Source organism: Medicago truncatula, chromosome 4 (genome assembly GCF_003473485.1).
Source record: "Medicago truncatula cultivar Jemalong A17 chromosome 4, MtrunA17r5.0-ANR, whole genome shotgun sequence".
In the NCBI taxonomy this organism is placed as follows: Eukaryota; Viridiplantae; Streptophyta; class Magnoliopsida; order Fabales; family Fabaceae; genus Medicago; species Medicago truncatula.
In genome coordinates, this window is record NC_053045.1 from 36,355,313 (window position 1) to 36,483,320 (window position 128,008).

General features: G+C 33.7%; 8 protein-coding genes, 1 long non-coding RNA gene and 1 other non-coding gene across 15 annotated transcripts; 5 read left to right on the forward strand and 5 right to left on the reverse strand.

The window, feature by feature from the left end:
• The first annotated feature begins 22,556 nt into the window (after positions 1-22,556).
• On the forward strand, positions 22,557-22,690 carry LOC112421503 (small nucleolar RNA Z247). Its single transcript, XR_003011829.1, has one exon. It is a non-coding gene; the product is annotated as a small nucleolar RNA Z247 (small nucleolar RNA).
• A 7,236-nt stretch (positions 22,691-29,926) lies between these two features.
• LOC11439195 (DPH4 homolog) lies at positions 29,927-31,576 on the forward strand. The gene is made up of 2 exons (XM_024781316.2): positions 29,927-30,046; positions 30,805-31,576. Exon 2 carries the CDS (start codon positions 30,843-30,845, stop codon positions 31,242-31,244), a length of 402 nt encoding a protein of 133 aa, XP_024637084.1. The 5' UTR covers positions 29,927-30,046; positions 30,805-30,842; the 3' UTR covers positions 31,245-31,576.
• Positions 31,577-31,947: 371 nt separating this feature from the next.
• LOC11439196 (large ribosomal RNA subunit accumulation protein YCED homolog 2, chloroplastic) lies at positions 31,948-34,969 on the reverse strand. Of its 2 annotated transcripts, XM_003607165.4 has the most exons (7): positions 34,682-34,966; positions 34,050-34,238; positions 33,528-33,617; positions 33,032-33,121; positions 32,437-32,517; positions 32,298-32,343; positions 31,948-32,167 (listed from the first exon to the last, which is right to left on the reverse strand). In XM_003607165.4, exons 1-7 carry the CDS (start codon positions 34,862-34,864, stop codon positions 32,091-32,093), a joined length of 756 nt encoding a protein of 251 aa, XP_003607213.1. In that variant the 5' UTR covers positions 34,865-34,966; the 3' UTR covers positions 31,948-32,090. The 2 variants fall into 2 exon arrangements, with proteins under 2 accessions (XP_003607213.1, XP_039689078.1); XM_039833144.1 differs by lacking the exon at positions 33,528-33,617 and having other exon boundaries at positions 34,682-34,969.
• Positions 34,970-35,484: 515 nt separating this feature from the next.
• On the reverse strand, positions 35,485-39,577 carry LOC11441601 (protein S-acyltransferase 11). The gene is made up of 4 exons (XM_003607167.4): positions 39,322-39,577; positions 37,944-38,166; positions 37,394-37,689; positions 35,485-36,274 (listed from the first exon to the last, which is right to left on the reverse strand). The coding sequence occupies exons 1-4, from the start codon at positions 39,406-39,408 to the stop codon at positions 35,774-35,776; spliced, it is 1,107 nt and encodes a 368-aa protein (XP_003607215.1). The 5' UTR covers positions 39,409-39,577; the 3' UTR covers positions 35,485-35,773.
• A 1,943-nt stretch (positions 39,578-41,520) lies between these two features.
• Positions 41,521-47,772, reverse strand: LOC11444403 (uncharacterized). 3 transcript variants are annotated; one of them, XM_024781831.2, is made up of 8 exons: positions 47,101-47,772; positions 46,311-46,391; positions 45,833-46,227; positions 44,212-45,529; positions 43,673-43,767; positions 42,756-42,897; positions 42,534-42,659; positions 42,283-42,420 (listed from the first exon to the last, which is right to left on the reverse strand). In XM_024781831.2, exons 1-7 carry the CDS (start codon positions 47,678-47,680, stop codon positions 42,565-42,567), a joined length of 2,706 nt encoding a protein of 901 aa, XP_024637599.1. In that variant the 5' UTR covers positions 47,681-47,772; the 3' UTR covers positions 42,283-42,420; positions 42,534-42,564. The 3 variants fall into 3 exon arrangements, with proteins under 3 accessions (XP_003607216.2, XP_024637598.1, XP_024637599.1); XM_003607168.4 differs by lacking the exon at positions 42,534-42,659 and having other exon boundaries at positions 41,521-42,420; positions 47,101-47,771; XM_024781830.2 differs by lacking the exon at positions 42,534-42,659 and having other exon boundaries at positions 41,521-42,417; positions 47,101-47,770.
• A 6,371-nt stretch (positions 47,773-54,143) lies between these two features.
• Positions 54,144-68,822, forward strand: LOC11441602 (alanine--tRNA ligase). Its single transcript, XM_003607169.4, has 23 exons — positions 54,144-54,432; positions 54,892-55,130; positions 55,792-55,932; positions 57,607-57,753; positions 58,017-58,169; positions 59,561-59,690; positions 60,051-60,147; positions 60,416-60,536; positions 60,660-60,719; positions 61,848-61,898; positions 62,014-62,109; positions 62,235-62,336; positions 62,897-63,019; positions 64,602-64,733; positions 64,987-65,058; positions 65,150-65,225; positions 65,302-65,444; positions 65,519-65,627; positions 65,711-65,898; positions 66,871-66,960; positions 67,093-67,275; positions 67,457-67,633; positions 68,474-68,822. The coding sequence occupies exons 1-23, from the start codon at positions 54,165-54,167 to the stop codon at positions 68,543-68,545; spliced, it is 2,970 nt and encodes a 989-aa protein (XP_003607217.2). The 5' UTR covers positions 54,144-54,164; the 3' UTR covers positions 68,546-68,822.
• A 1,312-nt stretch (positions 68,823-70,134) lies between these two features.
• LOC112420881 (glutathione S-transferase T3-like) lies at positions 70,135-70,557 on the reverse strand. The gene has a single exon (XM_024780653.1). It carries the CDS (start codon positions 70,555-70,557, stop codon positions 70,135-70,137), a length of 423 nt encoding a protein of 140 aa, XP_024636421.1.
• A 4,729-nt stretch (positions 70,558-75,286) lies between these two features.
• Positions 75,287-82,959, forward strand: LOC11443642 (alanine--tRNA ligase). Its single transcript, XM_024782526.2, has 15 exons — positions 75,287-75,633; positions 75,878-76,116; positions 76,397-76,537; positions 77,697-77,843; positions 78,100-78,252; positions 78,890-79,019; positions 79,366-79,462; positions 79,721-79,841; positions 80,035-80,094; positions 80,220-80,270; positions 80,365-80,460; positions 80,733-80,822; positions 80,968-81,150; positions 81,380-81,556; positions 82,752-82,959. Exons 1-15 carry the CDS (start codon positions 75,483-75,485, stop codon positions 82,821-82,823), a joined length of 1,908 nt encoding a protein of 635 aa, XP_024638294.1. The 5' UTR covers positions 75,287-75,482; the 3' UTR covers positions 82,824-82,959.
• Positions 82,960-85,188: 2,229 nt separating this feature from the next.
• On the reverse strand, positions 85,189-86,354 carry LOC112421306 (uncharacterized). The gene is made up of 3 exons (XR_005645817.1): positions 86,121-86,354; positions 85,719-85,997; positions 85,189-85,344 (listed from the first exon to the last, which is right to left on the reverse strand). It is a non-coding gene; the product is annotated as an uncharacterized lncRNA (long non-coding RNA).
• A 3,016-nt stretch (positions 86,355-89,370) lies between these two features.
• LOC11444918 (general transcription factor 3C polypeptide 3) lies at positions 89,371-127,132 on the forward strand. 3 transcript variants are annotated; one of them, XM_039834014.1, is made up of 19 exons: positions 89,371-89,432; positions 90,012-90,323; positions 109,586-109,691; positions 110,201-110,314; positions 111,016-111,197; positions 112,385-112,580; positions 112,686-112,934; positions 113,570-113,716; positions 114,803-114,881; positions 115,879-115,998; positions 116,067-116,233; positions 119,506-119,645; positions 121,660-121,783; positions 121,881-121,949; positions 122,023-122,149; positions 122,369-122,483; positions 122,620-122,810; positions 122,900-123,012; positions 126,485-127,132. In XM_039834014.1, exons 1-19 carry the CDS (start codon positions 89,386-89,388, stop codon positions 126,785-126,787), a joined length of 2,901 nt encoding a protein of 966 aa, XP_039689948.1. In that variant the 5' UTR covers positions 89,371-89,385; the 3' UTR covers positions 126,788-127,132. The 3 variants fall into 3 exon arrangements, with proteins under 3 accessions (XP_039689948.1, XP_024637621.1, XP_039689949.1); XM_024781853.2 differs by lacking the exons at positions 89,371-89,432; positions 90,012-90,323 and adding an exon at positions 108,348-108,767; XM_039834015.1 differs by lacking the exons at positions 89,371-89,432; positions 90,012-90,323 and adding an exon at positions 108,348-108,767 and having other exon boundaries at positions 110,204-110,314.
• Positions 127,133-128,008: the final 876 nt, after the last annotated feature.

The window sequence follows — 128,008 nt, forward strand, 5'->3', positions numbered from 1 at the left end:
TGTGAAGAAAAACAATGCCTCTCAAGCTGTTATGCTGGGTTTCTGCCTTACACTACTAGATTAGGAATGCGATGAACTAGCTTATGATAATTTTCTAATCTATGATAACTCTCAAATTTTAAATGTTGTTGATGCAATCTATGATAACTCTCAAATTTTAAATGTTGTTGATGCTAGAGTTTTCAAGTTTTGATTAATACAATATTTGAGTAATTGAACATTTATGGAGTGCTTTGATAACAATTGCCTCATTTTTTTTTATTTTTTATTTTAGAGGTCATTTGAATAATACTTGAAGGTCTAAATATGATCTATGATTGTCGCCCTGTGAAGCCCCGATACTTCAAAATGGATGACGTATCGTATCTCCTGTGTATCCTGCACCGATACCTACCCGATACTTTTCGATACGTACCGGGAGAGTATCCAAATATTAAATTTTATTTTTTAAGAAAATAATTTTCCAATACTTTTCGATACTTCTTGATACGCACGGATACTTGTGTTACGATCCACACCATACCACATAAACAATTTCATCTTCCCCTTTCTAAAAAAATTAGGATTTCAACTTTTTCTTCCAAAATGGTCGCCTTCCACTTTGGATATAGTGCTTCTTTTTTGGATCGATATAGTATAGCACTAACAATGTTCTTTTTGGATATAATATAGCATTGATGTATAACACTGATGGTGCTCTTTTTGTTATATTTTGCGTATGTAATTGACTAATCACCACTCTCTTAATTGCCAATATTATTTATATTTATGTTAATGTGCTATGAGTCTAGTTTCTTGTGCTTGTTAATATATTTTCATATTAAAAAAAAGGTTATAATTATATTATATATTTAATTATATAATTTTTTTTATTAACGTCTCCCAGCCGTATCGTATCTTGATTTTTGAAATTTTCTCGTATCGGCGTATCAGTGCAGTATCGTATCTCGTATCCAGGCTTCACAGTTGTCGCCTAAGAAGCTAATGGTCGCCCTTTCTTTAATAAGACATTGGACATTGCTCTATGGATGGTTTTGGATATTGTTTTCAATAGTCGAAACACCCAAAATAAAAGAAAGGGGCTCATTCATTTTTTTAATAAATCCCTATGGGTTTGTTCGTCTTGTTAATGAAGAGCAATGTCCACTGTCTTGTGTTCCCTGTCTTGAGTAGGCAATAACAAGACATTTTTTTAATAAATTTTGGATATCGTTTTCAATAAATCCCTATAGACACGTCTTGAGTAGGGATTTGGTTTTTAAATAAAATTTGTTGTTAAAAAAAAAACAAGACATTGCTCTCATGAGTAGAACAGTGACACAATTGTCAAAAAAAGAAATAAAAAACTTCAATTTTGGAGGGGCTCGTTCATTTTTTTTAATATTCATACAAATCATATTAGAAAAAAGAACATCTTTGAACTCCTGCAACATGCAAAGAGCGGCAAGCATAGAATATCCTCCGACGCGACGTAATAACATTGTTTTGTCGATGCAAGATGTCAACAAAATAATCTCAACTTCATACAAATCAAGACTATGTATTTACTACCACCAGAGTACGTATCAGAAGAATCCAAGATATAAATTATTTGGTTGACCTTACACACCTAGATGTAGCACATACACCATCATGTAAATAATGTATTTTAGCTCGATGCTGCCAAAACATATCTTTTAGAACCAACAGTTTGGACATATGTATCCTCAAAGCATTGAAGAGATTGATATTTTCATAATCAATATCAAACTTCTTCCTGCATTTGTCCACAACAAACTATGTGTGATTAAGAAATTCGATTGTAGAAAGGGACAAATAAAGACATGGAATAATTAGGAGACAATTTTGATGTGGATCCAACAAGGATTTACTATACAAGGATCTTTGATCTAAGTGTAAATTTCTTGAATTGAGATAGAAAACGAAGGAAAGTGATAGAAAATCTAAGAAAATTGACCAAACGAGGAATAGAAAGAAAACATACAAATGGAATTAGATGAGAAGTGGGAAGAACGATCGCCACATTCAAGATGAACGATAAGATCGAATCACGGATCCGCAACAAGAATAAGATGCTCTTGAAAAGGATCTAGATTTGGTTCATCCAAGAACCTAGAAGAGCAATTCTAACTATCCCTTCAATCAAAGATTGAAAATATCAAATTGTATTAACCTCCTTCAAAATGATAACAAAGTTGTTATTTATACCTACTTATTTGCCATCACATATAAGGCTCAATAAAGAGAATTAGAAAAACAAGGAGCATTATCCAACTCCAAAATAAAAGTAATCTAATGTTTTTAAACTAAACACTTACAATTAATATTCACTAAAGAGAGTGTAAGATGGTATGGATTATTATTGGGAACAATCTTGGTGTCCAAAAATAATGAGATTTGATCTTCAAGATTTTCCTTTAATTTCTTCACCCTAGCCCTTGTCATGGGGCCACCAACTCCTTTGATATCAACTTGTCGACTCTTGTAACTCGTTCCTTGATCCTCATTAAATTTGGCAAAAGGAAAATTTAAAAATTCAGATGAAATCCACACATACTAGCGTCAGACGACCACGAGTGCTTGTCTGTTTACTCTTTTAATTACGTTAACACGTGTAAATTATAAGCAACTAGATTTTTGACCCGTGCTCCACTCGGATTTATTGTAAAGGGATTGACATACGAATAATAAAATGCAATATATAATTGGTAATGGTGAAAAAAATAAGCTGCAAGGTCACGTCTTTCCATTTGCAAAGCTCTAAATATCAAAATATATGATTTTTGTGTTGTGTGTGAAATTTTTACACGGTTTAGGGTTTTTTTTTTTTTGTTGTTGAGAGAAACACGTTTAGGGCTTGGTATATGTAACCAAGTTTACATGGAAATTAGGGTAGCCGAGTTTGCATGAAAATTAGGGTATTCTGTTTGTAAACGTATTAAATAAGTGTAGAAAATATTGTCAAAAAAAAAAGGCATCAAGATAGGAATGAAATAAAGGCATGAAATTGGTTAAAAAAAAGTGTACAAAATATTGTAAAAAAAAAAAAGTATAAAATAGAAGGTAAGAGGATAAGAATGAACTTGGTGCGATGCATTTTTTTAGATGGAATTGTTAGGTTAAATAATTGCAAACCTAATAAAGCAAATGAGCGGAAAAAAATTAGGTTAAATTGATGCAGACCTAACAAAATTAATAAATAAGGATATGCTCATAGTTTCTAGAACAAACGTGCAACAACAAATAAGTGTAGATAGTATTTCCTTAAAAAAAAAAAAAAAGCAAGAGGATATGAATGAAATTGGTGCGATGCATTTGGAATTTGTTAGGTTAAATAATTGCAAACCTAATAAAACAAATGAGCAAGAAAAATTAGGTTAAATTGGTGCAGACCTAACAAAATTAATAAATAAGGATATGTTCATAGTTTCTAGAACAAACGTGCGGCATCAAATAAGTGTAGAAAATATTTTCTTAAAAAAAAAAGGCAAGAGGATAAGAATGAAATTGGTGCGATGCATCTTCTTATCTTCTTATTCCTAAACAAAGCTTTGTTGCCCTAATTTTAACCTAATATTTTAACCTAATATTTTAGCAACTTTTCCCCCCTTCAAAACCTAACCATATTTCCTAATTCCCCTCCTCCAAACCCTAACCATGATTTCCTAACTTCACTCCTCCTAAAACCTATCTAATTGATTTTCATAAACCATATCTCCTAACTCCCCTCCTCCAAACCCTCACCAATATATTTTAATCTTTTATCCTAAACCGAAATCTCTTTTTAAAACCATACCTTTCTCTTAAACCGAAATTTCTACCTATCTAATTGATTTCCATAAACCATATTTCCTAACTCCCCTCCTCCAAACCCTCACTAATATATTTTAATCCTTTCTCCTAAACCAAAATCTCTTTTTAAAACCATACCTTTCTCTTAAACCGAATTTTCTTAATCAACATGGCTTCCATACCTTTCAATCCCTTTCAATCTTTTGTAGGTCCGTTGGTGAAAAACCCTCTTTCCGATCTTGACAAAACAATCAACAAGCTGAGACTGAAATACAGATCATATATCGTTGAATATGACATTGATGTTGTATGTGTTTTTTGCGAAATATACATATTCTTAATTATTTGCATTCTATTTTATCAACGTTTGTGATGTTTTTGTTTGTTATTTTTTAGGGAGTAGTATGCTTGCCAAACATGTTTGGCGGTGATTTCGGAGATCAAATTGGGCGCTATGCAATATTGACTGATAGTTTCACAAGATTATCCCCTACTCGGTTTTTGATCCCCCTATCCATTTCCTTCTTGACAAGATGAATTTGCAAGCAACTTTCGATGACTATCTCCCCCCAATAACATCTCTTCTCGCTTATCGTCACAATATCACTGACATGGTTCTTGATTTCGAAAAAAAATTAACTGAGTATGATGTTACTAAAGGTTGCATGGTATGATACACTTTTCGTGTCCACCTTAACTTCTTTTGTTCCTTTTCTGTTTAGTTGATATAAGTTACATGGATTTCTAATTTTGCAGATTCTACTTTACACGGCAATGTTCCGCAGATGCTTGATACACTCTTAACAACTGTGAATATTATCGATGATTGCGGTAACAGATGGGTTTGTGAGCTAACTTTTGCAACTTTTCCTTATGAACACTTCAAGATAGGACGGCGTTGGACCTAACTGTTCTTGCTTGCTGAGTTGCTGAGATTAGTCCATATTGCTAGCCAACTCTACATCGCTTTAGCTCAACCTTTCCCTCTTCTTAGTCAAGCTTGGACGCCCAATCCTTTATGCTGGACTTTACATGCAATTGCTCTACTGGATGGGAGTAGGAAAGGCAGCTCGCAGGCTCCGTGAAGGTGTGAAGATATGAGGGGGTGCTCCGATGGTTGGGTCACATGATACCATCTACCTTGATGTTATTTACAATTAGTCCATGTTTAGATAAATTGTGCAACACCTTTCCACTTTGAATTTTAAGTTTTAGTTTCTTAGAGTTTTGGAAGCATCTATTTTTTTGTCTTTGAATTTAGCAAATGTCCCTTGAATTTCATAAATAATTTAGCCTTGCTTGCTTTGGTTTTTGATTTATATATTTGTGTTTGTTGTAACACCCCGACTTCCCAACAGTTATATTAATAAATAAAATCAGAGTTAAATCAACAACGGAGTGTTACACTGCTTTTCAAAAATTCTTGAATAGGATAAAATGCTATTCATTAAATAATAGTTCATTAAAACATATCAATTCATCGCAGCGGGAATATTTTCAACATTTAACATCCTTCAAATAAATCATTGGCACTTGGCCTCAACAAAATATCTTTAATGATTAAAATCAATATCAACAGGTTCATTATGATACATAAGGAATGAAAACATGACAACGATATCCCATCCCGTTACGTATCAGAGCCCTAAGACACTTGAGCCACCACTTCTAATATTCTTCAATACCTGCAAGTTACCCATACGAAGGGCAACAATTCCAAGCAGAAGGGGTGAGATTCACAAACAATAATAATAGATATATATAAATCATCAACTTAATTAAATAACATAATTAACAACATATACCCGATAATAATATTCATACTTCTTCAATTTTAATAACACTTACTAATCCAATCAACAACAACGATACATCAGTATTTATCAACGACTACAACAACTCATTCAACAACACTCAACAACATCTACCACAACAACTCTCTCAACAACATCTACAACACCAACTCGCTCAACAACATCTACAACAACAACAACGTGGTACTAATTTCAACGGGTTGAATGACTAAGCATTCCGGGGCATAAGCCCCCAACAATTTGAATGACAAGGCATTCCAGGGCATGAGCCCTCAACAGTTGAATGACAAAGCATTCCAGGGCATAAGCCCTCAACAGTTGAATGACATAGCATTCCAGGGCATAAGCCCTCAACAGTTTTCTAATCATGAAGGACTCAACTTGTGTATATCAGCATACAACTCAACTACGACAACGACAACATAGGCAACGACAACGACCGTGCATAATAACTATGACTCACTCCCCAACTTGATCAACATCAACAACCTATGACTCCGTTACTTAGAACGACAACTCGCCACTTACAACTCGAACCAACACATTGTACATTCTAATTGAATGCAGTTAAGTATAAACCAGCGATCATTAACAATCATAATCAATCAACAGCAACACAACAATATACAACAGCATGATATAACAATATCTTATACAATCCAACGATGTCTAGCATTTTCACATAATCCAAGTATTACTTATACAATTTTTATCACATTAATAACCTCAATTTGCCCTAACCAGCTTCACAGTTCATCATTTAAATCCTATACATCTTTCATTGCTATCTCAAAGTTCAACTCACAACCTCTCGTGCGACAAAGTCACATGAAATCCTAAACAACGCAGTCTGTCAAGCACTAGCTCACGAGGCGAGAGCCTCTACTCGCCACGGCGAGTTAGGGTAAAACACTCTAGAATCCATTCTGACCCTATTCCGAGCTCAATCTCATTCTAAAACTTTGCCTAATCATTAAGGTACATGTTCAGGCCCTCATAAACACCTAAGGTTAAACTCACAGCTCAAAAACACAAAATCTTGCAAGCTCTCTGCCCACACTCACCACGGCGAGTAAACTTGCTCGCTATGGCGAGCTGCGAAATGCAACTCGCGAGGCGAACAACTCCTGCTCGCGAGGCGAGTGATGATCTTCATCACTCGCTATGGCGAGGATCATCACTCGGGAGGCGAGCGATGAATAACAGTACGGCCAGGTTACAGCTTTTCTCAAAAATTCACCCAAACCCATTGTTCTAACCTTGAAACTGATTCTAAACATCAATATATGAAGCATCTAAGGTCTGTTCATCATTTCTACATCAATTAACCCTAATTTCATCATTTAATCATCAATTCTCATCATAACCCTAATTCCCAATTCACCAAATTTATTCATAACTTTTGTTAAAACATAATCAGAATCATATACACTAAAATTAATGTAAGTTAGCCTCACTCTTACCTTAGATAATTCGAAGTCGCAGCCCTCTCTTGGTCTTCTCCCTTCTAAGGCTTTTTCTCCCTTTTCTCTGTTGTACATGAAAACTTCCTCTCCCCTCTATTTTCTATTCTTTTATAAATATAATCTCCCAATATTCACTTTACTCCCCCTAAATTTACTTAATTCTCGTATAACCCCCAGAACTCCAATTAAATCCTATTTCTCACTTATTCTATTAAATAATAAAAATAATCCTTTAATAAAATATACCACACCACAAAATCAACGTAAATCATTTAAAAATCATATAAAAGACTTTAAATCAACTAAAAATAATTAAATAAAAATGGGGCGTTACATTTGTGCTGCTTAAACAATTTAGTAACGTGAATTTTGATAACAAGGGAAACTTATATGTGTGTGTATGTTTTTGTGTTTCTGAATCAATTTAGTAGCATAGTTGTGTTACTGAAGCATTTTAGTAGCATAGCTTTTGTAACACCCCGTTTTCCCAACAACATAAATATAAAAGTAAATCAGAGTTTAACACCTAATGGGCATGCTACACTGCTTTTCAAAAATCCATAAATAGAATAAAGTACTATTTATTAAAATCAACTTTGATAAAATATCAGTTCATTGCAGCGGAAAGTATTTTTCAACATTAAACAACTTCCAATAAAATCTTGGCACACGACCTCAACAAAATATCTGTAAAGATTAAATTCAACATCAACAGTTTCATAATGATACATAATGAATGAAAACACGACAACAATTTCCCATCCCGTTACGTATCAGAGCCCTAAGACACTTGAGCCACCACTTCTAATAAGCTTCAATACCTGCAAGTTACCCATACGAAGGGCAACATTTTCAAGCAGAAGGGGTGAGATTTCACAAACAATAATAATAAGCATATAATTCATCAAATGCATCTAACAACTTAAACTCCATCATATCAACAGTCATAACTCGATATCATAAACAACATCATAACAGCATCATTAATTCGTATTAACATTCTCCACCAAGCACCTCATTAACAACTCATGAATAGAGGACAACTTAGCAACTATACGTAACATCATCATTTCATAATAATAATTATTCCTCAAACATTCCATTAGCAATTCATGAATAAAAGACAACTTATCAACTTAACATAACCCTCATCAAGTACATTTAACAACTCATAGGTAACCTCATGTAATATCATAACAACCCCACATTCAACATCATAAAAGATCATCATAACATCGTCATACTCATCAACATAAACAACGTAAGAGTACACCACCTCTTATAACAGACAATCAAAGTAAGAGTACACCACCTCTTAGAAAAACAATAAAGTAAGAGTACTCCACCTCTTATAACAACGACAACTAAGAGTACACCACCTCTTATAAAGACAACGAGTAAGAGTACACCACCTCTTATAAAGACGACAAGTAAGAGTACACCGCCTCTTATAAAAGCGACAAGTAAGAGTACACCCCCTCTTATAAAAACGACAAGTAAGAGTACACCACCTCTTATAAAGATGACACGTAAGAGTACACCACCTCTTATAGAAACATCTAACCTGATCAATCACCAACAACGGATACAACTACGACTTCAACAACAACACCAACGATGATAACAACATCGACAATTTGCATAATTTACTTATGACTCATTCGGCAACGTACAACTTAGCACGCTTCCAATTTAAACCAACATTCACATCTTAATTAAGATCCAACAGCAACACTAGTAGCACATAGACATTCCAAAATATGACAATACCAAATGATAATCAACACTACTTAAACATCATACATTTTCCACATAAGGCATATAGTTATTTCACATAACCAACAACATTAATCATCTTAATTTCAGACTCTCTGAAGAACATTAATATTATAAACAACTTCGTTTCTACCCCAAGGACCAACTCACAACTTGGGTTAAATACTCTTAAACACCTTAATTGAACCCCTAGTACTTCTAGTTTTGAGGTTTGGAATTATTCCCTAAGTTTTGGATTAACTTAGAAACGGTTTTGCTGAATTTTCATAAAATTTCACTAAGACCTCCTTGGAGTATTTTCATCATAACTCCTAAACCAAAAATCATTTTCACGCCAAACCAGAGTCATTGGAAAGCTAACAAAATTATCTACAACTTTCATGTTTACACCAAAGGCCAATTCAAAACAGAAACGTGTGAAAAAGACGCAAGAACGCGAAATAGAGGATGCTGTCAAAGTGCAGCTCGCGAGGCGAGTAAGTTTACTCGCTGTGGCGAGTTGCGACAGACAACTCTACGGAAATAGACCAGTTTCCAGCCAAAAACCCAAATTTTCATCCACCCAAACCCCAAATTTGATAGGAAACTTAACCTATGATTATTCTACAACCTGAACATCAATTCTTAACACAATTTCGATGGTTTCTACACTTTTCAATTCAAAAATCAATAATCAAAACATAATCCCAATTATCCAACCTAAGAACAACAACATGTTAAATCACAAATTCAGAATTTATACACTATGATTACTGAATGTTAGTCTCACCCTTACCTTAGATCGATGAACAAAGCTCTACAGAATCTGATTCTCCCCACTTGGCTCTTCTCTTGGTTTTTCTCCCAAAACTCTGTTGTACGTGAAAACTGTCTCCCTTCTATTTTCTATTTCTTAATAAATATAACCTCTCAATATTCCTTAACTCCTCTTAATTCTATTAAATTCTAATTTAATCCCCAAACTCCAAAATAAATCCTAATTCTCACTTATTCTATTAAATACTAAAAATAGCCATTTAATAAAATACACCACACCACAAATCAACATAAATGATTTAAAAATCATATAAAATACTTTAAATCAACTAAAAATAATTAAATAAAATAGGGGCGTTACAGCTTTTAGTAACATTATTAGTAACAATTACTACCTTTTGGTGACACTTTTAGTAACATTATTACTAACAATTACTAATCCTATTCTCTAAAATACGTTTTGGGTGGAAACAAACTAAAATCCTTATTTCTCTCATTCAAGTAACTACTAAAGATTTCATCCACATCTCTAAAATATTTTTTAGGTGGAAACAAACTAAAATCCTAATCCTAATTTCTCTCATTCAAGTAACCAAGAGATTTCATCCACATCTCTAAAGTAACTTTTTGGTGGAAACAAACTAAAATCCTTATTTCTCTCATTCAAATAAGTAGGGGATTTCATCCACATCTCTAAAATATATTTTGGGTGGAAACAAACTAAAATCCTAATCCTAATTTCTCACATTCAAGTAACTAAGAGATTTCATCCACATCTCTAAATTAACTTTTTGGTGCAAACAAACTAAAATCCTTATTTCTCTCATCCAAATAATTAGGGGATTTCATCCACATCTCTAAAATATGTTTTGGGTGGAAACAAACTAAAAATCCTAATTCCTCTCATTCAAGTAACTACTAAAGATTTCATCCACATCTCTAAAATATGTTTTGGATGGAAACAAACTAAAATCCTAATCCTAATTTCTCTCATTCAAGTAACTAAGAGATTTCATCCACATCTCTAAACTAACTTTTAGGTGGAAACAAACTAAAATCCTTATTTCTCTCATTCAAATAATTAGGGGATTTCATCCACATCTCTAAAATATGTTTTGGGTGGAAACAAACTAAAAATCCTAATTCCTCTCATTCAAGTAACTACTAAAGATTTCATCCACATCTCTAAAATATGTTTTGGATGGAAACAAACTAAAATCCTAATCCTAATTTCTCTCATTCAAGTAACTAAAAGATTTCATCCACATCTCTAAACTAACTTTTAGGTGGAAACAAACTAAAATCCTTATTTCTCTCATTCAAATAAGTAGGGGATTTCATCCACATCTGTAAAATATGTTTTGGGTGGAAACAAGCTAAAAATCCTAATCTCATTCAAGTAACTAAGAGATTTCATCCACATCTCTAAAGTAACTTTTTGGTGGAAGCAAACTAAAATCCTTATTTCTCTCATTCAAATAAGTAGGGGATTTCATCCACATCTCTAAAATATGTTTTGGGTGGAAACAAACTAAAAATCCTAATTCCTCTTATTCAAGTAATTACTAAAGATTTCATCCACATCTCTAAAATATGTTTTGGGTGGAAACAAACTAAAATCCTAATCCTAATTTCTCTCATTCAAGTAACTAAGAGATTTCATCCACATCTCTAAAGTAACTTTTTGGTGGAAACAAACTAAAATCCTAATCCTAATTTCTCTCATTCAAGTAACTAAGAGATTTCATCCACATCTCTAAACTAACTTTTAGGTGGAAACAAACTAAAATCCTTATTTCTCTCATTCAAATAAGTAGGGGATTTCATCCACATCTGTAAAATATGTTTTGGGTGGAAACAAGCTAAAACTCCTAATCTCATTCAAGTAACTAAGAGATTTCATCCACATCTCTAAAGTAACTTTTTGGTGGAAGCAAACTAAAACCCTTATTTCTCTCATTCAAATAAGTAGGGGATTTCATCCACATCTCTAAAATATGTTTTGGGTGAAAACAAACTAAAAATTCTAATTCCTCTCATTCAAGTAAGTACTACACATTTCATCCACATCTCTAAAATATGTTTTGGCGAGTCAACTATGGTAATTCTTAAGTAAAAAAAAATGTTCCATCAAAAATATTAATTTCATTTTATTCATATTAATCTTTATCCAAAAATATTGGGCATAATTTTATTCCACTTCAACTACATCCCTTTGTTCTGCGCCCCCTCCCTATTTACATGCCAATTCTTAAGTAAAACAAAGTGCCCCATCAACAATATTAATTTCATTTATTCATATTAATCTTTATCCTAAAATGTTGGCCACTTCCTAATTTTGTTCCACTATTTTGTGCTTATCCTGATAACTAATACTCTTTATTGCTCAACCGACATATCCTACTAACACGTATTGCACCTTTTTCCCTATAAATATATCATAACCTATTAGCCAAACCATCTCAATCTAAATAAGCATCCTCTTTCTTGGAAAGGAAAAAACAAGCCAATGATGTCTTCCAAATACACTCCAATCTCAGCTGTTTCTGGAGGAAGAAAGAATCTCAAGATGAGTGTGCGAGTTGCTCACATTTGGCGCCAAAGAATACCATTGTTGAACAGGTTAATGATTATGTGTTAGACTTGATTCCTGGTGAAGAAAAATATATTTGAGTTACGATACACCTTATCATAAAAACATAGATGGTGACGCAGTAGATGACATCTACACTCCTGAATTCCTCAACACCATTGTGGCGTCTGGATTGCCAAATCATCGGTTGCGACTGAAAGTAGGAGCACCTGTCATGTTACTCAGGAACATGGATCAAAGTTTGGGCTTATGTAACGGTACGAGATTGATCATTACAAAGATAGGAAAATTTGTGCTCGAAGGACGGGTAATATCAGGTTCTAATATCGGTGAGAAGGTGTTGATTCCAAGGTTATCGCTAACACCATCTGATAATAGAATTCCTTTCAAATTTAAACGAAGGCGGTTTTCGATATCTGTCTCATTTGCAATGACTATTAACAAGAGTCAGGGTCGGTCGCTAGAACATGTTGGTGTCTACCTACCGTCTCCTATTTTTTCACATGGACAGTTGTACGTCGCAATATCACGGGTTACTTCGAGGGGTGGTTTTAAAATATTGATTAATGACGACGACGACGATGATACCGATGTTGCATCAAATGTGGTCTACAGAGAAGTTTTCCGTAATGTGTTGGACTTTTTTGTGTACTATTCATTTTCTTACTTATTGAAACTATTTGCATGTCAACGAACTTCAATTTCCCTTTCAAAATTATATGTTATTTTAAAGTAACAGGAACTACGTACTAGAATTATGGAACAATAACAAAGTCTTTGGTATTGACATTTTGCTTTGATTCACAACAATTTTTAGATTCACGCGAACTACAATGTCTTATTTTTTCAGTGAATATTATCTTTTTTAAATGACACGTGCGTTAGCACGGGTCAATGGTCTAGTTTTTTTTAGATGGAATTTGTTAGGTTAAATAAATGCAAACCTAATAAAGCAAATGAGCGGGAAAATATTAGGATGAATTACTGCAAACCTAACAAAATTAATAAATAATGATGATGATGATATAACATTATTATAGGAAAAGTTTGTTACACGTATAATTGGAATAATAAATAATATAACTAAAAAGTTTATATTCGATTTATATATACATTGTTATAATAATATTATTCTTATTTTAAATGAAAGAAAATATTATTCTTTAGATTAAGAGCAAAATTGTAAGCAATAAATAAAGATAGCACAAATTCATGCACTTCATATTACTTGACAAACTTTCTTTCTTTCAAAAATAAAAAATATTATGAAGATAAAAAGATAAAATAGTAAATAAAATATTTAGACCAATAATATTTGGGATGAGTTGGAGAATAGGAGGCGCAAAAGCTGGAGTTTCTATCCTGAATTTCTCTAAACTCTTCACCATCCATTCTGAGAGTCCGAGATCTGAAAACAACATGGGTTTGGTGTTTTCAGTCTTATCAGGAATTTCGACGTCCATTGTATCGCAGTGTTATAAACGTGAATGACAAGGAACAAAACAAAGTGAGAATGGAAGAGGAGGCTGTTATACTTTTTTTTTTTTGTTACAAAGCTAAAAAGGAAGGAAAAAAGCAAAACAACAGAAAGAACACACCTAAGCTCTAGGAAATTGCAGTTCCCATGACGTCGAATCTGATCAAAGGAAGGAGATCATAAGGAGGAGATGTATGTCTCGCAAACTCTTTATACGGCCACAAACAAAGAATGTAAATTTAGGATTTGTCTTTGTTTTTGTTAGGAAAATTTAGGGTTTTTTCTTATGGTGTCTAGTTCACGGGGACTTCTAGAGCAGGGTTTGTCAAGTAATATTTTTTATTTTTTGAAAGAAAGAAAGTTTGTCAAGTAATATGAAGTGCATGAATTTGTGCTATCTTTATTTATTGCTTACAATTTTGCTCTTAATCTAAAGTATTTTATTTACTATTTTATCTTTTTATTAATCTAAAGTATTACTCTTATTTTGCTTACATATTATTTGAGCATGTATTAAACCAATAATTATGAATAATATTATTCTTATTTTGCTCTAAATCCATTGGAGGAGGAGCAAATTTCTTTTCAAATGAAAGAAAATGTCACAAACTTATGGCACAAAAGGCTCGGGCATTATCATCATCAAGGTTTGCTGCAATTGAAATTCAAGGAGATGGCAAATGACATTCCAGAACTTGATGACCATATTTCAAATTGCAAGGCTTGTCAGTTTGGAAAGCAAGGCAGGAAGCCATTTCCAAAGACAACTTGGAGAGCAACAAAGAAGTTGCAATTAATTCATACTGACATTGTAGGCCCACAAAGAACATCTTCTTTGAATGGTAGTCTTTATTATGCTATATTCATTGATGATTTTACCCGTATGTGTTGGATTTTCTTTCTGAAGCACAAGTCAGAGGTAGCACAAGTATTTCGGAAATTCAAAGCAAGAGTGGAGAATGAAAGTGGTTGTAAAATTCAAGCTCTCAGATCAGACAATGGCAAAGAGTATACTTCTGAAGCATTTGATCGATTATGTGATGACGTTGGCATTCATCATCAATTGACTGTTCCATACACTTCACAACAAAATGGAGTTAGTGAAAGAAGAAACAAATTTATATTGGAGATGACCCGATGTATGCTGCATGAGAAGAACTTGCCAAAGCAATTTTGAGCGGAATCGGCAAACACTGCTGTTTATTTGCAAAATAGGCTTCCTACAAGAGCAGTAAAGGATAAGACGCCATTTGAGGCTTGGTATGGTTATAAACCCTCCCTGAATTTCCTTAAAATATTTGGATGTTTGTGCTTTACTCATGTTCGACAAATCAAGAGAGATAAACTAGACAGAAGAGCTCTTCCAGGCATTTTTATTGGCTACAGCTCCGTTGCAAAAGCTTATAAAATTTTCCAACCACAAAATGGTAAAATTATTGTAAGTAGAGATGTGCATTTTATGGAAGATGAAGAGTGGAACTGGGATGACACAAAAGGAGATGGAGGTAATTTTCAAAACTCCAAAACTCCAGGTTCCTACCTTAGAAAAAATTGATGAGAACATTGAAGATTGGGAAAATGAAATGGTAGATGAAGTTCCTGTCAGGGGCACAAGATTACTTTATGATGTTTATCAAAGATGCAACATTGTTGTTTGTGAGTGAAGGGATTTTAAGAGGGGTTTTTCAAAATTTTAATCCTCTTTGCGGAAGAAATCTCATTGAAACGGATCTTGATTAAATCATTAATCACAAATCAAACAGAAACTTAAACACTTTAAGATTCATATGTTTACCTCTTGAAGAGCAGAACCTTTGTAGAAGAAATATTTCTGATCACGAGCAAAGCAAAGCAGCGATGCCTCTACTCAGTCCACACGAACAGTACTTCTCCGATGACTGGTGCTAGCCAATTCCAACGGAGATTCAGAGAGAAGAAGGTTTAAAGAGCGGCAGCTAGGGTTTCACAACTTTTGTGAATTAGGTTAAGCACTCACAAAAAGTTAGTAATGCTTCAACACAAGGGTTCTATTTATAGAATCACTTGTGTGGTCAGCAAGACAACACTTAAATACACCGTACCTTACGGTGGACCGCGTTTCTCTATTTTTCGTAAATTAAATAATAAAGTCATATTTAATTACTAATAAGTCTCACTTATTATTTTATAAATAAGTCTTACTTATTTATTTCTCTCATCTATCTGTCCTTTGTGTGTGACCCTATAGGTTCCCGTAATGTTGGCAATAATATTAAATCACATATTTAATATTATAAACAGTGAACGGTATCTAGCAACACATCACTGCTACCCAAGTGACGAGAATGTCATGTGATCTGATGAAACCTTTCTGTGATAATGATCATGTGTATAATTACCCTTTTGCCCTCATGTCTATATTGAACACAAGGCATAGACCGTGTCATCCTTGTCTAGTTCAATATTGGGCCCGTAGACATTTCTCCTGTTATGTAGGAGGGGCAAATTCCATCTAGGTCACTCATGTCCCTCAGCATGATTCATGGAGTACTCATCAACCAACTTTATAGTCATCCTGTTACGGACAACGTTTGAATGGTGACAAAGCACTCGACTCCAACATCTAGGGTACATAGTGGTTTCAGGTTGAAGGGTGGAATACACCACTATCACTATGAGAATATCTTATGACACTTTTCATAACTTTTACTATGTAGTATTCTCATGGCGGATCAATCCAATATAAATATTACTTCTAATATTTATATCTATGTGAAGACTTGATAACTCTTTATCCATGATATGTGAGATGTGATCATCAGTCTACCCACATAATAGTCTCTATGCTTTAATGATATCCCACTTCTCAATAAAGCTTGACTACAGATACTTTAAGAATAGTTTCCTTATGTTTAATGGGGTCTCACAATTAAGTTATACTTAATGTTCCATTAAACGGACTAACTATTTTAGGGACTTTATTATTTTGAAACAAATCAAAATCAATAAAGAAATGCCTTATTATTTATATATTCACAATATATATTTATATCAATATCTTGATACAAAGTCAAACCCAATCAATATAGATTGGCTATTAGGGCTTACTCCAACAGTGAGCCTGCTGGTTTTGAAGAAGCAAAACTTGATAAAAATTGGATGGTTGCAATGAAGGAGGAGTTGCACATGATTGAGAAAAATAATACATGGCAGCTTGTTGACAGACCTCAAGATAGGAAAATCATTGGCGTCAAATGGGTTTTCAAAACCAAGCTCAATGCCGATGGCTCTATCAACAAGTTCAAAGCAAGGCTAGTTGTTAAAGGTTATGCTCAGATTTTTGGAGTGGACTACTCTGATACATTTGCGCCAGTGGCCAGGCTAGACACCATAAGGATGCTACTTGTTATTGCAGCCCAAAAGGGTTGGAAAGTATACCAGTTGGATGTTAAATCAGCTTTTTTAAATGGTTTCTTGCAAGAAGAAATTTATGTTGAACATCCTGAAGGCTCTTTATGGATTGAAGCAGGCACCAAGAGCTTGGTACAGCAGAATTGATAATCATCTGTTGACTCTGGCTTTGTGAAAAGCTTGTCTGAGTCTACCCTTTACATCAAACACAATGAGGTTGATATTCTTGTTGTTTCTCTCTATGTTGATGATATTTTGGTGACAGGAAATAATGTTGCATTGATTGATGAATTTAAATTGGAAATGATGAAGGAATTTGAGATGACAGATCTTGGATTAATGACTTACTTTCTTGGAATGGAAATCAAGCAAAGCAAGGATGAAATTTTCATTTGTCAAAAGAAATACGCAAAAGAAATTTTGAAAAAGTTTAAACTTGAAGAATGCAGATAAATGAGCACTCCAATGAATTCAAAGGAGAAACTTTGCAAAGAAGATGGAACTGAAAAGATTGATCAAGCATATTTTAGAAGTCTGATCGGTTGTTTGATGTATCTGACAGCAACGCGGCCTGATATTTTGAATGCGGTAAGCATTTTGTCTCGGTTTATGCATTGTGCAAGTGAATGTCATCTCAAGGCAGCAAAGTGGGTGCTTAGATATATGAAAGGAACATGTGACTTTGGCATTAAATTTACCAAAAGCAATGAATTCAAGCTGATTGGTTTTTCAGACAGCGATTGGGGAGGTTCTGCTGATGATATGAAAAGCACTTCTGGCTATTGTTTCTCACTAGGTTCTAGTGTTTTCTCTTGGAGTTCGAAAAAACAAGAAACAGTGGCTCAATCAACTGCCGAAGCGGAGTTTATTGCTGCAACGGCTGCTGTTAATCAAGCTACGTGGCTGAGAAAGATATTGAGTGACCTTCATCTTGACCACAAAGAAGCCACTAAGATCTTTGTTGATAATCAAGCTGCAATAGCTATTTCTCATAATCCAGTTTTTCACGGAAAAACCAAGCATTTCAACATCAAATTGTTTTTCTTGAGGGAAGTGCAGAAGGATGGTGTTATTACTCTTGTTTATTGCAAAACAGAAGAGCAAAAAGCTGATATCTTAACAAAGCCCTTATCAACTATCAAGTTTGAAGATATGAGATCAAAGCTTGGTGTTTGCAGCTCCTAAAGCAAGGAGGAGTGTTAAATATCATGCTTAGGACTGCTGATGTGTGTGTTGTTTGTTTTTATTTTAGTAACTGCTGTACAGTTTTTATTAATTAATTGTGTTGTATTGTGGTAGTTATTGGAAGTTTTAGTATTGTTAATCTATGTAAAAGAGGTGTGTATGTTCAGTTTGTATTATCAGACCAATTATATGAATGAAAGCAGTTATTTCTCCTTTGTCTTGTTCATTTTCTGCAACTGTTTTCTTGTTCAATTTATTGGGAAAAACCCAAGTCCCACATTGGATAGATAAGACTCTTGAAAGAGTATATAAAGAGGAGGCAATCCTCACCTTACAAGCCGGTTTTGTAAGGATGAGTTAGGCCCCAAATTTCAACACAATTAACAACAAACTGTTATATTCATTGTGCTTTTAATTTCATAGTATTAGATTTGATTAATATGTCTCATTTTTTATTTTATTGAATCATGAAGCAGTGTTACTTGTTAGCTTGTTATTATAATTTTCTTTTCAATTTAAATTATCCATATACCTAAATACCTCACAGGTGATATTATGCTATATCACAAATAGTTTTATACTCTTATTACTATGTAAGGTATAGAGCAATGCTTTTAGGTGTGCCTCTTTTGTCTAGTATTATGAATCAAAGGATTCCATGGTTTTAGGTCAAATGCAATGGAAAGATAGATTGTGTAATTCTCTCTAGGAGTCATCACAAAGATAGATAGAAATGAATAAAAGATATGAAATAGTACAGTGGTGTAGCTTATTTATAGTGATTTGGAGTAAATAACTCCCTAACTAATTTTCTACTCTAGTTTATTCTCAATATACTGTAATATCTAGTATTCTTTTTCCTCCAAATGATATATTATTTCGACTGTTCCTTTGCAGTTATATTATCAAAATAACTATGAGATGGCAACAATGTGTTTTGAAAGAGCCGGAGACTCTTATTGGGGAAAAAAGTCTAAGGCGGCTAGTCTTAGGGCTACTGCAATCCGTTTACATGACTTGAATCTGGAGGATGCAAACGCAATCCTTAGGGAAGCTGCTGAAATTTTTGAAGGCCTTGGCATGGTTGACTCTGCTGCCCAGTGTTTTACTGATTTGGGGGATTATGAAAGAGCTGGTATAAACTTTAACTTTGGCATCCATGTCTATAGTTTTATGTCATTTTCTATTAAAAAACATTATGACATTTTAGAACACAAATATCAAGTTTATCCTACATGGTCCTATATTGTGTTCATTTGCTGAGGTTACCTTGATTGTAGTTTGAACCTGCTCAAGAAAACTAAATGATGACGATAGTTCATTTCACTAATGAATATATAAAAATCAAAACTCATAATACACATTGGTAACATGTGGTTTTGTGATATCAAAACATGAGATAAGAGAAATAAGAGATGCTTTGTTCCGTCAATTTTTTTCCTTGTTTTCTGTTTTGTTCTTTTGTTTATGAGGATTCCTCTTTTCAACTCACCATGAATAATTTTCTTCTTCAATGTTAACATAACACTAAACAACAGTACTGCACCTCTATGCATGAAGTGTATAAGCATCTGTGCCTAGTGCGTACAATAAATTTGTTCAATTCAATTCATATAACTGTTCTTTCACTATTTAAGTATTTCTTCAACAAATACTTTTGAACTTAGACACTCCATATGCTACTAGATGTGGGACTTAAGCATTCCATAATATGTTTCTATCGAAGGACAAATTTGAGGGAAGGCTCAGAGAAATTATGAGCCACAAGTACAGATTATTAATTTATCAAGCCACTTTTCAAATATATGGAGAGTTTAGAAGCAAAGAGGGAAATGCAGGAATCAGATTTAGGAGGAGGTCGTTATGCTAATAGATAGGGGAGTGATGGTATTATAAACAGTTTTATTCAGAGGTTGTTTCGAGTATTGAAAATATACCAGAGCATCTTTGTCCAAGTATTGTAATCCTCAAAGTTCGATTAATGATCAGAGGGATACTTTCAAGTCACTGTTTCTTTATTGTACTCTTTTTTTAAGAACGATTTCATGAAGCTAAGAAAGTGATTGTATTTCCCAAATAAACCAATCCAAACACACATTAAATTTAACTTTTTACTGTTTTTCACTTTTAAAATATTACCATAAAGCAGCAATATTTCAATTACAATAACAAGAAAGTACAGAAACCAACTCACATTGATTTTTGAGTCGCATGCTTTGATTAAAATTTATTTTTCCTTTTACGTTTGTAGATGAAATTCAATCAAACTAATATATAATCTGTACTTATACCATTTTTATAAGTACTGCAAGATATAAAAGGTTTATGTAAAAATTACGCCTTTCATCTAAATATATCTTTTGTTATAGAGACTTACATATTTCACCCGGACAAAGCTTTTTATTATAACAATTCAGAACTTTCTTCTATACCTAGCTCTTGTTGTAGTAACTGATACTATTTCATTCCCTTCAGATTATGTGAGTGTTAGTAATTGTTTTGTTGTTGATGAATCCATTTGATTTGAGTTAGGCATTTGACTCATTTTGTTTTACAAGAAAATATAATCTGATAAACAATCCTCTAATGAGATCACCTAAGCTTACACATTTTAATTGATATTCATGTTTAGGCTATTTTTTGCATTGTGCACTTTTACTCTTCAAAATTAATCGTTTTCTGCTAACAGGGAAGATTTACCTGGAAAAATGTGAAGAGCCTGATTTGAAAAGGGCAGGGGATTGCTTTTTCTTAGCTCGTTGTTATCACATGGCAGCTCAAGTTTATGCTAGAGGAAGTTTCTTCTCAGATTGTTTGAATGTTTGTGCAAAAGGTGGATTGCTTGACACTGGATCACATTACATTCAGTGCTGGAAACAAAATGAGAGAGCTGACCCTGGTTGGGCTAATAGCCATGACCTTTACGCAATTGAACAGAAATTTATGGAAAATTGTGCCCTCAATTATTTTGACAAAAATGATTACAGATCCATGATGAAATTTGTTCGAGCTTTTCATTCGATAGATTTGAAGCGCGGGTTCTTACAATCATTAAACTTACCTGATGAGCTTCTTGAATTAGAAGAGGAATCAGGCAACTTTATGGAGGCTGCTGTGAACATTGCTAAGACGATGGGTGATATTCTTCGTGAGGCTGATTTGCTTGGGAAAGCTGGTGAGTTCTTGGATGCATATGAACTTGTGTTTTTCTATGTATTTGCAAAATCTCTTTGGTCTGGTGGAAGCAAAGCATGGCCCTTAAAGCAGTTTACGCAGAAGGCCGGGCTTTTGGGAAAGGCATTGACATTTGCAAAGGAAGTGTCGAGCAGCTTTTATGAGCTTGCATCCACAAAAGTTGAACTATCAAATAAGCATGATAACATTTTTGAAATAGTGAATCAATTGAAATCTTCTCGCATTCATAGCAGTATCAGAGGGGAAATATTATGTTTGTGGGAACTGCTGGATTCTCATTTTCGGTTAAACTCCTCAAAGTATGTCTGGCAAGACAGTATGTTTGATGTTTCTGTCGAAGGCATGATTATGAAGAATCAACTTTCCGTGGAGACATTGTTTTGTTGTTGGTGTTAGAGACACAATCCCTTAATTATTGGATCATATCAAGTCAACACATCAAGTTATAAATAACAATTATCTGCATATCAAGTCAGCACATCTTATACATAATTAGCAATTATGTTTCCTTATAGCTTATCATATTCTGTTGTATATATTGTATGTCTTACTCAACATTTTAAAGATAAGAAATACAATACAAACTTTCTATCTTGGCATCAGAGCTCTTAAGCTGAAAAGCTCTTGATCCATCAGAAAAACATGGCTTCCGCTGCCAACAACAACAAAAATGACCTACCATCATCTGTATCTGTCAAGCTGGACAGAAACAATTATCCCCTATGGAAATCTCTAGTTCTACCAGTGGTCAGAGGATGCAAGCTCGATGGATATATGTTGGGAACGAAAAAGTGTCCTGAAGAATTCATTACCTCTTCGGACTCAAGCAAGAGCAACAACCCTGCCTTTGAAGAATGGCAAGCCAATGATCAACGCCTCCTTGGGTGGATGCTCAACTCGATGGCTACTGAAATGGCAACTCAGCTGCTGCATTGTGAGACCTCCAAACAGCTTTGGGATGAGGCTCAAAGTCTGGCTGGAGCACACACAAGGTCTCAAATCATTTATCTCAAGTCTGAATTTCACAGCATCAGAAAAGGGGAAATGAAAATGGAAGACTATCTAATCAAAATGAAGAACCTTGCTGACAAACTCAAACTTGCCGGCAATCCGATTTCAAATTCTGATCTGATCATTCAAACTCTTAATGGTTTGGATTCCGAATATAATCCTATAGTTGTAAAATTGTCCGATCATACCACACTCAGCTGGGTGGATTTACAAGCTCAATTACTAACTTTTGAAAGTAGAATTGAGCAACTGAATAACCTCACTAATCTGAATTTGAATGCAACAGCAAATGTTGCAAACAAATTTGATCACCGAGACAACAGGTTCAATTCCAACAACAATTGGAGAGGTTCCAACTTCAGAGGTTGGAGAGGAGGCAGAGGAAGAGGCAGGTCATCCAAAGCACCATGCCAAGTCTGTGGCAAGACTAATCACACTGCAATAAATTGCTTTCACAGGTTTGACAAAAACTACTCAAGATCCAATTATTCAGCAGACAGTGACAAGCAAGGATCTCACAATGCCTTCATAGCCTCTCAGAACTCAGTCGAAGACTATGACTGGTACTTTGATAGCGGTGCAAGCAATCATGTAACACATCAAACTAACAAGTTCCAAGACTTGACTGAGCACCATGGTAAGAATTCTCTGGTTGTTGGTAATGGTGATAAATTAGAGATTGTGGCCACATGTTCTTCAAAACTTAAGTCACTCAATTTAGATGATGTCTTATATGTACCTAACATTACCAAAAATCTATTAAGTGTTTCAAAATTGGCTGCTGACAACAACATATTTGTTGAGTTTGATAAAAATTGTTGCTTTGTGAAGGAAAAATTGACAGGGAAGGTAATACTAAAAGGGCTACTTAAAAATGGATTATACCAGCTCTCAGGCACCAAAGGAAACCCATAAGCTTTTGTATCTGTCAAGGAAAGCTGGCATAGGAGACTTGGTCATCCTAATAATAAGGTCTTAGACAAAGTCTTGAAAAGTTGTAATGTCAAAGTACCACCTAGTGATAATTTTCGTTTTTGCGAGGCATGCCAATATGGCAAAATGCACCTTTTACCTTTTAAGTCTTCTTCTTCTCACGCCCAGGAACCACTTGAGTTGGTCCACACTGATGTATGGGGTCCTGCACCAATAATGTCTTCCTCTGGTTTTAAATACTATGTGCACTTTATTGATGATTTCAGTAGGTTTACCTGGATTTATCCCTTGAAACTAAAGTCTGAAACTGTGCAGGCTTTTACTCAATTTAAAAACCTAACTGAAAACCAGTTCAATAAAAGAATCAAAGTAATTCAATGTGATGGTGGTGGTGAATACAAACCTGTGCAGAAACTTGCAATAGATGCTGGTATACAATTTAGAATGTCATGCCCATATACCTCTCAACAAAATGGAAGAGCCGAGAGGAAACACAGACATATAGCTGAATTTGGCTTAACCTTACTTGCACAAGCTCAAATGCCCTTACATTATTGGTGGGAAGCCTTCTTTACTGCAGTATACCTCATTAACAGACTGCCATCCCAAGTTACTCAAAATGAGAGTCCCTATTCACTCATATTTCATAAAGAACCTGACTATAAGTTGCTAAAACCATTTGGTTGTGCGTGTTACCCTTGCCTCAAACCGTATAACCAACACAAGCTACAATTCCACACAACCAGGTGTGTGTTCTTGGGATATAGCAACTCCCACAAAGGTTACAAATGTCTCAACTCTCATGGAAGGACTTTCATATCAAGACATGTCATCTTTAATGAAGACCTTTTTCCATTCCATGAGGGGTTTCTCAATACAAGAAGTCCTTTGAAAACAACAATTAACAATCCATCTACTTCTTTTCCTTTGTGCAGTGCAGGTAATTCTATCAATGATGCTAGCATTCCAATCATTGAAGAAGAAAATCAAGATGAGACAAACGAAGAAGACTCTCAAGGTGTTACTAGTGACACAGAACAAACTGACAATGGTTCATCAGAAGGTGACACCACTCATGAAGAGACACCAGACATAGTTCAGCAGCAAAATGTGGGTGAATCAAGCTTGGACACAAATACAAGTAATGCAATACACACAAGGAGTAAGTCAGGCATTCACAAGCCGAAGCTACCTTACATTGGAATCACTGAGACTTACAAAGACACAGTGGAACCTACAAATGTCAAGGAAGCTCTCACAAGAACCTTATGGAAAGAAGCAATGCAAAAGGAGTTTCAAGCTCTCATGTCCAACAAGACGTGGATACTAGTCCCTTACCAAGATCAAGAAAACATAGTTGACTCAAAATGAGTCTTCAAGACCAACTACAAGTCAGATGGTTCCATAGAAAGGAGGAAAGCCAGACTAGTTGCAAAGGGGTTTCAACAAACAGCTGGAATCGACTATGAAGAAACATTTAGTCCTGTAGTCAAAGCTAGCACAGTCAGAGTCATCCTCTCAATTGCAGTACACCTCAATTGGGAAGTTAGGCAACTAGACATCAACAATGCGTTCCTAAATGGATACCTCAAAGAAACCGTATTCATGCATCAGCCAGAAGGATTTGTTGATCCTACCAAGCCTAATCACATATGCAAACTATCTAAAGCAATTTATGGGCTGAAGCAGGCACCGAGAGCTTGGTTTGATAGTCTCAAAACTGCATTGTTAAATTGGGGCTTTCAAAACACAAAAAGTGATCCTTCTCTTTTTCTTTTAAAAGGTAAAGATCATATCACATTTCTCCTTATATATGTGGATGACATAATAGTCACAGGCAGCAGCAACAATTTCCTTCAAGCTTTCATCAAACAACTTAATGATGTCTTCTCTCTCAAAGATTTGGGTCGTTTACACTACTTTCTGGGCATAGAAGTACAAAGAGATGCAAGTGGAATGTACCTTAAACAATCCAAATACATCGGTGACTTGCTGAAGAAATTCAAGATGGAAAATGCCTCACCATGTCCAACACCGATGATAACAGGAAGACATTTCACAGTTGAGGGGGAGAAATTGAAAGATCCAACTGTGTTCAGACAAGCCATAGGAGGGCTGCAATATTTAACTCACACAAGACCTGACATAGCCTTTTCTGTTAATAAACTCAGTCAATACATGAGTTCACCTACCACTGACCATTGGCAAGGTATAAAAAGAATCTTGAGATATCTCCAAGGCACCATCAATTATTGCCTGCACATCAAGCCATCCACTGACTTGGATATAACAGGTTTTTCTGATGCAGACTGGGCCACTAGTATTGATGACAGAAAATCCATGGCTGGTCAATGTGTGTTCCTTGGTGAAACACTCATCTCTTGGTCCTCAAGAAAACAAAAAGTAGTATCAAGATCAAGCACAGAGTCAGAGTACAGAGCACTAGCTGACCTAGCTGCTGAGATAGCATGGATTCGTTCACTACTTTTTGAACTGAAACTCCCATTGCCAAGGAAGCCCATACTATGGTGTGATAACTTGAGTGCCAAGGCACTAGCTTCTAATCCAGTATTGCATGCTCGTTCTAAGCATATTGAAATTGATGTTCATTACATCAGAGACCAAGTACTACAAAATAAGGTTGTTGTGGCTTATGTTCCTACAACGGATCAAATTGCAGATTGTCTCACCAAGCCATTAAGTCACACACGTTTCAGTCAACTAAGAGACAAACTTGGTGTGATTCACTCACCACCAGTTTGAAGGGGGGTGTTAGAGACACAATCCCTTAATTATTGGATCATATCAAGTCAACACATCAAGTTATAAATAACAATTATCTGCATATCAAGTCAGCACATCTTATACATAATTAGCAATTATGTTTCCTTATAGCTTATCATATTCTGTTGTATATATTGTATGTCTTACTCAACATTTTAAAGATAAGAAATACAATACAAACTTTCTATCTGTTGGACATGTTGGAAGGATAACATTGTTCATATTCTGGAACTCTTTTCAAATTTCAAAACTCAAGAGCTTCATCAGCATAGCAGTTATGTAAAGTTTGCATTGAATTATTTGGGTGTTTAGAAGCAGATTTATAATCTTAATGACATTTACCTTTTGCTCATCCCTGATGCTAACTGGGTGATAAAATTGGGAGAGAGATTTCTAAAGAAGAGTGGTAGGCTAGTTTCTGTTGATGTTCAACCTCTAGTTTCTTTTGCTCAGAGTTATTGGACTTCAGAATTACTTTCTGTTGGCATGGATGTCCTGCACAACCTCAACACACTCTACAAGTTTTCAATTCATAAGGATTTTTCCGAATTCTGTCGAGTACAGCCTTTATTGCATATCTATGAGGTCTCAAAATTTCTTCTCAAGTTCAAGTGTTTTAACCATGGCCACGGCAACTTGAAAACATTGGAGAGATTTTACAGACAGCCAATTGAGAGTGTACTCCACCACGTTGTTCCCCTGGACTGGAAGAAATCACTGGCAAAAGAAATGGTTTATCAAAGGATAACTGAAGCTTGGCAGGAAATTATGAAAGAAGCCATCAATGAAAACACTAAACAGAAAGATAGATTGACCTATGGTCAAATTGGAAGGGTGGTAGTTATGATTCTTGGTACAGATAATGTAAAAGATGATCTGTTCCTGCAAGTTATGACAAGATTTGAAGATAACAAACATTGGAAAGATTTCATTCAAAGCTTACGGTTTTATTCAGCACATGAAACTGTACGGGACTATAAAGTGACTTTTGAGATGCATCCCACTTGTAAGCTTTACCAAGCATTGCGTTATACATGGAGTGTGAATTGGATAAAGGATGTTGACTATATATCTCCCAGTTGCTTTATGTATCTTGTTGAACAGCTACTGCTGTTGACATCATGCTTGAGGGGGAGGCTCATTTATGCGACAAAGTCATCTTTCACTGAATGGCTTATTTGCCAAAATAAATTTCCCCTCTCAGATTTGAGCTTTAAGCGGGACACAAGAGATGTCCTTGATTTCATTGCGAATTTCCTTCGCGAATTTGTTAATGATCAAAATGATTTCAAAACCTGGATTAAAAAATCAAAGCTGGATGTGGATAATTATTTTCCATCGCTTTTCCTGCGATCGGTTGTTTCAATGTGCTTGCTTCACCTCAGCACTGGGAGTAGGGAGTATTTAGAAATACTTCGCAGTTTGTTGAAAAATAGCTATATGACCACTCAATTGCCATTGGAATTTCGTAATGTTCTTCAAAAAGGAAAGAAACGCATGGGTTTCCAAGTCATTGCTAAGGCATTTAAAGTAATTGGAAACCCCTTGGTAATTGTCAAGCTTCAAAACAGTTCTTCCGAAATCATGTGTTCAGATGCTGTGTTCGTGGATTTAACGACGTGCAAAAAAAGAGAGCTCGTATTTGAAACATTATTTCCTAGTATAGTTGACAGTGCGGGTGGGGAAACCAAAACAAAAGCCTCTGAATCAAAATGTTAGCCAATTTTTTGTTGTGTTTGAATAAAATGTGGTTATATCAAATGATTAATATTTACATTCTTTTATGACACTTCATTCTTTCAAGGAAAGCACTGCAGTAGGCAATGATGACCACAAGCAAAATGTTTTGAAGAAATCAAAAGATAACATGTCCAATAATTCTCAAGGAGCAGTTAATTCAGGGCATGGAAAGGCCAAGGAAAATAATAAGGGGAAGAAAAACAAGGGAGGAAAAAAGGGTAAGAAAGAAGTGAAACATTTAATATTAATTTATTGACATGGATAAGGTAGATTTTGATTGTCAGGCTCAATTTTACTTGGAGTAAATAAGAAATGCTATGCTACTACATTTGCAAAACTAATTTTAATGAGTAGGCTATCTGAAACTAATACCACTTCGATAATTCCAATTTCAAAATTCAACAATGAAAACAGCACTTACACCAGGAGTTTTTCCAACTGACAGCCAACTGTAAATAACTTAAGTTTGTTTTCAGCTTTCATTTCATTGGTCGAAAAGTTATTAAACAGGATTGTAGTGATTCGGTGTCCTATTTTACAACCGTTTATTCTGGGCAACAGTATCTTCATTTATCATCCTCTCCATTTTTACTATTTGGATTTTGGAGAAAAAAAGAATTTAAAAAAGTATAAAGTAATTAATGATAGCCAGACTCACTTGATGTTATGACCTAGAGTACTATCGTCAAGATTCTCTCCATTTATAATTTTTTTCATTTGTTGCAATTTGGAGAGAGATAGACACATAGAAAATAATAATGGTAGGATCCACTTAGTGATAGGATCCACCACTTATTTTTTTTTGTCTATCTCTCTTCAAATTGTAACAAATGGAAAAATTTATAAATGGAGAGGATCTTTACCCCTATTTTATGTGTCTATCTCTCTTGAAATTGCATACTCTATTTATTTTGTTAAATGAAGAACCCCCATCTAGTTTCCATAGATTGTAAAATTGGAAATTTGGATGGCAAACAAGAAAGAAGGAATAATGGTGACAAAAGAAATTCTAATGAGGGGGTCTTTTATCCTTTATTTTATTTTATTTTTTTTAGGAATAACCTCGTTGATCACTTGATCTCAATTACTTAATTAACAATATATTTTTTACAAGTTAATTAACAATATTTTATGAGTTTTTCTATTTACACCCCATGTTTTTCTGGTTACATCCAAATTTTCTTAAAATTTTTTTATAATACCAAAATTGCCCTTTTATATAAAAAATTTTAAAACCCTAATTTTATTCATTGTCAGTGAGTTTCACCCTCTTTCACCCCACAAAGCGATGGATCAAACAATTTGATGTTCAATATCAATCTCCATGAAAATTAAAGAGTGAATCAAATTTTTTTTTCATCCATACTCAATTGGATATAAGTAAGTGAATTTCTTCTTCTATTTGCTAGTTTCAATTTTTTTTCCTTCAACTGCACTGATGCACTGTACAATTACGGTTTTAATTTACATTGACGAGGTTAACTTAAATTCAGTTTAAGTAGGTTCATGTAAACTTAGTTTACATGAACCTACTTAAACTGAGTTTATATGAACCTACTTAAATTGAGTTAACATGAACCTACTTAAACTGAGTTTACATGAACATACTTAAACTGAGTTTACAAAATCGCAGAACTGTGAATCGCAGAACAAGGAAAACACAAAATCAGAACTGAGAACCCATAACAAGAAAAACACAATCGATTGAAGAACAACACTTGCTAACCTGATTTGCTTCGAATTTTCTTTGAAATCATGAATGGACGTGAGAAAGTATGGTTTTGAAAATCTTCGCAGAACACAATCGATCGATTGGAGAATTATGGTTTTGGAAGAAGGGTTTTGGGGTGTAACCAAAAAAGAAGGAATAGACTTTTTGAAAATCAAATTTTATGAAAGGATAATCTTGTCATTTTGGGGTGCAACCATGATTAACTAGGGTGCAAGGAGAAAAACTCATATTTTATTGATTAAATCAGAATTATATATCTTTTTTGCAATTTTTTAAAAACTTGATAAAAACACACACAGTGAATGAATTATGATTGCCATTGGAATCCAACAATCTCTCTTGTCGTTTTTCTGTGAAGCGTCAATCATATATTCTCCTTTGTCAAATCAACGCCAACCACAGGTAAAACAGCTTATTTATTTATAGCTATTAGACAACCAACAACCATTTAGATTATATATGCTTCAAGGTTTTGTTGCTCATGGCTCAATTAGGATGAGCAGTATGTGACACACACTACTTAGGCAATGTTTCAAACACTTATCATATAAGTTCTTATGTATATAACAAAAGATAAAATAAACCCAAGATGTTTATAAGCTGTAAGTTGTTTTCATAAGAAATCAGGAAGAGCTTATGGAAATAAGCTGCAAATAGTTTATGAATATGTCATGAGTTGTTTCCGTAAGCTCTCTCAACCAGTCTCACAAATGTTTATACCAATTAATAAGTTAATCCAAATTCTTGTACAATTTTTTTATCTTTGGTTATGAATTTTGATGTCATAGGTTTCTGTCGTATGCCTTGTTTTTTCTATCATTTTAATATTAATATTATCCTTTCATTTTGGATTCAATGGATGGTAGATCAATGGACTTGATTGCCAATGTACAAATCCTCGTAGTAATTTGAGTGACAATCATCTTAGTATTTCTGGATTATATTTCAAACTCAATAATAAGGATGTCATGCCAAAATCCAACTGGTAGAATTCAATTCGATTTCATAGATTTTAAGATTTGTTCCAAACAAGAGATTTTTGTGAAATATGGTTTTAGTAGTTATAATTAAACTACTAGTAGTGGTACTTCTTGCGTGAGCGTGATGATAATAGTATGATCAACATTTGCTTGTTTCTGATGTTTCTCTTCTGAATGCAGACAACCTTGCCTAATTGGTGATTTGGTAACGACCAAAAATGATTTTGGACAAGAAAAACATTGAGGAGACTCATTACGAGGTTCTCAATGTCAAGGAGGATGCAAATTACGAAGAAATCCGTGCTAGTTACCGAAGTGCTGCACTCAATTTACATCCTGATAAGCTATTGAAGACATCTGATGCATCCCGCAGTAACCAAACAACTTCAGAGAGATTTCTCAAAGTTCACAAGGCATGGGAAATTCTAAGCAATTCAACCTCTCGTTTAATTTATGACAAGGAACTAAAAAGTTCGAGGCGGGAGGATTTCTTGGCTTCTGAAGTTGCAGAAGAGTTAAGGTTACAGGATATGACTGTTGAAGATGCTGGTGAAACATTGGAATTGTTTTATCAGTGTCGATGTGGTGATTACTTCTCTGTAGACTCATTGGAATTGTAGAAAATGGGGTATTCCTTGTTGAGAGATGGAAACAGCATCAGCATTTCTATACTTATTGTTGATACTTCACCAGGATCAGTGATTCTTCCTTGTGGATCTTGTTCGTTGAAAGCTCGTCTTGTACTTAGTATGGATAACAATTGAAATTATTCATATTTTTGGCATGATTGGTGACGATTACGATTACTAGCAGTTTTTTTTTATGAACATGGCAAATTACTGATAGTTGCCCATGATTAAAAAAAATCTCGGGCTGAAACCTGTAAGTGCCGTTTTCAATCTCGAATTTTGAATTTGGAAATTGATGAAATGATATTAGCTAGCCTACTCACTAAAATTAATTTGCAGTAGCATAGCATTTCTTATTTACTCCAAGAAAAATTGAGACTGACAATCAAAATCAATTTTATCCATCTCATAATGTTACGTTTAAGCTATATAACTTGAAAAAATTATGGCTTAAACTACAAGGATCTTGACTCCAAAAACAAAAGGCTGTGTTTGATAATTAATATTGTCCAATGTCTGCAGAAATATACATATGCAGATTTAAGAACCCAAGAACGCTTAGATGAGATGATATAAGTCTCTTCTAGCTTAACCGTGGTCTCAGGTTCAAACCCGAGCTTGGGCGTGCAGCATCGTTAAAATTCTTATGGAGAGTTTGCCGCCCATTTGGATCTCACAAGACTCGAGAGAATAGTTTCCGTGGTTGCCAAGTATTCATTGGTAATGGTATAGATTTCAAAAAGGATAATATTGTTTACAATGCATTATTATACACACAATCTATATGTAACCTGACGATTATTCTATACACTAAAATCTTCGTAAATCTGCAATGAATCATACAATTGTTTTCTTTAGTTCCAATAGTCTCGACCACCTTTTGTCGAAAGAAGCCTGACTTTGTCCACTTGTATCTGAAAAACAAAACAACTGTTGATCAGTTTTTATTGAATTTTTCGTTTTCAATGTTGGTTTGTTCTTGTTTTTCCTACATCCTTGTATTGCAATGACCTTCTCAAGTTTTCAAATAAGAAAAGTACTTACTTTGTATAGTACCCTCGGATTTTTTGCACAATTCCGAGCACGTATCCTGCAACAAAAAAAAATATTATGGGGATTCCCAAAATTCAAAATTTTGAAACATAACTTGCAAAATCATGATTTGCATTTCTGCTAAGTGTACATTTACTGCAGAGTTTAGCCGGATGGCATCTTTTACAATAGAATCAAGATCAACTTCGTATCCGGGTCTGGTATATATCACCTGTATTATATGAGGAGCTGTGTTAGATTATTTAGTATGCTATGCTTTTCAATCATCCCATGACTAAAAATTTGGTATATGTATTTTATTGCTTCTTAAATATTTGTTATAAAGCTATATCCACTGAAAAAGACTATGCAACATTGATTACTTTTACAGTGCAGCATTTCCTGTACTCAAATATTGCCTAGGGACAACTGAATTGAATTCAAGTATATTAACAGATGCAATATAGTCTATGTTTTACTAGACAAAATTGGGAAAGGAAAAGAAAAACCTTTTATATATAAGTTGCTTATCACTAGGCAAATTCAAAATTAATATGTGAATACAGCAAAACTTACTGCAAGTGTATATTTGATAGCATTTTCAGGTATTCTTTTGAAACACAAATGGTTTTTAACATTCTAAAAAATAAAGTAATTTCAAGTTTCTAAAATATAAAATATTTCAATTTATGTCTATATGCTATGTGCAGAAGAAAAAAAATGAAACTAATTGATTTGAGACTTACATAAGGGTCATCTCCAATTTCAGGTAGTGGCGTCTTACGTTTATCTCTATTTGTAGCCCTGAGAACCCATACGTTAAATTTTGCATCAATCTGGAACCATTAATGAAGAGACAGAGTCATCCACATATAATAGTTTTTCACATTGTAGATGATATCTTCAAGAGTACGTAAATTAGAAAATGTATTTACTTTATTAATTATAAAAATGTCTTGCAAATTAGACAATAGAGATCAAATTCATGATGTCAAAGGATACTAAAGTACTACAATAAAATCATAATTAGTACTTTGTTTGTCTTTATATTCTGATGTTTGGTCGGGAGGTAAGTAAAATTTGGTTAAAAAATGTTTTACTTAGAATTCGAACTCGGGAAAATCATAATTAATTTTGATTCCACCTTATATTTATGTAGGAAAAATATATCTGTATTGTCTAGGTATGTGAGAAATCTAAACAAAGAAATTAATCATTATCAGTTCATAACTAATGAAATACCTGTCGGCAATATGGGGAAGAACAGTTGCTGCATTTTGAAGGGAAGGATGTGGTGATTCTTGCATCTACCGATAAGCCAAAGCTAGCATGCTGGCATTACCATTTACAAGTGTTGGCAAGTGACTAAACAAATAAATTTCAAATAGAAAGTGTATTAAGTTATTATTTTGATAGAGCATTTTGTTATAATCACAATTCTTGTTCTAAAAAAATGGCGATTAGATATGTTGATGATATCACCAATAAAATTCATTTGACCCGACTTATATACTTTTTAAGTCGTAGAATCTAGTGAATTTTAATCCTGAGATCATCAACATAACTCCATTATATTGGATTCAAACATGAGGGGATTTAAATTCGGTCAAGAACTGCTATGGACAAATTGAGATCTTTCTGATGAGGTTGTCCACTTATTCATAGTAGATTGGATTTTGAACCCTCACTTTCTTTGGTTACAATCACATTATAATTCTAGAATTTCTACTCACAAGTCAGGATAAAATATATGGATGAAACCACCTTTTGGACGCAGAGATTGATGACTACTTGTGCATTCTTACGTGGATCATCTTCAACTTCAATCAAATCCTGTAAATGTAGGTCTCGCAAAGATACAAGATAATCACTTGTCCATTCCCCGTTATATTTTCCATCAGCCGGTGATATTGTGATCAGACGGCGGGTTGCCCTATTTGTGTTCTTCCCAATCTTGATTTAATCACATAGAGGAAACCATATTAAAAATGAAATTTCAAGACACTATTTGTATTGCAAAATTTACTATGAATATATGTTATGCACACAGCACAGCACATCAGCTCCACTTACTACTTATTAGCATTTACAAATTACAAAACTTCAATCTGATTGAACATTCTAAATGATATTTGATACATTTAAGAGAGAAGAAAAACAAAAGAGAAAACAAAATAACTTGCTTTTACTAGCACGGATATGAAAAATATTCCACTAAGGACTAAAAGTGGAGGAATGTGAAATTGTAAGGACAGAAGGCCAGATTGAACTTACATAACAGGGACTAAAAACACTATGAACTCTACTTGTGATCTTAACACAAAATCATGGATATAAGAAAAGGCATGCTAATATCACAGAATTAAAGTGAGAAGGGAGACTGTATATAGAATTACCAATGGAGAGTCCAAGTTGTCCTTTCTTTTGGTAGATGCAGTGATGGTTACACTACCACTAGTATTATTGTAAGTGTGAAACTGAGAGAGAAAACTGAAGGGTTTGGCCTTGGTAGCAGTGTGGCATGGATTGAATATTGAGCTGAAGCTTCTTTGGGATACCAAATTTCCAGATTTTGCCATATCTCAACTCACAATGAGCTCAAGATAACAATTTTGAAGTGTGTTGGATGGAACTTGGAATAAGTTGAGAAATCGGATATTTGAATGTTTCTATTTAATCTTATCTTCACGTGTGACTCTCATTCATCCTTACGTAGTTGTGTGGGGGACCATGAATGAAAATTGAGACAACACATTTACACATTTCTGACAACCTTTTTTTCACTTCGACTCAGAATGTTTTTCCATTTTTAACTGCATTGTTTTTTTTTACGTAAACTGCATTGTTTTTGTTTTATAGTTTTGAAATCATTCAAATACAAGAATAATTTAATTTGACTAAGAAATATGTTTGGAGTTTAAACGAATTAAAAAACAAAACCATCAACTCAAATAATAAATAAAACATGAATTCGAATTTCATCAAATTTAGATTTTTTTTATTAAGAAATCAAATTTAGATTTCTAAATATATACAACAAATAAACAAAATTTCATTCCTATTGTATAGTATTCCAAACAAACAAAAAAATATTTAAAATCAAACAAACTCAATTTCATTCATAACAAGAATGTTAACAACCAATTTTATAAAGTTATATTATAATTGCCCTTCTGCTGCTCTGCATGTAGTGAGAAAATTATGAAAACTAAGCTCCATATTTATAAATGTGCATTATTCAATCAGTTTCTTTTAGATGAAATAAACATGTATCCTCCTATTGGAATGCACGTAAAACCTCACTTCGTGTGACCTGTAAAATACATGTTCCGAACTCAATCTGACTTGGTGCATATCCAGGAACAATTCTCTAATTTAATAATTGACATGACTAATGATATATCTTTCAGATATACATACTCAAGAAATTACTTTTGATACAAAATTGTGAAATAGAGAAGAAATATAAGAAACGCTTTGATCACAGATCATGTGTATTTCCCTTTATGTGTCTCTTCTGAGTAACTACTAACTAGGAACTTGGGCAAATATCGTTTTACCGAAAATGAAAAACCAAAAAATCTAACAAGATTTTGGCAATCCTTCATTCCATCTCCATTATGCCCTTGCGAACTTAGGTGACTCAAGTAAGTTTCTCCCTCATAAATAAAACGTAGCTGCTGCCATAGAAGAACACTCAACCCTATCATCATTGAAAAACTTGCAACAAATAGATAAATGAGAATAAACCCTCTAGCGGATAGAAGTTGCACAGATCTCATAAAGGCAAAAATAGTTTCTTTCACAATTCTCCAGGCTAGATTTTCAATAGTGGTCCCATGTATGCGTCCAATGGAATATGTCAATGGCGGCCACATATGAAAGCCAGCGTGTACAGACACTATAGAAATATAGATGGTGCTGAACAATCCTGAAATTAGGAATGCAATGAAGCTGCGGTGATTAGCTGCGCCAACACAGTTCCCGATCTGCCAAAGGATTACCAAACAATAACCAGATTAGGATTAAGATAAAGGAATTTTGAAGATCTGTTGTACATTGTAACAACTTGACTATCGATAGTTTAATTTAAGGACTATGAACAAAACTACCAGTAGCTTAATTTAACACAGTTGATGGCCAATGAATAAAACTTTGAATAATAGATAATAATAAATAAATGTCATTTTCATGCCATACTCATGTTAACACAACATAGTCTATAAGTCTCTCATGATTACGGCCCAAACTCTATCACATGGACCCACAGTGTGGCAAGTTTACTCAAGGAAGGGTAAGGGAGTATCCGAAGGCACTTGAGGAAGCATGAGCTGGCAGTAGGTGAGACAATTATGGATTAACGAGTGACTAATTCTGTTAGGCTGAGGCAAGTGAATGAATAGTGGAAGGAGAGAATCTAGGAGGCATCCAAAAGAATTAGAATGTAATCTGTTGAACGGAGAGCATTTATCCCTCCATAGGAGCTTAGCTCTGTGGTAGTTGTGATTGTTAGATCCTTCTGTAAATTCCCCAAAAGTTCAACAATAGTCAGTCTCGTATTTCAATCCATTTTCTCTATTTTACTGCATCAATCTCTTTACTGTTTCTCCAAGTCCTAACAGCCACCATAATCCATCATTGATAACACTGTCTCCAACATGAACCAGCAAGAACCTAGAAACACTTATCGCCTGGTAGATGAGTAATAAAATTCTCTAAGGAGACACAAAATTAAAAGAAAATCATAAATCCTTCTTGCATTAGCTCTTTTTTTCACATAAAATTTCAAAACATTATTTAGATAGGATATTGTTTTCCGAATGTATATTTAATTATTGGTGAATGAGGAAAACAAATAGAGACTGGAACTAGGAGAAAGCAAAGAGACAATAGAAGAGGGTTTCATATCTCACTTCCTTCGAGCTATTCAAATTCAATACAGAAGAGTACAACCAAAAACCAGCAGAACACAACATTACCTATCATAGTCATCCACTGCATACTTAAAGAAATCATCTATAATTTACACACACACAAAATGAGAGTGGTGATCACAGTATCACACCTTGAAAATTGAAATTTATGTTTCAAAGATGATGGAAGCTTACAAATGGGCAGTGGTGATCCATGTTCAGTATACATTTTCCACAAGAGCGGCAGTGATGAGTTCTGGGTGACTTGGGTCTCGAGCAGTAGTGACAGAAGGTATAATTTTCAAGGTCACCATTCCCTATAGTGGGGTAGCTTCCCCACACTAAGTTTGGTGGTGTGCCAGCACAACGAAAAGCTGAAAGGCTGAAAGAGGAAATGGTAGCTACAGCCAAGGTTACCGTAATGATAGAGTGGAAAATCCCAGAAAGACTGATAGAATAGACGACAGGATAAATTGCCCACACCCCGCCAACTGCACAAAATTAAATTAAATTAAATATATAAGAACTGTGTAAAATAATGCAGAAGACGTCTCTAATCTCTTCATTGATAAACCTTTTAAAAATCAAGTTTCAATTTGAATGTACTAACCAAAATTATGACTCTAGTCTAGACAACCTTTTGACTGCATAAATTGAAAAGGAGGGAAAAAAGAATTCCGGTGAAACAGGAAGACAGCAAACAAAAGCCAAAAAGCAGCACGAACTAGGAACAACAGTGGCTTACAAATTATAAAGAGCATAAACATGATGACAATAGTAACAATGCATCGATCACGCAGTAGTCTCCATCTAAGGCCATTCTTGTCACATTTCTGTTTGCTCTGATCTGTTATGGCCCCACACCAGCCACATTTGAACACTGGTGCACGAGATGGAAGCAAAAGGTGCAGTCCACAACCCCAACATGTTGTCTCATAATTCTTGGTAGCCGTAGTTACATGTCGCTCCTAAATGCGACTTACATCAGCAACTAATACAAATTTTCAAACTGTGCAAAATAGTGCAAGAAATACAGTTCATGAAGTAACTTGTTTAGTATTGACTAAACAAATTAACAAACCATAACACCCAAGTACTATGAGGTAGCATACACTTTATTCTGTTTTGCTCTGTTAGATTCTCCTAATTTTATGAATACATCACAAACCCCTTATGGGGCACAACTCAACATTTACAAGAAGAACCACATTTCTAATGTTTTGACTTTTGATCAATCAGAATTTACAGCACGAATATATTCACAGAAAAATTAAGCACGTCACACGTTATCTAACATACGATACTTGAAAGGGGCGTTTTGGAAGAGCTTATTTGGGCTTGTCTCATAATATTTGAAAGAGCTTACAATCATAAGTTGTTTTCAACTAATTTAATAATATCCCTAAGGCAGCTCATAGAAACAGTATATGCAGAGCTTAGCCTCCTTCCACCCTCAGATTCTATTGATATAATGAAATCAAATACTGAAAACACAAATAATTTCAACATGTACATCAAAACACTAACAACTTATTGAATTTAGACTTAGTGCTTAAGCTATAACCTCTCATTCGGTAAGAGCTTGTTGAATAAACATTAAACAGAGATTACCTTGTTTAGTCAAATGCTCACCAACTAAAACCCCTTCCTCTAAATTAGTAGTTAACTATAGTCTCTCGGCAATGTTGAGAGCGAAATGTACTAAAACTAAATTCTTGAGCTAAAGGCAAAAACAACAACTATAAAGGAAAATCTTCAACACGAATACAATGCCCCAATATCATGAAGACTAGCCAATTACCTTATTTTTCTAATTCTGCTCTGAAAGTACTTTTTTTAACAATTTCAAATTGATGTTTGGATTGGTAGTGAGTTTGTCATAATCACATTGAGCCCTTGCAATTTAGGCAGAAACTACAGTTTCGGGTTTCAATAAAAATCATGGTACACCATGATTTTGTCAAACTCAGCACCAATCCAAACATGCCTAATTGAAGCCTTTTCAATCAAATTACTCCTTGAACAAAAATTATTTATTTGTGATTAAGCAATTTCATAATTGATATTGAGTTGAATTGAAAAGCTATTGGGTAAGTAACAGAATTGCAAAACTACAAACAAACCTGGGTTGAAGAAGCTGTGAAGATGTTTGATGGTGTTGCTATTATTCCTACTGTCGTTGGAATCAATTCCTCGGTGCTCGAATGCATTTTTATTATTCCAAAAATCAAATCAAATAAAAGTACAAAACAAACAAGTACAATCGGAAAGGAACTACGTCAACGCCGTTGTACTTGTAAAATTCATAGTCAATACTGACCATGGCTCTATTACAAGTACAATCATTGTGATCCTCGAAAATGCAACCATTAAATAATTTAATATGCCTATGTAAAACAATTATACACGATCGATCATATTTACAAGAAACAAATGACTTGATTTATTAAATAATTATCGTATTTGGTCTATATTCTAGATCGGGTACATAAATTATTCAATAAACATAATCTAAAAAGTCAATTGTTTCTTGTAAATAAAACGGAGGGATTCCTTATCTTTTGTAACACTAGTCTTAACAAACCTTATCTTAACGCAATATTGTTAAGTTTCACTCTTTTTATTTTATTTTATTTAATAGATAGATGAAATGGCAAAATTATAAATTCACACACATAAAGTGAGGTATCAGGTCATTTCTTCACAATTAAATTGTGTGGCTACTTAACCAAAAAAAAAAAAAGTGGAGAATTAGGGTTCGAATCCCGATTATGACATCTGGTCTAACATTTTTGACATTTTTATCGGTTGTGCTAAAACTTATGGGACTCGTTAACTTTCACTTTTTGTTGAATAAAACAAAATAATGCGACACTTTATAAAAAAAATGATGTGACACATAGTATATTTCATCAAATAAAAGAATAAACGTTAAAATAAATTGTGCAAACATTACTTAATTTGCTAATAATGTACTTTTAAGTTTTATGGAAATATTTTGTCCCTTATTATAGGTTCATCCGACAAATTTCACAAAAAGATTGTAGACCAATTTTACATATATTATTAAAAAGGTTTGTAGTATATTTAATGCATTTATTTTGTATATGAATATTATTAAATTGTCATTTTCTTATGTGTTTTTAATTTGAGTTTTTATATTCTAAGATAAGTTAGTAATACTAATTAAGGTTATGTTTAAAAATACAAAAGACTTAGTATATGGACTTATATTTATGCACAATATTTTCTATGAAAAGGTGGTTATGATTAGGGAGGGAGTATTTATTTAAACAAATTTTTTGTTAGAACTTAGAAGTAATAAAACATAAATATAGAATTTTTTAAATTGAGATACTAAATTTGGAAGAAAAAAAATTAATTAATTAATGTTTTTTAGTTTAAATTGTTATTATGTAAATTTAAGTTTCTGAATATTTTTATCTAATAATTTGAAAGATCAAAATAATGATTTACTTCTTATTAACTATAAATAATAGTGCGGGCAAAATTTAACTCAACTGACAATGTCAATTTGTTAGATCTAACCATCCAAATTTGAATGGCGTGTGAGTTAACTAGCTTTAGTTAAATTATCTTCGTTATGATGGGGTGGTTTAGTTAAATTATCTTCGATATGATGAGGTGGGTTTTATACGACTGAGTGATGTGGTTAAGATGTAATATTTGAGCAACTATTTGTTTGACAATTTATTGGACAATCATAATTTTACAAAGAAAAGTAATTATTGACACAAAAATTAAAGCAGTAGAAAGATAAAGTAAAAACATATATGAATATCAGAAATAAAGTTGTCACAAAAGTTGTAACATAATAGATGTACAAACATCATTTTGGTTTTATATAACTATCTTTCCGGTTGTATACAACATCTTTACACTACGATTATTAAACTCAATATCCTACCACCATGCATATTTTTTTAGAACTGTCATTATAGTTTCTTATTATCTTAGTTTCATAGAACTTGCTGATCTCAATATTGCTAGCTACTCTTTCCTTCTCTAGTTTGATTAGAGCTAACAAGTATCAATGGTAACATCGGCCAGAGGAAATGAAGCACAAATACATCCGAGGCATTGAAAACGGCCTCTGACTGAGTTCAAGTGGAGATCTTAGTACATGTTAATTGCTTTGTTAAACTAATTTACAATAATTTATCGAAGAAAAAAAAAACTAATATGCAACATTTTCAATCACACACACTTAACCATATATTTCCTCACGGTTTAACCTTTTATTTTTCCCTTTAATAATTAATACACGGGTAAATTTTATGCAGACAAGACAACTCAACAACTTTACTCTCGAAAAAGACTTGGTGTAAAGGAACATCATGCAAACACATATAGGCATGGTGTAAGCAACAATTTCAAAAGAAAATTTGGTTGACTTGCCAAGGCATGCATTTTTCTAATCACACTGTATGCTGGATGGTACTTTCTACTATTTTTGCCTGTCATACTATTTCTATAAATAACAATGAGATCAATCACAATGTTAATAGTACAGTAAAGATGATGAATAAATGATAGTCAAGGCCATTGTAAATGTCTCGCTCCATCCTCACTCAAGTTCCACGCTCCTTCTGCCATCTCATGATACAACTGATTCCATTCCCAATTTGAGTACCCAAAGAAAAACCAGTAGCTGTCAACTGGTTCTTTTGCATATTTCAGCTTCTGGATTATGCTAGTTGTCACTACATAATCAAGGAAGTAAATTCCAGGTAGGATTTCAGGTAAATTATATCCAGAAACTGTTCTGGTTAAGGATAAAAGAGGCATTCCAGTTTTCACAACTGGACCCCCAAGGGACAAAGGAGCCTCTTTCAATTTTTCCAAGTCTTCTTCCAAGTTCGTCCATTTTAGATGCTTGTTAATGATAAGACCTTGAAATCCAGTTGCTGGATCCGCTGCCACAATGAGAATCTTGGATCCATCAAATGGATCAACCCCCAAAAGCTTTTCTGTGGCAATTAGCACCGAACCGACCACCACATGAGGCAATGTTTCTTGCCATCCATTTGATACTGGTAAATTTATCATGTTAGATTCGACCACCTGATTCGGTATTTTATCTTGACCTAGGGCTCCATCATACTTGTTCCGTGTATGAAGTGATTCCTCATGGACATCAGTTTGCAAAGTACCACGTAAGTTTTGATTCCTGATTACTGTTTCAGACAGCCACAGAACTGCTACAGGAATCATGCATGAAAGAATTCAGATTAATAATTAATGTTTAGGTTTGACAAAACAGTAGACAAGAAATTAAAGGATGCTAATAAAAGCATAAGTCAAAAGAAGATACACAAACTACGAGTCTGACTCCACTCCACTAGTCAAGTCCTACTGAAATCTGAATGGAGCCTGCTACAAGTGGATGGATACCAGGAATAAAAAGGGTTGGGAAACAAGGATGGTGGTAATGACAAGTCTGCGATCCAAGTATGACACCAACAAAAACTGATTCACATGCTTTCTAATAATCTAATACGTGCATAGAAAGACGCTATAGCACATGAACGTTTACCTCTATCTCTGATAAGATGATTAAAGTTATTTCCATGTTCTGCTACAAACTTCATAACATCAACTACAGCCATGTCTCCTTCATAAAGAAGAGGTTCCTTCTTTTCTGCAGGAAATAAAACCAGTGCAGGATAAACATCCCTCTGCATATTTAACATACACCAAACATTATTAACCAGAGATCATAAACAAATGCCTATGATGTTCAACATTTTTCACTGCATAAATTTCAAATTTACAGGCCAAACAACCAACTACTTGCATTCAGATCTATGATGCATGTTTCAAATAAATAGAAGATGAGATTCATCGTATTTCTTCCTGATATATATTGATAACAAGAATATAAGATTTAAAACAATGCTCAAGTTCCTCTAGTCTTTGCAATGCAACTAAATTATGCCTAATTCTTTTCTAATTTATTCAGACTTCTCCCTTATTAAAAATACAATGACATAAATGAGTAACAGTTGTACAAGCAGTTGCTGCTACACAACCAGACTCAAAAATAGCTTTTGCCTCCTAATTCATGCCTGACCAACTTCTTTGTTTGTTTTTGGCTTAAACCACAAAATTCATTTTAGTCCAATATTCTAAAAAAAATAGCTAAAACAAAGAGTCATTTTATGATTTATCACTACTCAGTACTCACTGGACATTATTTTATGATAAGACATTAAAGTGTCATTTGATTCATGCAAAAGTGTGGCAAAATCTCTACACAAGTAACAATTAACAATCAATCATCTTCATCTGGGCATACCCAACAATAATGGTACAGCTCGGAAATATAGTGCCAAATGTTAACAATCCACTAACAATCTCAATATTGTTTAGAAAAAGTGTGGCAATAATCCCATAATAAATATAAAAATAAGACTGAACATTGAGGCCTGGAAAGTATAAATCCACAAGTACCTGATCTACTGACTTCAGTACCAGATGGCAGTCATTCAATGTACAATCCAATAAGTAGATTGTTGGAATCTTCATCATAAGATAATCAAAATCTTCTGCCATGTAGCAATCAGTTGTCAAACTATTAGAGACTGTATATACCATTTAATCAGAAAATTCTTAAAAAAAAATAAAAAATAAAAATTCAAATAACAAACATCCAACATCAATCAAGTCCACCAAATAGGACAACAACCATAGTCATTAATGAAAAGATCAGAGATGCAGTGTCAAACTCATTCACAAATTACAAGTAAAAAACAGCATTTTCAAGATCAAGTTAAAACCATTTTGATAGTGAAATGCAGAATTGCAGTGCATAAGAGAAACAGGACAAGTCCATTGCCAATATAGAATTCACTGAACAACTTACTAAAACCCAAGCCACAAAATACTCACGTTTTAGCAAAAACGTGCTAAAATAAATAAGATAAACATTAAGCAAGTAAAATATAGGATGACAGAGAAAGACAAACACATACATACAGTCAAATTCTCACCATTATCAGATCCCCCCTTTAATGTATCAACATGACCCTTGATGGCCCGATATACTTCACGAACAATCAATTCCATTCTCTGGCAGAATGCACACCAACTATTGTTAAACAAGACCAAGACATCTTTATTCCATGCATTTGAAGTGTTTTCTTTGTTAGAATGGTTGAAACCAATAACAAATTCAGAGAAAGCTTGAGCTGTGATTCGAGGTATAGAATCCACCTCATGAAAATCCAAATTAACAAATGGAGGACGCATGGCCTCCCTTTGGCCTTGAAGAACATGTTCTGACCATTGATATGGAATCAGGGTTCGATTAAGAAACTCAGAAAGAAAACCATACATTGAAGCATAGTTGAAACTTTTCTCTTCAGGGTAGACATAATGTTGCTGCCAAAAGGGATCAACTATGACCAAAGACGGAATTCTAGAAGTACCAGTGAGCCTTTCAAGCAATTGATAATTACCATCAGAATAGAAAAAAGAACCATTAAAACCAAGAAAATAATCCTGTTTTCCATTATTGTTTCCATCAGAAGAACCATCGGTGGAACTATCTATTTCTGATTGAATAATTTTTGCACTAGGAAGTCCGTGATCTATGATGGATTCTTCAGATTTCACTGCTTTTGTCTCTTCACTGGTGACAATAGAAGATTTCTTGACTTCATGCTGAGAAGATAGCACGACCAGTTTGGGATTTTTCCCAGGCTCTATAGCAGATTTATATGGATAGCCTTCTGTCATTGCAGTACTACCTGTATGATCTTCTTGAGAAGTTTCTGCTGAAATTTGATTTGACTGAACTTCTGAATGCAATTGTTGTTGTGTATTAGCTGAACTAATGTCAATATCACCGGATAAAAGTTGGAAACCTAAATCCTTTGCTAGAGAACTTAGTTTTCCATCCTTCTTTTGCTGGACAATGTAACTCAATAACTCATTCAAAGAACTCACTTGTAGATCAGAAGCTACATTATCCACACCAACTTGTTTACCTTCATTAATAATCGTGATGGAAGATATCTTCTTGTTTAGTTTAATCTTCTGAGCTTTCATCACCGAATTTGACTTAAGAAGATCAGGTGTACTCTTTGTGCCGCGATAATTTCGGATAGAAACTTTCTTGTGATTATCATTATTCTTTGTATCTATTTGATTCGCATGATAGTGTTGTGCCAATACTCTAAGAGCTTTAAGAGCTTCCATACTCTTTCCCCTAGTTTCTGAGGAGTCAGATGATCTGTCAACAAATAGAAGTACTGACGGCTTATTTGCTGAAATAGTGGCTTCTTGATTGTGATCATTGCCTTCCAACTAAATGAAAACAAACAAATCAGCGTAAATCTCATAGAAAGATTAGTTGATTGAGAGAAGCAAAAATTCTTGCATGTTGGCGCGTATATCTACATCAGTTAAATAAACAAGTCTACAACAATAGCATTGGAATTTCAATGTAAAATCATTCATATGGCTTCACTTAACAAAGGATTTCAGGATAGTTGATTCTGACAACTACAGTCAAAGTTGGGCTTGGATATGGGATAAAGGAGCAATGAAATATGGCATCATGGCATACACCACAAAATATAGAACAATAGTTAGAAAGGTTTTATTCACCTCTTTGACAAAATAATTATTTCTCTGCAAAACATAGTTCAAGTCAGCCTCTTCTTTAAGAATATGTGAACAACTTGAACATCCAGCTAGGTAGCGAACTGCAAACCATGAACCAGAATCAGCAACACCTAAGGATGAAAGCATCGCCCTATCGGAAACTAGACCAAATCTATGACGTTCAGAAGGCAGAAAGAATTCCTTCACGGCATTCATGAATTTCTCGTAGAAAGAGTGGAAACGCTCAAATTCTTCAAATGAACAGGGGTTTAGATTATGACTGTTCTGATCCTTGAAGCCCTCCAAACGGCCATCATTAACTGATGTAAATTCCCCAAGCGAAGGAACTTCACAAAATCCTTTATTGATGTTGTGCTCGGCCTTGCACATGCCCTCCTCTGATTATGGATGAAAAAAGAAAATGAAAACAGAAAGAAAGGAAATTATGTATTTATTATTTAAATTCAATCTTAGATAATACCAGCAACCTTCTGGTTAGTCTTCCCCTTTGACGCCAGTATTCTATCATTCTCTCCACTGAAGCCCATTACATGGTGAAGCCCTGCAAGGAAAATGCGCGCACACAAATAGTGACTCATATTCTGATGAGCGACGTAGCTAATAACAGATTACACGTAACATATACATGCAAGTAAGCATTTAAAAAAGAGAAGCAGAGCATATGTAAATAGCAAAGTGAAAAAATAGAAAATATTAATACTGAATAAAGAAATTATTTCTAAGTGTTTACCATACACGAACTTATGTCATGAGTGTTTAAATTCAAAAAGACATCTGCATTTGTATATAATATATACATATCAAAAAGCAATTTGCATTCTCAGCATTTATTTTCACTATAAAGTTGCATTGACTTTATCTTGTTCATAAGCCATCGCTCGTTAGCAATGGTGAGAAGCTTACAAAAACCTAGAAACAACTTGAAAATTGAAAAACATATTCATTTAGCTGTTTGTATAAACTTACACAAGATAAAGTTATATTGAGTTCACATAAGCTTGTTTGCATATAAGCTATACATTGTTTTCCTAAGCTATCATGTAGAGTTTATGAAAATAAGCTGAAAACAGTTAAACTCGCTCAAACAGTCTCTCGAGTACTTATGGAAGTAAATAAGTTCAAAAAAGTCAACCCAAAACATGCATATTAAGTTATAGAATAAGCTCAAAAGTGCTTCTGCAAATGCCATATTAGCAAATGTTAGTGAACATCAATTTCATGAAGGTTAGTTGCCAACTTTCAAAACTCACCAATAGTGCCATTTTGCGTTCCATTGAATTTCTTACTCTTAGCTAACAATTTCTGCGTCCACCCACAAAAATCAACAAGAACAATACTCACATCAGCCGAATCAACAAACGTCGCAAAATCCTTCCCACTATCAATCACTTTAAAAGGAACCTCCTCAGGCGCAACTATAACATAACGATGCACCGAATTCAACACATTTCTCGCCGAAAGTCTCCCTGAATACTTATACCCCACAGAATGATGAAAATAAACAACATTCACCATTCCATCAACACTAACACCAATTGAATCCGTTAGCGTTTTTTCATTATTGATGTACATGAACATTAGTTTAAGATTTTGAAATTCTTGTGGTTTATTGGAGATTGCGAGCGAGATATCGTTCATAAGGGAACGAGATTCGCCGGACCAAGGGAGAGTGAGGAGGAGGAGGATGTGTTGGTGGAGTTGGATCTGGGAAGTGAAATTGTGGGAGGAGAGGATTTGCCATGAGGAGGTGGGGATGATGGAGAGAGATAGTGTTGCTGTTGCTAGGGTTATGGCTATCATCGTCGTTGATAACGGGATCGGAGGCTTCATCGTTGTTCACTTTTGTTAATTGGTATGATGTGTGCGGCTACTGCATCTACTGATGAAGACGATGATACGCGCCGCTATGTTATTCTGTGGACCCGCCATGTTAGATATAGTAATAGTAATAGTAATACTTTTTTTTTTTTTTTTTGAAGAATATAGTAATATTTTTTAATTAAATTAAGGGTTAAATGTGTTTTTGTCCCTATAAATATGTCATCTTTTCATTTTAATCCCTCTAAAAAATTTCTTCAACTTTTGGTCCCTATAAAATTTTCCATCTTCACTTTTAGTCTCTCATTTAAAGTAAACTCATATGTATAATTCATATTTTTTAATAAAATTTTGCAGAAAAATCTATAATATTATGACAATCTCTCCCAAAAACCTTAGAATTTTTTAACAAAACATGAATTTAATATGAATTTATCGAAGGCAGGAAAGGAAGTTATGATCAAATATGTGTTACAATCTATTCCTTCATATATAAGGAAGTTATGATCAAATATGTGTTACAATCTATTCCTTCATATATAATGAGCATTTATCTTTTGCCGAATTCAGTTATAGATGATATTGAGAAGATGATCATTGCATTTTGGTGGGGAGGAAGAAGTAACGAGGGATTAAATGGATGGCTTGGGAACGTGTGGCATGCCCCAGAGAGTTTGGTGGAATGGGGTTTTGGAATTTCAAAGCTTTTAATATTGTTATGGTAGCTAAGCAAGGATGGAGTTTTCTGTCTAAATCTGATTCTCTGTTTGCTAGAATTTTTAAATCGAGGTACTTTCCACGGTATTCACTTTTGAGTGCTAAACTCGGTAATAGCCCAAGCTTTGCTTGGCGGAGTATTTGGAATTCGCGTCAGTTACTTTTATATAGTTGTAGATGGACGATTGGAGATGGGCAACAGGTTAACTTGATGAATGATCCGTGGGTTCGAGGTGTTCACGGTAGCTGGATTCAATCCCCACAAGGCCAAGATGTGCATAGTTTGCGTGTGTCTGATTTGATAGCTGACGAGGAACGAGTTTGGGACATTGATAAGATTGAATCTTTGTTTTCCGATGATATGGTGCAAGCTATTCTCGACACACCACTGTTTGCGGAAGTTCAGAATGATATAATAGCGTGGATGATGAAACGTAACGGGAGGTATATTGTTAAGACTGATTATAAACTGGCTATGATGGAGTTGTTACACACGGATCGGTTCCATGTTGAGGAAGAGTGGCATAGAATCTAGAAGGTGAATTCCCCTCATAAAGCACGTAATTTGTTATGGAGGATTTGCAGGGGGTGTGTTCCTACTCGTCTCCGACTTCGATCAAGACATGTACAATGTGAGTTGGTTTGCCCCTGTTGTGATACGGCTGTTGAGGATGATTGGCATGCTTTTGTAGGTTGTACGGTTGCGCGTGAAAGTTGGTATTGGGCAGGACTTTCGACTGTGCTGCAAACGCGTGTTGGAACTGAGAGCCGCTTGGCAGATTTTGTTTTTGACGTATGTTGTTCAGAAAGCCGAAACACTGTTGGTCGAGTGGCTTTCCTTCTTTGGCAAATTTAGGCTGCTCGTAATGATGTCATTTGGAATGACGTTCATCATACTTCAAAAGTCATTGGAAGGACAGCATTAGATGCATGGCAGCAATGGCAAGAGGTTCATAAACATCCATCACTATTGGTTGTGCCACACGGCCAGAATAGAGTGTAAGGTAACAACCCAGTTTGGGATAAACCAAGCGAGACATGGCTGAAGTGCAATGTGGATGCCGCGTTCCATGACCGTAACCATCTTACATCTTTTGTGTGTTGTGTTAGAGATTCCTTCGGGCTCAAACGAAATGGCAACAGGCAAATATGACTGTTTTGGAGGGGGAGGCAGTAGCCTTACTCGCTGCTATTCACTTTGCTGATGTAAACAGATGGGACCGGGTTGTCTTCAAGTCTGACTCTGATACTCTAGTGCCAGCTCTATCGTCAGCGGGACATGGTAATTTAGAATTATATGCGATTGTTTCTAGTATTATTTATCAGTTATCTTTACATTCCAACTTCGAGGAGAAGTTTGTTAGGAGACAAGCGAACATGGTTGCTCATACTTTAGCTAAGGTGGCCTGCTCTTGGGCTAGTCACTGTATTTTTAATTCTTATCCTTCTTGTATTAAACATTGGTTGATTAATGATAATAGTTAACTTTGTTTTGGTAAAAAAAAAATATAAATTTATATATTTTTTATGCTTAAAAATTCATATTTAATTTGTGCTTTGTTAAAAAATTCTAATTTTTTGGGGATTTTTTTTTTTTACAATATTCTACATATTTTGTACAATTTTATTAAAAAATACAAAAGTTAACTTAAAAATAGGGACCAAAAGTAGTGATTGAAAATTTTATAAGGACTAAAAGTTGAAGGAAAATTTTAGAGGGATTAAACGAAAAGTTTGTATATTTATAGGGACCAAAAACATATTTAACCCTTAAATTAAAAAGCCTTAAATAAGTAAAAGGTCCATGTAAGTTGGCGCATTTTTTGTTTTAGTCCTTGTAAATTTTTTTGTTGCGAAACAAACCCTGTATTTATCAAACATTTTGGATCTAGTCCTTGTCGTTCAGTTCCGTGAAAAAAACCATGAGCTGGCTAACGGAGCAATATGTGGCACTTCGTGAGTTGGCACTAGTTAATGATTGGGGTTAGTATGGGGACTAAAACCAAAAACGCAGTTTGACAGGGACTAATTTAAAAAAAAAACTAATTTTCAATTTTTGAATTTCAAAAACTTAAAATCCCTTCTTCTTCCTCTCTCTCTCTCTCTCTCTCTATATATATATATATATGGTTTTCTTCCTTCTTCCTCTCACTCACTCTCTGTCTCTCTTCTTTCCTTCTTCTTCCTCTATTTGGGCCCAACATTTTCAGGAGAATCATTCAATAATGTCTTGTCATTCCATTTATCAATCATCATGTAATGAGTTGCCTTTTTGTGGTTGCAACAAAACCGCGAGGATGTTCATATCCAATTCAATTGAAAACCCTAAAAAGAGATATTGGAAATGCCCAACATATACTCTGAGTTTGCCGTTGTAATACTTGGTTTTTTTTTCTTCTTCTTATTTTCACACATTTTAATTTGCTGCATATGTTTGTTTTCATCTCAGATTGCTAATAGTTGTAAGTTGTACATATGTGATGATGAAATTGAAGGACATCCCCCATATGTCCGTCCTGTACCAGTACAAGCAATTGAAGCATCATCATCTGCCTTGAAGAAGCTTCCTTGTGACAAAAACTGTGAAGAAGTAATGAAAGATTTTATCCTGTTGATGAAAGAGATGAGAATTAACAAAAATGAGAAGTTTAAGAAGAAGCTTGAGCAATCAAGGAAGAAGAGCAACCTGTTTATGATTTTGTTGATCTTATCTTGGATATCTTTTGCTTTGTTTGTGATGAATTTAAGCTGAATGGCTAAGTTGTCAAAACTATGTTCAAGTTGTGTATTTTGGTTTGTAATGGTTTGGTTTATTTCCTTTGGAGTTTTATTGTAATTGAAACATGAGTTTTAGTGGTTTAATTGAATTAATGGAATGATGTTTGTTTATTGTCCTTTAAAGTATTTTGTGTGCTGAATTTGATAACAAAAAAACATGATTAAGACTAACAAACAAATAGATAACAGTAGCTAGAAAAATTAAGCACTTAAATATGCAATTAATGAAAAATTACAACTAATTGATTATGATTGAACTCTAACCCCCTTACCTCAATTAGCAAATAATCCTAGCTAAAACTTCAATTTAACTCCTAGAATCTCCATCACCTCTTGGGTCTTCAAGTTTTTCTCCCTTCTAACCCTTCTATCTTCTCTTGAACTCTCTCTTTCTACCTCTCTCAAAATTCTTGTGAAATGAAATGAAAACCTATTTTCTCTAAAGTATAGAACTTATATAGACTATACTCAAATGGGCTTAACCCTAATGCCTTAGTGTGCTTAACCCACTCATTCACAAATTCTAAAATGTTTCTACTCACTTAACGGTAAAATAAATACAACAATCACTTACTGGCTCGCAACTAATTACCACACTAGTAACTTAGTAAAATAATGGTTCTCACTTGAAACACTGAAAATAATCATCACCATTACTAAATTACCTTACTCACAAAATGACCAAATTACCCGTCTAACACGAAACCCATTAAAATGCACCAAACGATAAATAATCACACACAAGCACATAAAAACAATTAAAATAATTATAGCGAAAATCGGGCTGTTACACAGTCTATGTTCCACACTCTCAAACAATTCATCAAATACAACCATCAAACCCTATGATTCATAAATGAAAACAAGGAACAAGGTAAGTCAAAATACATGAAATTAAGAATGGAAACAAAATTAATAAAAGAATAAAGTAAATCAAAATAAAGAATTACCTTCTATTGGTCAGAGATGAAAACCCATCTCTTATCTTAACCAATATCCTCAAATAACAAGGTTAAAAACCACTTCCAAGATTCTTTTGTTTCAATTTCACAAACCCCAAAAGCTAGTGGATAATATTGATCATTTGGGTCCCTAGCTACAACAATTAAAAGTGTACCTCCATATTTGGTCTTCAAATGGCATCCATCTGCACCTATGAAAGGTCTACAGGCAATAGTAAACCCTTTTTTGATACCATCAAAATTGAAATAAAAGGATGAGAACCTTGGTTGTAGTTGTGGACCAAGCATCTCCATGTTGATCATGCACGTGTTTCCTCGATTAACCCTCTGCAATTCAGCTGAGTACTTCCACAACAGGTTGTACTGCTTTGCAGCATCACCCTCAATCTTCTCCTTTGCAATTGCTTTGGCCCTCCATGCTCTGTTTATGGTTATACCCACAACGTGTGTGGTTGACATCTTCTTGAACACAACCTTTGATTCCCACTTTGAAGTTGCAGATCTATTCAAAGTTGCCCTGCAACATGTGTGCTTTTCATGCCACCGTTTCACTCTAAAAGTGTGTTTATCCCCCACTTTACTTACAAGTGCCCAGAAACCACATTTGACCTTGCATTCTACCCTTACTCTCTCCCTCTCTCCCTCTCTCTCTCTCTCTCTCTCTCTCTATATATATATATATATATATATATATATATATATATATATATATATATCATTTTTAATAAATTTTATTTCCCACCCATTTAAAACTGACCACTCAATAATAGCCTCTTTAAATTCAGCCAATGACTTAAACTTCAACCCAAGTTTAAACTTATAACTCTTTGATAACTCATCCATATTAAACTTATCATATCTTGGTTCTTTTTCATCACCTGATGCATCAGGGTCACTACTATCAAGTTCCTCGCTAACATACCCAACATCCAAATCATCTACAACAAATGATGATGAACCAGAAACACAACTCAACACATTCATCCTTCTACTGTTAGCATCCATTGCATTGGTCTTTTTAGGAGGAGGAGGAGGAGGTAGAGGAGGGTCCTCACCTTTAATTCCAAGCTCATCATCCAAACCCAGTGATCTTTTCTCCTCACTATCATCAAGTCTTGCACCATCATGTTCATCTTCACTACTCTCAGTTTCATCACCAGAGACTTCATTTCCAACATCATCTTTTCCTCCAGAAACTTCATATACACCATTAACAAATCCTCCAGAAACATCAACTGCACCATCATCAACACCTCCAGAAACATTAATAGGACCTCCTCCAACACTGGCTCCTACAATCCCTATCACTAAATGCTCAACATATATGCGAGCCACACTGTTTTGGATAACATAGTCAGAAATCCTGCCAGTGTCATTGTCATCAATAATCCTAACATACTTGTCCTCCTCATTAATATACCACCATAATCGATACTTAAGATGATCATCATATCCAAACTGCTTTAAAATACCAGTGGCTTCAAAATAGCTCCACCTATATTTACCTTCAAAGATCAAAACACAACTGTTTAATCTTCTTCTTCAACTGTCTAATGCCTTTGATCACCATCGTATTCTGAAATGGTAAGGCTTCTACGTCGTTTTTCGCCTACGATTACTGCCAAAACCGCTTCTTCTCTCACCGAAACTGACTTTCTGCCTTTCTAACTTCAGACAATGAAACCCTAAAACACAAGGACGAAAATGAAAAATGTAAGGCATTTTTTCAATATAAAGGGGGCAAACACTAATGCCATCTCATCAACTACCTAGTCATCAGATGCCACGTATTGCTCCGTTAGCTAACTCATCGTTTTTTCACGAAATTGAACGACAAGGACCAGATTTAAAATGTTTGGTAAATACAGGGTTTGTCTCGGAACAAAAAAGTTTACAAAGACTAAAACAAAAAATACGCCAATTTACAATCACCTTTTATTTCTAAGTCGTTATCCTACTATCTCTTTTATCTTAATTGAACTAAAAAAAAAAAAAAAGAAGAATAAAAGATTGATATCCACATTAGAAGAGGGTTGCGAATGAAAAGAGGTTTCAGTTTACTCATCTCTCTCTGTAACCGTAACATTCTATTAGCGCCGCCACCCTCTCACGGTATCTCGAGATCTCTTCTCTCCACCTCCGCCGTCTCCACCGCCATGACAGGAACTGATACACTCGATATCGAGTGGCCGGCGAATCGCGTCAGAGATACCTTCGTCAAGTTCTTCGAAGAGAAGAATCATGTCTACTGGAAATCCAGTCCCGTCGTCCCCGTCAATGACCCTACTCTCCTCTTCGCCAACGCCGGTAGCTTCCCTCCCTCATCTCTCTTCTATGGTTATTATTGTTATGCACTATTACTTACAATCACTCGAGTAACCAGTTAGATTTTGGTGATTCTTAGAATTGAATTTGCAATCGAAGTTCTTGTAATTTTATTGCCTAGAAATAGAATCTCAAATTGAAATCTACTATTTTATTGGTTTTTATTTGAGTTGTCCAATTTCAATAACAAAGTCTAAGATATACTGTTTTGACACCAGCTATAAGCTGTTTTCATAAATCATTTTGGAGAGCTTATGGAAGTAAGTTGAAAATAGGATATGGATATGTTATAAGCTGTTTCTATAAGCTCTTTCAAACAGTTCCACAAGTGCTTATACCCAGATAAACTACAATAAGTCAATACAAAGAGGTCGTAAATACTGATGATAGGTAAATATAGTAATCTTGCTGTAATTTTTGTTATGATTTTATATGTGATAGGGATGAACCAGTACAAGCCAATATTTTTGGGGACTGTTGATCCCAACACTGCATTGAGCAAACTCTCCCGTGCTTGCAATACCCAAAAGTGCATTCGAGCTGGTGGTAAGCACAATGATCTTGACGATGTGGGGAAAGACACTTACCATCACACCTTCTTTGAGATGTTAGGTAATTGGTCCTTTGGCGATTACTTCAAAGAAGAAGCCATTAGCTGGGCATGGGAGTTACTCACCAAAGTATGCTTTATCAATTGGAGTTTTATATCTTGCTTCTTGAACTATGTGCTTTATGTTGTTTCACCTGCTTGTTAATAAAATTATATAGTTTAGTAAAATCATTATGGGATTATTTTTTTATTTTTTAATTTTGCTTTGGAATGACATCTAATTCTAAACTTTAAAAGCTAGGGAGTAGGAAGTTACTGAAGCTACCCATACTGGGATATATTCCTATTGACTGTTTCTTCTATATTAATTAGGTTTTCGTGCTGCTTAAATAACATGTTTCAATTAGAAACTGCACCATCACTCACTGCAGCTAACCACCACTTCCATCCTGTCAATTATACCATGCCTACCACTACTGCTCTGGGTTCCCTTTGATGACAAATTATATTTTTGAATTAATAGTTGCAGATACCAGTCTTAGCACTGCCAATCCCAACCCAACGTGGCCTTCGGTTTCTAAATGTGGATAAATTAATAGTAAAAGTCAATTAAAACGTTCAATTCAATTTGAATAAGCTCGCTAAAGTTATTATGTTTATAGGTGTCTATCTATCGTGTTTGCAGTATCTTCAAACGCAAAAGTTGATAGTTATTTAGTTCCTCAGTAGATATATAGTGCATTACTAAATTCTTTTGTGGTTACATAATCTACTTCTTTACTGTATTGTAGGTTTATAAATTACCATCAGATCGCATTTATGCCACATATTTTGGCGGTGATGAGAAGGCTGGTCTTGCCCCTGATACTGAGGCTAGAGATATATGGTTAAAGTTTTTGCCACCTGGACGTGTGCTTCCTTTTGGCTGCAAAGTATGTTTTTACTACGTTTTCTCTTAAATATGTGGAATGAAATATTTTCATAATATATGCAAAGTCCATTTAATATCAAAGTAATATTTAATAATTTGATTTGATACATTTACCATTTATGTAATATTGTCTGCCATCTAGGTTATAATTTGTACTGAAAACAATTATTTGACTCTGCTTTGTTGGGTTCTCTTCTTAAAAGGAAAATCTGGGGAAACAACCTTTCCCTATTTTTTAATTTTTTATTTTTATGAAGAAAAAAATAAAGAATAGTAGCTTTAGCTCTAACCTAAAGAGCTTATACATCTCTTCTCTCTCTTTTTTTTTTCCTAATTTCCTTAACCTCCTTTCTTTCTTCTTTAAAATCATAGTAACCCCTCGTCATCCCATCACAAGCCCATGTCACAAGCAGTAGGCTACTACTTGCAACAAAACTACAAGTCAACCTAGTGGGCTACTATACTATAAGTGCAGCCTTCTCTCCTTTCATCTGAGCTACACCCCACCCAGTCTCTCACGATCCATCCCCTGGAGTCCCACGACCGCTGATGTCATCTTATTTTTGCAAACAGGATCCTCTGTTTTCTGTGAACAGAACAGATCGGGGCTCTCTGTTTTCTGTACAAAAAAAACCTTTGTCTTCAAAACAGATCTAACATCCTTTTCTGCCAATTTTACTCTTTTGTTTTCAGCCAACAGTAGTTCTACTCTCTGTTTCCTGCTGTTAGAATTACAGTCAGGGTTGCCAGCATTCATTCTAGAACTATAGATAGAATAGAGAATCGGAAATGCTTCTTGAGCTGTTTCTTTGATTATGATTTGTTAACCATTTCAATGATCTTTGCTATCTATTTATAGACTACGCCAGCTGTAACTAGTTACAGTTAGTTACAGTGCGTTTGAGACTACAACTATGTATATAAACCTTAGCTGCTACATACTCTTAATATCTGCTGTTAGTTTTTCTCCAACAACCATGGCAACTTCATCTAAACCATCACCAACAGGTCCAAAAAACAGGACATCCACCTCTCCATAAGTGGTTTATTGTGCTCAAATGTTTATTTTTTACGTATTTGTTTAGTTTCTCAGATACTATGTCTGTGTTTGTAGAATTGTTTTGTAATCTGGCAAAAAATTATTTGAATTTTGGGGTGACACATGTTATTCAGCTATTCTAGTTTCCGTTTGGCTGATCCGTTATCCGGGATTGACAACCTAGTTTTTCTTATAAAGCTAAAACTGGCTTTAACTTTAAATAGCTTTAAGTTATAGTTAAAAACTAAAGTCAGGCGAAGCGCTACCATAGACCCTCAATTTACGTAGATGACAACAGCTTGTTGCTTTTCTGATGATATATTGAAAGTTATCTTTGTTCTTGAAAGGCGTTGCAATTACCTCATAAGAAAGTAATTTTAGATGTTTTATTCGTTCACTTCTATTATTCTATGCCCGTCTCGAATATACGAACCATTAAAAATTATAATAACAAATTAACAATGTGACTGATGGTAGTTATCAATGATTAACCTCTTCTTTTCTGAAAAAAAAACAAATGAAAATTTAAATGGATTTATTTAAATAATGGAGTCATGCAAAATCTATTTAACATTATATTGTAAATTGTTTCTGGACTGAATTAGCAAATCTAATTAGGTGTTTATCTTTCGATAGGACAATTTTTGGGAGATGGGTGACACCGGTCCTTGTGGACCTTGCACAGAAATTCATTTTGACAGAATTGGCAACCGGGATGCTGCATCTTTGGTTAATAACGACGATCCGACATGCATTGAGATATGGAACCTCGTCTTTATTCAGGTATTTTAATGATATCTAGTGTGTTAGTGTTACTGCCATTTCTCCTCCTGCCCGCCCACCCACAATAAAATTTGTGTACTTGATAAGTTGGTTTTAGAATCCACTGTTCTAGCATGCACACTTTTTTCTATACCAATGAAATTTGTATCTTACATGTTTCTGTTGATCCCATCTACATTATAAGTTAGCATTAGAATCAGCATGCAAACTTTTTCTTTCCCCGTGAAGTCTTATCTTATATGTTTCTGTTTGTCTCACCACAGTTCAACAGGGAGGCTGACAGTTCTCTTAAATCCCTGCCTGCAAAGCATGTTGACACTGGAATGGGTTTTGAACGACTGACCTCTATACTGCAGAGGAAGTTGAGCAACTATGACACTGATGTCTTCATGCCTATATTTGATGCTATTCAGCTGGTATGGTTGTTAAGGAACTAAAGCTTATCATATTTCCATATATATTTTTAAAACTAGAATCACATGTAGTCTTGAATTGTAAAACTTGTTATATTTTGTTGCTTATCACCCTTTGAAGAGAATGTTTACACACATGGGAGAAAGTATTTTGTTCGTAGGCCTTTTATTAGGCACACTTATTTTAGGCGCGCAGGTCCATTTTAAATGGCCCAGCCCTGACCTAGTTTAATATTATGTAATAGATTATATCTGTAGAATAAATAGAAGGGGCAGAACTGACATGAGAGGTTATATTGCTTATGGTTGGGAGAGAGTCAAGACACTAGGCTCTCTAACATCCTAGCAGTTTCCAGCAGTTGCAACTTCCTGTTGTTATCCCTTCTGTATTCTTTTTTGGTGGTGGCTGGGGTTTGAACCCCGAACCTTGCATATATTATGCATTGTCCATACCAACTGAGCTAAACTCACAAGGACATCCCTTTTGTATTCTAACTAAAGAGAAAGAGAACCACAGTTTCCCAGGTATTATAAATAAAAGTCCTACTATTCAGAATTATATGGTCCCAGTTTAACATGTTTTCAAATTCATCTGGACCAATTTTTTTCTTTTTCTCAAGAATGGTTGAGTAATGTTTACAAATATATAACGAACGATACTCTTCAAAGGGATGTCAATAATCTTCGTTGCTCAAGATGATGCCCCCCCCCCCCTTTTGTATTCTAACTAAAGAGAAAGAGAACCACAGTTTCCCAGGTATTATAAATAAAAGTCCTACTATTCAGAATTATATGGTCCCAGTTTAACATGTTTTCAAATTCATCTGGACCAATTTTTTTCTTTTTCTCAAGAATGGTTGAGTAATGTTTACAAATATATAACGAACGATACTCTTCAAAGGGATGTCAATAATCTTCGTTGCTCAAGATGATGCCCCCCCCCCCCCTTCTGTTTCACAGCTTATGCTCATGGATGTCAATGTATAGCTCCCTGTAGGTTTAACTATATCAAATTCCGTGTCTACTTCTCTTGTTTTCTATTTGGGCATCTTGTTACAACTCTTCCTAAGTCTGTTTGATAATCTATTCTGTTCTCTGAATGCTGCCTTCTGAAATATCTATTTATACCTTTGGAGTTTGGGCATAGATCTATGCATGTGAATTGTAAGTTCTGCTTGCTAGTCTTAAATGACGTTCTTTCAGAACTGTTGGCTTCCTATACATGCAATCTGAAACATGTCATATTCATAATCCAATTATTCAATGAACACGTGCATGTCTGTGAATTGTTTTTCATTTAGCATACTGATTTTATATCTGTAACTGTAAACTGACCGGGAAATGATATCTGGTTAAATTGATATATAATTCCGTTTTCCTGTAAAACATAACAGGCAACTGGTGCTCGGCCATATTCTGGGAAAGTTGGACCAGAAGATGCAGATAAAATTGACATGGCATACAGGGTTGTTGCAGATCACATCAGGACTCTGTCATTTGCCATTGCTGATGGGTCTCGTCCTGGTAGGATATTGTAACTTTGTATTGTTATTGACATACTTTCTCTATGGGGATTCCAAAATTTTAACTCTCCAGTTTCATCAAAATTGCTGCCTTTTTCCCTCATGTCTTTAGGAAGGCATCTTTTTCACAGATAGGGTCGTAGCCCTTGGGGAGATGCACAGCGAAGATAAATTTTCTACCACTTATTGGTGATTTTGAATTATATAAAATTTTTATTGTGATGCAAGCTGTAGAACAGATTATCTAAGTGAACACCATGTACTCACTCACTTTAAAATTTAGGATGTCCATCATTATTGTGTTTTGATGATAGGGAGAGGAATGCTTACCTTAATTTTGTCATTCTTCCATATTTTGTAGGTAATGAAGGTCGTGAGTATGTTCTGAGGCGTATACTCCGTCGAGCTGTTCGGTATGGTCGGGAAGTGCTAAAGGCTGAAGAGGGTTTTTTCAATGGGTATGTACAATGGTTAACTATTTCAATTTTTTGTCAGAATCCATACCTAAATCTTCCTTACCACATACCAAATCCTAGTGCCATTTTAAATATCTAAAACTCGTATTAATCAATTATTTCAAATTCAAACTAGATGCACTTATTTTGGATTTTTTTTTTTTTATTATTACTAGTCAATAGTCATCTGATTAATGGTTCCAGGCATAAATCTGTGAAAATATATTCTGTTTATAATGTCTGTTTCTGTCATTAATCTTGGTGAAATCAGGCTTGTAAATGTTGTGGCAAATGTGCTGGGTGATGTTTTCCCCGAGCTAAAACAACAGGAAGTGCACATTAGGAATGTGATTCAAGAGGAAGAGGAAAGTTTCGGCAGAACCTTAGTTAAGGTCAGGATAGACACGTATGAAGACATTTTTATGGGCTGTCACATTTTGGTTCCATGACATAATGACAGCCATCTAAGCTATTTTTGTAAAGGACTAAAGGAATAGCTGTTTTTTATTCTCCAGGGCATTGCAAAATTTAAAACAGCTGTTGGACATGTTCAGGGAAACATACTGAGTGGGGAGGCAAGTTGAATAATTTATTTTCAGATACTTGGTTGGCTTGGTTTCATCAATGTTTATTACTTAGATACTAATTTTTTAATTGGGTACTTGCATATAACAAACATTTAATGTTAAAACAAACAAAATTTCTGAAATTTCCAGTGGCTTAGTTATTTTGTTTGTTGTTGGAAAGTCATATGAGTGGTTCTTTTCATTTCTAGCATTTAAGTACTGCATTTAGCATAGCTGTCACTAGAGGTTGATGACTTGATGTTTATAACTTTTCAGTTTCACTAGGTCAGTGTGAACAGGTACATTTTTTCTATACCAAGAATTTGTTATAATAAAAAACGATACGTATAGCTAATAATTACACCATTGTTAACAAATTGAACTTCTCTCTTGTTTTTGCAAATAATGGTGATATTTTGGAGAATGTCTTCCTCTGATTCCAGGGTTTTATGGCATTTTAAGTTTTCAATATTATTGGTCCTCATGAAGATCATGAATTTAAGGGTTTGTTTGGTTTTTGTATTCATTTTCTATTTTCAGTTTTAGTTCATCTCAGAAATATCTTTTCACTCATTTCAGTATCCTGATTTCAAAGATTTGTACAGGAAACTGTGAAAACAGTAAAGAAGTTGGTAGTGTTTTCCCAGTTTTATATTCAAAACTTCAAAAACAGGAAACAAAGTTGAAACAAAATGGCATTTTATAATAAAACTGAAAATAGAAAATGAATGTAGAAATGTTTTCTAAAACAAAAAATCCTTACATTTTTTTATGTTTTATCCACAACCATTGGTTGCAAATATTTTATCATATTTACCACAAAATTGCAATTGAATCACATTCATGGTACTGCATGGTATACATCTGTTGATATGTATTTTCAATATAATTTACAACTGTGCTATTTAAACACAATTTTAGAAACAGTATGAAACACGTTTTGCTCTAGTTCTATCTCATGATTTTATCATACATGAAATTTACACAAAATACATTAAAACACAATGACTCCTTTTGTCAATCGTGTCTAATTAACGTTTCTGTATAAGTTTAATTGATATATTGTTTTCCTTAGTTTAGTAGTTTGTGATGACGGGGCCGTGAGCTATTTCTCTTACAGCTATCTCTTGATTATAGGTAGCATTTGAGTTGTGGGATACATATGGCTTCCCATTGGATCTCACACAGGTAGGTGCATTGCTTCACAATAACGCACTGTATGAAGTTGTTATTCTATTATGCTTTATGTTTTTTTTTTTTTTTTTTTTTTTTTTTGTATTTCCTAACCTTTTCTATTTATCAGCTAATGGCTGAAGAGAAAAAATTAAAAGTCGATGTCGAAGGTTTTAATAGTGCTATGGAAGCAGCACGAGAAAGATCAAGAACTGCTCAAAATAAGGTATCTTGTTTGCTTCAGTGTCAATGTACCCAACAAAATTAAAGGATCAACTAAAACCTTTGAAAATATTAATACTGGTTGTCTTTTTCCTTGTCCCCTTCTCAACTTTCTTTTGTTACTATCAGCAAGCTGGTGGTGCTATTGTCATGGACGCTGATGCTACATCAGCGTTGCAGAAAAGAAGCATTGTTCCAACAGATGATAGTTTCAAATTTGCTTCGTTCAGGGTAAGAACAGTTACTATTGCTAATTTTTCAGAGGAGTGAAGTATTACAAAGGGAAAGGATGATAAAAGATACCATATATTCACAAAATTAAATATAGTATAAATAGAACACTACATGTAGCTTGTTTTTATGGCGGTGAATATCTAATTGGAGTCGCAACAAATCTATTTGAAAGCATGTCCTAGGACATGGACTTTATCCAAGCACTCCACTTTTACCAATGGCATAAAAGTAAATTTAAAATAGCACATTTCTGTGATGTTTTATTATGCCACTTGTTCTTGCAAAATGGTGCTCTTTATTGTTCCCAAATGACTAAATCCTAACACCTTACTAAAGGAAGTCACTTGATATTCTCTATAATATTGGCCGCCATTGAAGTGAGGAAAATGAAAGGGAGTCCTTCATGGAAGCTTTTGATATTCTATTATATATGCAATAGCTTATGTTTATTAGATAAGCAGTTGTATTAGACTTTGCATTCTCAATTATCAATTTTCTTTCAGAATCAGTTAGGACTTTTTCCATTGATTTCTATTTTTCTCCATTTCTTGCCTTAGGACCATGAGACTGTGGTAAAAGCAATATATACTGGTTCTGAGTTTGTTGATTCAGTTAATACTGATGGTGATGTTGGTGTAATTCTGGAATCTACAAGCTTCTATGCTGAGCAAGGTGGTCAGGTATTCAGCATTGTTAATATTTTATATATGATATTTTGCATGTCAATCTTATTTTATTTAATTTAACTGATGGCTATGGTTAGTAATCATTTATTTAAAATTATAAAACTCACTTTTGTCCAGAAAATGCAATCAAGTAGCTATAATGTTCTTCTTTGGTGTTTTCTATTATGATTTTCCTCTGCAACTTTACTCTATACATCTCCAGTTATAAATCAACATGCTTTCGTGAAGATGTTATCTTTAAAACTAAAATATATGTTTAAGGGCTTGTTTGCTTAAGCAAAAATAATTGATTTTGAAGTTTTGTATGTTGTATGTTTGGTTATATAAAAAGTACTTTCTCCCTTAACATTCTCTTCTTTCTCATCTATTGTCCGTTTGTTTCTAAAGCTACTTCTTTTAACTTTTCAAAATGTAAGAAATTTAAGATTGTTTAATGTAACAAACCTAATGCAAAAGAAATAGTAGTAATTTAATAAAAGAGAATACTGGCGTGGTGATACAATTTAATTTCTAAAGCTACTTCTTTTAACTTTTCAAAATGTAAGAAATTTAAGATTGTTTAATGTAACAAACCTAATGCAAAAGAAATAGTAGTAATTTAATAAAAGAGAATACTGGCGTGGTGATACAATTTAATTTCCGTACACAGACTAAAATATTAGTAGTATAAGATGGTTTGAAATTTAAAACATCAAGCAAAGTAGTTGCACTCTTGGATATGGTCACACGAAAATGTCTTACATGAAAATAGGGACCCTAAGGGTGTGTTTGGTTTACAAGAGAAATTGTGAAGAGAGAAATAAGTGAGAGAGTATGAGAAGAGAGAAATAGGTGAGAAATAAGATAGATTTGATGGGTTGTTTGGTATAAGAGAGAAATATAGAAGAGAGAAATATATTACTTTTTTTGAATTGACAAATAAGCCCCTTTCTAAAAAATATATTTACTTTAAACTTTAGATTTATTTTTTTTTGTTAAAATTTGTTTCCTGTGTCACGTTAATGACAATCATGGGTCTTTTTTCATAAAGAAAAAAAACCATTTTTTTTTTCTAGAAAAGAAAATTCAATTGTGTTTTTTTGGCACAATTAATCGTAAAGAAAATTGTTTTTTTTAGAAGTAAAGAAAATCATTATTCGTATAAAATACAACTATGAAATATATGAATTAATTGCTGCTAGTAACTAACGTAACACAGTAAGAAAGATCAAAACGTAGTGCTTGACTCCTTGCATCTGACAGATTGGTATAGTGTTTATGCGTAACAATTATTTACAAACGATAAAAAAAATAAAGCCAGGGTAAAAACATGATTTTAGTGATCACTCAGTACCTTTCCATTTCTTCTTAATCCAGCAAAGAAAGTGAAAAGTGGAAATTTGGTCTCTCTTATTTCTCTCTCTTTAACTTCTCTTCTTCACCAAACAAAAAGAAGCCCCTGTCTCTTCTCTACTTCTCTCTTTTTAATTTCTCTCTTCTATATTTCTCTTGAAACAAACAGCGTAAATAAATTTTTCCTCTCCATCAATTTGTTAGTTTAGTGTTTGTGATATGTTTTCTGTTTTCTTTTGCATAGATTTTTGATACCGGGTCTCTTGATTTCCATCATGCTTCATTTCAAGTTCATAACGTTCAAGTTTATGGAGGTTTCGTGCTTCACATTGGTAATGGGACTGGTATCTCTGTTGGCGACAAAGTAGTATGCAAGGTAACTTCGTTTCCTTCTATGAATTTCTTCATGACTTAAAATAACCCATTGATTATTTTATTGCTCCTCGCCTTTGACTTAAAATACCTCTTTCTCTAGTTATCCTATGAATTTTTTCATGACTTAAAATAACCCTTTGATTATTTTATTGCCCCTCCCCTTTTACTTAAAATACCCCTTCCCCTAGTTATCCACATATCTTTCATTACTTTTTGATGCTTTGTTTTGTTTTTTTTTTTAATTGCTTTTGCAGGTTGATTATGGAAGACGTGCCCTTATAGCCCCTAATCATACATGCACACACATGTTAAATTTTGCTCTTAGGGTATGTTGAAAATGCTATTGAATTAAGCCGTACTAATTCTTTTCATATTGATCTACATGGTGATTGTTGTGATTTCATATGATGAATGCAGGAAGTACTTGGCAATCATGTAGACCAGAAAGGATCTATTGTTCTTCCTGAAAAATTGAGATTTGATTTTTCTCACGGTAAGGCTTGTCCATTAAGGCTGCAAGAACTATGTTAAATTAAAAGAGTTTTTATTCACTATGCTGGAATGAGTAGGCAAGCCTGTTGATGCTGATTCATTAAGGAGAATCGAGTCAATTGTTAATGAGCAAATTCAAGCTGAATTGGATGTAAATGCAAAGGAGGTAACTCTTGCCGATGCCAAGCGTATCAAGGGTCTGCGAGCTGTTTTTGGAGAAGTAAGCTCTGTAATTTTTATACTTTTTTCTCTAATCCGCAGGATCACATTCTTTAATATTCTGCTTTAATGTAGGTCTATCCTGATCCGGTTAGAGTTGTGTCAGTTGGACAAAAAGTTGAAGATCTCCTTGCTGACCCTGATAACGAAAAATGGTTATCTATTTCATCTGAATTGTGTGGTGGTGAATATCAAAGTCAATGTTTTCTTTGAAACTTCTTTCTTTCTTAGTTTCTGTTTGAGATTCATTTTTACCCGATAATCTAGGTACTCATATCTCAAACACACGAGAGGCTAAAGCTTTTGCACTTTTAGCTGAGGAGGGAATTGCTAAAGGAATCCGTAGAATAACAGCTGTCACAACTGACCGTGCTTCTGATGCAATGAAAATGGCAGATAACTTTGAGAAGCAAGTAGATGAAGTGGCTAAGCTAGAAGGAAGTTTGCTGGAAGAGGTTGGTATTGGTTTTTATTTGTCTAAATTCTGATAGCAGGCATGTGTTTTCCATTCTACTTGGTTTGGCAAGTTCCATCACTTGAGCCTTGGAAGGTCTGGCTTGGTTCACAGTTAATGAATGAAGATGGTAAAAACCCATTACTAACTGGCTGAACCAGCTGGCAAAACGACAACCAAATTGCTAATTATTACGAATGGGTTTCACTGTATGAAATTAGCTGCAACCTAAAAATTTCAAAATCATGATCTGATATGAAGGTTTTGGGACCTACTCAACATACTGGAAAGTATTGAAATTGAAATGCTCATAAGCATGAACCTCTATTGAATTAAAGCGCACAAAACTAATGTAACAATTCTGTTATGCATTTACGGTTGCTAATTTTTATTTTTGGCCTTGTTTACACTGTTAGAATATGGGTGTTTGGAATAGCTTATCTGGGTTTATCTTATGACAGCCACATTTGTGCAAGTGGTTGCGTTTATAAAAATAGCTTGATATGTTTATAAGTTGATATAGACGCGTACACACACTCATTTTACTTTTTTGGAGATCTTAAGTGGGTCCCATAGTTACACATCACTTATTTTCACTTTTCACTACTTAAGCACTTCATCTCTCTAATTCAGCTCCTTTAAAAAAGTTACTAAACGGATCCCACTCCCACCAATAATTTTAGATCATTACATTTTATTAATATTTAAAATCTTATACATGGTGTGCCTAGTTCTTAAGTGACTTTTCTCCAATGGTGGTTCTTGATAACCCACAAATCTTAATATGGAAGTATCCCAATAAGCTCCCCAGTCGAGAATGACTTGGTACTCACCTTCGCAACACGATTATCTGTTGCTTGATTTCCATATCTTTCTCTGCCTGATTGACACTGATTTCCTTAGCAGATAGAGACATATGCTTATCTTCCAAAATTGTTAACAAGTTCAGCTTGTAATTCCCTTTTTGTCACAGAAAGTTTCATCTTTGAAAAGCAATGTGGAAACATTATCAATTCCTGCAGCTAAGAAAGCTGAAATTAAGACCAAGATAGCCCTACTTCAGGTATTATATGATTAAAAAATCTGCATCTCATGCTTTATACTTTTTCCCCTGTTCCACTTTTGTCTGTTTTTTATTGTTTTGCTTTCATTACATTTTACTGATGCGTAAAATTTAATATCATAATTCTTGTAGGACCAAGTGAGAAAAGCGCAAAAGCGTGTTGCTGAAGAAAACAAACGTAAAGCTGTAACAATAACAGCTGAGAAGGCTGATCTAGCTGTTTCAGATGGAAAATCGTTCTGCATATCTCACGTTAATGTTGGCCTTGATGTTGCAGCAGTTCGTGAGGCTGTTACAAAAGTCATTGATCAGAAGGTATTTGCTAATTCATAATTAATTAAGAATCTAGCTGCATTTCAATGGATGACCTCGTTATGTGTTTAGTTGATGTCATTGTATGTCCGAACACGCTCCTTGAGTTTGTCATGTGTCCTTGGCAATTATATTTTCTGTCAACATCAAACAGTAATTAGAAGCAATTTTTGCTGATAAACAGGGATTGTCAGTGATGGTTTTTAGCACTGATGAATCTACAAACAAAGCTGTAGTGTGTGCTGGGGTGCCGGAGAAAGGAGATAAAGGTAAGCTGGATGTATCAGAATGGCTGAGTAATGCTTTGGGGCCACTGAAAGGGAGATGTGGTAAAGGAAAAGGAGGTCTTGCAACTGGACAGGTTAGTATTTATTCAGACTATAATTTTCACTTATAAATATTCTCTCCATTTCATATATTATGTCATTAGGTAATGAAATTTTAAATAATCTCTCCATTTCATATATCATGTCATTTAAGGTAATGAACTTCTGTAAAAAAATATGCACTGTATTGTTTTCGATTTATAAAATAACTTATATTTGATCATAATGCCCTTATTTGGACGAACACAAAAATATAGTTACATAGATATGTAATCAATTCATCATCTGAGTCCTTGTTTTTATGAACATGTTGTTTATATAGGTTCCTAAACAACTTTTTTTACCATTCTCTTGGATATAGGAAAATCTTCCAGCTCCACCATGGATTGTGTTTAATGGTTTTTGAAATTTTGAATGGAGCTGATGTTTTGTAATATCAGTTATAGTTTTTTGAGCTTCTTAACACTTCACTTGATTTTTTTTATATTGAAATGGAAAGGACAAGAAAGAGTTATCCAAGTTTGTGTTGGATTTTTTTTTTACCTAGTAGTTCAATTTTAAAATATTTTGTTTCCACAATCACTTAAATTTTCATGGTCATCTGCTTTATGAAGTCTTTTAGACACTGCTTAGCTGATCTACTTTGAAATGCTCTGGGCCAAAAGCCTTCGGAGATACAGCTAGATTATAGTTTTGAATTTCTTATGGCATCAGTCATAAACATCTTAGGAATATTTCTATCATCAAATTATCATGTACTAACATGTTGGCTATTCATGAAGGGATTTTTTTAATTTATTCTGACTATCTAGCTTTGTTTTGTTGATATCATATTGATTTGTGTATGCACCATCCTTTTTTTTTTTTTCTTTCAGGGTACAGATGCCTCACACGTAAATGAGGCTATGGATCTTGCAGTGAAATTTGCATCCGTGAAATTGAACTAACGAGTATACTGTGGTCATATTACGTATAAATCACTCAGAAGGGAAGGACACTTCCAATTAATTTATTAATCTGGATGAGTTGAACATAATTCAAATGTTTAATACATTAATTTTTAGGGTTAATACATTACAGTGTGTGCTTTGATTGCAAGGAATTTTTGTCTATAAAAAGATCACAAATTGTTTCAAGTGTAATAGCAATTGCATTGATTGATTTAGAAGGGAAGAACACTTTGGAATAATTTATTTATGGGAAATGCTAACATGTGTCCTGCTACATCTCTTCATGTATTATGCAATGTCCCCACTTATAATTTTAAAACTCTTCCCAACCATTGACTAGGCAGGGTACTGAGTCGTTGGGTTAAATGGTTGAACAATTGAGTCATTGGTTGAACTGCGTGACTGAATCAGATCAACTTGGATGACTCAATTAGATAACTCACGGATGATTTTAAATCGAGCTTGAAGCATTTCAAATGCACGTTCGATGTCCTTCCGACATCCCTCTTTGCAAATAACTTATCGGGTTCACTTTGAGGAAGTTTGATTGATTTGATATAAGTTGGATACGAAGGGTAGATACCATCAGTTAGATAGTATGCCATGTTATAAGGACGTTGATTCACAAAGTAATTCACCCTTGGAGCCTTTCCCTGTTCAACATCATCAAACACTGGTGACCGGTCTAGAACGTTTATATCGTTCAACGTTTCCGGACATCCAAAAAAGGCATGCTAGATCCATAGATCATGAGATGCAATTGCTTCAAGAATAATTGTAGTGGTTCCCTTATCCCCCCCTGGTAAATTGACCTTCCCATGCTTTAGGACAATTTTTCCACTCCCAGTGCATGCAGTCAATACTCCCGATCATTCATGGGAACCCGCGCATTTCACTAACATGTAGTATCCTTTGCAGGTCATCTTGGGTTGGTACTCTCAAGTACACTAACATGTAGTATCCTTTACAAAATCCAAGTAAGCACTCCAATGTTGTACCACTTCCTATTTTGATGTATTCATCGACCGCATCTGCTGCCACACCATATGCTAACATTCACATTACATTGTCATATGTAGGCTTATTGACAAAGTACTGGGGACTAGACAACACTGACAACTCAAATATTTTGACTGAATACAAACAAATATTTGATTGAAATTAATTTCAAAACAACTCAAACACCAACTTTTCCAACATCTCTTTCTTCCGGTCATTGAGATGCTCTTCGGGACTTAACTTTACATACAATTTCATTTTCTTTAATTTGTTTTTCTCCTGTTGCACCAAGGTGAACTCTTTCAATTGTTCAATCTCTTGCACTTTGATTTGTTTGAATTCAACCCACTCCTTTTCCCCCTCCTCCAAGGCAACGTCCTTGCTTTTCTTTTTACCTTTTTTTTAGCTGCCTTCCTACCCATTGGACGAGCACTAGATCCTATAGAGTTTGAGCCACATGCATCACTGTCGTGAGATCTCTCAGATCCACTACCTCCTACTTGACTACCATAATGTGGTTTATCACGAAGAGCGTGTCATTCTTCCATTAAAGTAAATTGAACATTCTTCCCACATGCATATAATTCCTACGCTTTTGCCAAAACATCAGCCTCCGACCAACCACTTCCTTGCAAACTCTTAGCGCCTTCATAAGCGTCAATCCATTTATACAGTATTTTGCTCATATAATTAAAACGGTTTCTGCATGCAATTACACCACGTGGAGGATCGAATGAGCAATGCTCATTACAATACTCAACAATTTTACCCCAATATGCTTCACCTGGTTGGTTTCTCCCGACAATACTGCATGTTCCATATTTTATCCACCCACTAATTAGCACCAAATTTTGTTCAGTGTTCCATTCTGGTTGCTGATTTCTCTTGCTCTTGGGAGTTGTATCCTCTGGAATTGGAGTGACTTCATTAGCTCTTGTCATTCCACCACGATTTATTTGTGTTGAAAATTCAGGAAATTCACCAACACTCTGAAAATTTTCATTCACCATTGGCATATAACCATTAAATGAGGGTGTTTGAGATAGATATCCTATCATAGATCTATAATGTGGATTAAAGTTGTTTGGAACAGAAGATGAGTGATTGAAATTTGATACAAAACTAAAATTAGGCATGTTTTGAGGATATTGGTTGGAAAATTGATTTGGGTTTTAAGGATGTTGGTTGGGAAATTGATTTGGGTTTTGAGGATGTTGATTGGGAAATTGATTTGGGCGTTGATAATTGTTGGGGTTTTGGTAGCTAAATTGGTAATCAGAAGAATTTTGGGTGTTGAATTGATTATTATTGGGATCCATTTCACTAAATAAATCAAAAGAAAAGCTAATAAAAAGATTAAGAGAGTGAAAAACTTGGTGTTTTTTTCTGTGTCCAAATCAAATGATTCAAGTCTCTATTTATAGAGAGAAAAAAATCACAAATTTTGGTAAAAAAAATAAAATTATTTGCAATGAAATAATTGAGTCCAAAGTATTAAGATAATAAAAATCGAAGCAGCCAATCGTAACATGCCAAATGTCCCAGCTTTATCCAAAACACTTTCTCTCTCTGCGTGCACAGGCTCCACACACGCCCTGTCGGCGCGTGCATCTCACGCACCAGCTTTGGCAAACCACAACGCGCCACGTGGCTTAACCGGGATAGAGTTCAACATGTTGATTTGTTTCATCACCTCTTTCCTTCACATCATTTTCCTATCATTTTCAACAACCTCATTCCAATGGTTCAACATATTGAAGGTTTGGGCTTTGGCTGGCCTTGGCTTCGGTGTTCCTCTCTCTGGGGTTCCTATTTTGTGCGTTGGAAGTTACGGCCTTCAATCTTTTGTTGGAGTGGTTGTCTATTTCTATAGGCATCAGACCTACAGACCTCCCCTCTACATCGATGATGATGGATGCTAGTGGGGCCGGGTGGCTTTCAATAGGCTCATTGGACATGGTCTAAGATTGAAGTTTGGAAATTCTGATGGAATTATAGCATTAGCAACGTAGTTGTGAAACACAAAATGATGAAGGTAGTTTTCATTTTAAATATGTTTTTGGACCCTATAAAATTGGGAACTTCTAAGTTTAGTCCTTACTTAATTTTAATAGGTTTTTTAGTCCCTACAAAAAAAAATTACTTCTAATTTTAGTCCCTCTTACAACAAAGTTTGTTTAATTATCCTTAAACTCTTAAATTTTTGAATGATTTTTTTGAGACAAGTTTAGAACACTATGAAAGGTTCATTTACTAAAATTTACAATTTTTTAACATGAAACAAATTGAATATGAATTTTTCAAAACGACAAAACTTAAAGATAAAATTAACAAAACGTAGAAATCAAATTTTGCGACAATTTTTTGCATAGGAACTTTTAGTAATGTTCTCAACACGTTGCAAAAAATTGTTCAAAAACTCAAGAGTTTAAGCATAAATTAAACAAATTTGAATTTAGGAGGGACTAAAACTGGACGCAGAAAAAAAAAAATTAAGGACTAAAAAAACTATTTAAAATTAAGTAAGGACTAAACTTGAAAGGTCCCAATTTTATAGGGACAAAAAACATATTTAACCTTTTATTTGTTAGTTAAAAATGTTTTTAAAACTAGGCTAAAATATGGTTTTAGTCCTTACAAATATGCCTCGTTTTGGTTTTAGTCTCTAAAAAAAATTGTAGTTTTTGGTCCCTGCAAAATATTTTGTTTTTGAAAATAGTCTCTGACTTCAATTTTGTGATGATTTGTCACCTTTGTAGGGACTATTTCTAAAAACAAAATATTTTGCAGGGATTCAAAAATAAAACAAAATATTTTGCAGGGACTTTTTTTTTTTTAAATGAGTTCAGTCATCATATGCCATGTATGCAAATCATCACAAAAATGGGGTCATGAACTATTTCCAAAAACAAAATATTTTGCAGGGATAAAAAATTACATGGATTAAAATCAAAACGAGACATATTTGCAAGGACCAAAACCATATTTTAGCCTTAAAACTATAATGAAGTTAATGACCTATCATATTTTTATTGGTCGTTTGTAAAGAGGATGTGTTATGTACGACTCTATGCAAGAATTTCTCATTATACTCCCCTTCAAAAAGAAAGATATGAAGCATTAAAAATGGGAATCTAAAGCACAGTTCAAATAGAAATTATCAATTAATGTTTTATTAATTTTAAATTCAATTACATAAAAAAAAGCTTGAACAGATACAAAGTGGATAGTGTTTAAAATGAAAAATTGAAAACCCAATTATCAATGGGAAAATTAAAGATAGGACAAAGAAAAAAGGAAAAAAATTACACTCTCAAATTAGTGTTTTTGGACAATTTGATAAAAATCTTATATTCTTAAATTATTTATTAATACTTGAAATAAAAAATTGAATTGGAATTTCTACACCTTTTTTTTTTAACCTGGGGCGTTCAATGGACTTTATCAAAGACCACATTTTGGCAACTTAACAAATTTCTAATTGTTTTCATCAATGCATCTCAAACAAATTCTCCTTTATTTTTGCCATTTTTTTTATGCATCTACATTCAGTTCTTAATTACCACTCTAAATTTGTATTGTAGTTGATGTACATTTTGAACGGAAGTAAAATCATTGCATGTGTGGATTTTAAGTATACTTTCGTGTTTATTTTTTTATGTTTCATATTTGTTTCAGATATATTGTGTGATTGGGTTGCACATTCTTCTCCATTACTAATTTGAGGAAAGTATGTTTTTCTATAAAATTAATGATTTTCGTGTTTGTGTAAAGGTTCATGATCAAATCTTGATTATTTAATATCGGTTGGAATATAATGTGGTTTCATGTTTTCCCTACCATTTTACTATAATTTTGCATAGCTGAATTTGTAGAAACATCATCATTTTGAGCTGTTGGGATTAGTGGTAGAATAAATATGTAAAAAGAAGACTGGGGAGGGTTGAATCCGCGACGTTGGGCAATTTATGGCATCCCTTTCCACTGCAGCAGTAAAATTTTACTGATATTATACATCTATTATACTATATAAGGTAATTTTGGAGGATACCATGGCTCCCGCCCGTCACCAAAGAGATCCGCCACTGGTTGGGATATGAAATTTAATTTGGCGTATTGAAACACCACCAAAGATTAACCCACAAGTAAAAGATTGCAAGAACAAGGAGTGCCATTCCAGAGTTTTACGTAATTTGTATCAATACCAACCAAGATTTATAAAAAAACGTATAAATTGAATATTGAAAATGAATTTAAAATAAATTTAGATAACATTTCTTTATGCATAAATTTAGATAATATTAAGTATTATAAAACACAAACAAACATATTAAATTAAAAATTGTACAATAAGTTATACATACGCAAGAAAATACAATATTTAAAGACAAATAGACAAAGATGTAAGTCTCAGTCTTTACGCCAGTAAAAATAAAAAATAAAAAATAAAAATTGTTACGAATTAAAATAAAAGTGATTTTGACATTGAATAGTTTACAAATTTATAAAAAATATATATTAGAATCTAGGCTTAATTAATGATTTGGTCCCTTAAATTATTTGTTGGTTACATTTTGATCCCATAAGTTATTAATGTTACGTTTTGGTCCCCTAACTTATAGTCCGTTAGTCAAATAAATCATTTCCGTTAAATTGGGTGAAAATCTGTTAATCTTCATCCCTTTCATCATTAAATCCAGAATTTCAACAAAATTCACCACCTTCATCAACTCTATTCATCAGCTCCATTGAAAAATCTAAAAACTTCATCACCTCCCTTCAACACCAAACTCAAAAAAATCAAAAAATAAAACCCCAACAAACTCTATAATTCAATTAAAACTTGAATGTTCAATTTTTCCCAAATTCAAAACCATATTTATCAAACTTCAAATCAACTTCATGGATTCACATTCATACTTCATGTGGGTTACCTTTCCCAGTTACGGTAACAACCTCATCTCTTTTACCCCAATTCTTCATTCTCTCGTCTACCCCAATTCATTACATCATTTACTTATAACAAGTCCAACAATAACAACCTCATCTCTTTTCATTCATAGCACAATAAAAACAACAACAATAACAACAAATCTTCCAACTTAAAAGCCATAGAAATATTTGGAACTAAAAGCTTTATCTTTGGGGAAAAAATTAATTACTAGATTTAATGATGAAGATGAATGGGTGATGAATTTTGAGTTTTGATGATGAAGAGTGATGAATTCTGGGTTCAATGATGAAGATTAATAGTTTTTTTATAAAATTTAACGGAAAGGATTTATTTGACTAACAGATTACAAGTTAAGGGACCAAAACGTAATGTTAATATCTTATGAGACCAAAATGTAACCAACAAATAACTTAAGGGACTAAATCATTAATTAAGCCTAGAATCTATTTTTTTTTAGTTTGTTTATCTTTGTAATTATTTTATTTTAAATAATTTAGTTTGTTTGGATACAAGTATTGAAATGGATTTTTGGTTACAAAATTACTACAATCTTTCAACATTATTTTGTCTCCCATCCACAAAAAATATTTAGTTTGAGTAACTACTTTCAACAACTTGTCATTTAAATTTGTTTTTTTAGATAAAAAAAATCAAAATCTATAACAGACTTGGGATCCAAGTTACCAAAATCACTTTTAAGATGATTATTATTTGTTTAAATATTTTTTTTTCTAAAAAAAACTTATAATAAACAGACTTGGGATCCAAGTTACCAAAAGTAACAAACCTTGGCCCCCAAGGCGCTATAAATATAAATACTTATCGCGCCACTTTCAAATTAGAAGTTAGACAAATAAAACGATAAAGCAGAAAGAAGTATAAGAAACGATAAAGCATATAAATTCTCGCCGTAACTGTAAAGCTCCATTGCCGCCACCTTCTCGCAGCGTCTCCAGGTCTCTTCTCTCAACGTCCACCGCCATGCCAGAAACCGAGTCAATTGATATTGAGTGGCCGGCAAAGCGCGTCAGAGACACATTCGCGAAGTTCTTCGAAGAGAAGAATCACGTCCATTGGAAGTCCAGCGCTGTCGTTCCTCTCAATGACCCTACTCTCCTCTTTGCTAACGCCGGTAGCTACTTGATCTTCTCTCTTCTCCTTCTATTATCCTTATTGTTATTCACCAATCAGTTTTTTTTTTTTTGCAGATTCTTGTAAATTGATTCCCTAGAAATAGAATCTCAAATTAAAATCCGCTATTTTATTGGTTTTTGTTTGAGTTGTTCAATTTTATTCTTGGCTTATTGAAGCTTTTCATTTTATTTTTAGGGTCTTAAGTTGAAATTTTCTTCTTGTCTTGTTTATGATTTTGACAGGGATGAACCAGTTCAAGCCAATTTTTTTGGGGACTGTTGATCCTAATACCGCGCTGAGTAAACTCACTCGTGCCTGCAATATCCAGAAGTGTATCCGAGCAGGTGGTAAGCACAATGATCTTGATGACGTGGGGAAAGACACTTACCATCACACTTTCTTTGAGATGCTTGGTAACTGGTCCTTTGGCGATTACTTCAAAGAAGAAGCCATTAGCTGGGCATGGGAGCTTCTTACAGAAGTATGTTTTATCAATTGGAGTTTCAATGAATTATACGCCTTATGTTGTTTGTTAATTAAAAGTGTATAATTTAGTAAAATCATTATGAAGGTGTTTTGTGCCTTGAATTGAAAGAAAAGTTGATTATAATGTTCCTTTAAATTCGAATAAGCTAGCTAAAGTTATTCTGTTTTTAGGTGTTTATCTTGTTTTCAATATCTTCAAATGCAGAAGTTGGCAGCTATTTAGTTCCTCAATATATATATTGCATGACTATATATCTTTTCTGTTTACATTGTAGGTATATAACTTACCATCAGATCGTATTTATGTTACATATTTTGGTGGTGATGAGAAAACTGGTCTTGGCCCTGACAATGAAGCTAGAGATATATGGTTAAAGTTTTTGCCTCCTGGACGCGTTCTTCCTTTTGGAAGTAAAGTATGTTTTCATTGGGTTTTCTCTTAAATGCGTAGAATAGAATATTTTTATAAGACATGCAAAATATGTTTAATATCATAGTTAGCATTATATTATTCTAGCTACTAAACAGACCTAGCATCCTTTTCTGCCATTTTCCCCTTTCTTTTCAGCCATTGAAGATATTTTATAGGTTTACTTCTGTTATTCTATGCCTGTGCTGAATGTACTATTATAATAACTTATTAACAATGTGACTGCTGGTAGTTATCAATGATTAACTGTTGTAGAAGTGACTCAAACTTGGTTTCTGGAAGTGCCAAAATCGGGGCCCGATTTGGTAAAATCGGAGGCCGATTTTGACAGTGTTTTGAGATTTTCCATTCGTGAAAAAACGGCGTCCGTTTTGTGAAAATCGGTGGCCGATTTCGCGCAGTGGGAAAAAAAGGAAACATATTTTCTGCTTCTAGATTTGTTCCAATTATTTGAGGGATATTTTTACTATAAATATAGACCTTGTATCAGATGTGAACCTTGAGGTAGAGAGTCTGAAAACAAGGGTTTAGAAGCCAACACTAAAACTAGGGTTTGCAGAGTTTGCTCTTGGCAAGAAACACTAGGGTTGGGATTGATTCACCTTGGGAAACACTGTTAGGATTGAGTCTCTTGGTTACGGGAAGAGATTTGGACCTTGGGTAGAATTAGGTTGAAGACTAATTCTTGTAAACTTTTGATATCTCTTTTGTAAAGTTACTCATCATTATAGTGGAACGGAGAACTACTCTCTCCCCCAGACTAGGTTAGTATTGGACCGAACTGGGTAAACAAATTTCGTGTGTTCTCTCTTTCTTTCTTTCTCCGGTTGTTTTCTACTTTTGCTTGTGTTTATAATTGTCATCCACTTTGTTTTGGTTTCTTGATTATTTTGCTTCACACATCAAGTAATATATTGGTGTGATTTTCAACGAATTCACAACATTAACAATGGCATACTGTCCTATAATTTATAAGCTTTTAAGCTGCTCATATGCCGAGTGCTGGGATCATTTCAAAAAACTGGAAATGAAAAATTAAAGGGATTTTTTAAATAATGGAATCAAGCAAAATCTATTTAAAATTATATTGTAAATTGTTTCTCGACTGAATTGGCGAATCTAATTTGGTGTTTATCTTTGGATAGGACAATTTCTGGGAAATGGGTGACACTGGTCCTTGTGGACCTTGCTCTGAAATACATTTTGACAGAATTGGTAACCGCAACGCTTCATCTTTCGTAAATGATGAGGATCCTAACTGCATTGAGTTATGGAACCTTGTCTTCATACAGGTATTTTAATGATATATTGTGTGTTATTGCCATTTCTCCCCGCCCTCTCCGCCCAAAATAAAATTTGTGTACTTGTTAAGTTGGTTTTAGAATCCATTGTTCTAGCTTGCACACTTTTTTCTAGAGCAATGAAATTTGTATCTTATATGTTTCTGTTGATCTCATCTACTTTATAAGTTATTATTAGAATCAGCATGCAAACTTTTTCCATCCCTGTGAAGTCTGTATCTTATATGTTTCTGTTGTCTCACCACAGTTCAATAGGGAGGCTGACGGCTCTCTTAAATCCCTGCCTGCAAAGCATGTTGACACTGGCATGGGTTTTGAACGACTGACCTCTATACTGCAGCATAAAAATAGCAATTATGATACTGATGTCTTTGTGCCTATCTTCGATGCTATTCAGCAGGTATGGTTGTTAAGGAACTAAAGCTTATCGCATTTCCATATATATTTCTAAAATCAGAATCATATGTAGTCTTGAATTGTGCGATATTTGAATTTGAATTGTAATACTTGTAATATTTTGTTGCTTTTCACCCTTTAAGGGAATGTTTACACATATGGGAGACAGGGGACATAGTATTTTGTCAGCAAGCCTCCTATTAGGCACTTATGTTAGGCTCAGGTGACCTAGTTTCATATTATGTAATAAATAGATTATGTGTGTTGAATAAACAGATGAAGGGACGGAATTGACAGGTGGCAGTTATTTTGCTTATGGTTGTTTGGGAGAGACTCGAGGCTAGGCTCTCTAACATCCTAGGAGTTTCCAGCAGTTGTAACTTATAACTTCCTGTCATAATCCCTTTTGTATATTAACTCAACAGAAACATAGTTTCCATTAGAATTATATGGCTCCAGTTTAACATATTTCCAAATTTATCTGGACCACGATTTTTCAATGAACCATTTTAACATAGCGTGCATATTTGTATGAATTATTTTTCATTTAGTATAGTGATTTTATACCTGTGACTGTAATCTGATTAGGGAATGATGATCCAGTTGATATGTAATTTTGTTTTCTTGTAACTCATTTACAGGCAACTGGTGCTCGACCATACTCCGGGAAAGTTGGACCACATGATGCAGATAAAGTTGACATGGCATACAGGGTTGTTGCAGATCACATCAGGACTCTGTCAATTGCCATTGCTGATGGATCTCAACCTGGTAGGATATTGTAGACTTGGTATCTTTATTGACATACTTTCCTTATGGGGATTCAGAAAATTCAATTTTGCTACCTTTTGCCCTCATATGTCTTGAGGAAGGCATCTTCTTCACAGACAGGGTTGTAGCTTTTGTGGAGATGCACAAGGAATATAAATTTTCTACCATTTATTAAGGATTTTGAATTATATATAATTTTGCTTGTGATGCTAACCCTATAACAGTTTATCTAAGTGAACACCATGTACTCTCGCTCTCTTTAAAATTTAGGATATCCACAATTTATGGTATTTTGATGTTAGAGAGGAATGTTTACCTTAGTTTTGTTATGCTTTCTATTTTGAAGGTAATGTTGGTCGCGAGTATGTTCTGAGGCGTATACTTCGTCGAGCAGTTCGGTATGGAAGGGAAGTGCTAAAAGCTGAAGAGGGTTTTTTCAATGGGTATGTACAATGGTTAACTATTTCAATTTTTTGTTTATTATTTCAAATCTAAATCTTTCTTACCACATCCCACGTCCCAGTGCCATTTCAATATCTAAAACTCTTTTTATCTATTATTTCAAATTCAAATTCGATTCACTTGCTTAGATAAAAAACTTATTATTACTAGTCATTTGCTTAGTGTATTCCAGGCATAAATTTGTGAAGATATATTCTGTTTTTAATGTGTGTTTCTGTCGTCAATCTTGGTGAATTCAGGCTTGTAAATGTTGTGGCAAACGTGCTGGGTGATGTTTTCCCCGAGCTAAAGCAAAATGAAGAGCGCATTAGGAAGATGATTCAAGTGGAGGAGGAAAGTTTCAGCAGAAACTTATTTAAGGTGAGGATAGACATGCATGAAAATATTTTTATCGGTTGTCACTTTTTGGTCTCCGTGACACAATGACAGCCATCTGAGTTTTTTTTTTGTGTAAACTTGATGATTCTTTTATTGATTAGTTGGTATTCTTTTGTTATTTTTCTTTCTAATGAAATGCCTATGAATAAAGGAAAACCTGTTTTTACTTCTCCAGGGCATCAGAAAATTTAACAAAGCCGTTGAACATGTTCAGGGAAATATACTGAGCGGGGAGGCAAGTAAAATAATTTATTTTCAGATATTTAATTTGCTTGGGTTTCATCGAATATTATTGCTTAGTTTAGTAATTTTGCGACGGGACTCTGAGCTATTTCTCATACAGTTGTCTCTTGATTATAGGTAGCGTTTGAGTTGTCCCATACATTTGGGTTCCCATTAGATCTCACACAGGTAGGTGTATTGCTTCACAATAGCGATCTGCATGAATTTTTTCTTTTATTATGCTTTTATGTATTTGTATTTCCTAACATTTTCTATTTATCAGCTTATGGCTGAAGAAAAGAAATTTTCTGTTGACATCGAAGGTTTTCATCGTGCTATGAAAGCCGCGAGGGAAAGATCAAAAACTGCTCCAAAGAAGGTATTTTGTTTACTTCAGTGTACCTTTTAGGTGTCAAAATTCCTTCTGAGTTTTGAACGCACATAATAAAGTTAAAGGATTGAACAAAAACAATTGAAAATATTAATACCGGTTTTGTCTTTTTTCTTGTCCTCTTCTCAACATAATTATCTGTTGCTTGCTTTCTTTCTCTTTTTGTATGTGATTGACACTGATTTCCTTAGCAGATAGAGACATCTACTTCTCTTCCAGAATTGTTAATAAGTTCACTCTTTATTTCCCTTCTGTTACAGAAAGTTTTGTCTCTGAAAAGCAACGTGGAAACGTTATCGATTCCTGCAGCCAAGAAAGCTGAAAACAAGATCGAGATAGTCCTACCTCAGGTATTATATCTGGAATAAGTTTGCATTGCAGGATCTATACTTTTTACCTTGTTCCACTTTTGTCTGTTTTTTATTGTTGTGCTTTCGTTGCTATTTGCTCATGTGTGAAATCCTATATTTAGTTTTAATATCATAATTCTTGTAGGATCAAATGAGAAAAGCACAAAAACATGTTGCCGAAGAAGACAAACGGAAAGCTGTAAAGATAACTACGGAGAAGGCAGACCTAGCTGTTTCCGACGGGAAATATTTTTGCATATCTCACGTTGATGTTGGCCTGGATGTTGCAGCCGTTCGTGAGGCTGTAAAAAAAGTCATTGATCAGAAGGTATTTGCAGATTCATAATTAATTAAGAATCTTGCTGGGACTCCAGCATTTCATTGAGTGACCTCGTTATTTGTTGAGTTGGATGCATAATATGATGCTTTTGGAACTCAAACTTTGTTGATGTCATTGTATGTCCAAACACGCTCTTTGAGTTTGCCATGTGTCCTTGGCAATTATATTTTCTGTCAACATCAAACAGTAACTGGAAGCAATGTTTGCTGATAAACAGGGACTGTCGGTGATGGTTTTTAGCACTGATGAATCTACAAACAAAGCTGTAGTGTGTGCTGGGGTGCCGGAGAAAGGAGACAAAGGTAAGCTGGATGCATCAGAATGGCTGAGTAATGCTTTGGGGCCACTGAAAGGGAGATGTGGTAAAGGAAAAGGAGGTCTTGCAACGGGTCAGGTTAGTATTTATCGAATGACTCTAATTATCGCTTATTAATAGAGGAGTGTTATTTGAACAACGTGGACAACTTAAGGGACAATCATAATTTACAAAGAAAAAGTAGGTATTGACACGAAAATCAAAGCAATAGAGAGATAAAGTAAAAAATAATGTGAGTATGAGAGAGAAAGTTGTCACAAAAGTTGTCAAAAAAATGGATTTTCAAATATCATTTCTCTATTAATAATCTTTCCATTCCATATATTATGTCATTTTTTCGGTAGTGCACATCTAAAAAGAAAAAAAAAAGACAAAATTACACAATTAGTCCCTTAACATTATTTTAGGTAACACTTCCGTCCTTTATCTTTTTTTTTGTCACGATTTAGTCCTTTATGTTATAAAATAACAATATAGTTATCCTTTTTTATGAAAAAAATAATCAAAAACTCCAAAAAAAAATCATCAAACTCATAGGCAAACGCAAATCTTCAACATACAAGCCTAGAAAATCAAATTTCTTTGAAAAAAATCTCATAAAAAATGATAAGATATTGTCATTTTATAACATAAAGGACTAAATCGTGACAAAAAAAAGATAAAGGACGAAAGTATTACCTAAAATAAAGTTAAGGGACTAATTGTGTAATTTTGCCAAAAAAAAATCACTATATTGATTTTGATTTATAAAATAACTTATATTTATATTTGATCAAAACGCCCTGGTTTTGCTTATTATCTACCATAGATTTGATTTGGTTTCTGAAATTTTGAATTAATCCGACGTAATATCAGTTGTAGTTTTGTCGAGCTTCTTAACTCTACTTGAATTTTTATATTAAAAGAGAAAGGGCAAGAAAGAATAAGGAAACTTTGTGTTAGTTTTTTTTAACTTAGTAGCTTGATCTTAAAATATTATTTTTCAACAATCACTTAATTTATCATGGTCACCTACTTTAGGGAGTCAGTCTTATAGACATTGCTTAGCTGATCTACTTTGAAATGTGTTTGCCCAAAGTCTTCGGAGATAGCTAGATTTTTGTCATTTTGAATTTGTTATGGCATCAACGATAAGCATCTTAGGAATGTTTTGATCATCGAATTATCGTTTGATATGTCGGCTGTTTATGAGGCGATTGTTTATTAATTCTGTCTGTCCTAGATGTGTTTGGTTGATATCATATTGATTTGCGTATGCATCACCGGTTTTCAGGGTACAGATGCATCACACCTAAATGAGGCTATGGGTCTTGCCGTGAAATTTGCATCTGTGAAATTGACTTAATGATGCAATGGAGTATGTTCTTCTAGTGGTGAAAGCATGATAATGCGGTCATCATCTGTATAAATCATTCAGAAGGGAAGGACCCATTGATGTAATTTATTAATCTGAATAAGGTTGTGTTTGGCAACACAAAAAAGTTAGTTTATAGTTTGTTGGACTATCTTATAAGCTTGTTTTGATAAAATGAGATGTGTTTGGTAAAAAGCTTTTCTTACTAGCTTATAACGTTTTTTAAGAAGCTAATCCAAGTAGCTTTTTAGCTTATAGCTTGTAGCTTTTTATACTTTCTTCCCATTTTAACCTTTTCTTAATTTTATTTTATTTTATTATAATAAAAAAAAACTACCCACTATCTTCTTAAAGTAACCATGTTTATCATGTATGGCTTTTTAAATTTTCTTGTCCACTTTTTTGTTTTTTTTTACTTTGCTCATAATTCATATAATATAGAATTTTATATAGAATTTATAACAGTGAAACAAGTTTAGTTAAATAAAATTCATAAAAATAAAATAAAAATTGTTAAATAAAAAAATTCAATTGAATTCATAAATACATTTATTATTTTGGAGATGAAAATAATTTGAAATATATTTAAATATTTAAAAATAAATGTGTTAAGTAATAAAAATTATATATATGATATTAGAAAAAATTAAACAAGCATGTTTTTTTATGTCATTTTATATTTATAGTCACTTCAACAGCTAATTTTACCAAATATTTTTAATTTTAATCAGCTAACTTTTCAGCTATAAGTTATCAGCTATCAACCATCAGCTATAAGCTAGTTTTTCAACTATCAGCTAGCTTATAGCTTTTTTTTACCAAACACACCCTAAGTTGAACATAGTTATAATTTTTAGTACCTGAAATTTTAGGGTTAATATGTTTACAAAGTGTTATTTGATTGCAAATAGTTTTTCTATAAAAAATCACAAATTGTGCCAGTGTAAATAGCAATTGAATTGATTCGCAAAGGAAGCACACTTTGAAGTAATTTAATTATTAATCTGGTTGAATTGAACATAATTCTAATCTTCAATGCCTGAATTTTTTTGAGTTTATGCAAAAGTGTGCCTTGATGGCAAGGAATTTTAGTCATTTTTATAAAAAGATCTCAAGTGAGCAAAAGCCACTCATGTCTTGCCACGTGCAAGACTTAAATTTTATCTGTTTGATGCATTCAGTACATCATAATATCATACACCCTCACCTCACCATATCACACTCTCTGATTTTAAATGAAATGTACTCCGTCCCTATTATAAGAAATTTTTGATTTTTTAGATTCATTATGTAATTAATTTATCTTGTTGTAAATATAGACTAAATACATCACTTATATAATGAATCTAAAAAGCCAATTGTTTCTTATAATAAGAATCGGAGGGAGTATTAATTTTGTCTTTGCTAAAAGAGAATTAAGTTGAATAAATGATATGTATGAGATTCAAACTCCGACCTATGCATATCAATGTCCCTATCAATTCAGTAATGCTCACGGAAATTTAATGTTATTTTTATATAAACAGTATAAATAGTATTGATTTTGGTAACAGTATGAATACACTACTACATATATAAGATTTAGTAACACTTCAAAATTGTAACTAAATCAAAAACAACTGTTACTATTTAGATCTTGTAACATTTGACAAATGTCAGGTAAAGTCCGTGTTACTAAATGATTTCAGTAACATTTGAGAGTAAAACTTGCAACACTTAAAAATTGTTACTCATTTAGTAGCTAATTAGTAGCAAATTTGTAGCCAATCTATAGCTAACAGTTTAGGTTGCAATTGCAGAAATTCTGTTACATAAATGTTACTAATTTGAAGCTAATTAGTAGCCAATCTGTAGCTAACAATTTTAATTGGAATTGCAGAAAATTCTGTTGCATAAATGTTACTGAATAGTGAAGTCTGGGTAGATCAATCAGTAAAACACAAACAATTGATTCGATCTCAAATTCTTATTAATATTAAGATCACTACACAAATTGAAACCAATTCCTAATATAGACACATTGTAGTTAAAAGCACCAAAAGTAAATAATACAGTTAGAAGAAAGACAGATGGGCCCGACTCATTAAAAAGAAAGCAAAAAAGTATAAATGTACATGAACTTAACAAGCTAAACTAACAATATGTTGGGAAGATATACTTAATTAAAGTAATGCCTCCATCTACTTCCTTCCTGCAATGAAGGTGAAAGATGAAAGAAGACTGTAATCTTGGGGGTCCATACATAAACAGTCCATACATAAACAGGGTTAATGGAGGATAATGAAGAAACTACTGCCTTAGTCCATATTAGGTGGTCCAAAATATATATGTATTGGCAAAATACAAAAATGGATAAGAGATATTCCGGGGAACAAATAAACTAATTTGATCAGTACTAATTTCATAAATATGGTAAACAAGTAAGACCTTTTTAAAGATGTCAGACCACCATATCTGCAAATCTAGAAAATGGAACTGTCAAGTTAGACCTCCAAGAACAGAGCTCCCCACCCTGTTAAACAAGTTGATTACCAGTTAGCATGAGGTGAAATTTAACTTTTTAACTCCCTGCCACCAATATTTTACCCTATAATCTGAGAAAATTCTAGTTCACCTATTTTTCCTCCTCTGCCAAGAAACAACTTTCCAACTTGTGAATTAAAAGCTCTACTAAGTACCAATATACAATCAGTTATATAAGCATACATAATGAGCATGTCTAAAGTGATAACATTGACATTAGAATAGAACAAAAGGGAATTTGAAAAGAAAAAAAAAAAACACTTTTGGATTAACAAAGTCCAACATAAAATTGCAGCCTAAAAGAATTTAGAGAATTTAAAATTGAAGCATAGAGAAGAAATTAAAGGCAGTGCAGAAAGAGACCTCTGAAATCGTATCCAACACAGAAACCTCAACCAACACCAAAACCTGCAAAAACAATTGCAAAACAGGTTCAAATTTCATTGAGACAATTTATCAAACACCTCCTATGCAACACAATAATACCTTGGAAGAAAAACTTCACTGTCAAATTTCACAATAATACAACGGGAAACAATGCTGCCTTTTGGTAGCTAGAGCTGCAATCCGAAGATCGATATCGTTGAATTGTTGATGGTTGGACACTGGCGGTTGCCGAAATCGATGATTGCTAAGCTTCAGCTAAAGCATAAGCATGAACAAATGAATGAATAAAGAATAACAGAATCAACAAATTATAACTAAGAACAAAAACACAAATTATCACTTATCTCAAATTGAATTAATTAGAACAAAATCACGAACCCTAAGATGAAGATTCTATAACGAATGGAATGCTGATGAATCGAGCTATGAATTGACGTTGTGAACTGAACGAAGAATCGAAGTGATTATTCGAGGTTGTGAAGAGAGAAAGAACGTTAATGTGGTGAATAGCTCTGCTTCTGTGATCGATTTGTTGTTTGTGGTCGAGAAAAGAAAACTGAATTCTGAGAGGCGTGGCGACGATGATGAGTGACGGTGGTGATGTGGTGGCGACGGTGGCGATTGATTGTTGTTGTCGATTCATTTTGATTTTTGGTGAGAGAGAGAATAGAGAAAGAGAGTTGAGTTATCACTGAAGTGTTGGTAACATTTACCTTTTTTTATTTGTTCAAAAAGAAATATAGAGTAACATTTTATTTGATGGGTGCTCTTAAAACTGAAAATAAATTATGTGTGTAACACTTTTTTAAAATTGTCACCACAAAAATGTTGCAAAATGTCATATGTGCAGTAGTGATAGGAGAGAAGGGAGAACACATTTAAGTTGGATGTATTTGATGGTGTTGGAGAGAATTGGAGACTCGGTCATCCCCGTGAAATAGGAGGCTCAGCTCCTTTTTAAAATAGATCTTTAGTAAAATAAAATGTAATTTTTTTGTGTATCTAAATTTCATTAAAAAAAAAAATCAGAATCAGAAGAAGTTCTAAACATCAAAGGAATTAAAAAAAATTAAGTGAAAGAGGTGAAATTTATCTAACGGTGTCGTTTGAATTTGTCACTCCTCTATTGTGGAAAAGGGCAAAACGAATGGTTTATGCGAAGAAAAAAATGATTGTTGTGATTTTTTCAATGAAATAGCTTTTCAACTTGATTGATTAAGTGATTATACAAATTAGGGGTGGTTTGATAAGATCCGATTTATGTACAAAAAGGAGAACTAGAGTCTAGAAAAAAACTCAAACGTTTACTAAAGAAAGAAAAGGATATAACATATATATTTTTTATTTAAGTGGGGGGTGGGTATTAGATTTAATTTTTCGTTAGAGGCCCGTAGCATTTGGAGGTCCGGCCTGATTGAACACCTTGCACACCTTCAAAGCCGGGCCTGATTGGAGAAGATAACAATAGTGTTGTTGCATTTTTATTTTATTTTAAATAACGCCATGTAAGTGAATATAATAAAAAAAATTAACTATACAATCAGGTGCCACATAATAAAAAAATATGACTCAGCGCCCCCCGTAATTAAGTCAGTTTGAACCGTCACATGTTTTGAGGGTGTAAAATCAAAAAATCTTTATATTACAGGTTTGAAATCTAAATTTTTATTGTTTTTACAAAGTGTAAACTAGAAGTCGCTAATATTACAAGGGGTGAAACTACATTAACCCTAAATTGTTTTAGAAATTGAGTAAATTACACTCCCCTCCCCTTAAAGATGCTTGAATTACACCCCCTCCCCTCAAAGATGCTTGAATTACACTTCCCTCCCCTCTTATGTTAAAATATACACTTCCATCCCCTTTTATTCAAAACATATTAGAAAATATTTCACTCCCCTCCAGAAGCTTGAATTACATTCCCCTTCCCTCTTATGTTAAAATCTACGCTTTAGTCCCTCAATAATTTCTTTTTCATTTCTAATAATCTTAACAAAAAAAATAATCAAACACACTTCAAAGAAAAATAACATTGCAGGTTCATTTTAAAATAATCAAATTTTGAGTACATATCTTTCTCTATTTTTTATTCACAATTTGATTAAGATATAGTTTTAAACTCTATTATAAAATATGAAACAACCCAAAATAAAATTAAAATATGTGAAAAATTACTAAAGTCGATTAAGCATGGTTATTTAAAAGTGATTTTTATACTCTACATTATAAAATTAATAACAAAATATTCAAATTTAACTGTCATTAACATTTAAATTATACAAATATTTATTTATGTTAAAATAGATTAAAGTGTAGTCCATATTTAATTATTAAGAGAGGGGGTTCAAGCATCTTATAGGGGAGGGGAGTATAAATTTTTCTTTGCAAGAGAGGAGAGTGTATATTTTAACATAAGAGGGGATGAGATTGTAATTCAAACATTTTTGAGGGGTGAAGAGTGTAATTTACTCTTAGTTTTTTATAATATATATCAGATTAATTAACACTCATGCAGTTTTAGAATTTTATTTTTCTTACACAATTATTACAAAACAATGTTATGTAATTATTAATTTCATTTATAAGATACTTTTTAAAATTTGATTTATGATGACTTATAATATAAAAATAATTTTATCCTAAATTGTCTTAGAAATTTTTAGACTTAATTACACTTTTAGTCCTTCCATTTTGACCAACTTACGAAATTGATCCTACCTCTTTTAAATCGAACAAAATCGTCCTTAAACTATATGTTTTTTGCAGTTTTAGTCATATCTCCCTATTTTCAACTCCAGAAACGCACATAAATGACAGTTTTAGTCCAACCACCTATGCTCAACCATGAAATAAACAAGGAATAAATCTTGTGGGTACAAGGAATCTACTTTGTTCAGCACATAAACCAAGAAAAACCCTAATTTCTAAGACATGTTTCAGGTATGTAACATGTCTCGGAAATTAGGTTAGTGTGCTGAATAAAGTAGATTCCTTGTATCCACATGTTTTATTCTTTGTTTATTTCATGGTTGAGCATAGGTGGTTGGACTAAAACTGCTATTTATGTGCGTTTATGGAGTTGGAAATAGGGAGATAGGACTAAAATTGCAAAAAACATATAGTTTAAGGACGATTTTGTTCGATTTAAAAAAGATAGGACCATTTTCGTGAGTTGGTCAAAATGGTAGGACCAAAAGTGTAATTAAGCCAAATTTTTAATATATATCGGATTAACACTCATACTGTTTAGATATTTTTTTATAAATTTTTTTAACACAAGACATGTAATGTAATTTTTTTTTTGGTTTAGTAGCGTAATGGCTAGAGCTCACACAATTAATTGTGGAGAAGTGAGGTGTCTGGAGTTCGAACCCCGACCCCTAGATTAATTATGCAATGTCCCTATCAACTAAGCTAAGACATGTAATTTAGTTTGAAGAATGTGCTTGTATTTAATTTATGTTATTGTTATATTTTGCTCAAAAAAAAATACTTGGTGAATAAAATTTAGCCACCTAAAACAAAATCCTGGATCCCCCCCAGCCTTGGGCCCCAAGTTACCAATAAAAAGACCTTGGTCACCAAACCCTAATAAAAGCATGCGGTGTTCCTGTCAGATTAGAAGTTGCAGAGCAAATCAAAGATGAAGCGTCTCCCCAAAAGTGATGCTCCTGCCGGAACATCTGATGTGTGAGTACTGTTGTTTCTCACATTCTTAATTCTACTTTCACATGCATAGTCTTGTGTATAAACAGTTAAACAAAGTTGAGTTAATTAACGTAGGACGGTAGGAGCAGTTTTATTGCTTACAATGTTGGTTCAGAAGTGATGAATTGAATCTGGTTTGTATATTATCAGTTAAATACAATGCTTCTCATAATCACTTAAATTTTCATGTTTACTGTTTACCTGCTTAATGGGGTCTTTTAGATATTGCTTGCATAGCTGATCTACTTTGAAATGCTTTTTTTCTTTCAAAAGCCTTTAAGAACAATTGTTGAATAAAAAAATAAATAAAAGAATGGAACCTGACATTGGAGAAGAGGGTGCTAGAAGATAAAGTATGAAAAAGTCTCAATTTTGGGTTATTGTCATAAAAAATATTGAACTTTTAACTCTAGAGAAGTCACATACCCAACACTGAAAATTACAAATTTAGCTTAATGTACCATGCACCGGATTTGTATCCTCTCCCAATTGTCTACGCAACTCTCTAAACTTTATATTTAAACCATCAGATACTTTATAATTATTGTCTTCAATTTATAGTTTTCCACTCAGTAGAATGGAAGAGATTAACCAGAAGGAGGAGGAATATCATCCAAGGGTGACAGAAGACAGCAACAATGCCAATGACGACACGAGGTATGGTGTGGAAGAGAACGGAGAAGAAGAAGAAGAAGCCTCAGAGAATGAAGATGATCAATTCATCTTTGGCGATGGTGTAAATCCTTTGGACTTCGTTCGTAATAATGATTCCGATGTTAGATTGTACCAGAAATTTAAAGATTACCATCAGAAATCTATAGAGTATCGTGCTCTCGATAACAGAAAACGAAAACTACCCCTACAATCTCACCGGTAACTAACTTCTTCATCTTTTCTAATTTCTCCAGGTTTTCAAAATCAACTTAATGTCCAATGCTATTAGAGTTCCGATGCTATCAGTATTCAACGGAACGGTTGTACTTGTAGATGCTTTGCATGAATGATAAACCCAGTGTATCCGACACCGACACATGTAATTACATTAAATCATGTTTTCTAAAAAAATTTGCTTGTGTCGATGTGTATGTCTGTGCTTCATAAACGTGTGTTATGACTAAACATGATAGGATTACAAATGAAACCATTAAAGAGAGATGAGGTAGCACCTATAGTAGAAAAATGGTGGAAAATAAGCTTAGGCTTAGTAGTTTGGGCATGTAGAGAGAACGCCTGTAGATTTTGTATTAAAGAGAGTAGATCAGATGGACGATAGTCAGGTCAGGTTAGGTCTCTAGAGGCAAAGGAAGATGTAGAAAATCTATAAGAGAAACTCTTTGTGGGGGTGGGTGTTGTTGGCTAGCTCAACTGGTTTGAGCTAAGCGATTAAAGGAGTTAAGGGTCCAGTGTTCAAGTCATGGCAAGGAGAATAATATTAACATAATTAACATACTAAGATTTGTCATTAATAAAACCAATTAGGAAAGATTTAAAAATTAGTCGGTTGGATTCAAATACGGTTTACAATAGAACATTATGGCGTAATTTGATCCATGTAGCGGACCCCGCTTAGTGGGAAAAAGTTTGTTCTTGTTATAGCACTGATTTATATATGTTCGACACATTTTTGTATTGAATGACTCTAAATGCAGTGAAGAGACTTCTTCTAAGAAGGCAAGGGAAGATGATGTTTTTGGGGTAATTTCAGCTGAGGTTGAGGAATTTATAAATTTTGGAGAGGGCAAGAGATCAAGAAAGGTATGTACACATGTTCAATCACAATTATGCATCATTTTGATAAGAGAGTCGTCAGTGCAGCATTCATTAATTCCTTTAAGAAAGGTAGATTGTAAGTGTTGAGATTTGGCTTCAAATTTGTGGTATGGAAGAACAGAGAAATCGTGACACGAATTTGGCATCGTAACACGATTTTGTGATGCCGTGAGCTGGTTTGCAGGGTGCCAAATCGTGACACGATCTTGGAAAATCGTGACACGATTTTCAAACTTGCTCGTTAAGTTTCTATGATAAGGACTGGTCGTACCTTGTGACGTACGTACAAATCGTGACACGACTTGGAAATCGTGACACGATTTTAAATCGTGACACGATTTTATCAGTGGAAGACTAGTAGTATTTAAGTGTTCTTGTGCAGATTTTGGAGGAGAGCTTGGAAGAGCTTAGAGAGAGAAACTTGGATTACAAAGGAGGGAACTCTAGGGTTAAGTGTCTTTGTAGTGAGGATCTCTTGGGTTGGGAAAAATATTGTAAACACCTTGGGTAGTGAGATTTCACCATTGGAAGGATCTAAAGCTTCCTCTTGTGTCTTCTCTTTTAGGGTTCATATTGAGAGAGTGGGGAAACACAAATGGGTAGAATCTAGGTCTTGTTATTGTGTAAGCTTGCAAACTATTTTTTCTTGTAACACTTTCATCATAGTGGATTGGAGAGCTGCTCTCTCCTCCAGATTAGGTCATATTGGCTGAACTGGGTCAACAATCTTTTGGTGTGTTTGTTCTTCCTTTCTTGCTTATCTTGGTTGCTTTGTATTTGCTTGTGGTGTTGCTCTACACTAGACTAGGGCTGTTTTTGTTGTTGTTGCTTGGAGACACTTTACACATAGATTACCACTTCCTTTTGCTCCACACATCTTTGTTTACATTGGTGTGAGTTTTATCCGAATTCACAACAGTAAGTTTTAGAATCTAGCAATGGATTGGGCGTTAGTGAATGAGGCATTTGGTATATTATAATTTTTGGAAGAAAACTGTTTACATTCATGCTTATTAGAGTTATCCAATCCTAGCTTCTTCTAGAGAATTTTCATTTTTTACAAGAGGTGACTATGCTTCAATATTTTTATGTTTTTCTTATTCATTTTTTCATAAATTTTCTGCTTTAGATGCAAAATCTTTACTAGTTTACTTTCACACCCCTTTCTTTGTAAGTTTTTGGTCCTTTGTTTACTGATTGTTTATTTTTTCTTTGAAAGCATTTAGATGAGAGTGAAAAAGATGAGCATTCTCAATTACATGTTTGGATTTGCTTGATTATTTGCCTTTAGCATAACTACCTTCACCTTTTCAATATTGTTTATATTCCAGAAGAGGTCAAACAAAAGAGGTAGGCAAAAAGGATCAAAGAAGGAACTTGACGAAAAGATATCGCAGATGTTGGGTGATGCCTACATTCACTATGCAAATGGCCGTCATGAAATGGTACATTATTCTGTGATCTAGCAATCTATAGGTTTTGGCACTCAAGTCTATTGTTCTGATTATATCAAAGTTCAAGTTCGTCAAATTGATTATGTATTCACACGAACCCACTTTTGATCTTGCTACCACACAATGTTTACCTTTTCGAAGAGACAAAGTTTCTTCCAACAAGTTGCATCCTTGTCTACTGAAAGGCTTTTTGAACGGTACTTGTTGAAAGTCCCACATCAGAGATGATAGAGCCTGACACAAGTTTATAAATTGGAGACATTCGTCATGTTACAAGATGGTTTTGTAGGGTTGAGTTTGGCCAAACACAAATTATAGGATGGTTTATGTGCCTATCCAAAATCCGTCGGGACACCCATTATAAGACCGCTCGAGTCCTAGGCGTGGAGAGTTCTGTCGAGAGTCCCTGTACATATGTGATTTGGCGTGAAAAAGTATGTACGAGTGAGAGGCATCTTTCATCTTACAAGCCGGTTTTGTAGGGTTGAGTTAGACCCAATATAAATTTCTAAGAGTACCCATTTTTATTTTGCTCACCTTTCATAATGTTAGATTGCATTAAAGCTTGATGTTAAATTTTCTGATTTTGCACAATTTGTGTTTGTTTAAGCTTGATATACATCAACATAATATTGTTATGTTATGTTTTTGAAAATTAGTTATACAATGCCATGTTGTTTTTTTTGCAGGCTATATCTGTATTGCATGAAGTTGTCAGGCTGGAACCAAATTTACCTGACTCGTATCACACCCTTGGACTTGTCCATGGTGCAATTGGGGATCACGAAAATGAAATGGGTTTTTACATGATTACTGCTCATTTGACTCCAAAAGATCCAACTCTTTGGAAGACGCTTTATGTGTGGTCCATGTAAGATGGTTATTCGTTTTTGTTTCCTTTGTTTTTTCTTAAAAGTTACTTATCTGGAAGTATTCAGCTGTATCACTCTAAAAATGATAAGGTTTATAACAGAAACTTATTGAATTCAATCTATGAAGCACGGATACGGATACGGACACCGGATATGACACAGACACTGACACAACTAATAATTTGAAAAAAATCACATATATAATGCATTGTAATTACAAGTGTCGGGACATGCCTAATCCGAGGAGTGTCCGTGCTTCATAGAATTCAATTGAGTAAACAACACATAAGCATAAGATGTAGTAGATCAACTTCCCTGCCAGTCTTAGAGCTGAGGCTCTCCTATGAGAAAATAGTTCCCAGTCTACTACAAAACAAAAGAAAAGGTGTGCTAAACTGCCCAAATATCCCCTATAATTATTCCAAATACATTTACGTAACTCTTAAATAATTGCTTTAACATATAACTACCCTATTGCATAATTAGATTAACTACTCAATATTTCCTTTTAAATTAGTGTAATTGATTAGAAATGGGTGTGTGTATGTATATGTGTGTGTATAGCTCATGAACTAAACGAGTTGAGCTATTCATAGCTCAAGTTCAGCTCATTTATTTAATGAAATTAATTTACAGTTCACAATTGACTCATTTGGTTCATGAACCAAGTTCAACGAATTAATTACCGAATCGAGTTCGTACTTTTTTCGAGTTGGTTTAGTTCATTGTCAGTCGTGTCTTCAAGGATCACGTCAATATGCTGTTGCGACAAAACTGGATCACCAACAGGTGCAAGCGCAACTACACGGTTCTTGATTCAAAGCAAATGTTCCTCAACCGAACGATCATTGAGAGAAGTAGAGCAAAGTATCACTCGTAACAGTCGTGCTTTCGCAGGAGTAAGTTTATGAAAATGTGCAAGAACGCAACCGAGAACACGAGACAGAAATCGACAACGATATTAACTTCCATTGAAGCCAAGTGCGATACACAGGATTCTCTTTTCTCATCAAGTGTTTCAGAACTTGAGTTGAAACCATAGTCACATGGTTCTCAATTCGCTTCGGTACGTGGTATGGGTTCGGGTACACAGTTCGTCACTTTTGAAGATTTCGGTATGTGAGAGGTATACATAGTCGGTACGCTATGAGTTCGTCGTAAGTTTTAATAAAATTAAAATTTGTCTGAAAACATTGATAGTGCAAGCATGTGGTCATCAAATACTAGCATAGTGTATTTTGCAAATGTCCACATCGGCTACTACTGAAGGTTGAAAGGAAGAAGCTTCTATAAATATTATGGTGGGGACCGGTGATTTTTCTTGGTGGGGACAGGTGGTTTTTCTCTTCTCAACACCAATTTTAATTAGTTAAAGTTTTAGGTTAATAGTGTTTTTTTTATCTCTGTAACATATGTCATTATTGAAAATGACATATTCTATAGGGTGAAAAGCACTAAATTTGTGTTGTTTGTGGTGGTTGGTAGGTTCCCCAAAATTAACGAATTTGTGGGCGAACTTTGCTGAACCGGTACTTTGAAGTACCGCGAACCGGTTCGCGGTTCACCACCTGAACCATGAATTATGTGACTATGGTTGAAACACGATTGAAGAAGAAACGATCGGTGACAGTGAGAAGCATTGATTGGAGTATCGTTGTTTACTAGAGGTGACTGCGGATGAGACGGTGGATTGAGATCCACCATGTGTGTGTGTGTGTTGTGTGTGTGTGATAGTTATTGTGACCTGTCATACAGCTAGCATTAACTGCCACACAGCTGGTAAACTGAAACTAGAAAATGATGTACTTACTCTTACATTTTCTAACAAAACTAAGTTAGTGCTTGGTTTCATTTAAAATAATCGGTTTATATATGGAAGAAATGGTTAGTTACTAACTAGGATAGCATTTTCAAATGCAGAGAGCAAGATGATATTGGTCAAGCCAGTTATTGTGTTTCAAAAGCAATAAAAGCAGACCCCCAAGATATTTTTCTTAGAAGGTCTCAAGCAATGTTTTATGCTGAAAGTCAAAATTATCAAAAAGCTGCTGAGGCATATGAACAAGTATATCAACTTTGTCGTGATGATGTTGATGCACTAAAAGCAGCAGCTAAGGTTAGTCGTTTGCTTTTGAGCTGGATTCGGTATGAAAATGCTTTCAAGTTTGTTTGTTGCTTAAATCAGGCAGGCTAACCACTTTTTACTGCTTTCTTCTAGTTCTACGATAAGTGTGGTCAAGTTGAACGCTTAATTTGCATTATTGGAGACTATCTGAAGAGTAAACCGGACAGAGTAGACACAAGTGTAGTCGATCTACTAGTGTTTAATGTTATCAAGTTTGTTTATGAATAGTATGGATGTAGGATAGTAATTTATTGTTTTTTAAACCAGTTTTTTTTTGGAATGACTACTTTATATGAACTTTGATTTCAACAAATGTAGGACTGTAGGAACAGTTTTATAGCTTACAATGTAGGTTCAAAAGTGTTGAATTGAACCGGGTTCCGTATGTAATCTACCTTGACTTTGATTTAGTTTTTAAAATTTTGAATTGATTGGATGTAATATCAGTTATAGTTTTGTTGAGTGTTTTAATTCTTAGCTTGAATTTTTTTATTGATAGAGAAAGTGCAAGAGAGAGTAAAGAAATGTGTTGGATTTTTTATTACTAAGAGAGAAGATTGAATGAAGAAAGTATGATTCTCACATTGATTAAACTGTGAATTTTCAAGGGATTTTATACTAAGAGTGAGTGACCACACGATCTTCACACACTAGAGAAATGACAGGAAAGCTAAAACAGAAAAAATAACAAACTCTATCCTTCAATCCTATTTGACGGTCCAAGTGATTTCTATCAATTGTGTCCACTGGATCAAACAACCTGCCACAAACTGAGGCATGGTATATATGTTCATTATGACAAGCTTGGAAATGAATGAATGGAACTTTGGAGGAAGCCTTGATGAGAAAATATTCTAGTCGTTTTGAAAATGAGATAGGCAAGAGTATGAGAATTCTCTTTCTAAAGGACAATCTATTGCTAAATGTTCAGTCCTTTCGCGGAACACTGGATTGAATGCAATATGGAGAGCAATCTGACAGTCATATTAAATAACATGTGGTTTAATGCAACTGATGTTCAAATCCTCAAGAAAATAGAGTAGCCACTACTACAGTTAACATGTGGCTCAGGAAGAGCCCTACACTCTACTTCATATGATGATCTGGACAATGTCCGGTGTTTCTTTACTCGTCTATACTCTACTTAAGAAGAAACAATAACCAGATGTTGAAAGCCTTGAATCTAGGTAACCTACATCGGAGCATCCTAGAATTTGCAACTCAGAGTTTCTATCAAAGAAAATACCTTGACCCGGATTGTTTTTTGAGATATCTAATGACTCTGCAAGTTGCATTGTAATGTGTCATAGTAAGTTCAATTTAATAATAGAGTGAACATTTGTTTTAGTCTCAAGAAAATTCACAAGAATCAATTTAGTCCATGAGAAAAAAAAACTTTAGTCATTGAGAAAAACAAACCAGAACAACTTTAAGATTTAAATTAATTGATTCCCTCAAAGAAGATTTAATTGATATTGATTAAAATATTCAAATGAATAATATGTCATTTTGTAAATGCACATACTTATTTTCAATATAACATATCTTTCAAAAAAAAAAAGTTTCAATATATCATAATCCCCTTTCCATTTCTCTCTCTCACATCAAGCTCTAAAAGTTGTTTTTATTTTTCATAGAAATTAAATTGGGGGGTCTTACGAATTTTCTCAGAAAACTAAAATGAGTCTTAACTCAATTTTTTTTTTTTTTTGTTGTTCTAACAATTCATTTATACATAATAATATAATAAAAGAGTGTATTCCATTATAACTTCTTGAATTTTTTTAATTCGATTTTATATTTACATATAAGATTGAGTTGTTTTTTTGAGGAGATTTAAGATTGAGTTATTATTATTTATAAGTATTATTATATTATATTATCATATAAAGACAATTTCAAGGTTTTTTTTATAAGAAAAAGACAATTTCAAGGTTAACTACCTATAGATTTTTTTTTTTGAAAGAGCTACCTTTCAGAATAAATTTACCTTAAAAGCTTGATTATTTTATAATTTTAAATTTACATTTAAATCTATCTCGTATATGAAACTTGAAAACTAGATATCTATCTATTTTAATTTTTTTACTCAAATTTGTATTCCGCAACATTTATTTTTCAAATTCAAATTTATTAACATAATAGAAATGAGTTGAAGATTTATCGGTAATTATTATTTAACACAAAAAGAGAATCGATTAAAAAAATATCACATCATTTTTAAATGTCTGATAAGCATATAATTTGTTAACTTAACATAACACGTCTACATTTTTCTGTTACTAGATCCCACCAAAGACAAAAAGTGAAGGTATTTAAATTAATTTTTTTTCTTTCATGAAAGTGAACATCTAAAACCTTATATTTAATATAATAAAATTAAACTAATGGCATCCAAAAACTAAAAAAATAGTTCATCATAGTGTTTGGAGTTTTGAGTGAGCTTATAATGGATTGATCATCACATTTGACCAAGAGAAACCCCAAAAATGAGATTGACACCACATCTTCACTCAAAACCTGAAAGACATTATGTATATTAGCCATCTCACATTCATGTATCTCAATATATACTTTTGCTTTCAATGTAGAAGTTTAACTCACACATGACACATCAACATATCTCTATTATGTGTGAGACAGTCCATATTTCTGATCTGGTGAGAGAGCCAAATAAGATCAGAGGCATACCATGTTAAAAAATGTGGGTTGGTTGTGGTTTTATAGAGAAATGTTTTTGTTCCTTTCTTTCATGAGAAAGGAGAAAGTATATTAGAAAAAGAAAGAAAACGAAAAAGGAATTTAAACATGAGATAAATGAAAAGGGAAACAAGTCAGGAGTGATTGTTTTTCTCTAAGAGTATAAAGTATATAACAAGTTACTGGTAATTTTATACATTTATTGAAGGAGATAAGAATTAATGTATAATTATTTTACCAAAATATCAGATTCATTAAAAAAAAATATCACGACTATTTAAAATGTCTAATAAACATGTATGTATTTTTTATCTCACCAGAACACATCTACATTTTAGTACTGTCAGATCTTACCAAAGATCAAAAGTGAATGAACCAAATATAACAGAGGTTGAATAATTTTTTGACATTTGAAAACTAAAAACTAAAATTTAACATAAAAAAATTAAACAAAACGACGTTAAAAAACTAACAAATAAAATTATCACAACGTTGGAACTTCTGTGAGAGTCTAAAGACTAAGACCAATCATACGAGTGAGATTAACACCACACCTTCATAAGTCTCAAGGCATTACGACATGGATCATATTATTTATATGTTGCTCTAATCTACTCTTGCATACAATGTGAAATTTTAACTTACACTTAACACATTAACATCTCTCCATTAAGTGTCAGACTCTCCGTGTTCGTGATCCACCACCTAGAACACTCCCGCTCTCCTACAACGTTGAACCATGATATCATACCAGAATTGGACTTTCTGGAGGAGCCAACACTAATGTGGATCAACACATCGGAGAAAGGGCAACCACACAGTGAAAATGACACTACAATTTCATAAAAAATTTAAGGCTTAAGTATGATTATTTTTCACTCTTTTTATGTTCAACCTGCACTCTTTCATCTAATGTTGAACTTTAACTGACTTTTGCTACATCATAGTATCATCTCCCTTAAGTTTGATGGAATTCTAGCCCATGTACTTTAGAGTATAATATAGAAAGAAGATATAAAAATAAATTATTGTTTGTCTTTTCGTTAGTAAAATTTAAGAATATTATAGATCGCTCTTTTTACGTTTATAAAAGAAAATAAACTGAACCCCAAAAATAAATGAATGAGATGATAGAGTCTTTTTTAGCTTAAATCAGGTGCCATGGGTTCAAACCCAACTATGAAAATGTAACAGTGATAAAGCTCTTGAGGATATCAATTGATGGAGTTTTAATGGTATAACCAAATCATCTATACAAGTTATAGCATATTTTCAATAATAACACATATCAAGAATAAAAAAGTATTCAGCTTTTTTTGGGGTCAGTATGTTGAAATGCAACGTTGATGCAGCTTTTATGAATAATAAAGTTGGTTATATATATTGGTATGTGCATTAGGACCCTGAAGGCCGATTTGTTAACGTCAAGACTATCACTTACTCGTCACTATTTATATTTGAGCTAGATGCAAAAGTTGTCGTAGACAACTTCAATAAGTTCCCTCAGAAAAAAAAAAAAAAAAAAAAAAAAACTTCAATAAGTCACGGTCAGATTTATCTTTTATTGTTTCATTATTAAAATTATATATTTCATTTTAATTACATATGTGATAACTCCTTAGTTGAGTTTTCTATCTAGTAGAGAGATAAACATAAAAATGGATAGTTACCATTTAATTATTTAAAATAATATATTATTTAAGTGTTTTTTCTCTTATTGCTTGTGTGCGTCCAAATAAAATTATTTGTATTTGTGATCAAACAAGTGTTCATCATGTGTGTCCTAAGATTTTTGATACCTTGGACAAATGAATAAATGTATACCCCTTAAATTATTCGATTGTCTTTCTTATTAAATTTTTTGCTTAGATTCATTAACAATCTAGGTTCTCAAAAATATATTTTTAATAGAATTAAATAAAATTATTTAAAAGAAATATATGTATAGATAATGGATATTTTGCACTTTCATATTGTAACAAACTATACTTATCTTTTTTAATGATATCAAAAATATAACAAATATAATATAAATTCTTATTATTTTGAAAGACACCAACAAAATGGCAATCTAAAAGTCAAATTTGTTTAAGAGTATAATTGAAAACAGAAAAAATTGGCCTAAATTAATGTATTTTCTTAATATATAATATATATTAGTAAATAAAAATAATTATTTTGATGCCTCTAAAAAAATGGTGTCTTGGGCGGCCGTGCGTCTATGCTGGTTGCCACCCCTGCTCATGACAAAATACATCGTCGACAAGGCACACTCTTGTATCAACTCAAATAATTGTTCAGACATTAAATATTACAAAATAAATTACTTCAAAATGTCCTTCCCTCCTGAATCAATCAATATGGCACCAAGTAGATCAACTACACTTGCATTTACTCCATCTGGTTTACTCTTGAGATAGTATTCAAGAATGCAAATTGAGCGTTCAACTTGACCACACTTTTTTTTTTTTTGGTAAGGACTTGACCACACTTTTGGTAGAACTGAAAGAAAGCAGTAAAAACTCATTAAAATTTCAATATCTAAAGTCTACCGCCAAGCATCTATTTGTATATAAAAAAACTTGATTCCAGCAGAAGAAAAACACGTTAAACACAATATAGTTCTAGCCTGCTTAATTTAAACAAAAACAGAAAAAGTGATTTGAAGAATAGGGTATGATGATAGATACAGGAACAAAAAAGTTATGTGCATTATATAGCATCAGAAAAGCCAATCCTATATTGCATATAAATCATCAACAAACGAACAAAAAATTAGCAAAGCATGAAATCTATAGCAAATTGAAGGCATTTTCATACCAAATATGCAGCTCAAAAGCAAATGACTAACCTTAGCTGCTGCTTTTAGTGCATCGACATCTTCACGACAAAGTTGATATACTTGTTCATATGCCTCAGCAGCTTTTTGATAATTTTGAATTTCAGCATAAAGCATTGCTTGAGACCTTCTAAGACTAATATTGGGGGTCTGCTTTTATTGCTTTTGAAATACAATAACCGGCTTGACCAATATCACCATGTTCTCTGCATTTGAAAATGGTTCACTGCTTAGTAAATAACAGTTTCTTCCATACATAAACTGATTGTTTAAAACGAAAGCATGCACGTACTTCGTTTTGTTAGAAAATGACAAACTCCAACAACATCAAAAGCTTTCTCATTTTAGGGTAACAGAAGAAACCTCAGAAAATAAAGGATATTGCTAGTTTGATTATGTCACAATCACTGATATATGTGCAACAAATCCAATTTCAGGTGATTGCTAATTTTAATCCTAATTAGTAACTAATCTAGGATTCTACAGCTAATGAAAATATTATGCTACTAATTATGACAATTGCAAAAGGTACAAGACTATTGTTAGAGCCCAAAGCTAGAATGTGAGTCAAGTGTTCGATCACGCATAAATGAAGCCTAAAATATGGCTTGTGTGTTTAAGAGAAATAAGAACATAAATGTTTTATGTTCTTATTAGTATTCTGAAGATATGCAGTAGAACAATTATACAGTAGAACAATTAACATGTTGGCAACCTAGATCCTGTAGTATAATCTTATCCCACATCTTGGAGTTGGCAACCTAGATCAAGCAACAATTATGGTTGCTAAACTGAGGCCATGGCCCGACATTGCGGAATCATAGACCACAATGGCGTGTTTATATGGCACATTTGCAGCCTTCTGCCATCGACAATGCTGACAACCATATGTCAAATGAGAAAACATTTGAATCTAAATCCTTAAAAATAGTTATAAACTCCGATGAAATAAACATAGCTAGTAGAGAGGTCCTTATGTGCACGGTGAAATTGTTAACGAACGATATTCTTTGTTAATATACACCGCAAACAGAAGTCATTTATTTTGAGGATACATTTCTCAAATGCTACTTTATCATCTTTAATTATTAGAGTGATGCAGCTGAAACTTCCAAAAAATAAACTTAAATGAAACCTAACATAATGAAATCTGCAAAATTAACATCAAGCTCTAATGAAATCTAATAACATTAACAACTCCTCTTCTTATTTTGAAAATTGAGCCAATTGAAATTGGAAACTCTTAGAATTTGTGTTAGGTCTAACTCAACCTTACAAAACTGAATAGTAAAGTGAGAGATATCTCTCACTTGTATAGACTTTTTCAGGCCATATCACATCATCGGATGTGGGACTCTCAACACATCTCCCTCACGCCTTGGGCTGAATATATGTTGTGTGACCCGAGTACTCTCAAAACCTATAGATTAATAGACCACAAAATAACGTACCATGTCATAACTACCATTTGCATAGTGCATGTAGGCATCACCCATCATTTGTGACATCTTTTCGTCAAGTTTCTTCTCTGACCCATTTTGTCCACCAACAAATATTTGAAGATCATCTATTAAACTATTTGAAGTTGACATGACAAAATACACGAATAAATAATTAAATGATAACAGAGAAAGAAAAAGAAAAAAAAGTAAATAACGCAGCATAGGTATTATCCTTCAAAAAAAAAGGTATTATGGATTAAACTGAAATTTTGTAACCTGTTGTCAATGCCTTCTACCGCCATTAGATGATCAAACCCTTGCTTCTATTTCAATCGCTTCCGGTGGTTTGTATTTTACCTTCTTCTTTTCTTCTTGTCTCCTATTAGGTTTATTTATTAGTTTGGTGGCATGGATGCTTCTATTGCCCTCACTAGTTACTACTAGGGTTTGGGATCAAGGTCTGTTTCATTGCTAACTTGGTCCCCTGGTTCGGATTGGATTAGTTTGATAACTTGGGGCTCAAGGTTTAATATTTTTTTTTTATTAAGGGAATAATTTCACCATTTAGGAGGTGCTTGTTTCAAGTTTTTTTTTTTTTTTGGCCAAAGTCCGAACCCTAGACCTTGCATATTTTATGCGTTGTCCTTACCAATTAAACTAAACTCGCGAGGATTTGTTTCAAGTTTATTAAATTTATTAAGCAGGGCTAGAATTTCACTACTTAAGAGGAATTTTATTTTAAGGTAATATTATAATATTCCAGAGAACTTTTACCGGTTAATATTATAATATTCCTAAGAACATTTATAACAGGGATGTCAATATACGCTACTCAAAGGGGGGGAAAAGGTAGTTATACATAAGGAAAATGTTACATAGACACCCTTTATAAGAATACATCCTTGTACAACTCATGCACTAGGAAGAGAGAAGAGGAGATGAAGGAGAAAGTGTGTTTGTGTGGGGTCCACATGACTACATGTCAGATTTTTGTGTGAGTGTTAAGAAGTGTATTGTCACCTAAGGTTGTCTATGTATTATAACTCTATACATAAATCTATTATCATCTTCATGAGAAATTTTGTTCTCACATTTTTTTTTTATGAGTAGTGATATTTGAACAACTATTTGAGACAACTATTGTGACAACTTCTTTTCTCTCTCTTTTCATTGGTTAAACACATTGGAGAGAGAAAAAAGAAGAGAGAGAACAAGAGGATAATATGAGTATGACAGAGAAAGTTGTCATAAAGTGGTTGTATAAATATCATTTCTCTTTTTTTATGTATATTTCCACGAACATCTATTGTTACTACTAGGGTTTGGGATCAAGGTCTGTTTCATTGCTAACTTGGTCCCCTGGTTCGGATTGGATTAGTTTGATAACTTGGGGCTCAAGGTTTAATATTTTTTTTTTATTAAGGGAATAATTTCACCATTTAGGAGGTGCTTGTTTCAAGTTTTTTTTTTTTTTTGGCCAAAGTCCGAACCCTAGACCTTGCATATTTTATGCGTTGTCCTTACCAATTAAACTAAACTCGCGAGGATTTGTTTCAAGTTTATTAAATTTATTAAGCAGGGCTAGAATTTCACTACTTAAGAGGAATTTTATTTTAAGGTAATATTATAATATTCCAGAGAACTTTTACCGGTTAATATTATAATATTCCTAAGAACATTTATAACAGGGATGTCAATATACGCTACTCAAAGGGGGGAAAAGGTAGTTATACATAAGGAAAATGTTACATAGACACCCTTTATAAGAATACATCCTTGTACAACTCATGCACTAGGAAGAGAGAAGAGGAGATGAAGGAGAAAGTGTGTTTGTGTGGGGTCCACATGACTACATGTCAGATTTTTGTGTGAGTGTTAAGAAGTGTATTGTCACCTAAGGTTGTCTATGTATTATAACTCTATACATAAATCTATTATCATCTTCATGAGAAATTTTGTTCTCACATTTTTTTTTATGAGTAGTGATATTTGAACAACTATTTGAGACAACTATTGTGACAACTTCTTTTCTCTCTCTTTTCATTGGTTAAACACATTGGAGAGAGAAAAAAGAAGAGAGAGAACAAGAGGATAATATGAGTATGACAGAGAAAGTTGTCATAAAGTGGTTGTATAAATATCATTTCTCTTTTTTTATGTATATTTCCACGAACATCTATTGTTACTACTAGGGTTTGGGATCAAGGTCTGTTTCATTGCTAACTTGGTCCCCTGGTTCGGATTGGATTAGTTTGATAACTTGGGGCTCAAGGTTTAATATTTTTTTTTTATTAAGGGAATAATTTCACCATTTAGGAGGTGCTTGTTTCAAGTTTTTTTTTTTTTTTGGCCAAAGTCCGAACCCTAGACCTTGCATATTTTATGCGTTGTCCTTACCAATTAAACTAAACTCGCGAGGATTTGTTTCAAGTTTATTAAATTTATTAAGCAGGGCTAGAATTTCACTACTTAAGAGGAATTTTATTTTAAGGTAATATTATAATATTCCAGAGAACTTTTACCGGTTAATATTATAATATTCCTAAGAACATTTATAACAGGGATGTCAATATACGCTACTCAAAGGGGGGAAAAGGTAGTTATACATAAGGAAAATGTTACATAGACACCCTTTATAAGAATACATCCTTGTACAACTCATGCACTAGGAAGAGAGAAGAGGAGATGAAGGAGAAAGTGTGTTTGTGTGGGGTCCACATGACTACATGTCAGATTTTTGTGTGAGTGTTAAGAAGTGTATTGTCACCTAAGGTTGTCTATGTATTATAACTCTATACATAAATCTATTATCATCTTCATGAGAAATTTTGTTCTCACATTTTTTTTTATGAGTAGTGATATTTGAACAACTATTTGAGACAACTATTGTGACAACTTCTTTTCTCTCTCTTTTCATTGGTTAAACACATTGGAGAGAGAAAAAAGAAGAGAGAGAACAAGAGGATAATATGAGTATGACAGAGAAAGTTGTCATAAAGTGGTTGTATAAATATCATTTCTCTTTTTTTATGTATATTTCCACGAACATCTATTGTTAAGGAATAAAATTTGATACACTTGCAACAAACATGAGAATATATCCTTAAAAAAAACATGAGAATCTATATTTCTATTTTTTTTTATTCCTAAAAATCTATAAAAATAATATGAAACAAATGCACCCTTAAGATGAATAGCAGAGAATATCGGGTTCAAACCTTGACCTCTACATATTGCAATGTCCTTACCGTTTGAGTTATGCTCGAAGACAAGGTTTGATATATATTTAATGATCAAGTTTAATTATTTTTTTTCTTTTCAAAAAAAGTTTATTTCTTTTTTCCTTTTAGAGCAATTTAAGTTTTTTTTTTTTTAATGTCAATTGGATATCCTATGAGTGCAACTTTCTTTTTTTTATTCGTATAGTTTAGAATACACTTATTTTTTGATACAATGAGAAAAGAGGAAAACAACAAAAAAGAAAAGTAACAACTACATTTTTAAACAACCAATCTTTGAAACATCAACTTTTAAGATGACATCGAGGTCTTGAGGGGTTTCATCTAAAGATGATAGTTAATGTCACGAGCTAAATCCATCTTAGTTAGAAAATTAGAACATTATTACCTTCTCTAACGTAAGACGACTCGATTGAACATTCCAATAATTTCAACCAAAAAAAATCTTAAATGTTAAAGAATTTCAACCTACAGATGTTCAAATTCCTGGCAAATTATAAATTGTGAAAAATCTCAATTAAATATCATTATATTTGTTGTTCTAGAAAAGAAATTATTGTCCTAAAAATTATTGTCTTAAAAAAACTCTAAATAAATAAGATTCCTTCTAGTTACACCCCAAAATTATCAGGTTACACCCAAAATTCTATTAATATTTTATGTAATACCCAAACAGCCCTTAGCCTCTCAAGTAAAATCGATTCACGTAATAATATTTTTGCAGGTTGTAAGTGAACTTAATTCACGTCTGTAAACGTGAAATCAATGTGCATACATACATGTAAATTGAATTAACGTAGGTTCCTTCAAGGCAAAATCAAACCTAAATTCAATTTTAGAGCAACATGTAAGTTTATGGAAAGGCTTTCAAAGAGTCAAATTAAGTCAGATGTTGTCTACTTGACAATCACAATTCTCCTCATTTCTTCTCTATTATTCGATTTGTGGGATTCTACGATTTTTAGATGAAAAAAATTATGCAACCCTAAACTACTTTCTTTTTCTTTATTGTTTTAAAAATCTCATAAATTAATATCTTTATTGGAAAAAATGTGTAGCAAATGATTGTGAAAGAACATGAAATGTGAAAATTGGGAGAACGTGTGTTATTTTGAATTAATATTTGAGAGGAAGGAGATAGAGGAAGAGGAAGACAGAAGGTAATGAATGAAAATTTAAAAATAATTTAGGGATACTTTTGTCAATCTGAGGTGTAACCAAAAATACTTGGGGTGTAATTAGAAAAAGTCTAATTCACATGGTCCCAACAGTGAAAATTACAAATATAATCTAAAATTATATTTAGGGGATGTATTGAATTAGGATTCTATGAGATTTTAAAAGACTTTTTAATTATGAAAAAGTCTTGAGGTATTCAATCAAGACTTTTCATCACTTAAAAAAAGTCTCGTGGTATTCAAAATCATTCAAATTTCGAAGGATTATTTAATAAATTGGATTTTGTAGGATTTTGTAGTGTAATTTAACAAGAAAAAGTCTTTCATGAAAAGACGAGATTTCTTAAGATTATTTTTCTTTTAAAATTACTATCTCTTTCTTCTCGTTTCTCTCTCTCTCTCTCCCTCCCCCTCCCTATTCTCTCCTTTCTCTCTTCGTTTCTCTATATCTCAATTCTCTCTCTCTCTCTCTCATCTCTCATCCCTCCTCTTTCAGTCTCTCTATCTCATAAAAAAGTAAAAAATTGTATTGAGAATATTATGATAGAGAGTATGTTGTAATTAATGTTCCGCAAATTGAGTGTTAACTCTCTGAGATTACCGAGTTTACGTTTTTAGGTACAAAAAGTCGTGTTAACTCTGAGGTAAACTCGGTTTCTGGTAAAATTGGAAGGTTTAACGAGTTTGACTGAGTTAACACTCGATAAACTCGTGTAAACTCGACCGATTTGTAATGACTGACACAATATTTTTTTTTTTTGAAAGATTTGTAGGTGCTGACATAATTTTAAATATGTACAACTGAATTTTGTGGGAATAACATTTTTAACGAATAAAAAATGTGTATTGAGAATAATGTGTTAGAGTGTTTTTTAGTCCTTTAAAATCTTATAAAATCCATAAAATTCTTAAAATTTGAAAATCAATAGTAAAAGAATTTTTTTATTGGTTTTATTTTTTTATTCAAACGCTAGAATTTATTTGTTCATTATTTTTATCATTCACACATGTAATTTTGTTCTTTTTCCTCTAAAATTCATTGAATCCTTTGAAATCCTTAAAAGTTGGTGTAATAAATCTTTTAAAATCTTGAGTGTATAAAATCTTTTACATAAAAAATCTTTTAAAATCTCACAAAATCAATACAATTTCACACAATCTTTTAAAATTTTAATTTTTTATTTATTAAAATAATCTTTTAAACTCCTAATCCAATGCATCTCCTAGAGAAAATAATTAATAAATAATAATAAAAAAAAAACTTCTTAACTCGACACACTCTCCGTTTTATTACTAATTTTTTTCGAGGGTTCTTCACATCACTCTCTCTGGTTCTTCAATTGATAGTTTTCCACTCAGTAGAATGGAAGAGATTAACCAGAAGGAGGAGGAGGATCATCCAAGGGCGGTAGAAGACAGCGACAATGCCAATGAAGACACACAGTATGGTGTGGAAGAGACCGGAGAAGAAGAAGAAGACGCGTCAGAGAATGAAGAAGAAGAAGAAGAAGAAGAAAACGATACTGTGGATGAAGATGATCAATTTATCTTCGGCGCCGGTGTAAATCCTTTAGACTTCGTTCGTAACAATGATTCCGGTGTTAATTTGTACCAGAAATTTAAAGATTACCATCAGAAATCCATCGAATACCGAGCTCTCGATAACAGAAAGCGAAAATTACCCCTGCAACCTCACCGGTAACTAACTTCTTCATCTTTTCTAATTTCTCTAGGGTTGCACATGTTTTGCATGAATGATAAACCCGGCGTATCCGACATTTGTCCGGGTTGGACACAGCACATGTAATTACTGAGAAAACGTGTAGTAGAAAAGATGGTGGAAGATAGGCTTAGGTGGTGTATAGAGAAAACTTTTAGTTAAGAAAGTAGATCAGATGGAGGATAGTCAAATCATCATTAGAAGCAAATGAAGATGTACAAAAATTTTAAGAGAAACTCTTGCTGTTGGGGGGTGTTGCGTATCTCAACTGGTTTGAGCTAAGGGATTGTAGGAGTTAAGGGTTCAGTGTTCAAGTCATGACAAGGAGAAAAATATTAACATAACAATTAACATACTAACATTTGTCATTAAAAAAAAGCAATTAGGAAAGATTTTGAGATTAATGAGTTGGATCCAAATACGGTCTTCAATAGAACATTATTGCGTAATTTGATCCATGTACAAACTCTTATGGTGGGGGGGTGTTGTGTATCTCAACTGGTTTGAGCTAAGTGATTAAAGGAGTTAAGGGTTCAGTGTTCAGGTCATGGCAAGGAGAAAAATACCAACATAAGTACATAACAATTAACATATTAACATTTGTCATTAAAAACAAAGCAATTATGAAAGATTTAGAGATTAATGAGTTGGATCCAAATATGATTTACAATTGAACAATATGGCGTAATTTGATCCATGTAGCTGACCTCGGTTAGTGGGATACAGTTTGTTTTTGCTGTAGCACTAATTTATATATGTTTGACACATTTTTTGTATTGAATGATTCTAAATGCAGTGAAGAGACTTCTTCTAAGAAGGCAGGGGAAGATGATATTTTTGGGGTAAACCCAGCTGAGGTTGAGGAATTTATAAATTTTGGAGAGGGCAAGAGACCAAGAAAGGTATGATGTACACATGTTCAATCACAATTATGCAACATTTTGATAAGAGAGTTGCCAGTGCAGCATTCATTAATTCCTTTAAGTGTAGTTTGTAAGTTTTAGACTAGCAATGGAATGGGCATTGGTGATTGAGGCATTTGCTATATTATAATTTTTGGAAGAAAACTGTTTACATTCATGCCGATTACAGTCATCCAATCCTAGCTTCTTCTAGAGAATTTTCATTTTTTACATGGCAGGTGACTCTGCTGCAATTTTTTTTATGTTTTTCTTATTCCTTGTTTTCATAAATTTTCTGCTTTAGATGTGAGATCTTTACTAGTTTACTTTTATACCTCTTTTTTTGTAAGCTTTTGGTCCTTTGCTTGCTGATTGTATATTTTTCTTTTGAAAGCATTTAGATGAGAGTGTGAAAAAGATGAACATTCTCAATTACATGTTATGGATTCGCTTTATTATTTGCCTTTATCATAACTACATTCACCTTTCCAATATTGTTTATATTCCAGAAGAGGTCAAAAAAAAGAGGTAGGCAAAAAGGATCAAAGAAGAAACTTGACGAAAAGATATCGCAGATGTTGGGTGATGCCCACGTTCACTATGCAAATGGCCGTCATAAAATGGTACATTATTTTGTGATCTAGCAATCTATAGGTTTTGGCATTCAAGTCTGTTGTTCCGATTATATCAAAATTCAAGTTCATCAAATTGATTATGTATTCATGCGAACCCACTTTTGATCTTGCTACAACACAATGTTTACCTTTTCGAAGAGAAAAAGTTTCCTCCAACAACAACACACAAGTACTAGTTGCATCCTTGTCTACTGAAATGCTTTTTGAACAGTACTTGTTAAAAGTCTGATAGAACCCTGAAATTTCTAGGTGACAATGTATTTATTTAACTGGAAAAGCTCTTACAATCATGAAAATATAAGATGGTTTATGTGCCTATCTAAAATCCATCGGGACACCCATTATAAGACCACTTGAGTCCTAGGCGTGAGAGAGGTCGAGTCCCTGAACAGATGTGATTTAGCCTTAAAAAGTATGTACGAGTAAGAGACATCTTTTATCTTACAAGCCGGTTTTGTAGGGTTGAGTTAGACCCAACACAAATTTCTAAGAGTACCAATTTTTATTTGGCTCAACTTTCATAATAAGAAGCGGAACAGTTAATGTTAGATTGCATTAAAGCTTGATGTTAAATTTTTCTGATTTTGCACAGTTTGTGTGTTTGTTTAAGCTTGCTATACATTAACATAATATTGTTATGTTTGGTTTTTGAAAATTAGTTATACAATGCTATGTTGGTTTTTTTGCAGGCTATATCTGTATTGCATGAAGTTGTCAGGCTGGAGCCAAATTTACCTGACTCGTATCACACCCTTGGACTTGTCCATGGTGCAATTGGGGATCACGAAAATGAAATGGGTTTTTACATGATTACTGCTCATTTGACTCCAAAAGATCCAACTCTTTGGAAGACGCTTTATGTGTGGTCCATGTAAGATGGTTATTCGTTTTTGTTTCCATTGTTTTTTCTTGAAAGTTACTTTTCTGGAAGTATTCAGCTGTATCACTCTAAAAATGATAAGGTTTATAACAGAAACTTATTGAATTCAATCGAGTAAACAACACATAGATGTAGTAGATCAACTTCTCTGCCAATCTCAGAGCTGAGGCTCTCCTCTGAGAAAATAGTTCTCAGTCAAAACAAAAGAAAAGGTGTGCTAAACTGCCCAAATATCCCCTATAATTATCCCAAATACATTTACGTAACTCTTAAATAACTGCTTTAACATATAACTACCCTATTGCATAATTAGATTAACCACTTAATAATTTTTTTACTATATATCTAATATCTTCATGTAAGAGAAGTATCTAGTTAGTATTTTCTGGTTAGTCTATTTGTCACATGTTAAAATAGATTGTCAGCTTGGTGTAACTGCCTCAATTAACCGAGTGCAGGTTAACTGATGTGATGCAGGATAGTATCTATATCTAGTATAAATATATGATTCTGCAAATACACAGAATCAGAATGTACAATTTCAGTTTTCATCAATAAAAATTTGAAGCTTTTTCTCAGTTTTGCTTCACTTTATCTTGGTATCAGAGCTTGGTTCGATCTATAGCGTCCGAAACTGAAAATCCCCCTCCTCCTCCCTCATCTTCCGCACACCTCACCGCTACGCCTTACTCCGGTAATGGTTATTCCTCCGTCCGACGACGATTTCCCGCGTCAAATTTCAATTGAAAATTTCTGAAAAACTCGATAAAAAGAACTTTGTGATTTGAGGTGCACTCTGATCTCGTAATCTATAGAATTTCATCTATTTTCCTGAAATTCCTGAAGAACTGATTGATACAATGAGATTGAGGTGCACTCTGATATATATATATATATATATATATATGCACTCTTTAAACTCCTAACTCTATGTCACTGTAACTAACTCAGGATTATGGTGACCTGTCATACAGCTAGCAATAAATGGCACACATCTGGCATACAATGAGTCTTGCTAAGCAAGCTTTGAGATTAAACTGAAACTAGAAAATGATCTAAATGATTTACTCTTACATTTTCTAACAAAACTATGTTAGTGCATGGTTTCATTTTAAACAATCAGTTTATATTTGGAAGAAATGGGCAGTTACTAAGTAGGGAACCATTTTCAAATGCAGAGGACAAGATGATATTGGTCAAGCCAGTTATTGTATTTCGAAAGCAATAAAAGCAGATCCCCAAGATAGTAGTCTTAGGAGTCATCAAGCAATGCTTTATGCTGAAAGTCAAAATTATCAAAAAGCTGCTGAGGCATATGAACAAGTATATCAACTTTGTCGTGAAAATGTTGATGCACTAAAAGCAGCAGCTAAGGTTAGTCCGTATGCTTTTGAGCTCATATTTTTTTTATACAAATAGATATTTGACGGTTGACTTTTGATATTGAAATTTAAATGAATTTTTACTGCTTACTTTTAGTACTACCAAAAGTGTGGTCAAGTTGAACGCTCAATTTGCATTCTCGAAGACTATCTGAAGAATAAACCAGATGGAGTAAATGCAAGTGTAGTTGATCTACTTGGTGCCATATTGATGGAAATAAAGGCGCATGACAGAGCACTTCAGTACATAGAACAATCTCAAGTGGTTGGAAAAGAATTGCCCTTAAATTTGAAAGTTAAAGCTGGAATCTGCCATGTTCATCTTGGAAACTTGGAAATGGCTCAGGTGCGTTGCATGCATATTTCTGATTGAATTAACTTTGTTCGGTGTATTGTGTTTGGGCTTTCTCGATTTGCTTTGATTTTCTCTCCTACCGCTTGTTATTATCCATGATTATATGCCCATACTGTATAGCACTTCCAAAGTCTGAATGTTTTAAAGACTTACACTTGTAACGTTGTTCAAATTTTCCATGTGGCTGTTTTTTTTCCCACCTGTTTAATGGATAATATTGTTTGAATGTAACCAAAGCTTGTTATTATCCACAAAAATTATCTCCATTTTGTATACCATTGCTGAAGTTTGAAAGAGATTCTCATAATTGGTTTTGATTTTTTTTATGTTGTGGAGACTTTTTTCCTGTTGTTCCAGTTTTTTTAATTATACCTCTTGTATTCTATCTTGTTATCTTTTTTTCCTTCAAGTTAAAAAACTCTTCTTTTCTTTTGTGAAAGCAAAGAAAATTATATTTTAGGTTTTTGTCTTTGTATTCCCCTCTCCAAAGCTCGTCAGTATATCATTTTTTTTTTCTTTCTCATTAGCTTCAGTTAATACAACGATGAAATGCATGTAGAATTATGAATTTTATTTTGGTTTTACGTTATTTGTATGCATTACTTACATTTATACATGATTAACAGGTTTTTTTCAATGATTTGAAACCAGAGAATGCAAGCAAGCATGTTGAGTCGATCACCGAGGTCGCAGACTCATTTATGGGTCTTGGACATTATAATTCTGCATTGAATTATTTTAAGATGTTGGAAGGAAATAGTAAAAATGAAGATGTATGGTAACTCATTCCTATCAATTGTAATTTTCTATTTTGATTTTATTCGGGTAATTTGATTTTGCAGTCAACTTGATTTTATTAGTAGAGATCTGCCAGGATTAATACGTTGCAGACTTCTAGGAACTGTCAATAAAAGACATATGGGGTTTTGACTTTTAAGTGCTAGTTGCCAATTTTGGCAAGATTGGTGGTTTTAGTTTTGTTTTGTTTTGTTTTGTCGTAGTTGAATTTTACACTTTTTTAAGAAGAGGTTTCTATATTTTTAACAAGCTGGAAGCTTGTGTATTCTGTGCCATAATGTTTAGTGACCTGGAGTTTTTATGAATATTTTATTGTTTAATTATTGGGGAATATAAGGATCGTTTAGTCATTATATCATAATCTTAATATAATAGATGAAGGTCAATGTTATGAAAACTAGAGATCTATTTCAACAAATTTATTTCTCTCTCCTCATTTTGCATTTTATCATCTCCTTTGTTTTCCCCCATAATCTATTTTTATTGCTGCCTGATATTATTATTGATCGATTCTTTTGGAGGGATGAAGGGTATGTTAGAGGAATCACATTGTTTATTTGGATAAAATGAAAAACTTCATCGTTTACAATTTGATTGTGTTTGTTTTATTTATTTTTTTGCTCATTATGATTCCATATACTTGTTGAGAGTTTCACATTCAATAGTGGTATGGCCAAAGTATTGGTTATCAGCGAAAGACAACACTCACCATACAAAGTCGGTTTTGTGGAGTTGAGTTAGGCTTAATCCAAATTCTAAGATAGTATCAAAGCTTATTTTAGATTTGGTGGGCCACCATATGTCAGATCACCCGTGACATGCTTTAGATGTATAGTCCTGGGCGCCAGGGGTGTTGAGAGTGCTACATTGGACAGTGGTAGCTAGAATAGTGGGAGGCACCCTTGCTGGGTGTCAAACTTGACTTGTAAGTAGTTATAAATATAAATATAAAGAAAAAATCAATATTAGTTATATTAGGCTAATCAGGTTAATGTATTTTTCATCATCATTATTGTACTATCAGGTTAATTCGACATTGAAATTTAATTTCTTTCTTGCAGGGTCTTCTGTATCTGAAAATTGCTAGATGTTATCAAGCGTTGGGAGAAAGGAAACAAGCAATTATCTCTTTTTACATAGGCAAGGTTTTATTTTTATTAACAACAGAATTTAGGCAAATTATACTTTAAGAGAACTATTCTTCTCTTGTTTTTCAATACACGAAATGAATTTCTTTTCCCCTAACATTTCCATTTGGTGCTGAAGCTTCTAAAATAAACGTTTCTTTTAAAATTTGGGAATTTGGCCTACCTCTACCTCAAAAGCTATAGCTCTAGAGGTGAGGATTGTCCAAGACTTATAAGGACTACTTGGCCACAAACATACCATAGCTCTGCTCAGGATCATGTTGTCCAACAACTAACAACACCTCCTCATGTCCCTAGTATTGGACATACGGAGCGTGGACAAATACGGTCAGTGGTGACCCAATATAGATGTAGGATATGCTCTAAAACCTTTTTAGAATTTGAGCTTTAAGCTTAACTCAAAAAGCTACACCAAGAGGTGTGGATTCCTCAAGCCTGAAAAGTACTACTTTGGCCTTATCTGTAGTCGGTGTGTGATCTCAAACAGTTCCCAACAACATCTTTGAGTTTCATTTCCACCTTTCCCTTGGAGATTTTTTCTCGAGTATTCAGAAGATTCAAGTCTTGCAGCTAATGCACTTCATTTTCATTTATTTAGCTTTTGAGTCCTGAGTGACATGTATATTTGTAGGTTCTAGTATGGCGGCCAATGTTCTTAATTTTTTTTTATTGTATCTTCTAGAATCTTCGTTGCTCCTCGGGTGACATGCATATTCTTTCTTTGAAGTTAATTATTTGAAGCTTTGAGACCCCTTTTTGTTTCTATATGCTTTGTGATAGAGTAAAAAGGAAACAGAAAAAAGAGAGTCAAAAGAGGGTGTATTGGTGCTGCACGGCTTGCAATTTTACGATCAATGCTGCAATACTCTTGATTTCTGATTATTATTCTGCTTGAAATAGTCTTCACTTTTTTTTCCACTATTTTCCCCTTTTTTTTCTTTTTCTTTTAATTTTCCTATTCTTCAGTTCTAATGAAGATTTTATTTCAGTCCTAGAAACACTACAAGATGATGTTGAAGCGCGCATAACTTTGGCTTCCCTTCTAGTTGAGGAGGGGAAAGAAAATGAAGCCATTTCCTTGCTGTCTCCTCCAAAGGATTCCGGTACTGGTAAAAATGTTTTCTTTCTTTCTGATTGAAGTTCTTCCATGGAGACACTAATGTTGAGGTACTTGCAGACTCTGGTGAAGCACATTCTGAAAAGCCAAATAGATGGTGGATTGATGTGAGAATAAAACTTAAGCTCTGTAACATATTTCAGATTAGAGGGATGCTTACTGATTTTGTGGATGTATGTTTCCCTTTAGTACGTGAATCTTTGAATGTTGCAACTCCTAAACGAAAGGTAAAATTTGAAAAACTATATTTATGCATACACTCTCGCTTTCATACAAGCACATTCACACACAGAGCTGAACATAGATATACGGGTGGTCACAAGCACCCCTGTGTACATGCATGCTCAGTCCAAATTTAACTTTTTGAAAAAACTAATGATTTTACCTTGATCTTTAAAAAATTAGTTGCTCTGTTAAAAAGGTTCAGCTGGAGACTTGTCAATTAGTTGCATTTATTGGTTTTAGATGATGGTTTTGAAAAATAAACTGGCATCCTCCCTCCTTGTGGGAAAAGACTTTTGTTGTTGTTTGCTAGCTAGTGAAACCTTAGGTTGATGATAATCATGCTTCAAGAAGGGCTATATGTTTTAGTTTTGCAATTAATTGAGCAAGTAATATCAAGTTTTTGGTTATTAAAGTTAATTTGAGAATGTTATGTTATGGATGGTCGGTCAGTTGGATTTTGTTTTGATAAAATCATGCAAAGGAAAGGTCTTCTATTTAGGCTGCATCTATCTACTATCCATTTTGATAAATTAGTGGGACCCATTTGTGGGGTCCACTTATTAAATGGAGCAAACCTGGACTTCGTTTTGAGGGAACTGGCATATAACGGCAGGACATCCCGTATTCCCATTTCTTTTAATCCTATTCATACCTGTACCATAAATTTCAGCAGTTTCCATTTGGATCCCTAGCTCCTTAGGTGTAAGGAGGTGATCTTATCACAGTCATGAATTGACTAGTCTTTTTTGTTCTCACTAGATCAAGTTGGTTCTCGTTAGATATGCCCCCTATGCTCCCACGATCGTGGAAGTCTTGCTTGAGTTCGTGACTAAGCAGAATCGGAAATTGGTAGGCACGGGTAGGATCTCCGTAAAAAGTCATAAACTCGTGAGATCAATCGAGTTATGTGACCTCAAGAAGTATATAAAGCAGCCGGGTTTGTGGGCCTGATCCGTGACCCCGTTGCTTTAAACCAGCTTCGTTAATAAGAAAATCCCTAAATTCTTGTGCTACATAATCCCAAACTTTTTCTCCCTCAACTAAGTCTCTAACTCAGACCCTCTCTCCTTCATTTGCATGTGTCTTCCTCTAGCCTCTGTGAACTTCCCTCTGCTCCTTAGTGTCTAAACAGGTTTTTAATTTCCATCTGCTCCTTAGTGTCTAAACAGGTTTTTTTTTGGTCTTTTTCAGAAAAAGCTTGTTATGCAGACCAAACAAGTGAGTTGTCTGAACCGTTGAGACATGTCGCAGTTTGACCATGTGCACTGTTCACATAACCTACTTTGACCATATTTTTTTTTTACTAATATATAAATACAAATGGTGGGACCCCTTCCCAGATCCTGCATATGCGGGAGCTCTAGTGCACCGGGCTGCCTTTTTTTTTATATATATAAATACAAATGTTAGTATATAAGATGTTTGTCGATTTGTTTCAATGAATATTTTCAAAATATAACTTTTTATCTATACTATATATAAAGAAAACAACCCCTTTCAACTCTTTTGGGCTGGATTTTTTTTTCCTTCCAGAAATACCCTCGGTTTTCAATACAAATAAAACATGTAACAAATAGATAGGAATAAATTTAAATATTAAAATAAAAGTGTAACAAACACAAATGTCCAATTTTTTCCTTTTATCATTTAAAAAGTGTAACAAACTAGAAGAATAAATTTAAATATTAAAATAAGGGAAATGTTAACCAGTGCCTCGGCTCAGAACCCCGGGGCACTGGTTAAGGAAGCAAATATAGTAACATCACGTTGGAACTTGTGCAATCAACTCATTAAAAGTTTAAAAAGTATTACTTTTAATTTAAAACTTTCTTATTTTGGGTTCTTTAACCAATGCCCTAGAGGCACCGGTTAACATACCCTTAAAATAAAAGTGTAACAAACACAAATGTTAAGTTTTTTCCTTTATCATTTAAAAAGTGTAGCAAACTAGATGATTGTATCTAACACTTACCTTTTCATTATCCCAATTATACTCTTAAACAACAACTTTTTCTATAATAAAGATTGTTGTTGGTGTGATTAAAAAAATAAGAATTTAGATTTTTTTTTATATTGTTGGTTTCATTGAAGTAGACAATCTTGATTTGTTGTAATTTGAAAACAAAAAACATTTATATTTTTACTTTTAATCAAAATTAAAATTTCATAAAAAAACAACGTTCATAATTTTCAAAAGTTAGCGCGATAAAAAGAGCAGAAAGTCTTTTCGTCAGTTATAGATAATTACTACAATAATAATGGTCAAAGTTGTGATTGGCATGTGTAAAGTGGTCAACTGGGGTAAGTATTTAGGAATAGAGTGAGTAGTTCTTTTGGAAAAAAACAAAACTATTCTAGGGAGAAGAAAAAAACTGCCTAATTTCCAAAAAGTATTTTTCTCATAAACGAGGGAGAGGCAATGTAATTGGAAAAAGAAAAAACTGTTAGGTACTTTAAAAAAAAAAACTAAACTATTACTACCTCTGTCCCTAATTATAAGATCCTTTTGAGAAAGAAAAAAAATTGTCCCTTTTTATAAGATCCATCTGGTATTTCCAAGTTCATTAATTATTTATTTACCAACATACCCCTATTTATTTTACATCTTTTTATTCAATCAACAATAAATATTATGTTGAAAATATAAACTAAATCTCTCTCTTAAAGGATAAAATTGTAAAAGCAATAGTAATTACAAACAAATTTAATACTCTTACCAACTTTCTTAATACCTGTGATTTTGCCTGAAAGGTCTCATATTTAGGGACGGAGGTAATATTATGTTTATTTTAGAAAATTAATTTCCTTATAATAACAATTAAATATACAAAACATTAAAACATTGATGGTAAAATAACTATAAACTATTAAATATATTCTAACTGAAATTATAGTTACATTTTTATACTATTAATTAATTATATCATCATATGTTTATATTAAAATATATTTTAATATTTATCATAGGAACTTACAATCTGTGTTACGATGCCAGGATTTACGATCTTGACTACCTTGAATGTTGTATTTTTTTTTTTTGGTCAGACCTTGAATGTTGTATTTACTAAACATTTTATATTTATTGAATATGTGTAAGATCGACCATGTTGTTTCCATTATTCAGCTATTTGAAGTCAGTTTTTGCAGTTTGTTTTTGAATACTATGGGATTTCTTGCCTTCTCCCAATATGTACTCTTTTTTCCTGCTTTTATAACTACTACTTTCATTAAAAAAAAAAAAAACCGAATGCATTCTTACTGATTGTTGCTGTAGGGAAAACTGTTGCTACCTGGCAAATCAAAGAAGAAGCGTCTCTCCACAAGTGATCTTCTTAAAAGGGTAGAAAAACTTGCTGCTCCGGAAACAGATAGTGTATTTCGAGGATTCAAGGCAGTAGCCACATCATCTGATCGGTAAGTGTTGTTTCTCACATTAATCACATTCCTAATTGTACTTTTGCATTGTATGCACAGTTACTCTATTATCTATCACCTAATGTTGTTGAGTTGAGTATAAAAATATTAAAGAAAGATGATTTACCGTTGACCCTTGATTAGAGGTGATTAATTTGATGATTGATTCTTATTAGGTTTTTATATTGAGCCTAACTCATCCTTACAAAACCGGCTTGTAAGGTGAGGGGTGCCACTCTTTATAAACTCTAATCAGGCCTTATCAATATTCTAGGCGGGACTTGAGTTTTTCCCAATACACTTCCTCACACGTAGCACTATTAGACTTGGTGCATAAATATAAATGGTGGGTGGCCCAGAACGATAGGCTCTGATACAATATTCGGTTTTTATCCTGGGTCTAGCTCATTGTTACAAACCGGCATGTATGGTGACGGGTGCCAGTCTTAAACTCTAATCAGGCCTTATATCTATTCTATGTGGGACTTCAGTTTTTCCCAATAGTTTTAGCTAATATATTTCTGTTGATGATTGTTTAGTCTATATATACTATAACTTATAAGAGAGTTATTAATTTATTATGCCAAAATAATTCATTTTGATTTTTTTTAAATGATTTAATTGAATATAGCCTCTCGGCTAGACAATTACTATACTCTATATTTTCTTAGTTATATGATCCCCTTGCCAAAATCTGTATGGCACTCGTATCATGCACAGTCTCTGTGTTTCTGTGGGTTATAGGATGCACCACTAATATAAGCTATTTCATCTAATGACAAAAAAAGGTGGTTCCAATGTTATAATTCAGTCCTTCTCTCTGTAGTAGTCCAGAAGGAAGCTGTACTCTACCTTGCTTCTAACTCCGATAAAAATGGGGGCTTGTTGAAATTTGAGGCCTAAACTCATCCTTACAAAACCGGTTTACAAGCCGAAGAGTGCCTCCTCTTTATAAACTCTTATCAAGAGTCTTATCTATCCGATGTGGGACTTGGGTTTTTCCCAATATGGCTAAAGCACATCCTTGTCTAGTCAATCCCCAACTTTTCTTCACTCCAAACAGATCCCCAAAAATATCTGAATGGACTGTATAATCTAATTTAATCTCAAACATTAAGTTTGAGCGAGTTGGGGATAGGATTAGAAATGACAACATCAGAGAGAGAGAGTTGGGGTAGCACCTTTAGTAGAAAAGATTGTGGAAAAAGGCTTAGGTGGTTTGGGCATGTAGAGAGAAGACTTGTAGATTATGTAGTAAGGAGAGTAGATCAGATGGAGGATACAGGATAAACTTATAAACAAACCATTGTCCAAAAGCAAACAAAGGATATGTAGAGAACCATTTAGAGCATCCTCTCATCAATATTTTCTCGTCCTTCCTCTCTGCACAGATTTTCCCCCTCTTATTGAGCTCCAACTCCTCATCATCGCCAACAAACTATCCGATTCTCAACAGTAATTTACCACTTGAACTTTAAGTGGGGCCATACCCAAGTCATCTGGTGCAAGCACCTAAGTGAATTGGAGCTATCCAACCTATGTTTGCTTTCTGATGTTATCTGGCACTTGTTGAGTATTATAATTTATACTACCTTAGCCTCTCTGAGCTGCCGTGACAACACTTCAGCCACTGTTAGCCCCGTTCAATTACTCCAAGAACTTGTTTGATGCCCAGTCTCAGGTGACCTTGGCCAAATCACTTCAATGTTGTGCGATTTTCCCAACCATTGCTAACATTATGGTGGCTCACAACGGCAGAAGGGGAAGGAAAGAGAGAGAGAGTGTATCTCTGCAAATTTAATTGAGGTATCAATGAACTACTTTTGTACCCTATTTTGGACCTATGTTTCGCTGATCGATGGTCGTTATTTTCGTTGAATCCTTTATAAGTATCAGAACAAAATATTTTAGGGTGAATAGTCTAGTGTAGTGGACATTTTTGCATGTTCTTAGCCCTCACTACATCTGCTTACAAAGTCAAAAGAGTTCCTCTTATATTGTATTATTAAATCAGGTTGAAGGCTTCCAGAGCAAAAAAGGCTCTTGAGGAAAAGGCAATTGAGAAGGAGAAAAGGAAAGCTGAGGCAGCGGCCTCTGGAATTGACTGGCGAAGTGATGACTCGGATGATGAGCTTCAGGTAATCTGTTTGTTGTTGTTTACTTTCAGTTGTAGTACATTTGTTAGTGATAATGCGTTAACTAGATTTTTTTGTATATTGTGTGGTATGTCTCCAGAAACCAAACACAGAATCTCCCTTGTGTAATCTTCACAAAGATGAAGGATATCACCAGCTACTCATTGATGTTAGTACTTCTATCACTTTTTTCTGTATCCCCTTCAATTTTTAATGTCTGATCCATTAATATCAATGTACAGTTGTGCAATGCATTAGCATCCTTGCAAATGTATAGGGAAGCATTAGAGATTATCAATCTCTCTCTGAAATTGGCTCATATTTCTCTGTCTGCTGAGAAGAATGAGAAGCTTCGATCTCTTGGAGTTCGTAAGTTCTAAACTCTAACAAGATTGTATTTCTTTCTAGATTGATTTCAAGCTTCCAACTTTCTTGTTTGAAGAAATCAAAATAAAAATTGAATGGATTAACTGCTTGTTTGTTTGTTTCCCCTTCTTTAGCTTTAGATAGTTTGAAGAGATAAATTAATTTGTTGTTCTAGGGTGGGATAATGCATATCTTGCTGACCAAGCAATTTTGTGTTCACAGAAATGGCATACAGCACCCCAGATCCTAAACAAGGTTTTGATTGTGTAAAAGGCATTGTTAAACAACATGCACAGAGTGTTGCAGCTTGGAATTGCTACTACAAGGTCATCTCGAGGTTAATTTGTAGATGCAAGTAACCAGACGTTAGTTTGGCTCATACGTTTTCTTTTGTAGGACAGTTATGGTCTAAAGTAAACGTAGAACCCGGTTCTTCTATAATTTTGTTTGCTTGTTTTTATCCTGTTTGATAGATTGGAAAACCGAGATACAAGACATGACAAATTTTTACGTGATATGCAAGAAAAATATGTGGATTCTGTGCCTCCTATCCTCATTTCTGCGCATCAGTTTACTTTATGTAGCCATCATCAAGACGCGGCAAGGAAATACCTTGAAGCTTATAAACTTTTGCCCAAGAATCCATTGGTTAATCTTTGTGTTGGTATGCTCTTTCATTTCACACTTTTTATATTGTGCTTTCTTAGCCAAGAACAAGCAGAAATTGAACTGTTATTCATCAATGTTTCTTAGGAACGGCCTTGATCAACTTGGCGCTGGGTTTCAGACTTCAAAATAAGCATCAGTGTGTTGTACAAGGTTTAGCATTCCTCTACAATAATTTGGAGATCTGTAAGAACAGCCAGGTTTGTTTTCAATTTCATGAATTTCCTTGTGCACGTTTAAGAAGAAAATGTTCGTTACTTAAATAAATAAATGTAAGAACAGTGAGGAACAAGATTTATTTATACAGTGGGTTGTTTCGGCTCATTTACAACATATTATAGTTCTTATCTAGCATTTATAATTTGGTCATCAAACTGATCCCAAAACTGCAAAAAGAATGTAAGCTGCCTATAATTCTTGTGAGTATTGGTTTTGAAGGGTTGGATTGTAGCCAAGACAACAATATTTGGTCCTATTCCCCACAGCTACTATATGTTGGATTTTCCTTGCTGATGTCTTTGTCTTCGATGATAAGAAATTTTGGTGGGAATTAACCAAGTACCTATGGTGGCGATGACCCTTCATAACTAGTAACTAGCTCAATTTGCTGCTTCCACAAGAGAAAGTTCTTGTCACTAGAGTTTTCACAAGTTTGCAGAGAGGTTGATAGGGCTGATGCAGGCAGCACTTGGTTCGCCTAAGGCATTGAATTCACCAAAGGTGGTTTGGAAGGAGAAGGAATTTCCCATTGAGTTGGAGGAGGAGGGTGGGTGTGAGAAAGTCTCTAGAATTTAGGTGGCAAAAGCCATGGTTAGCACTTCAAGTTCTTGATACGATGTACATAATAAAGGAAGCCATAGAAAAGTTAAAATAGAAATACTTCCTCCATTCCTAACTATAAGACCCTTTCAGAAGATTTGTTTGTCCCTAAATATAAGCCCTACAAATTTCTAGACGCATTTATTGCTCTTTTTTTCCCAATATATCCCTTATTAAGAGGTGTACTAGGAACACTCCCTTTTTTAACACTCTTAAGCACTCGTTCTTTTATTGGGTGAAATCCATATGGGTCCCACCACTTTATATGAGACACATTTCCAAAGTGTACGACCCTCATTGATTTCACAATAAAGGATTGAGTGTTGGAGAAAATTCGAGACACATTTCCTGCGTGGACAAATGCAGGTGTTATAATATCACCCCTACATGTAGAGCTTGGACTGTTTTTTTTTTTATAAATGCTTGGACTGTTAGAATATATGAAATATATCAAAATAACTTTGATATTATCTTGGTTTATCTCATAAGTCCTAACATCAGATTCTAATCTTAGAATATCTCCCATGATTAGTTTTCATATCACTTATTGTCTCCGTCTCTAAATTATAGCCGTTTAATGTTTGTGCACGATTATTAAGGAAATGATTGATTGTGTTGATTTCAATGGTAAAATTAATATCATTTACTAAAATACCCTTATTAATTGCAGTTAGTTAAGTTTGATGAAATTCAATAAATAAGGGTATAATAATGGGAAAAAAAATAATAAATGTTGTATTGGTATTCTAAAGAGACAATTATTTTGAGAAGAAAAAAAAAATGCTAAAGAGACTATTATTGTGAGACGGAGGGAGTAGTTATTACTACCTCCGTCCCTAATTATAGGAGCCTTTTGCAAAAATTACAGAGATTAAGAAAGTTGGTTGTAGCATTAAATTTGTATGTAATTACTATTGTTTTTACAATTTTATCCTTAAGAGAGCGAGTTAATTTATGTTTTCAACATAATATTTATTGTTGATTGAAGAAAAAGATGCAAAATAAATAAGGTATCTTGGTAAAGAAATAATTAATGTACTTGGAAATACCAAAAGGGTCTTATAAAAAGGGACAAAAAAATTTCTCAAAAGGGTCTTATAATTAGGGACGGAGGTAGTATCATGATTTGTCTCTTGATGTTTTTATTTATTTAAGATTAGGAGTTTTATATCCCTATAAATAGATGTTAGTGTTTAGTCTTTTATATTAAATCAATATCAAGTTATTAACAATAGTATTCTAAGTTCTTATTGTTAAGAGTCCCGCATTGGATGAGAGATTGCCTGAACAAGTGTTTATAATTAGGGGCGTCTTCACCTCACAAGCCGGTTTTGTGAGGTCGTGTTAGGCCTAACCACAATTCCTAAGACCTATCATTTGTCTCCTCCCTTTGTCCAAAACTCATAACTTCAACATGGTTTCTAGAGCCTGGTTTGATCCTCCGTGACTTGTCTCGTCACCATTCTGCTGAAAAGTTCACAAAAGTTTTGGATTGTAATAACAGTTGTGTAAAGATATGTAAATTTTGTGTAAGTTGTGTGTCTAATGAGATCACACACCTTGTATATATAATGGTTTTACAATAAATGCATTAAATGCTAAATTAATCACTAGCCTAGGAAGTTGAATATAGGAGTAATTACAATCAATCTAGGAAGTTGTACAATTAAAGGAATATCTAAAGATTCTTAACTTTAACAAATTGTGTTCAGACTTTATTTTATTGAAATCTTCGATTCCCACTAATGATCATATCAACGTCTTTGATTCCCACTAATGATCATTTTGGTTATGTCTTCTTTCCCGTCGATGGGCATTTTGATGGTGACTTTTGTTGGATATGACTCACTCTAGCCAGGCTCTCTATCCGAGATGCTTTGGCCTCAGCCTCAGCGTTTTTCCCAATGCACTACTCATCCTGTTCCAAGATGCACTGCCTTGGCCTCATCCTTCGTCCCAAATGCACTAGCTTCAGCCTTTGTCCCAGATGCACTGACGTGGCCTTTGTAGGAGAAACGGTTTTAAGAGTTGGTTTAAATATTTGGGTCTACTATATTATTGGTTTAAAGTTTATAAATATGGTTTTGAGAAGGGCGTCTATCTTTGCATAATTGCCTGCCTAAAAAATTTCCGACTTAAGATCATGCCATCTATCTGTCCAACTTATCTTTATAACAATTCTACCCGACTTCTGTAGCATCCCTAAGTTGCCTTCCCAACCATTAATTCTACATGCAGCAAAATGTAATGTTTTCTTTATCAAGATTAAGAAGATCAGGCTTAGGTTGAGTAAGCTTAAGCTTGATTGGGGGGGGGGTTAAAATATCTTTGACTTTTATAGTTTATCTCCTATGATCAATTTCTAATCTTAAAGTATTTAGATTATCTCCTAGGATTGGTTTCCATATTACTTGTTTAAATTCTCCTATTCATATTGTCAATTTTCTTTGTTTTTTCTAATAATAAAGATTAGCCCTTTCACCCAAAGGGATTCAGTAGGTAAATGTAATTGAATGGGTAAAAGATATCAGCACCAGCAGCACTGGGGACTGATAGAATTTAAATGACTGCATCTCAAAACATTTAATATCTCCAATGATAGAATTTGATCATGATTTAATATTTTGAGTTGGTTTCTACATTCTAATTAAGTTGACAGTTTCTTAGATTTGTTGGAATGTGTCAACTGCTGAAATTTCACCTTGTGGATCCTTGAATAAATGCACATCAAAATATTTGTGGTAGTTTATCAGATAAAAAACTTACAGCTGGTTGATTCTTGTCATGAGTTTTTTACTTTATTTTATACATTAATAAGGTAAAACTGAACTGACTGATTGCCATGCCTTGCAGGAATCTACTGAACTAATTGATTGCCCAGCCTTGCAGGAATCTTTATATAACATAGCTCGCGCATACCATCATGTTGGTCTTGTAACACTGGCAGCAATATATTATGAGAAGGTGATTGCTATTAAGGAGAGAGACTATCCAATTCCAAAATTTGAAAATGAGAATATTGACGTCAATGAAAATCACAAACCTGGTTACTGTGACCTTCGCAGAGAGGCAGCTTACAATCTACATTTAATTTACAAAAAGAGTGGTGCTCTCGATCTTGCTAGACAAGTTTTGAAAGATTATTGTTCCGTTTGAGGTTACATGATCCTTACAAACTGCAAATTATCTTCAGGGTTTTATTGGGATTTCTATTATATTATATTATACATACAAAATTAGAAACATGATATGTAATATATTTATTTAGTTAGTATATGGTTGGTGGTGTTAATTTATCATTATTGCGTCAGAGTAAGCACCCAGCAGCAATGATTGAAAGACATGCTGAAGTGTTTGGTGTTATATTTTTCATGATCTTTGCTCTATATTTTGACGTCAGTTTTTTTTATATGCCTTCCTCTAAAGTGAAGGAATGCAATTTAGAGATTATTAGTTTTGATTTTGTAATAGTATTGTTGCTATTAAGTTTTCAGTTTAGTACATAGTCGGTTTAATATTTTTTTTTACAATATCAATTAATTACAGTCAATGTAAAAAAAATTAAAAATAGTTTCAATCAAAAACTAAGAAATTCATTTATGAAAAAGAACAGCGGCGAAGCTAGCCATCTGTGGACGAGGGGGCCAAACATATAAAAAAATTGAATGTTGTCTTGATAGTTTTTGTCGTTAATAAATCTCTTTTTGTAATTGCTTAATGATCAAAAGTTTCAAAATAAGGTGATATTCATCCATGAAACAAGTAGATATCCATTAATGTTTTAATTTCTACTAATTTTTTACAAATAAACTTACTTATGGTGGTTAAATATATATTATTGGAATAGTTAATTACTAAATATACTACCCTATTCAAATAAAAAAAAAATAACTTTTGGGAGAGCTAAAGCTTTCCCCATTGCAACATAAGGCTTCGTCCCTCAAAAAGAAGAATAAAAATTGGGGAACATGAACGAAACTCGTTACACAAGGGTTTTGTATATATACTCAAATATAGTCTTTGTCTGAACCAACAATAGGGTATATCTGGAAGTCTTTGTCTGAACTAACGATAGGTATATCAGAAAATGAATTATCTTGATCTTTTATCTTAATCAAACTAATGAATAAGTGATAAATGGATGACATTTTCCTCCCCAACCAACTTCCTTTTTTGTTTTTTTTGTTTAAGAGCTTCCTTTTTTAAATACCTTAAAATTTAAAATATTTGACTTTCTTTTTTTAATTATTTGACTTAAAATATAGTAATTAGGCTTAAATGCTCTTTTGGTCCCTTAACTATTTAATTGGTATCGCTTTGATCCCTTAACTAAAAAAAAGATTGTTTGAGGATTTTAAAAAAAAAATTTAGTCTCGT

Bases quoted from the DNA above. Each gene is read 5' to 3' on its own strand.
- LOC11441601 (XM_003607167.4), bottom strand. From the start codon at position 39,408: ATGCATTCGAGCACCGAGGAATTGATTCCAACGACAGTAGGAATAATA. The intron at 38,167-39,321 runs GTTTGTTTGTAG...AGTCGCATTTAG, and splicing joins TCACAGCTTCTTCAACCCAG to GAGCGACATGTAACTACGGC. The intron at 36,275-37,393 runs GTAAGCTTCCAT...ATCCTTTGGCAG, and splicing joins TGGATCACCACTGCCCATTT to ATCGGGAACTGTGTTGGCGC.
- LOC112420881 (XM_024780653.1), bottom strand. From the start codon at position 70,557: ATGGTGAATGAAAATTTTCAGAGTGTTGGTGAATTTCCTGAATTTTCA.
- LOC11441602 (XM_003607169.4), top strand. From the start codon at position 54,165: ATGAAAAGAGGTTTCAGTTTACTCATCTCTCTCTGTAACCGTAACATT. The intron at 54,433-54,891 runs GTAGCTTCCCTC...TATATGTGATAG, and splicing joins TCTCCTCTTCGCCAACGCCG to GGATGAACCAGTACAAGCCA. The intron at 67,276-67,456 runs GTATTTGCTAAT...GCTGATAAACAG, and splicing joins CAAAAGTCATTGATCAGAAG to GGATTGTCAGTGATGGTTTT.
- LOC11439196 (XM_003607165.4), bottom strand. From the start codon at position 34,864: ATGGCAAAATCTGGAAATTTGGTATCCCAAAGAAGCTTCAGCTCAATA. The intron at 34,239-34,681 runs GTAATTCTATAT...GATTAAATCAAG, and splicing joins ACAACTTGGACTCTCCATTG to ATTGGGAAGAACACAAATAG. The intron at 33,122-33,527 runs GTATTTCATTAG...TAATGGTTCCAG, and splicing joins CTTCCCCATATTGCCGACAG to ATTGATGCAAAATTTAACGT.
- LOC11439195 (XM_024781316.2), top strand. From the start codon at position 30,843: ATGATTTTGGACAAGAAAAACATTGAGGAGACTCATTACGAGGTTCTC.
- LOC11443642 (XM_024782526.2), top strand. From the start codon at position 75,483: ATGCCAGAAACCGAGTCAATTGATATTGAGTGGCCGGCAAAGCGCGTC. The intron at 80,823-80,967 runs GTATTATATCTG...TAATTCTTGTAG, and splicing joins TCGAGATAGTCCTACCTCAG to GATCAAATGAGAAAAGCACA. The intron at 81,151-81,379 runs GTATTTGCAGAT...GCTGATAAACAG, and splicing joins AAAAAGTCATTGATCAGAAG to GGACTGTCGGTGATGGTTTT.
- LOC11444403 (XM_003607168.4), bottom strand. From the start codon at position 47,680: ATGAAGCCTCCGATCCCGTTATCAACGACGATGATAGCCATAACCCTA. The intron at 46,392-47,100 runs GTGAGTTTTGAA...TTTTCCTTGCAG, and splicing joins AACGCAAAATGGCACTATTG to GGCTTCACCATGTAATGGGC. The intron at 45,530-45,832 runs GTGAATAAAACC...GTTTTCATTTAG, and splicing joins ATAATTATTTTGTCAAAGAG to TTGGAAGGCAATGATCACAA.
- LOC11444918 (XM_039834014.1), top strand. From the start codon at position 89,386: ATGAAGCGTCTCCCCAAAAGTGATGCTCCTGCCGGAACATCTGATGT. The intron at 119,646-121,659 runs GTAAGTGTTGTT...TTATTAAATCAG, and splicing joins GTAGCCACATCATCTGATCG to GTTGAAGGCTTCCAGAGCAA. The intron at 122,484-122,619 runs GTTAATTTGTAG...CCTGTTTGATAG, and splicing joins TACTACAAGGTCATCTCGAG to ATTGGAAAACCGAGATACAA.